The sequence below is a fragment of the Nipponia nippon genome, unplaced genomic scaffold, assembly GCF_047370975.1.
Source record: "Nipponia nippon isolate SJK-2023a ecotype South Korea unplaced genomic scaffold, ASM4737097v1 scaffold_3, whole genome shotgun sequence".
In the NCBI taxonomy this organism is placed as follows: domain Eukaryota; kingdom Metazoa; phylum Chordata; class Aves; order Pelecaniformes; family Threskiornithidae; genus Nipponia; species Nipponia nippon.
Window position 1 is genome coordinate 88,187,379 of NW_028262347.1, and position 142,990 is coordinate 88,330,368.

Consider the following 142,990-nt stretch of genomic DNA (forward strand, 5'->3'; position numbering starts at 1 on the left):
TTTATCATAGCACGAGATTCCAATACTTAGATCCTTTCTCCAAATTATTATAAATTGCTGCAATGAAAAAACTGCATACAAGAGGTTTGGGATTTTTTTTTTCCCCTTAAAATCTAAAATCAGACCAAATTTAATGGAAGTAATAATCAGCTCTCTCCCCACACCCTATTACTTGTTTGCTTTTTTATTTCTTTCTGGGAAAACTCCAGCTTTCCCCATACAACAGTTATAAAAACACCTAAGAAAATATGCCCCCAAGGGTTGATTTCATAGAAAGTCTGATGCTTCCAATGCTGTGATAGCTGCTGTCTTGTGATGCTAGCGATAACTGTCGTACACTAAAGTCGTCTCTTCTCCAAGCTTTATAGGAAACGAGGAGTTGCACAGGCTTGCACCTAATCTATTTGTGTCGAAAACCCAAGGCTTTGAGAAGTTTAACACAATACGGTGCTGGTGAAATACAGCCACTGCTGAAGCCCTGTAGAAGAAAAGGAGTGTGTCTGGGGGACAGAAGGTGCAAAACGTGTGCGTGTCTCTTAGTTGTTCCTTAAGTGAACTATTGCTTAGACAAATTCTGAAATGTAATTGCTTACAACCTGGAGAATAAAGACCTACATACTTGTTCTCCTTATAGAATAAATTAACACAGAGAAAACTAAATTAACTGCAAGCTATTCTAATACAGTATTGCAGTTATGATTTTCAATGCACAAAACCTAAGGAAAGAGAGTTGGGACTGTCCTAGTTATGGCATCGGGGTACTCGCAATGTTCCTGGAAAACCTGGGAGATCACAGACCCACTATACGTGACTCAGTTTCTCTTCCTTCCGAGACACTTTTAAGATGAAAGGGTTAACGTTTATGTTTATTTGCGTATCTGTTTGGGTAGTAGTACATCAATGGCCATCAGATGCTCAAGGTGGTTTCTGCACCTGAGAAAGACGATGAAGCACACACCAGAAGAAACAATGTCATCTTGCAGACATTGCTTTTATCAAGGATCCCCTGCAGAGCAAGCCATACAGGCCCTTTTTCAGAAGAGCACATGAGAAGTAACATAGAAACTCTAATAACTTGCTGGAAAAGACAGAGCCTAACAGAGGCTCTGTATTTAAAAACAAAATGTATTTAGCTGGCAAGCTCCCTGATTGAGAAGGACTTTGCTAAAAATCATATCCTGGCTGAACAACTCTACCTTCTGCAATCCAGATGATTTATAAATGCCAAATTATTTTATAGACAGTATCTTCCAAGCTGTAATTCACTGTTGATTGCCTGACTTTTCCTTTAAGAGGTTAACTCCTCATTTTAGAGTTGATCTGGTGTCCGTGATGGGGCCACTGAGCCAAGGAGAGACACTAAGTCTAGTTTCACATCAAAAGTGTTCTTACCCAGAAGGTATTGGAGGTCTGACTTTCAGGGCCACTGAAGGAAGCTGTGTCTAGGCAAACTGAAGGGGGACTGGACTAGAAGGCCTTTAAAGGTCCCTTCCAACCCAAACCATTCCATGACTCTATGATTCTAAGTATCTCCGGCCTTCGGTAGCAGCACGTGACACTTCAAAAATAAAACCAACAAATTCCCTTTTGCAGTTAAAGTAGAAATTAAACACACGTTCTGTCTGAAATCTCATTCTCAAGCTTATAGTCTAACAATCTGTGCATCCAACCAGATCTTTCCAGGAATTTTCAAAAACCACTTGATGGGTAGGTTACGGCAACTTCATTTCTGTCCTTTGGGGTCCTCCAAGCAGCCAATCCACCTCTCAGCAGCTAAGATCTTCTATCTATAGGAAAAGCCTCTGAGCTAATAGGTGAGCAGGGCTGGCTGTCCTGATATCAGATTATCTTATGAAGGCAGATGTTGCTATTTCAATTAACTCTTCTCTTAACCTTTAAGTGAGCTGATGAAAAGAAGCCACAGAATACGTGAAAACAAAATTACTGAGAGTTGCAACTTATATCCTCTACAGGTTTTCCCTCACAGCTGAGCTCAGCTGAAGTATCAATAAACTTCATCAACAACAGCTAGATTGTAAATATTGACTTAGATCATCTGCTAGTGTACATCCGTGCAGCTCCAGTGATTTTAGCGGAGCAAGATTTATTCGCGCCAGATGACAATCAAGTCTATCATGTTTGTTCAGCCAAGTTTAGGCCTCTTAAAAGGTCAACTGATGAAGAGCTTCTGCAAGTTCTCCAGCAAAAGGAGTGAAATCAAGACTTTCAGCATCTCTAAATATAAATTACACAACATACTTCACAAAAGGAAAAAGCAAGACATTTTCTTAACATTGTTCCATTAAGCCAGAACTATATCATACTATTTCAGATACAGCAGAACTGAATTACGTGGGAGAGAACTGTTCAGCAGCCATCAGCAAACACTACAGGCTGTAAGTAACTTTATAGACTGTAAGCTAACAGCGCGTCCAAAGAAAAAACATTTGTCCAAAACCAACGTTACTTCCTCTATTACCTATAGAAAAATGGATGCACATGGTACCATCCTAATTGCAGTAGAGCAGTTATTGCATCCATTCTGTGATAGGTATTCCAGTAATTACTAAGATCTAAGCCACAATCTCCTCTAGTGTTTCGATGTTGCATTTCCAGTGCATTTCTCTCCAAGGACAAAACCTACTGCCCATCTGTACTTCAGTAGTCCTTCTTAAGGAAAAAGAAGAGATGATCAAAATCATAAAGGTGAAACATGGTTTGGAAGCTGTAAAGGTATGTTCGAGTTCAGGTTTAAGAGCGATGCAAGGACCTCAGTGCTTGCTACTCTGACATGCGCTCCCTGCCCCAAGAGCAAATACACACACTTCAGGGCCAGTTTTTTGCTGGCGTTTCCCTTCACTACATGTCCCTCTTGTGAAAACAATTTTGCCATCTGTATTTTTTCTACACACTCACAGAAAACAGGAATAGAAACTTTCCTGTGAGGTAATCTTACTAATCATTCGTGCCTTGACGACAGTTTACTCACTAGTTGGCCAGTTTCAGCTGGCAGAGCACTTGTGGGAGGTGGCTCAGCTGTTTCGACTTCAGTGTATTTCCTTCTGTCTTTTGAGACACACGGATTTCAAGCCATTTAAAATATGGTCATGTTCACTTCCGTAATGCGGCAAAAGACTGCTTAATAAACACACCCTCTCAAAGCATACATTGTTAAACAGAGGAGAGCAAAAAGAGCATAAGGAAGACTACACTAGGACAGATCAAAGCCTATCCAGCCCAACAGCCTGTCACTACAATGTGCGATAGCAGCTGCCTAAGGAAGAATGTAGAAATAGGACAATCGCAGGATCATCAGTCGGTGCTTCCCTAAAGCACCTGTCCAACCTCCAGTGGACCAGAGGGATTGGTAGGGACTTCCTGAACCAGACACAGTCTATTTCTATTTAATGATATTTGAAGGAATTTCTTCCATTAATTTCTTCAGGTAGGTTTTTTACATTTGGAAACTTCTGGCACCCACAACATCTTGTGGTATTCCAGAGTTTTACCACCAGCTTTGTGAAGAACCACCTCCTCTCTGGTTGACCCACAGCCCTTGAGTTTCATTTGATTCCTGCTAGATTCTGATCAGGAAGATCTATTCACCTCCCAGTTTCCTAGATCTCTTCAGGTATTTTTTTTTTTTTTTTTCAAGTAAGAGTCCCATTTGTTCCTTTTAAGGAGCCTGTTCAGTACATTTGATCATGCATGCTGCTCTTTTATGAACTTTTTCCAATCCCATTATACCTCTGTGAAGACGGGGCCAGAGCTACATGCAATATTCAAGATGCAGAAGCACCATCACGCAGTGTCATAATGACGTTTTCCATTTTATTTTCATTCTAAACTCTTTCTAAACTCTAGCAGGGCAAGTTGTTTTCTTGAAGACTGTGGAGAATTCAGCTGATCTTTCTTACCCCCAAACCTTGTTCTTCAGTTATAATGCTCATCTCAGAGCAGGAGTCTAGGATTATTCCCCTTTCCACCCATGTACCTCATGTTGCATTTACCTGTATTTCACCCATTATTTTTATCACTCGGACACTCAGCACTACGTTTTTTTTTATGCAGCTCTTAACAGTCTGCCTTTACTGTGCTGAAAAACTTAGTATCACCAGTGAAACCTGCCACCTCCCTGCTCCTTTTTGAATCACTTGGGGACACATTTAACAACATGTGTCCCACCACAGGCCACTAGGGTACTCCGTCTACTGGTGAGCTCTCTATGAGAAGACTTACCATTTATTTCTACGCTGTTTTCTTTAAGGAGTCCTCCATAAAGAAAGGTTCTGGAACAGGAACTATCCTTAAACTCCTCCGCAGTGAAAAAAAGAGCAGAAATCATTAAGGGGGTGGTCTGGCCTTTTGTTATCTTGGTTCTCTTTTTATACCGCCATTGTCTACTCACTCTCTAGTTTCCCTGGCAGATTTCCTCTTCCCCTTGTCTTTGAGAAAAGTGTGGTGGCTGTTATTTTGTCCCCTTACAAGTTTTTCCCTCTTTCCCTTGTTTTTATGCCTTAGACATCTATAGTGGATGAATAATCCTCTTCTTAAATACAGCCTGCATTTAGGACTATATGAAAATATCACACATTCTAGCAGTATGAATGCTGAAGACTTAGGGTTTATGCTACCATTACAGTCAAAGGAAAAATGTGTTAAAGTATCACTGGGAACAGGATTAGACCTTTAATATAAGAAGCTATTAAAACCAAAAAACCCAACCAATCAAACAAAAAAACCCTCAAAAATTTTGAGAGGCTACCTCAAAGTGGTTAACAAAATATCAAGGGATAAGAGTCTTATTTATGGGAAAACATAACATATTTTACAACAGAAAAGGAACAAAAAAGAATCAGCCTGCTGAGAAATTCATCTACAAGTATATTAATAGAGACTATTGTGACTCAAAATTGAAAGAACCAGGGCAAAAATGTCAAAAGAAATTATCAGTAAAGCTTTGCTATTGAGACACTGAAGGCAGAGACAGAGAATCTTGCAAGGATACATAAATCATGCAGAAGTAGTAGTATTTATCAGACCAAAAGGAATATTTAATGCCTAAAATGACTATGTAAGGACAGATAAACAGTTCGCTGTAGTATACAATTAAATGTATTGTAGCATGAAGCTACAATATGACAATATGACATATTCAATATGACAACCCACATTTGACGAGGAACAGCATCTTTGCTTTCACTTGGGAATCAAGACCAGCCAATTCAATAAAATCTTTACTTGAAAACTGAACACAAAAAAGGTCATATTACCAAACTACCATAGTTATCCTGGAGAGAAATGCAATTTTCTACACCTCAAAAAAATGAAACAATATATACTGATAGTAGTGACCTCTCTTGATACTTGCAAAGCAGAAATTCACATTCGATGCGACACTCAAAAGCTGCACTCCTTACACAGATCAAATGCACCATCCTTTCTCCACCCCAGACACAGGCCCTGACAGCTACACGCTAAGCACAAGTCCAGCAGAAAGGGCCAGTCGTGTGCCCACGCAAGGACGTACTGCAGCACCAGTCCCTGTATTTTAGATGAACAACAAATGTCTAAGGCGAGTAAGAGGAACACGATGTTTCCTCCTCCCTGCATTTCCAAAGCAAACTCCAAGCCCCAGTCTTTCTGGATTTCCATTTCTAGGGCACTTCTGCATCTCTCTAGCTCCTACACAGGACTGGAGCATGAATCCTGGCAACTGACACTAAGAATCTGGATTTGGTGGGTGGCAAGCTACAGCCACAGAAAAAATACCCACCTCCATTAGTTATTTCCTCGTTGTTTACTGTAGCCCAGGACAGTGCATCAATCAAAAGGTAATCAATCTGGCTTCCAAGAAAATCATAATATGCCCTACATTATTGTGAAACATAAGCTGACATCTCCGTAGGTATTTTTAAACACTATTGAACACCTGGTCTTATCAGGGGATGCCTGACAAAAGTAAATAATTCCAATTTCTGACAGACCCGCAAAGATTTACAAATACATCTTTTTAGCATTTCAAGTAATAAGAAGAGCTTTTTTTAAAAAGAAATTTTAAAAACTGTCCACAAACAAATTATCTTCTCCCGCCATGTTGATGAAAGGTTACTATAGAAAAATACGCGCAAAGAGCAAAACACAGAGCAAGGTTCAGTGATCGCAGAAAGCAGTTTACTACAGCTATATCTTCTTTGGAGCATTGTGCATTTGGCATTAACATTTCTGGAGCTTTGCTTTAATTTTCTAGGGAATAGTTTTAAGAATGAAAACCATGTACTTAATATTATTTACTTGTATTTATCATGCTTAAACAGCAACTTGCTTTTTCATTTCTCTTTCTTCCTACTATAACTCTCCCAAAGATCCACAACAGGTGATAACACAGAGCATTCTTAAATACTGCTAAGCAATTACACCAGGAAAGTGGCTGGTTTTATAGTTATTAAACAAGCAGGAGCACATTTAATTACAGAGATAGTTATCTTGAATTTCTCTGTAAAAGAAGTAATTCTGACCAGGATGCTATAGTGTAATGACACAATAATTCTGCTTTATCATCTAATTCAGAGTGTCAGCATTAGTAATTTCAATGAGCTAATTGCATTGGAATCTAAGGTGGGATTTATGATGTGATGTGACATGATAGTTGATTACATTTTAGTACGTATCAGTATAAAAGACACTCAAGAAAACCCAACCGCCTGAAGGGGGAAAAAAAGGAAGGCAACTCTGCATCCAACAAAGTACCACTATAAAAAGTAAGGTCTGCACATAAAGCCCAAAGGAGTCTACCCTTGGGTGACTAATGAGTGAAATCCCAATGACATCAGAGAGGTTACACCTGTTAACAACCAAGGACAGACTGCAAACATTTCACTCCACAAACTAAAGCAAACAAGACCCTAACATATATTTTGATTTTTCTTTTAGCCCCATAATTACTTCTGTGCTTTACCGACTATTTCTGTTTTCACCCTACTAGTGAACATCTCTTTGTGAGAGGGTAGCTACTGTAATTGCGCAAAAATAGCAACGAAAACATTTAGCTTTCTTCCCTGCTTACACCCTTCCCCTCTTGCCTGTAGTTTATCTGGTATTGTATAAAACCATATAGAAAAATCTAATGTCGCACAAGATCAACAACAGCATATTTGAACAATCAAATGTGTCAACTCAGGGGATTTAGGAATTCCAGGTGTTATTATAGCATTGATTTTCAAATAGAACATAATCAGCGAAGAGTTCTTTTTTTAAAGGGGGGGGGGGGGGAATCGATAAAATAATGAAGCTCTGACTTTTTGCAAGTCTAAAAAGAAGTGGGTTGAATCCTAAAATAATTTTTGCTGTGTTTTTGTAACCACAGAGAAATTTAGCAATTATACTTGACTTGGAAAAAACAAACCAAACAAAAAAAAACTTGCTGCTGAAACATTAAAGCTCAACCCCTGTAAGATTACAGGCAACCTTTATATTCCTCCCTCAGTTTTTAAGAGATGAAACTTTGCTATGAAGCTAGTATTTAGGCTGCCAGATTGCCAGTGGAAATAATGCTCTTCTTCAGGGAAGTTAATTATAGCTTCTTTAAAAAGATAATTCATGAAGGCCCATACATTATTGACCATCTGTAACTTTATCAAACCGGTGGCCCTAGTAACAGGATGCTGTGTGCACAGGTTCACCTCCAATTGCTTTTCAGGGGAACTTCGAGGACAGCAACACAACAGCATTTATAGATGAGGTAGAGCAGAAGTGTCAGACCACACACCCAAAATAATGCGGTATACACTGCACAAAAATACATTGAATTGAAAACAAAAAGGTCTTATAACTGAAATTTATATTCATGCACAGATGCAAGAGAAACTCTGTCAAGAAATTGTGCTAGCTGGTAGTGTTCAACCCACACAAAATTAGTAGCAGAAGGGAATCTGCTGCTTGAGAGCAGAGAGAAGAGGCCAGAGAAACATGGTGCAGCTGGATTATTAACAGTCACAAAACTGACGGTGATTTTTTTTTTTTTTTTTTTTTTAACAATCTGGACAGGATTATGCAGGGTAAAAAGGATACCTGCATATGAAAGCACAACATTTTATGGAAACTGCAGGCTGCATCTCAGCCAGGCAATGATTCTCAGGACGCCCCCATTTCCAGATTTCAACAAAGGCGGCCAGATCTTCAGCCTAAGCACCAGTCAAAGAGGAGAGGGGGATATGTGGCAAAGCAACGTGACAAAACCTAGGAACTAGCCAGAGGGCCCTGCCCCAGTCCCCTCTTCACTCTGTCTCAGGGAGGGAAAGTCACTGTTCCTGTCCAGGATCACTCCTTGTGAGATACTACACAGCCCCAAGACTTCTGTCTGAATTTATTATAAACGAAACTCTATTTGGTACTCTCTCAGGAAAAGCATTTCACAAACAGCAGGGACTCAAGAGAAACGATCATAAACCAAAACCCTGTACAGAGCTATATTTTTCTGAGAAGGTCTGGAAAAAAGTGGGAAGTTATGTATGTTCACAAGAAGATGATATACGATACGTCTGTGTATGTCACCGTCTCCTTGCTAATATGATCTAGTATTAATTTAAGTTGGCAATTACATTCTGATTTTCAGAAAGACTTCAAGATGTGCCATGCATTGTATCGGGTTTGGAGAGATGGATGTAAATAATGCAGGGTATATGTCCTGAATGTAACATTTTATTTAGCGTTTTCCTGAAAGTGATTACTTTGCCCTCTGGCTCAGCCTTCCTTAGATTGTGCTGCTGTAGACAGAATTTGAACGGAGGCTGCCCATCTAATGCTTTCCCTGTGAAGAGAAAAAAAAGCAAGGAGGGGAATGAGGGTGGAAGCCCATTTCTGCGTTTTCTGGTACTGAATGATGTAATAACTCTCTCAAGGTCACAGAGCAGCTTGGTGGAGTCAGCTAGAGCTTGTGACATGCAGCAAATCGCAATGCACTGGGTCGTATTCCATTTTCTGTAACTCATTTCTAAGATCCACTGTGGCATTGTTTCTTGGGGGATTTTTCATTTATTTTTTAATTTTTTATTTTAATATTTTAAATACTGTAATATTATACATTTTTAATTGCTCAAAGACCATGGGAGGACACGATGGGGAGACGGTTGCCCAACCTACGCCTTTTGGGTTTTGCCAGGTCGCTCTGCAGAGTTTGTACACTTTACTACAGAATTTCTAACTCAGTAGATTTCGCCTGTCCTGTAAAATTCAAGAATGCCACAAAGCACTGAATGGCCCTACTTGTTTTGCTATTGTTGTTTTAATCTTACAGATTTCTGACTTCCATTCTGGCGAGGCTTAGATTTTCTTAAAGGTATTCTGAAGTCACACACACACAAAAAAAAAAAAAAAATCACAGGAAAACTTAGGTTGGAAAGGACATCTGGAGGTCATCTAGTCCAACCTCTTGCTTTAAAGCTGTATCAGTCATTCCAGGACTCTCCAAGGATGGAGACTCCTCTAATAGCTCTGGGGCCCTGTTCCAGTGCTTGACCACCCTCACTGTAAGACTGTTTTCACATAAATTATTCCCACCCAGTAAATATCTCACAATTGGCAGAAAAGTTCCTTTCTTGAAATTTCAAAGAGGATGAAAAGTACAAAGATGACTGTCTCAACGCTTCTGCAAATTTCACCCAGTCACAGAAAATGAACGATAGCGTAAATAAGAACCTTCAATCACATTTTATTATTTTCATACACCACCAAGAAGGTTATGGACTTGGTTCATTACACAAGGTAATGAGTAACTGGGTATATACCTTCTAGAGGCGAGAGTCTACTTATAAATGATTGCTGGAATGAGTCAAAATTCATGTCATAATACTGCACAGTTTAATCACAGGCCAGAACAGTATATTCAAGCACAAAAGCAGGTACATACTTTTAATTATTACTAACATGATTCCAATCTCATGGTTGAACAATCTGTATGTGCAGTGCAAGATAATCATCATCCACAGTGCATAATTTAGACCATCACAGAAGATGCTTCCCTGAAGAACAGTTTGCACTGCATAAAATCTTCCTGTTGATACAAAACAGAAACTCTTTTTTTCCATTTTGAGTATTAACCCCAGAGGTTAATCTTTGATTTTGCTCTTCAAACTAAGCATTTTAGCATTAGCTCTCAGAGACTCACCTGGTTAAGAAACAAGCAAACTTCTGCACGTCGTGCTTTGGGCCTCTCTGGCAGGCTGGGAGAAGAAGCCATTACCTTTGGCCAGTGGAGTTTTGTCAGTTTGGATTACAACTCAAGTGACAGAGTTAAGTAGCAGGTCCTAGCAAACATGTAGTTGCCTTTTTGAGCCATGTAATTTATGTCACATGAGTCAGAGGTCTGAGGGGTCTTACGACAACAGTATAATGGCCAATAGAGCTATATACATGCTATTCATATGACAACTAGCAATCCTAAACCAGCAAAGCCCCTCTGGCCTAGAGACTGACAGTTTAACTTACCCATCTCCTTGCTATTTCAGCGTTCTCTTTGAAATCCTACAGTGCTCCACTTTCTGCTACCCTACCTATCCTCCCTACATCTTTTCATAAACTCAGAGACCCTTCGCAACTCTCTCCTTCCTCACTCATGCAGCTGACTTGACTGTATGTATCCCCTTTACCTGCTGTCTCAGCTCCTTCTCTTATCTTCCGTATATTGCTTGCTGGCTTAGACTGGAAACCTTTGGAGGCAGTGACAGTGCTGCCACGCTTGAATAGATTCTTATTAGGGTCTCAAGCCTAATAATGACAACTATTATTCTCCATATATTAAAACTATGACATTAATAATAATTCAACTGCTATTATTCTTAATATGTTAACACTGATATTTAATAATTATTCATGATATTACCAATTGCCACCTGCAGAGGTCCTAACAAGAGTGAAATACCTCCCTGGTAGAAAATCCGCTCTATGGTATGCCAGCACTACATTTGTAGGCAGACTTGAGCTCCCATGCCCATATTCTAGTGCAACCAGAAGCTCCTTTGCATTACTGCAGCTTCAAAACTAATATATTCTGTCTGTCAGAGAGACACAAAAACCTGTACCTTATCAGGAAATAGCATGTTATAATGACTGCTGCTGAGAGGTCCAGCATGGTATAGGCAATAAAAAAACCACCAGTTTTGAATTTCTGTTTCAAAGGGATTCCCATCACCTTGGAGGCAAGAGGCTCCCTGGCTCAGAACCATGATATATGGATTTCCGCTATCAGCAATTGCGTCTAAAATGACATCAGAGTTTCCTTTTTGCTCACATTACTGACCTCCTCATAGCATTTCCTCTAATTACGTAAAAGAGGATGACTTTTCTGACTGCTGATCCTGACAGCTCAAGCTGAGAGCTGGAGAGACAAACAATTAAACTTTTGATGATGGGTGCCTTGAAAAGGCAGGCAGGGCATTGATTTTGCTCCTGACAAATACTGTGCCAAAGATCACAGCCAAGACCCAACTGGCTAATGGTGTGACATTTGTTAAAAGCAAAAATTGTCTCAAAGGGGAGCACTCCTTCACAGCAGGAGCAGGAACATTTTGGAAGATGAGAAGAGCATGTATGGAGAGATGCACCTCTCAGAGTTACAGTAGATGCTTACTTGTTTCAGACAAGCTCACTCTCGTACTGTTGTTTCTCTGTTTGCAGACCCTATGTAACCCACCTCAGAAATGGGTGATCTGTCACCCTCTGCATGCAACACTGCCTCTCCTTATGTCTTAGGGGGAAATACAACAGGCAGTCCCAGGTTTGGTTCTGAGGAGCAGGGGATACTGCTTACGTGCCCTGGCAGAAAGGGGAAAAGCTGCAGGAATGCCAACCAGGCGTGGTCGTCTCTAGGACATACCCTGTTCCTCTAGCTGAATAGATGCTGTGGCAACAATCAGTTGTCATAGGGCATCAAATAACTTCAGTTGAGCTAAACTTGCCATTGATTTTATTGTAGTCTACGTCAATGCTAATATCAGAGGGAGCAAAAAGAGCACAGTTCAGTTCTCAGCTAACAAGTCATGTGTGCTGGAATAATAGCCTGGAAAAAAAAAAAAAATCGTTTTATTTGCAATCTGAACAGAGTTGCTATGCATATCTCAGAGAAAAACACACCAAATCCCTGAATCACTTCAGTGCTACCCTGGCTTCCACCAGAATCTAAAAGGCCCTAAGGCATTCAATATCTAACTAGGGGAAGAGAGAAAAAACATTTTATAGACAGCTGACGTGTACCTAAAACTATGTGCATATTTCAGTTACAATTCAAAACGTTACTTTTGTTGTCAGAATTATTCATAAAAATGAAAATCTGGCACTATCAGCACATGTGAACTCTGGACTCATTTTACCAGCCACTGCTGTTGTAAAGTTTTTTATCTCAAAAACCACATGCAAGCTTGAGAATGTTTTCCGTATGTAAGATACCATTTTGAATGCAACTTGTCACCAACTTAATAATGTTTTACATTTCTATAACCTCTGAAGGGTCCCAAATCACTTCAGGTTTTAAAGCCAACTGCAGCAGCATAGCTGAGACCAGGACACGGACACAGTCACACATCATGAACCACTGAAAAAGTGACATCTCTCTAAAGCTCCCAAAAGGAGTGCAGAAACTATATATTTTTCCTCTCATTATTTTTCATTTCTGTGTAATTCTTCACACCTTGTTTTTCTCTGCAGGAGCAGAAGAGTCAAAGCAGTAGTAAAATTCCACAAAATAAAAGGTTCCATGGTGTATTAACTCCTAAGCTGGAAATGAGAAACTATAGATGTTGTTTGAAAACTTTTTTTCCTTGCTTTATTTTCAGCTTGGTTCTGCAAAACCTATGACACACAATCTGGCTTGACACTAGCACATCACAAGAAAACCCACTGAAGTCAGTGAAGTTACAATTGTGAAACTGGTACAGTAAGTATGATGAAAACCGTTCCCCCACGCATGGAGGGAAGACTCAAACTGCAGCTTGCTTACCTGCAGGTGTGCACAAAGGTTTCCACGGCATCTCACCACAACAAATGTATCACACAAACAAAAATCCTTGTAGGTAGCTAGGATCTCTTCTGGTATAGATCTTGTAGAGGTAAACATAAAATTTCAGAATACTTAATGAAGGAAAGAACTGCTTCTAGCTCCACAGTGCCTTTCTTCAAAGTTACTAAGCTTATTCCTTCTGCCAACCTCCTGCTACAGCAGAAAGAGTAGGCATTGAAAAACAGGTAGCACCTGACCAAAAGAGGGCCAAGTGAAGCCCATTCCCAGAAATGAGTCTGCCCATCTACCTGGCTGTCTTAGAAAGCAGAGCTTCCTTAGCTACCTTCTCCCTGAGAGTGCGAACAACATTTCACCAGGAATGAGAACACCTCATAAATTTGCACTTACAATGTAATACATATGCAAGTTAAAAGCAAACAGTCTCCCTCAGCTTAGTAATTTTGCTACCTGCTCATCGTAGATCCCTACCCAACCCCACACGTGGTTTAGAGAAGAGACTAATGATCCTTAACTTCCAATTCAGAGGTGCCTCCAGACCAGGAAGGCTCTCCCCTGGCTTCATTTAAAGGCCTGATCGCCCATCTCAGTTCAGTTTTCAGCTCCAGTTAGATCACCACTCAGGAGGACCACAGTATTTACTCTTGACACCTCCCTCTCTCTCTCTTCTCTCACTGGGAATGAAGTGGACAAGGACTCTTGAACCCAGGACAGCTAACCAGCATTAACTGCTGAGGGGGAAAAACACACCTGGACAAGCTCATAGAAAATAGATCCACCAAGTGATATTAAATCACAAGAAACTATCTCAGTCTCAGGAAATCCAAGGCACAGTAGATGCTGGAGGATAAAAGAGCATTTTTGACTGACAGACTCACACTAGTCTTACATTCTTCCCTAGGGATCAAGGCTAGTGCTTTCCATGCTGTGCTGTGCACCCTGAAATCGCTACAAATCCTCCTGAAAAAGTCATGGAACCAAAATTGGGAGGGAGAGGAGCAAATACAAAGGCAACAAATTGAATAGACTTAGTTGTTAGGCTCAAAGAATAAAAACTAATTGTATGTTTAAAGCCAGAAGAAAAAAACTGAAGCAGAACACCTGCAGCATACCCAGCAAAGCCGCATAACTCTGTCTGCCGCCCACCCTCTCCTGGCTGAGGGACCAGAAACCGTCCCTGTGGACAAGATGGAAAAGGTGCCGGAGCAAAGACAGACCTAGAACGCTTCACTGCAGGGGCTGCCTGGGTCCGGCACGGTAGGGCCTCATTGCCCAGCAGGGCAGCGGACGAGGCCGAAGGCCACCGCCTGCCCCTGGGCACGGGGCTTTGCTGGAGGGAGCGCTGCCTTCTGCCAGGGCACGGGGGCAGCACGGGCTGTCAGCTGTTTTCCTGGAGCACCGGTGTGCAAAACTGAATCCCTGATTTAAAAGGAAAAAAAAAAAAAGCACCACAAAAAACTAAAAAAAAAAGAGAGGAGGATATTACTTCACTTGCATGATTTTAAGGCCATGGTTTCATGATGAGTAGCACCAGCAATACTCATTCTGAAGTTTCTTTTTAAATGTGAAATATCCTAATAAATTATGTATCTAGGAGAATAATCCAGAATCCTAGCAGTGAGGTTTATTTAGAGACCTAAAATACACCCAATTCTGAGTTGGAACAGGGCTTCTAAAGATAATTTTAGGAAAATCTCTAAATACCGCAGAAATGTATTCTTTTTAGAATACTCATTCAGAAAAGTTACTTGATTCACTAGGATTCTCCTTTCATGCTTCACCATCTTCTTTCTTAAACACTGCTATGTATTCACGTTTTATTTAATATTTCGAACTTCCTTATTTTTCATCATTTGTCTAAATGGTGGATACAGAGCCTGACTACAGCTATACTATTCATACCACAGTTTTACTTATTCATATTATGAGAATTATATCTGTGCTTATATTTTATGCTCCCATACATTAAACTACAAACATTTAAGAAAATGTGATGCACCCTGTTATTTTCCATAACATTCAGATTTTTAAAGAAAAAAATGTAAATAAAGTGTTATTTACCATAAGCATTACAGAAAGTGACAGAAGATGAAATGAAGCTGAAAATCAGGGGCTTATAAAAGTTTCCCCAAACCCCAAGATACTGTTTATACAGAAGCCTTGCCAGTAGATTTTTCCACGTTGCATTCCACCTCTTACCTCTAATACTTCCATGTGTGAAAAAGATCTTACCATTGGCATTTGCGGGCAGCGTTAGGCACGCTGTATAGGCTTCGTAAAAAGAGACTGCAAGCATCTACCTCCTTTTTTGGCATTTACCTCCTATAAATTAGCATGAATTAGGTAGTTTATAAGGATCTGGGAGTATCAGTGTCGCTGTTTTCCTTGATGCAAAGGAGTGCTGCCATCCCACTGGAGACTTTTCATCACAGCTGTACAAAACAGTCACTTTACTCTCACCAAGCAAGCTCAGCTCTTCCTCCTTTCCAGGAAGAGAGAAAATAGTGAATTACACTTAACTGCCAGACTGTTTTACAGCCCAAATAAAAATGGAGTGGAGCCTAGACAGGAGCATCACTCCCCACTGCCCCTAGGGGCTCCTTCCAGCAGGATTTTGGAGAGAAAGGAGGAACATGCTGGGGCTGGATGAAGTGGAGATAGGAGGTGGGGACAGGTTCCCCCATCTCCACCTCATGCTCTGCATCCTCATAACTCATGAGGAGGAAGGTAAAAAAAAAAAAAAAAAAGAAATTATTAGACAAGACATGTTTCCTCTAGAATAGATTAAAACATAGCAATGTATCACCTGCACTCTATCATGTTTTGCCCAGTAAAACAACCCTCTGAAATAATTTACTAAATTTCTGATGTGGAGCTCCTATAGGTCAGGGAAGAAAGGTAAGCAAATAATCATCTAAATATATTTGAAAGTCCAATTTCAAAAATTGTTTTCTTCACTCGATTTGTTGCTTCCTCCTATCTGAATGTCACTGCACATCACTGAAGGCCTCCTCGTAACCTTAGCAACCTTCAGATCACAGCTCGGGCTGGCAGCCGTGGCAATCCCAAAATAAGTTCCTTTAAAGTCAAGGGTAATGACTGCTAAGATATTTCCCATTGCTGGCATATTTAAGGTCATTGTGCTAAAGGAATCAGGCTTCTAGCTAGCTAGAGACAGTCAGATATTTCTAAGCTCATCAAGCCTGAAAAGGCTGTTTTCCTCTCTTTCCTCAAAGCCAGCAGTGGTTCAGCTTTTGAGCCCACACTGGCCTTTGATAGCAAAGCAGAGGCAGTGCATGTTCATGGGGGCAATAAACCATGCACTAATCCCACAACTGACGCTAATTTGAGCAACAGTGCACTTGATTTTTTTTTCTTTTGTCTAATTAATTAACAGAAGTGACAGACCAATTCAGCTACAAGAAATAAAGAACAGAAGATCTCAGATAATTAAACATTAACTCAATGAAAATCTGTTATTTCTTCCACGGTGTAAATTGGTTTATAAATTTCAGTGCCCAGCATTATTGCTTTTCATCAGTCCTTGAGTGCCAGAACTCGCAGGGCAAACCCATTAGAAGATACATCAAGACAAAAAAGCCTCACGTGATAAATTCATTAGCCACTCTTTTTCCGCAGCGGCATTGTTATACTAGAGCTCTGTGAATAATTAGTAAGCAAATTTTGCCTTAAGATGTTTTTTTGTTAATAAATTGTTTGTAAGGTGACTGTGAAGTTCTCTGATCCTAGAATATTTGAAATTCATTAATTTATTCAGCCTGAGTCCAACACAGTTAATTTGCAAACACCTGGTTCCAGATACATAAAATTCATACTATATTGGTTAGTAACTTAAACGAAATCTTTCTCTATCTCTAGATGAAATGACTGATCCTACCTATGCAGGACAACCAAAAAGCACAACTTAATATAGTACTTTGAAGATCCATTAGCTTTATATATGATCATCTAGCAAGACACCAGCAAGCTGCAGTATATGCCATTATCAGAACACGTATCGTCTATATCACTGCTATTGCCTGTAGATCTCAGCTCTTTCGTTTCCACTGAAAGGAGAAAATGAAAACCAACTTGACAGAGAATAATTAGTGCTTAAAAAGGACTAGTTTATAGTCTGATAGCGTAGCAAGAGTATCATACTGCACTGCTTGACCACTCAGAGAGCATCACCCTTGTTTTATTAGAGCAGGAAAGCAATATAGCTGCTACTCTTTCACCAGCATGACAGACCGATAGCAAACAAACTTCAGTAGCAGGTCACGTGCTCTTGCCACAGACCCAGGGAAGGACCGCACTGCACATCACAGACAGCAGACATAAAGGCCTGGGCTAAAGGGGAACACAAAGAAGAAGAAACAGGTATTTCTGGACACCAAACTAAGGCAGAAAAGGCAGAAACACTCCTTTTTGCTACTGCTTGAGAGATGTTTACCCTTCCTGCCAGTTCTCACTAGCTTCTCCTTAGTCTTTTAGTGACAGCTTACTTGGTTCAAGCAAATTTGCTTCCTGTATAATTTTGCATCTTTCAGAAAGTAGAATCTATTTCAGAAACAGATTATTTATATGACAGCTAGTAGCTGTCAGGGCAACATAAAAAGGCAACACAAAACTGGCACAAACTCACAACTAGAAGCGGAGTAGAAGAGGGGCAGAAACAGCAGGAAACCATTCTGATCAAAGCCAAATGCATTTTTTTATCAGGAGGAAAAAAGTTCTTAGCCAAATATAGGGTAGAAACATTCCCTTTATTTCCCCTCCACGTCTGCCCCTCACTTTCTACCACCCCCACCCCTGCTACATAATTTGATTGCCATGGTTGGTTTGGGCTGTTTGATTTTTTTTTTCCTTCCCGGAGACTGGCTGAGGGACATGTGCTTCTGCTCCACAATGCAGGCAAAGTTCTCGGGTGTTTGGTTAGCTTGCCTTGCCTATGCTCCCAAGAATAAATTTGTTCTCTGGGGTTTGCAATTAAAAACTAGCCGACACAACGAAAGGATTTTATTTGCCTCTGTCGCATGGTCCACTGGGAATCACCCAGGAATTTTGCCTCGCACGTTCGCTGCTTGTGCAGCTGCCCATGACGTGGGTGATTTCCTTGATCTCTTTTGCTTCCCATGCAGGGCACAAACATCCAAGTCTGGCTTTTGCTCTTGTACAACGGATTTTATGCAGGACTTCGAGGGGTGTTTTGCAACAAGTGTTCAAGATGAAGCTTCTGCCTATCTTGCTGGACTTCTGTTTCTCCTCTGTGGTTGCTTGCAATTATATGATGGAAGAAAGGACCTAAGGAGATGCCTTCAGTTCTGCCTAGAGGTTCACCATCCCCGTGATTTACTGAAAGCTATACTTTTAATTCAAACTTCCTTTAAGGTGGCATACTCCCTACTCCCATATGTGAACACTCAGTTTATTTCTGGCATTTGGAGCATTGCCTGAAATTCTCCCCAGAATGCCAGAAAAGATCTGGTAACACTCATCGCAAAGGATGCATCAGGGTGAATTACCTGATAGCTTTTTGCTTCCGTTTTCCAGACCTTCCCTGACCTGCCACGCTCCTAGAATACGGGAGCATTTCTAAAAAATAATAGAAAGGACATACAACCCGCCTACTTTCATGGATCCCCTGGCTCCAGCAAAGACTGACATGCTACCATAAAGATTTAATGAAAGGCACAACAGTCATGTCTGTCTTCTATTTCAGAAATAAAGCCAGTGAGTATAAGGGGGAAAGTGGCTATTTAAAGGCTGGGAGAAATCTGAAGTGCACTCAGTGGAAAAACCTTTCTAAATGATTCTCATACTTTATTTTATGCCACGTAGTTCTTTAGGTAAGCGAAACTCAACACACTTTTATTTAATAGCTCATTTATTTTGTTGTGTCAACATACCATTTCATCTATCCGCAGAGCTGATCTTGCAGCCAAACCAACCTTCCTCAGGGCTTAGAATTACCAAGAGCACCAAGTGACTATTTAAATAGAACAATTGATAAATGCAACCCAAGACACTGAAATCTTCTATAAAAGAAACAAGAGCCCTACTTGATGAACACAAGTGATATTGAAATTGCAATGACTAAACCAATCTTGAGCTGACAATGTCACATGAGAGGATATTGATAAGAGATACCTTGTCTTGGATCTAATTTGCTCTATTTAAACAGTAATTCAACATTGCTAGGAGCACAGTAGATGATTTTCTAACTCATTTATTTAAAAGGTCTTGGAGGATTGCTAGCTGCTTGTAACAAGCTTCAGAAAGACAGAATTAAAAATACAAGACTTCAAAAGGATCAAACAGCTACTAGAAACATTTAGGGGGAAGAAAGGGAGTAGTTAGCTAAACCAGTCCACCCTGGAATGAAAAGGACTGAATGAGGACTGAGGTTTATGTAACTGGAATGATTCTTACCTTTTGCAGTCGACCATCGCAACATATGACAGAGCTTAAGTGAAAGAGTTTGTACATTTTCTTTAAAATGTGTAATAGCCAAGCTACTGGGCAGGGAACGCTGGCAACACTGCCTAGCCAGGAAAGCCCAAAGCAGCAGGTCCGCAGCTGGAGATTCCCTGGCCAGGAAAGGGCGGGAGCTGTGGGCAAACCAGGCAGAACACTATGACTTAAGAAGGACTAGACTAACTTCAACACAGGTAATTCTGTTCCAGAAAATAAGTTCTTATAATTGAGGATCACCCAGAACAGTTGTTCTATATAGCTATCACAGAATACATTGAAGACCAAGTTTTCTATTATTGCCAAAAATGGCCAAAATTGGGTGGGCAGATGAAAATAAAGGGGGACAAGCCCCTACACACTGACCTGCCAAATACGTCATTTGGATTGCTGAGCTGGAAGTTATCACTGGACACACTAAGGCCCCTTCCACTGCTATTCTTCCATGATTCAGTCAATAGACATGCTCACTGACATATTCTCATCCATTTTTTGTTGAGCATAACAGGGAAGTTTTTCATTACCATTCCTACCTCCAGATGAATCACAATAAAGAAAAAACCTCTAACAGAACTAGAACAGTACCTCTATCTCATTCCCCTATTTCCAGTATTTACTGACATTCATGAAGAATTTGCAGAAGTTCTAAGTTTGTTTTAAACTGGAGCTATCTCCAATCTCATGCTATCTTGAGAGACAGCTTAAATTCTTTAACCTGCATCACCCTGCGTGCTGACCTGGTAGCTATGAAACACAGCACATTAGTAGTCTTGCTTAATGATGTTCTTTCACATGGGTGCCAAGGTCACAGAAGAACTTTCTCCTCCTTTATACATCTCACCATCAGTTTGCAAAAGAGCTGCAAACCACTCCCATAGCAATAGTTCAGCCCATACCCTTCCCCAGCCATGCTGCACGGCAGTTGCTGGTGCAGCACACGGTGAGAGCTGTCAGTCATCTTTCACATGGGTGGCCCCAAGATGTGATTTGTTTCTGGAGTAAAAAGGGCATCTTCTCACTGAGCACACTCACAGACGAGCGAGCAGCATTCATCACACCCACCACACGGCCCCTCGTGTTCCTCCTCATGAATCGCAGGGAGGGGGAGTATGGAAGTTTTGGTGGCACTGACCTTTGTACCTTTTAGCACCCAGTCACAAACCCCTGGTGTCCAAATTGTCCAAGTTGAGTGTCTGCCAACTCTCCAGGCAGGCGTTATTAACACAGTAAGCACATATCTCTTTGCCCAAAGACCAGATGTTTTGCAATTTCTGTTGATGCTTCACCATATCAGTGAACAAAACACTTTGTACAAATGCATCTGTATTTGTGAAGCCTTTCTTTAGAGACTGGATGTGACCGTGTACTTCTTGTGAAATCCAGATCCTTGCAGTGATCTTGCTCATCTTCATCTCAGTCAGATGGCACGAAGGATAGCAGTAAATGTGCCCGGCAAACCCTTGTAAGACTCTTTCTGACTTGATCATATTAAAAATAGCAATGTTATAGTTGATTTTCTGTAGCACGTGAAGTATGACAGATGGACAGTGCATTTTCTGGTATGCTCAGTTCCCACATCGTGGAGAGGCTGCCTGTGCTCTCACAATATTTCTGTAGCAATATTTCTGTAGCACTCAAAAGTTGCAATCCAGGAAGTCGCCAAACAATAAGCAAGCTAGATTTGAAGCGAGACACTGAGATTTCCAGAAGACTTATTTCATCACGTGAATCACCTTCAGAAAAATATCATTGGGAAGAATATTTGTATATAGGGAAGGTGACAATAAAGCCACCTATACCAGCTTGCAATGAAAGCTGTGTCCCTGGGTTGAACAGGTCAAAATAACGATCAGCATTCATCCCCTTGGACCTGAAGTCCAAGTTTCTCGTTACACCTCTAAATAGGACCCTGGTAGCAGAGCGTGGCACAATGCTGTGACTCCGCACAGGGAATGTATATCCCAGCATTCCCAGGACAACAGAGCCCAGTCCGGGGTTTGCAGATGGGTGATGTGGATCTGTACATGTAAATCCAGCTTCACTAGGGAAGAGGAATCACACCTGGGCTACAGGTGGTCACAATAACAGTAGACCAGTGCACTGAGAAGTGTGCTTCTCCCCTTACTCTTCTGGAAACCTTTACACCCAATCTAAAAGCTATAACCTTGTAAAGACAAGTGGTTACCATCAACTGGAGACAAATAAACATTTTCAAGCTTTTTTTCGTTGCAAATATATAAATTATAACACATTCTTTAATAAATACTATATTTTTTCTTGTATGTTTCTGGGGTTTAGTAATCAAGACAGATTGCACATTTCAACTTGGAAATGGCCTACAAAATTAAGGTTTTACCAAAAGCCACTTAGGTAACTGAGCTACAACTCTGGAAAATAGGACTTCTCTATCTAAAGATACCCAAGTAAAGGATTAACTGCTTTAGTGTTTGCAGTGACCACAGGGTAGATGATCACTGTCACAGAATCAAGAAATACTCAGAAATACAGTGAAATGATCCAGTATTTAAACACTCCTCTGCTCACAGTAAAAATCACTGTGAATCAAAATAGGAAATGGCAATCCTGATGGCTGAGATAGACCTGATGGTATCTAACTTGACAGACTTTTTCCCCTAATGTGATTTGAATAGTTACCTTGCAGCATTTCTCCTTCCAGCCATATCAAGGGGGGGGGGGGGGGGGGGAACCTCACAACCCACATAGTATTCAAGTCAGAAGACAGATCCAATTAGGAATAAATTATGACAAATTCATGTCCAACGAACCTGCTATCCACTCCTTTTAGACTCAGTCCTTTTCCTTTTCCGCCTGTGCACAGAACTGCAGTGGTCCAACTCCCTGTTCTAGCAAGAACTGCCTAAGGACGAACTTGGCTTCAATTAAATGTAAGGCTGAAATAACAGGGGTTGGGTTATAAATTTTTTTTTTAATAGGTCAGATTGCTAGTGTCACAGAAACTTAGTATGAATCCAGTAATTTTTAATCATCCTTCTATGAAGAAAAACTTAATCTAAATTTCAAAAATGGACAAGTATTTGAACTACTTACATTTGATTAACAAAGCAGAAAATCTCCATCGGGATATGAAATGCGAAACCTGGTTCCATCGAAGCCACTGGGAAAGGCCTCAGGAGAAGAGAAAGAGATAACAAGCATCATCTGCTTGGCATTACTACCTCCTGTGACCAGGACACGCTGTACTAGCTGAACAATCAATAAGAAAATACAAGACAGATTGGTTCTGTGTTCAACACACCTGGCAATTCCTTAACTAGCAAAAATTGAACAGGATTGGCTTTTAAGGAATGAGAGAAGTAGCGAGCCAGTTCACTTTAAAAATACTGATAATTTAAGACATGAGCTATGTCTTAAATGGAGATTTTTCAGTAATATAATCAGGCACCTAAAATGGTTTTCATAGGAGCTTAAGTCTGAAAAGCCCCAGACTTAGTTTAATGAGATAAGACTTTTTTATTAGCAGATCTAACAACACTGCTTTTTTACTTCTCGAGAAGAATTTGTAAGAAACTCTAGTTTTCACCTTTAAGGTGGCAGCTCTGGCAATATAGACTGTTGATATCCTATTGTTTTAGAAAACACTGCTGAGAAAAACACACACACACAAAGGGAAGACCATTGACCCAACATGGCAATTTCCACAATTTTCCATGATGCTCATCCACGCAGAGATACGGATTTGGAAAGCTCCCCTAAATGGTAAGAGACTGGGAGGACAGTACAATGAAGAGCAACAAAATTTACTGTAACATAGGTTTCTGAAAGCAACAAGTGCTGGAAATGGCCTAAAATGAATATTGTGCTCTATTTTATTTAGGCAATTATTTACTACATTTTGCAACAATATTCTCCAAGCTGGAGCTATGTAAAAGCGGTCTCAGTGCAATCTTTTGATGAGTTCCCTCCATATATTCCGTGTTATATCCAAATAGTTTAGTTAAAAAAAAAAAAAAAAAAAAAAATCTTTCCACATTGTACTTTTCCTCCTGCAGATAAAACACAAAAGCGAGAGAAGATTTCAGTGAAAAGTTACAATTACAGACGGAAACAAAAAATCAGCACAGTTCCCGCAATACGAGTGAAAGCATAGGAGTTACACTCAGGCCAGAATTTTCTACAAAGTTTAGCAGGATTGCTTGTTGGACACTATCCAGGTGGCATTTAGAAGGTAGTAGTTAGAAAAAAAAAATCATTTCATTAAAATCTGGGACCTCTGTAAGTGGCAAGGGACACGAAAATCTACTGAGAACAAGCAGGTCAACATCCTAACAGGCATACATTCCTATCTCATGTTTCAGCTCTGAGCACCATCCAGCATTAAGCAGTTTTCTGAAGTATTTTGATGTATCATTTTTTAATATATACATGAATTTATAATTTGATCTGCATTTTAGTAAAAGCAAGATTGAGAAACACAGCCTTACATCAACAGGAAAGGTCACCTAGCAGTTAGGAGCAAATTAACCATCTCTCCCATATCGCATGGCACGTGGCCACACAGATTGCCAAAAAAAGCCACATTTCAAAGTCAGCAAATTTCAGCGTAAGACCTGTTTCCTTAGTCCCATTCCAATTCACAGAATAAGATGAAAGATCTGCTTTGGCTCTCAGCTCAGGGGCTGGGAACAAGAACATGAAATGATGCCACATGTATTGCTTGATGGTGTTAATCATCATTACAGGTTTGACACTAGAGTCTAATATTTTACTGGGTTAACAGATTAACTTTACCCTCTGGAATACACGAAACTTCAAGTGAGAGCAGTTCCAGAACATTTTTCTTTACGTGCCAAAAGTCTTGTCCCTGGGGCTCCAACATCACTGGACCCTAGTTTTAGTAGGTATTATATCTTCTCAGATCTTAAATTTAAATCTCATTTTTTACTTCTCATCTTATTTACTTTTATTTCTAGTTCATTATTTTAAGGAGTTTCCCAAGAACTCAAAAGGACAGCGTTCAAAGTACAGCTTTATTTTGAGCCCTCTACTCTGTGCCTTATAAAGCAGACCAAAGATGAATGGGTGAGAGGCTGCATAAGGAAGAGAACAAGACCTAGACAAATTTAAATTGGTAAAGATCCCCTTTCTTTGGATGGTATATATTAGCAGTCAGTAGTAACCAGTGATCTCATTTTAAAAAAAAAAAAAAACAAACAAAAAAAGAGGAGTTTTGATCACACCAAAGGTGGAACAAGGCAGAACATCCTCTAACAAACTCAGTTTCTTCAGAAAGATAATTTATCTGAAGCAAAAACATTCTGTGGCAACTTACTGGCTTTCCTGATTTCCCCCTCCCTCCGTTCCCAAAACACAGTAGTAAATTCCCATTAGAAACCTGTCAGGTTTTCTATCAGGTTAACATAGGAAGAAAATGCTAAGAATCAGGAAGCTGCAAAAGCCCTGGAAATTGGTTTCACTCCCTGATGCACAGCAGAAAATAAGAAAGCCATAGTCTTGATCCAGGGGTAAAGCCCAAGATTCATCCATGTTTTCCGCAGTTTACAGATACTGTTTCCATGAAAATGGAGCCTAAAGACCATTCCAAATAAACCAGTGAGGCTCGAGCTCCCTGTTCTGGACCAGCCACCACAGCAGCTCCGGGGTCTTCCAGTCTTGCAGACTACGCACCACGCAAGATCACCAGCATTTCCCAACCTCAGCTCCGGGCTGAAGAAGCCCCAAGGTGCCCATGATGAACCGGGACTCTTCCAGCATCCAGTCTGTAGGCCTGAGCTGGGATCCCAGTGACTAGCTCTGCACTTGAGACAGAAGACTGGTTGGTCTATGCCACCTCCACAATGAATTTTTTTTTTTTTTTTTTAAATATCACTTAGCATTTCCTTTTAAAGGATATACATGAAATTTCTATATAGTATTCCGAGACCAAACACCCTTGGAAGCTGTTACTGGTATTCCTGTCTCATGAAACACCTCTCAGCTAGGCTTCCAAATATGCATTGGTTTTGGGTTTTGTTTTTTTAACATTAAAGTTGTCTCCATGTGCTGGAACCAGTTTTTGAGAAAAATATGACATATTTTATAAAATGTACATTAAGGGGATATGCAAGAAACCCAGTTCATTATAAACAGAAAAGAGTCAGGAAAAAGGTATTCACTAGGTATTTCGCTTCCCACAGTTCTGGCAAATAAGTGTTTTGGTTTGCAGCTTTTGCAATTTTTAATATCATTTTGTTGGCTTTCATAACAGTAGAGAAATATCCTTGCAAGGTTAGACTCTCAGTACAGTTCTATTCTAACAATTCTCTATTAAAATAATAAAATATGAATTCTAAATGTTTTCATGCCAGAATGACTTATTTTTCATGAGAAGACAGTATTGTCTTCCCAATTTTGTTGTCATTAGAAGCCGTGATTATTATGCCTGTGTCATTAACTACTTTTCAGCTAAGTCTCTGGTTAATTGTTCACTCCACAACAATCTTTTTCTCATTCATGCATTGTTTATGAGGCTTTTAACTGGCTTCTTGTTTATTGAGATCTGATTTACTTGATTATACTCTCATCCATTGTTTATATGAAAAAAAATATTCCTCATAGTTGTTACCAGGCTTTGGCCATTAATTATTGCTGTGATATTACCTCTTTTAGATATATCTCCTTCCATGTTATTACTTTACAAAGATTTGTTTTCTGCAAATGGTCCATGACAGATTTATAATATTTTCTCTGAAATATATGGAAAATAGAATGCTTGCAGAGGGCTACAAACACATGAAAACAAAGGAAAATAAATAACAGAATTAAATGCATTGCTGTTTATGATACATGTGTTGGTCTCGATTTGGCTCACAGCTTAAAGAAATCATGCAGATGGACAGATATAAAACCAGTGCTGGGCAAAATTGATATTTTGAGGGCAATCACATGAACAATGAAAATCAGTTTAGGTTCAATGAAAGCAGAACATTTAGGTTTTCATAAGTCATACATTTTAAGTCAACCTAAATATTTGATTACCTGCAACAAAGAACTTATTCTGCTTTTAAAAAATATAGATAAATTTTGAAATAAAACGTTTCCAATTTTTTTCTATTCCCACAGCTTTCTCTATATGTAGGGGGCTATTTCCATTACCATATTGCTCTTTGTTTCTTAATGCCTTCTGAAGAATTGTGGAAAAATGCTCTCGGTGCAACTGTGTAATGCTGTGTGTTAACTGTGTTTAGAGATAAAAGTACATCAAGCTGTCGTTAGACAAACATTTGTTTAGTTGTAAGCATCTGACCTTGCCGCTGCCATGGTCTCAGAGAAGAGTTTAATTGCAAATGCTGCCTTTGCTGGTAGGGACGGATCCTGAACGGTGTCACGGCACAATGGATTTGTGCTGAATGATCAATCAGTAAATAGCTGTCTCTGTATTTTACCCCAGAGGGGACCAGACAGTATTGCAGTAGTAAATGAAGCAATTTGTATACACATGCAGATTATAAAGCAGTCTAGATGAATATTTTTAGAGTAAGCAGGGTATTCTGCAGGCACAAACTCACTCTCCGAGACTATTCACAACTAATGTCAAGCTGTACTTCTTCACATCTAATCAAACAGGCAAAACCACCTCCTGCCCACCACATAGGTACAGATTTCACGTATACTGAAACTGAGTATATTGAGATAACTTCTCATGTCTAGTAAGCAAGACAATCTCTTCTAGTATAAAGCACCTCCATATTGATACAGGTGCGTTCACACTCAGTCTTATGCCTCTGGCTACAGCATGATACCTGCATAACAGCACTTTTAGCATAGTCTATAGTCTGTAGAAGAAAGGAAGGATAAAATTCATGTGAGCAAATCCAAAGTTTCTTGCTTCAATACAAGTCTAACACCTGAAAACCACAGGCTAGGCACAATGCAGTTTTACACTTTCACACACCGCTTTAACTGAGTCAACGCCTCCTCAAGCACAGAGCGCCCACTACTTGCTAAATCACATTGGGTCACTTCCATTCCCCGACAAGATTAAGAAAACGAGTTAGCCACATTTATTCCCATAACATATAAAGTTATAGATTTCATTAAAACTGGAAACAAACTTTGGAAAGAAAACAGATTAAGAAAAAGGCCTACTCTTAGCAACTCAGCTCTGACAGTAGCAGCTATACTAATTTCTTGCTTAGGCTCTCCCAGCTATCTGCTAAAGGTGCTTAAAAGCCTCAGCTGCCTTTGGGAGCAGCAAGTTTCTGCAGTTGAGTGCTGGCATATGAAATGCATGTGCCAGAACCAGGACTCTCTCCTGTCCTTTCCTGGGCGAGAACCAATTTCTTACCCAATCCTCCATCTTCTTTACCTTGCATTTCCATTGCATTCTTCAGACAGTACCTTCCTCCTAGCTCCAGGGCGGCATTTCCTATTTCTACCATTTTTCAAGACTGTCATAAAACCTCACAAATTATATGTAATTAGCAGCGTTAATTGCACTTGTGTGCCATTCAATTCTTAATTTCCATATTACAACGAACTTTGGGTAACAGCCACAGGTGAGACATTAATAATACCACCACCAGGTTAAGCATTTAGAGTACTAGTTCTAGATTTTTTTCCTTACTCAGCTTTCTTCTCTTCGCCTCTACAGTTCTTGACAGAAGAGAGGTGCCTCAATCACTAATCTTGGTGGACCTGAAAGCAAAAACCCACTGATGGAATATTTAGTACTGTTCCCATATTTCATGTGAATAACTATATTATGTAGCTTTCTGAAGTACAATCAGGTTAAAGTCAAATACAGTATATCTTGAATTCTGTAATTCCATTACACAGTTAAAAACACAAAACAAAACCAAACCCTTCCTTAATCATTTGGCTTTCAGTAGCTTTATTGCTCATATAAAGACAATGATCTTAGTTCTTATTCCCCATGTTAAAGACTGGTGAGTTTTAAATTAAAGCAAGAAAACCTTTATGGTACAATTATGTGTGAGAGTTAATATTATTATCTATGTAAAAAGAGCCAGCCGATACCATAACACTGTCTTTCATTTGGGGGGGTGGGGTGGTGGAAATCTTATTTTTGTCCCCTTTATTATACAGGCATCCAAGTCCATAATTTCCTACCTGCTAGCTATTTCTGATTAAAGCTGTCTCCAACTACCTTGCATTTTAAGGGAGATCTTGAACACAAATCTACAGTTAGACTCACGGAGAGAATCAAAGCATCACATTTATGAAGACATTCTTTTCTGCTGAGGTAAAATTAATGTATTTTGCAAAACAAGAATTTGTAAATAAATTGTGACTCATTCTGGATTGACAGAATGCTTACATGTGATTCATGTTTTCTGCAGCTGTGCATCTTCTTAAAGAGCTAGTTTCTGGTGTAATTCAGGCTAGTAGGAATGTAGTATATAAATTTAACTAGATATTCATGTTCTGCCCTAAGGGTAGGAGCTGATGGAAGATTCACCATGTTTTGAATTCAAAACTGTTTGATCTGTGCAGGACATTGCACCTCCATACAAGGTAACTTTCCACTTACATCGTGCTGCTCAGGATACCTCTTGTCCAAGAAAACCTCACAGGCCTCTATCGTTTACAAGCACTACCTTCTAAAAGAAACAGTGACTACAAATTATTATTTTAGTGAGTGTGCACTGTAAGCACACACATAGTATTACAACATACGTCTGCCCTGTCCTACTATCTGTAAAACACATTTGCAGCGTGAGAAGTGCCCATCATGGTCCCAGTACTAGAAGGAAGGGTAGCAATGATGAACTTAGAGAAATAGGGTGAAGGAGCTGAAGGAGGCAATGTTTTATTTTGCCAATTCACTTCATATGTAGCAGGCACCTTGTAACGGTTTCTTCTGTTTTGTAAGGTTTTACTGTGACACTCTGCATTTTGAACAAAAAAAAAAAAGATCAGTAACAAAAGATTAGATCTTTTCTTACCAAAAACATTGTAAGAGTCCCTGTTGTATATGAAATACAAAAACTGGGAAGATCTCTGGTTGCAAAGCTTGAGAAATACAACATTCCTCAACACTCGGAGAGAAGGAAAGTACCAAAATAGAAAGAGCTTCTCTTTTTTAAACACCAGCAGCCATGGGAATGGTTCCTGATGGAGACGCCCAGAGGCAAGGGAGTACTGAGAACTAAGGAGTTTGCAGCCCCTTACCCCAGTAAAGATAGTATTGCCATTGGTAGTACCCAGGCACAGGGTAACTCTGCAAAGCCTGAAGGCTGAGGCTTGCTTTCTCTGGATTTTTCCTGGCCTGCCTGGAGCATTACTTTAGTTTGTTTAGCTGTAACAGCAATTTCTTAATGACTAGGTGGCTTTTTATTTTTCGCTTAGCTTTCTATAATCATGTGGTGCAACCATAATTTTGATATGGATAGTAATAGCAAGTAGTTATTCTGTGCAGAATGAACCATTAATGGTGTCAGCCTAACGATGCAGCGCAGAGAAATGGGGCACGGGATATCGCTGAGACCATGAAAACGGGGGCCAAGGATGCAGAGTAGACAGAAATGAATGAGATGATAGGTGTGGCCCTAAGAGCGGGACACAGGATGATACAGGAGACCCCAGGGCTAGCTAGAACAGCTCACCAATGGCCAGTTACTGAGAGCTAAAGGTGTTCAAAAAAGCTGGGCAAAAATGGATTTAGGGGCAACAATGAACACGTGTTCAAGAACTGAATAAGCAGTTCACGGAGACACTAAGATACGTGAGCTCTGGGCAAGAAACAGCTGCCTTCTCTGTGCCGAGATAACCGCAGGGCACCCTGCATAGGCACGTGTCACTGGGTCCCTGGTTTGATGACTGAGATACACAAGGCAACTTCTTCCCCTTACCCCTCTCCCTCAACCTACTGCTTTCCTGCTTTTCCTGTTTTAGGAATGTGGAAACCCTCAATCGGTGATTCAATGACTGCCAACAAAACTTGATACTATGTCAAACTATCACATATTCCCTTTGAATATGCATGCGCTAGCACACAGAGAATAAGGCTTCTATTTTCCTTTTAGTGTCCGTACTCTACATCTCTTTGCCTGGGGCACTGATACACTCAAAGCTCACTCTGCCTGTGATTGCTAACATACATTCCAATGAACGCCTACAAAGGCTTTCACAGTGGACACCTACCCTCTAGGTATGGCACTGACCCTTCCAATTTATTTCGCATGGGACACCCAACAGCCATCAAATGGCAACACCTTTTTGTTAACGAACGGTGCTACAGAAAGCAGACCAAAAGGTTCTTTGTCAGACATTCTTTCCCAATTGTCTCTGTTGATAAAACCTAGCAACAGCTACTGGCATCCTTTAAGAAATGTGCGTAAAGAACCTAAACATCCCATTTTCTTCCATTTTCAACATTTTTCAGAAGTGTACTGAAGCCGAAAAACATAATCAAGCTATCTTCTTCGTCTAATAGCTTTTCTGGACCAGTGAGTCTATCCAATCCTGCTGACTTCTTTGTGTAATAATACGTTGCAGTGCAGAAAAGCTGATGATTCCAGGGACTCTCTTGCTAACAAGCAATTCCAAAAAGTAGTGAAAAAGTTAAGTTTCTACAAGCCTTTTATATTACTTAATATCTTTGCTCCGAGAAGCCAATCATAAGGTGAAATAATTATTTAGTATTCCAAGAAAATGCATCAAAATAATTTAACTGAAATTTCTTAGCTCATCTTTACTTTCAAATACTACTTTAATTGGGGAAGAAAATGCCCTCACTGAAAACATAAACCTCTTATAAAATATAAACCTACTTTATATTTTATAACAGAAAAATACCTTTGTGCCCGTATCTGTCTGTAACCTGTGAGTAAATGGGCCCTTTTCTACTGGAAAATAACATTGCACACGAGCTCACTTAACAACTTTTCCAGTGCTAGCATGAAAATATCCAAACAATTTGAGAAGAACCTTTATTGTCACAATCCTCTTCATTTTCTTCACCCAGCCAAAACCCCCTTCAGTCCCTCACTCTAGTTTACGTACTTCTCTGATGAGCAGCTCCCAGCATTGCTTCCCTGCTTCTAAGAGACTCCGTGGTGCTCAGCTCCCTGTTCTATAGCAAACAGAGCTCCACAAAACCAAAGCACGCACTTAGATCCTGCTACCTGAGCCCCATTCAATCATGGGGCAGTTTACATGGCACCAGGCCTGCTGGAGCCAGATGGGGCTTCACCTGTTGCAAAGGGGGAAAAGGATCCTGGCCCAGGAGTTAACAGGCCTCATTGAGAGAGCTTTAAACTAGATGCGACGGGGGAAAGGGATAAAACCAGGCTTGCTAGGGATGAGCCTAGGGGTGGCATGCCTGTGTTGGAGAAGAGAGCAATAGTCCAACTGAAGTGCATTTACACCAATGCACACAGCACGGGCAGTAAGCAGGAGAAGCTGGAAGCCATTGCGTGGCAGGAAAAACTATGATGTGGTTGCCATCACGGAAACGTGGTGGGATGACTTACACAACTGGAGTGCCGCAATGGACGGCTACAAGCTCTTTAGAAGGGACAGGCAAGGAAGGAGAGGTGGTGGGGTAGCCTTGTACGTTAGACAGTGTTTTGACTGTCTAGAACTCAACGACGGTAATGATAAGGTTGAGTGCTTATGAGTAAAGATCAGAGGGAAGGCTAATAAGGCAGATATCCTGGTGGGAGTCTGTTATAGACCACCCAACCAAGATGAGGAAACAGACGAAGTATTCTACAAGCAGTTGGCTAAAGTCTCACGATATCTAGCCCTTGTTCTCATGGGAGACTTCAACTTACCAGATCTCTGCTGGAAATACAACACAGCAGAGAGGAAGCAGTCTAGGAGGTTCCTGAAGTGTGTGGGAGATAACTTCCTGACGCAGCTGGTAAGCGAGCCAACCAGGAGAGGTGCCCCGCTGGACCTGCTGTTTACAAACAGACAGGGCCTGGTGGGTGATGTGGTGGTCGGAGGCTGTCTTGGGCTCAGCAACCATGACATGATAGAGTTTTCAATTCTAGGAGAAGTAAGGAAGGGGGTCAGCAAAACCGCCACCCTGAACTTGAGAAGGGCAGACTTTGCATTGTTTAGGAGTCTGGTTAACAGAGTCCCTTGGGAGGCAGTCCTGAAGGGCAAAGGAGTCCAGGAAGGCTGGACGTTCTTCAAGAAGGAAGTCTTAAAGGTGCAGGAGCAGGCCGTCCCCATGTGCCGAAAGACAAGCCAGCGGGAGAGAAGACCGGCCTGGCTGAACAGAGAGCTTTGGCTAGAACTCAGGAAAAAAAGGAGAGCCTACCGCCTTTGGAAGAAGGGGCAGGTGACTCAGGAGGACTACAAGGATGTTGTGAGGTTATGCAGGGAGAAAATTAGAAAGGCAAAGGCCCAGCTAGAACTTAAACTGGCCACTGCAGTTAAAGAAAACAAAAAATGTTTTTACAAATATATCAGCAACACAAGGAGGGCCAGGGAGAATCTCCCTCCTCTGTTGGATGCAGAGGGAAACATTGCCACAAAGGATGAGGAGAAGGCCGAGGTACTTAATACCTTCTTTGCCTCAGTCGTTAATAGTCAGACTGGTCATCCTCGGGGTTTTCGGGCCCCTGAGCTGGGAGATGGAGATAGGACGCAGAATGAAGCCCCAGTTGTCGAAGAGGTGGCAGTCACCGATTTGCTCCTCCACCTGGATGCTCACAAGTCCATGGGTCCAGATGGGATCCACCTGAGGATCCTGAGGGAGCTGGCAGAGGAGCTTGCCAAGCCACTCTCCATCATTTATCAGCCGTCCTGATCAACTGGGGAGGGTCCCAGATGACTGGAAGTTAGCAAATGTGACACCCATCTACAAGAAGGGCCAGAAGGAGGATCCAGGGAACTACAGGCCTGTCAGCCTGATCTCAGTGCCAGGAAAGGTCATGGAGCAAATCATCTTAAGTACCATCAGGTGGCACATGCGGGACAACCAGGAGATCAGGCTCAGCCAGCACGGGTTTATGAAAGGGAGGTCCTGCTTCATTAACCTGGTCTCCTTCTATGACAAGGTGACCCGCTTAGTGGATGAGGGGAAGGCTGTGGATGTTGTCTACTTGGACTTTAGTAAGGCCTTTGACACTGTCTCCCACAGCATTCTCCTGGAGGTTTTTAAAAGAAGGGTAGACCTGGTGCTTAAGGACATGGTTTAGTGGTGGACTTGGCAGTACTAGGCTAACGGTTGGACTCGATGATCTTAAGGGTCTTTTCCAACCTTAATAATTCTATGATTCTATGATCCTCTTGCCCATCTCACATAATCCCTGTTGTTACCCATCTCCTGCATCTCCTTTTGAAGAAACACAGGCAGTGTCTTGTCTAGAAAGGTATATAGATGCAGCTGTACCATAAAAACCTCTTCAGAAGATCAGGTACAAGAGTAACACACTACATCTAGTCTCCCTGCCTAGGTTCACCAGGCTGACACAACTATATTTGATATTTCCCACACAAAACCAAAACCAAACTGCAGTGTGCATCGTGAGGAGTTTACAATTTAAATATGGTTAAAGCTAGAGATCCTGAGCAGCGCAAAAGACGACCGAGGTCTTTTCATTTTAGGTATTAAAATTTGGGGATTATTTACAGGGAAACTGTGGCCCCCAATGCAGAGATGAAAGGTAGAAAAAGTTTGGGCATAGAAAAATGCAACAGTGGCAAAAGCAATGCTGCAAGATCCCTAGAGCACTCGATATTTTCAGTCTCCACAAACGCCTCCTCAAGTGTGGCCTTATGACATGGGACAGATATGTTCATACCAATCCATATACCCACCCCTCTAACCAATGTCCTCTAGCTTTCCTTTCTGGTCAAAGTAACAATTTTTCCATAGACTTCATTTTTAGCCCCGCTTGCTTGTATTAAAGCAAGATTTGGTCCTCTAAGATGTCATAATTTCTCAACTTAACTGCTTGGGAGGACCATACCTGAGAACTAGTAACTTTAAACTTCTCTTCAGCAAATTATCTCTAGGCTTAGAGCTTCTCCTTCACAGACATTTATAGAATACTTTCTGTCTGTTTCTGATTTATAAATGCTGGTTTGAAATACACATGCAGAACTCAACATTTAAACCTGTTTCTCTGCTTCTTTCTTTCTTTAATACTGCAATTTACCTCCTGGGTTCTCTACTGTCCCTGAGAAGATGTAATAACTACTTCTTGGCAGCTCACTAGGAAGAGGGGAAAAAAGAAAAACTGAATTGAGTTCAGAAAACAGCAACAAAAAAAGATAAAGGGCTAGAGAGACATACTAATGGGAAATTACTTTAAAAAAGCAAGTATGTATAGCTTAACAAAACAATGAAAAAAGAGGATGTGGTAATTGGAAATAGCTAAAGGTTGTAAATACCAAAGGTAAATGATACATTGCCCCAAGTTGCTGAAGGGGGATATGGCTGCAAAGACAAGGTGGACATTCTTCCCAGTCAGCCAGAAGCCAGAGAAAAGAAGTTTGTAGACAGTTTCTCTCTGGGGGAAATAGGAGTGCAGTCCTCTGCCCAGCAAAGCACTAGGCAGAAAGGACAGGATGGACAACAGTGTGGAAGAGTGAGACCTGGAGAAGTGATCTGGAGCAGGCAAAGGGGGACGGACTCAGTAGCACCTAGAAGCTCCTCACAGCCACCCTGCAATTTTGTACTACAAGTTGCCTGGGTCCCTTCCTAACATCCTCCACAAATACAGCATAGCTTCACAACTTCAGCACTCTCTCAGTTGATCAAGACACTGCAAATTCATTAGCCTCAGTTTCTCACCCTCCCATCTTTCGGATGCAGACTGGAGCCCAGTCTACCCTTTCCCTCAGGCTAGAACATTATTTCATGAAATGAGAATAAACAAAGCTCCTCCAACTTGAGTATTCTTCTGCCTCATCTTTGTGCAACTGTCTTATGTTTAAAAACTGCAGAAAACCCTGTTATTTGGTAGTTATTTTCAAATCACTTTGAAATACAGAACTTCCTCTCGTGTCTTTTTTGCCACTAGACCTATGCCCGTGAGCATTCGCTCCCTTTCAACCCACGCACGATGGTCTTCGCCTCAATTGTTACTTCCATTTCATCTATTTTCAAACCAACAGAAGTGTGCCTCATGCCTAAATGCATTTCCCAGCCCCTGTGCTACAGACAGTGCTTTCTCTGTTCTCAGGGAGAGTTCACAGAGATTTTTTTCTTCTCTCTATTCTTTCTTTTTTGGTACTTATTCTGGCCATGCTCCCTTGCCTGAATTTCCTAACTGTACTGTATTAGATACCTCAACCCCATCTAACTTGGCAGCAACACATCCCTATTGGTCTCACGCATACTCAAACACAAAGCCATAAAGATATATAGATTCCCATCTCACATTTCTGATTTTTTTTGTTGTTGTTAATCTGGCCCATATCTCTGAAAAAGCAAGTTTTACAAAGCAGAAATCAATCATGAGGAAAACTGAGAGGACAAATGTCAACACTTAAATGAATATTAGGAATTGATTAACTTCACTGAATGCTAGTAAAAGAAAGATCATAAACCACACAAGACAGTGGTGGTAAAACAGAATCCATACCTTGATAAGTACTTAGGAGTCTTGCCAGCTGTGAATTGGTAATTACCTTGCAGAATAATGCTAGAGTGAAGATTATTTAAAAGATAACCAAAGGAACATCAGATTGGCATAAGGAGGTGTATTACTTCTGCAAAAGGCATTAATGAAGTACTGTGCCCATTTTTCAGTGTGTACTTCAGAAATAAAAAAAGATATGTGAACGAAACAAGCTTTGGAAATCATCACAGTGAAACTCCTGGGAAGCTCAGTCTGTTTCAGCTTATTCAAGAAAGGTCAAAGAGATGACTTGATTATGGTTTACAACAGCTTACAACATATTACAACAAGATTCCATGGGAAAATAACTTCAGATTTTAGGTAGCTTTCCAGTCAAAAATAGCAGAAAAAGTTCCAACTGTTGGAGGCTGAAACTAATTGCAACCAGGACAAACTTTTTTTTTTTAATGAGGATTAGAAGCAAACACCAGAAAAATCAAACCACTTCACGTAGATGTTTTGATTCTTTATTACTTAGAGGCTTCAAAACAGGATCAAATGTCTATATGAGATGCTGTTTTAACACAGAAGTTACGTGTTTAGTTTGGCAGTAGCTGAATGAAAGTACCTGACCTACTTAAAAACCTAATAGTCTTTATGCCTACTTAAGTTCTACGAACCTATACATCATTTCTGAGTTGACATCAGGGAGAAAAAAACTGAACTCAGTGGCTCTCATTGTATGCTGCTTCCACCATTAATTTGTCATCTAGCCTAATTAATTAGATGGGTAAAAATGGCAAATACTATCAACGCCATTTTCATCTCTTCAAGGTCTGTGGTTTATGGCAGTATAACTCCGCTACTGGAAGGAAATAAAGCTGTACGCATAGCAGCAAGCTCCGTAAGAAACAGAGTCAAACCAGATGTATACACCACACGCCCCTTAGCTCCTCCAGAACAAAATTAAGTCTAGGCCCTTGCCTAAACTGTTCCAGCCACTGAACTCATCAGACAGCTGTTCTTCACTGGAGCAATAGCAAGAAGACTCACTTTTAGCCTATTTGGTGGCACGGCAATGCATTTTCAGCAGCAGTAGCAGGAACTTAAGTAAAACAAACCTAAGCTTTACAGCCAGGTAGAAATGTAGAGATTTGCCATACAACCTTTCTTGTTCATCTACAGGCTCCTGAAGTCCGGGCTAAATTCTGAAGCTTTGCCTGTGTTAAAAGTATCCAAACAGCACATTATTAATATTTCCCTTTATACAGGTGCTTAGTTCTGTCACTTCTTCTGGGGAGACTGGAAACCCAAATCAGGTGGACAGTATCTATTCATCCTTTCCTGTTCTGAATCAGTGCTACATCTTCTAGTGTTTTATATAACCTGTTTTTAAAATTCATGGTATGCTCGATGTCTTTCTAGTGCCTATTAACCTGTATCACTTCAAAGTCTAATTTTAATAGCTAATGTTTGAGTGAATGGTTTGATTTTCAGGTTGCTGCTGTTAAGGGGATGACAGAATATCTGAAAGTGTCTCCCTGTAGACCTTCACAAGTTTGAGGAGGTGCTATGACATGCTGTAGATTTATTAATTCTTACACTAATGAAGGGGATATTATATCTAGGCTGCTTAAGCTACATGTATTCATATGTCAAACGGAGTACCGTATTTTCTATACCCTGTCCCAGTCAAGTATACTGATACCACGGCTCAGTGGCTGCTCCTTTGCTTCTCCACCACATTTCAGTTTCAGTGGTATATGAAGCAGCTTTCATCAGCAATATCTCTGCTTTTAAGGTCCCCCTGAAGAAATGTTCTCCAGACACATTCCCAGTTGGAATGAACGATTGATCTGACCATATTGGAGATATGCTATGTCCACCGGCTACTTGCAAACTTTCTCATTAGGCTTGTTAGTCAGAATTTTACATGAACACAACTCGGCATATGTTCTGCCTGCAATTTTTTTTGACCAGAACTAATATTTCAAATACTTGCTGTTTGTAATGTGCCATCTGCACAGTCTTCAGGGTCACGCAGCATTTTATCTATTCCCTTAGCAGATAGATGTAATTTACATAAGGAATTTATGAAACATCTATATAAGCAGACTCAAATTCATATTCATACTCTTTGGAACACTTTTGCCACTAACATTTCATCTAACAGAAATTCAGTTTTCCCCCAGGAAACTGAATCCAAGGGTTTAAACACTGTTTAAGCTAATTATTGGAGCTGAACACTCACATGGGGTAAATCCACCCATTTCAATGGAAGCATGCCAATTTACTTCAGCTGAACATCTGCCTGTCGTGTTTTATTTGAATAAATGCTAGAGATATCTTTCCAGTGTTTATAAAACCTAGTTAGCTAGAGAGGTAAACTAAGGGTTAAATGCAGCTGCTACAAATTAAGGGCTGCAAAACCTGACAATGTATTGCCATCTATGATCCCACATTAAAATTGCCTGAGAGCAAACCTCCCCAGCTTTGAGTTTCAAGAACCCTTGAAGCAGAAGTGGAAAATCAGCTTACAAAGTCAGACAGATAAGGATAATTTTTATTCTTAGGGTATAATAGAAGATGTAATATCATTATTAGCGTTGTAGAAAAATAAGGGAAGAAATGTACATTGAGCGTACACAAGGATTATAGGAGTAATAGAAATGCTCAGCTGTGAAAGGTATCAAGGAAGGTCTCTGGTTCAAGAGCTTACCTGGACACGGATCAGATGCAAACTACTTTTCTCTGGCAACAGGAGCAAAGACCTGGGTGTTCTTTAGAGTTAAACCATGCTTGTATGTGTGAAAGTGGGTGGATGTCTATAAAGAAACTGATGTGTCTTATTTCAGTTTCAAATATGATTCATCAACTTAATATTCTTCCACTTTGCACATATCTACTGATGATTCACACCTTTAGAAGACCACATTAGATTCTGGCTGCACATTCAGTACCACAAAGCCCATAATGTTCTTCAGGATTTCTTACCGTTGTACTACCACTGAAAATGCCATGCTGATTCTGAACACAAAAGTTCCTATTCTCTTTGGATTTACCAGAGTCGGCACAAAACTCCTTGTTTCAATTAATAAATGCATTGAATAAGATGGCTGAACATATACCAATTTTTTTTTTTAAATCTCCCTGCAAATCTTTTTGTAAGTATATTTTTTCCTTTTTATTTCCAGTGTGAAGCAATAGGAGATATGCCACTGACACCTCTGATACAAGCAATAGCTTGTCAAAAAAGTGAAAACACGTCGTGAGCAACAAAAACCCAAGCATACATAATTCTTAACAGCAGGGCTGAACATATTTCCACAGGGTGAAAGTTACTTACAAGATCTGCGGAGTTCAAACACATAACCAGAAGTGCCTGCAGAAGGAAAAAAAAATAAAAATGTTACTATTCTAGAGAAAACCATAGAAAAATATGAAAAACCATTGCTCTCAGCTGCAAAATCATCACTAGGAATGCACTATGGTTTGAGCTTTGCTTTGAGTGGGGAAAAAGGGCAGAGGGAGGCTGCCTTGCCTTGGTTTTTAATCCACTTATAGTATAGAGGGGAAAAGTGGGCTTCAGGGACTGCATCCTCCTAAAAGCATTTAAATTAGGAGCAGATAAAGACAATGTCAGCACTCGTAACTGTAAGAGAAAGACAGAGTCTGTGAAAATTATAGAAGTAATGAGAGTCTCGTGTTAAGGTAGTAAAAAAGCCCAGACTCATTGCTTGGTGCACATCAGCGGGGCACCCCAACTTGTCATAGCTAAGGAGTTGGATACCAGTTGTCCATTCTTATTTTGTAATTATATCAACCGGAGTACCTGAAGCAGAATGCTTAAACAAAACCCTCACATCAGGTAGCAGGGGCTGGGTTCACCTTCATGACTGAGGATGCCTTTACCACAGGCTTTTACCACTGCATGGCTGTGTTCAGCAGAGAAACTCAGGCTCTCCAGATGGGCAAATCCTTTCAAGTCAAGGGAGGCACCTTAGCTAGGGCAGGCGAAGCACTTCCCCTGCCCCGAGGCTCACTCGGGCACTGATCTAGCCCCACCGCACATATTCAGAGTCAGCCACGATGCTCTGACACCAGAAGCACCTCACCTCTGCCACAGAAGGAAGGAGGAGGCTGAAATGCCCTGGGCACCACAAGACACAACATTTCATCTAATATTTAAAAGCAAAAAGCAGGACTTCATTCCCATTACGATCATGACAGAGTAAAGGGGCCAAGTCAGCCCTCAAGGGAAGATGTCTTACTCTGTTTACCCATGGCAGGAAGAATCCCAAAACCCCATCAGCTGCAGCATCCCCAAGTACAGATAGAGAAATAGGGCAGCACAGAGAGGTGTTTTGCAGTGGCCTGTCAAGGGTGACCCTGCCAAAAGAGTTTCTATAAAATCTGACACTACAGGGAGTGCTCTGCTCCAGGACACCAGGGAAGGCTTCAACAATGCTTGGAAATGAGAGGTGGGGTCAATGCCCCACATTGCACCTAGCAAGCAAGAGCAGCATACCCTGCTAGAGTCCAGATTTGTCTAGAAACCGTGAGCCACAAAAATGCCAGCAAAAGTTCTTTCCATCTCTCTGCAAAACATCACAGTGCCCAATGGCTGAACTAACCTCTCAGCCTATTTACTTACCCTGAAGATACGCTGCTAAATCACTTATTTTTGTAGAAATAACAAATAACTCAGTAGGAAGAAAACCCTTAAAACCAAGAGCATTCTTAGTGATTTAAAACTGCTGTAAAGGACCCTTAGAAGCTACAGGCAAATTTGTTGTCTTAATTAAAATCTCATACACATGCATGCGGAAAACAATTGCTGGATTTACCAGGTTTTGAAACCATCAGTTTTACAAGGGAGCACAGAACTACTCTGTATGCTTACTTTTCCTAGTTTCATGACCTCTCTTCTAATCTCATGGCAAAGAGATCAAAGGAGTTTACTTTTCCTAATGCTCTACCTGTTCTCCCTCCAATACTAATCTCAAAATTTTAGTAGCCAAACAAGTTTAAGCACACACAATTTAATCTACAGTACTGAACTTGCTCCACTTGTTTCTCAGATAATTCGTTGCTGTGACAAGACCAGAAGAGATGAAATTTTGCTTATGGTTAAGATCACATTGACATAGTTTCATTGTTCTTGGAGTTATGAGATACCATTTTCATGTGTTACACAATGTTGCTATACCGCAAGCTCAAAAGTTTTGTGTATCAGCAGATATTTCCTATTTTTTCTGGTACCCAATTATCAGAAATTTTCAGATCTTTAAATAATAAAGCATTCAGCATTAAGTATGGGATTGACAGGGAATGGAGAGAGTTCAGTACAGCATAATATGTGTAATAATTGGCTTTAGGGAGGTGGAAAAACAACCTTATTGTTAAGGGATTTTAATGTTGGCACATACTTAGCATGCAAATACAAATTCATGCACATTGCTAATTTGTCTGCCTCACCGATTGCTCCACATTATTAAATCTTTCCCATTAAACATACCCTGGCAGGTTTCTGAAAGCACTTCCTTCCAAGGAAGTTGTTATTAGATGGATATTCTTGAAAAGGTTCCAGAAGCACCTCAGCTACATTGGCATTTCCAGAATATTTATGAAAACATAACAACTCAGTGTTGGACGCAGGTCAAGACGCAATTAACATCCTCAGAACAGAAAATAAAATTCTATAAAGTACAACTGTATTGATTGAGTGAAATAATGACACATACTCCCGCTTCTGAAAAATCCCTTTTTCCTTTAGAGACTCCTCTCCATGGAAGAACTTCAGTGACCAGGAATCAGGGTGACTTTACATAAAAGCATCATCATATTTCAGAGTAATGGCCCTACATATCACAGAGGCAATGTCAAATTTAGGTTCCAGAATGCCGTACTAGTACCGATGTTATTAGGGACACTGTTCTAACTCCATTGTAGATTAATGGCTTTTCTTCCAGTAGAAAGACATTAAGAAATACATAGATGGGTGTCTGCACAGGCTATAAGAAGAAAAGAAGGCCTGCGGGTATGTTTGTATTTGGGGAAACAGTACAATATCAAATTGTCCCTTATATAAGTGTGTTAAAAACAAATACAGAAGACGTGAATCTGTATCATCGTTTGCTATAAAAATCATTGCATCTAACTCCATAGCCTATATATATGCCATATATATAGCTATAGGATTACTTCTGGTTGCAATGAAACGTCCACAGGCAGTACGTGCACAAGAGTGATTAGAAGATGAGAAAGCTGAAAGAATGGGGTCTGCTTAGCTTGAAGAGCAAGGAGAGGACATTGCAGCAGCTTACTATTAGGTAACAGGCTGTTGGAACGAGGAAAAGAATAACCAGTTCCCTGTGCTCATGATGGATGGGACACAGGCAGGCAAGGGCCAAAACTGCAGTTGCAAAAGACTGAAGTCAGAGGCAAGAAAAAAGAAATAAAAAACCCCACAAACTTCCTAACACTAAGAACAGCAAAACAATTTCCTTTGCCCAAATGAGAGGGCTGGAGGGGTGGGAAGGAATAACTGATTTGGTCATTGATTTTTATCTCCTTTTTCTTGGCCACCACACTTTGCATGTTGTTTGTGCTTAGCTTGATGGCGGCTTGTTCTCCTCTTCCTTGGATTTGAAAGACCATGTTCCTCAGCCACCATATCCCAGCTTCTCGCCTGTTGTGTTTTGGTTTGATTTTGTTACTACTATTTAAAATTACTTTTAATTACTTGGCCACAAGCCCCAAGTTCGTTGACGAGACACTTGGTGGTCCTTTCCATACGTATTTTTCTATGACTTCTCAAATTTATTACAGATTTTAAGATTCCAAAAGTCAAAGAAGAAATTCAGCAGACAGTTCTCAGTAAAAGATCTATTCTAACCAGAAGGTTTTGTATGGTTAATGCCTTTGCTAACTAGTGCAGCTGATTTACAACTATTTATTCAGATTGCGAGATGCTTTATGAAATTAGCTTTATCTTTGTGTAAAAACAGTTCTATCATGCAAAATCTCATTTTTTACACAAAGCATCTCCAACGTGTATTTCATTAGTTTCTCACAGCCCATTGTTTCCTGCATTATTAATGACAGCAAGTAATAGGGTGGGTTTTTTTTCCAAAAGAGACGTACTTTACTTTTCTGTCTTACTATCAAAAAAATATTGGCTTTAAAACATACCTTTTATATAATCAAACAAAGGTGATATTCAGTATATTTTCATACAATTCTTAAATGTTGTGAATCTGAGTAAGAGCTACATAGGAACTACTAAGCAATCTTTCACAGGAAACGGCAAACAATAAAATACTAATCAAGCAAAAAAGGCAAAAACTGCGATGGATGATGAGCAACATCGTCCTTACTAGGCTTTATTATGTCCATTTGTTGTCTTAAAGATGTCAAAAGACTTATGGAAGGAGAAGCAGTTTTGCCCAACTGCCAATAATAAAAGTACTTTTCCAAAATCAATGTCCTTTTTAAAGGAAGAAAAAATAAAATTAAATATTCAGATTGCATTTGTTGCTAGCTCCAGGTATGAATCAAGGAAGACATTTCAAGACCGTACCACCTTTCAGCCAAACCCTCTGTCACAGTAAGGTTCAGAGCAATCCCTAGAAGGACATGGAGGAAAGTAATTGTCATCTGCAATAAACCGGCAACTAGCGGGGTATAAAGATGCTATCTTAAGTGAAGTGGATATTCTGTTTTTCAGCACCGTACCAACTCCTGAAGCAATGCACACCACTCAGAGCACATGTGTAACCAGTGCCTACTGGGAAGCTGTGAAAACTTTGAGATAAGCGAGAGCTTTATTTCTGGCCTTTAATTTCTTCTACCTTTGAATACTAATTTAAAGGGACAAAGTTATCGCCAGATTAAAATATGAATAATGGCAAGCTGATGAAGACTTTTATAATGTATTTGATAATGCACAGGTTAACTTCCATTTTCAGTCGAATTTCAGCTTCAGTCAATATATGTCTTCTGGGCGAAGAGCCATGTCAACTGGTATCAGTACTTGAGCGCTACACTCATTTTATAGTAAGTCCCAGGGGTTAAGCTATACATGCACTACTGGAAGTGTCCCTCGTCTTCCAGACTCACTGCCTTCACAATCAGACACACCGCCACTGACAACACGTGGAAATGGAATTTCCCCTCCCCAAAAGCGAAGGCAACTGTTTTTCCAAGGAAAGGCCTGAAATAAAAAAATTCATAGATACCCTTTTACTTTTTTCTGAACAGAAGCCCCAGAAATAATGAACAGTTTTCTCTCAAGCTATTTCTTACTGACTCAGGTAGCTCGGGCAAGGGACTGAGTATAAATCCACCACAGTCTTGCACCTATGCTACAAACTTTAATGTATAGCACTGTACTAGCATGGCTTACAAGTGAAAAGACTCACTATAACAATTCATGCTATGTACAGAAATAGAAAATAACGGGGGGGGGGGGGGGGGGGGGGGAAACCACAGAGAGGGTAACTGGAAAAAATGGACAGTTCAGAATTAGAAATATGTAAAGGGGAAGTTTTAGAACTGCTGTAACCCACTCAAATCCCTAAAACTTGGTTGATACTTTCATAGAATCATTTACGTTGGAAAAGACCTTTAAGATTGTCAAGTCCAACCATTAACTTAGCACTGCCAAGTCCACCACTATAACCATGTCCCTAAGCACCACATGCACACGTCTTTTCAATACCTCCAGCCTGGGCAGCCTGTTCCAGTACCTGACTACCCTTTCAGTGAAGAAATTTTTCCCAATATCCAACCTAAACCTCCCCTGGCGCAACATGAGGCCATTTCCTCTCGTCCTGTCGCTTGTTACTAGAGAGAAGAGACCTACCCCCACCTCGCTACAGCCTCCTTTCAGGTAGTTGTAGAGAGCAACAAGGTCTCCCCTAAGCCTCCTCTTCTCCAGGCTAAACAACCCCAGCTCCCTCAGCCACTCCTCATAAGACCTGTGCTCTAGACCCTTCACCAGCTTTGTTGCCCTCCTCTGGACAAGCTCCAGCACCTCAATGTCCTTCTTGTAGTGAGGGCCCCAAAACTGAACACAGGATTCAAGGTGCGGCCTCTCCAGCACCTGGTACAGGGGGACGATCACGTCCCTGGTCCTGCTGGCCACACTATTCCTGATGCAAGCCAGGATGCCATTGGCCTTCTTGGCCACCTGGGCACACTGCTGGCTCATATTCAGCCAGCTATTGACCAACACCCCCAAGTCCTTTTCCACCAGGCAGCTCTCCAGCCACTCCTCCCCCAGCCTGTAGCATTGCATGGGGTTGTTCTGACCCAAGTGCAGGACCCGGCACTGAGCCTTGTTGAACCTCATACAGTTGGCCCTGGCCCAGTGATCCAGCCTGCCCAGGTCCCTCTGTAGGTCGTTCCTACCCTCAGCAGATCATCACTCCTCCCCAGCTTGGTGTTGTCTGCAAACTTACTGAGGGTGCACTCGATCCCCTCATCCAGATCATTGATAAAGATATTAAACAGGACTGGCACCAACACTGAGCCCTGGGGAACATCACTTGTGACCGGCCACCAACTGGATTTAACTCCATTCATCACCACTCTGTGGGCCTGGCCATCCAGCCAGTTTTTTTACCCAGTAAAGGGCGTACGCCCACCCAAGCCATGAGCAGCCTTTTTCTCCAGAGAATGCTGTGGGAAACCATCTCAAAGGCTTTACTACAGTCCGGGTAGGCAACATCCACAGCCTTCCCCTCATCCACTAAGCGGGTCACCTTGTCATAGAAGGAGCTCAGGCTGGTCAAGCAGGACCTGCCTGTCATAAACCCATGCTGACTGGGCCTGATCCCCTGGTTGTCCTGTACGTGCTGCATGATGGCACTCAGGATGATCTCCTCCATAACCTTTCCTGGCACCGAGGTCAGGCTGACAGGCCTGTAGTTCCCTGGATCCTCCTTCTGGCCCTTCTTGTAGATGGGCATCACATTTGCTAACATCCATTCAACTGGGACCCCCCCCCAGATAGCCAGGACTGCTGACAGATGATGGAAAGTGGCTTGGTGACCACCTCCGCCAGCTCCCTCAGTACCCTTGGGTGGATCTCGTCCAGTCCCATAGACTTGTGCGTGTCTAAGTGGTACAGCAGGTCACTAACCATTTCCCCCATCTTCCAATGCAGGGGGCTGGGTACCCCAAGAACAACTGGTCTTTCTTCAGTGAAATTCCTCTTCCTAACAAAAAATTTTCTAACAGGAATTTTCTAACAAAAAAATTTCTAACATGCATATACTAACCCTGATATTTCACCAATATAACTTCAAATGCGACAGCTGATGCCTAATTCTCCATGCATATATTACCCTTATTATCCAAATTAATATTTGCAGATTAACCGTGACACAGATGCAAATACTTGAGTTGGTTTCTTGCAGCTCAACCAAGATCCCTCAAAGCTTATTTGCTTAAGCACACTGGCACCTGAACTAATAACATAAACCAGAGGCACTTATCCACTAATACCAGGAGAAACAGTATTGGATACCGAACAGTTAAGGAATCATAACAACAAAACAAAGAATCTCTTCTGACAAAGATGACTTAAATTCCTTAGGGAAAGCAGCAGCAGCTTCCTTTGGAAACGTAACGGGGAAAAAAAATAATACATGGCAATTAAAATGTCATTCCTGTGCAAGAAGATCAATGGGCCATACAAATGCCTAAAAACCGCAGTGCTGCAACTGTGAGCAGTCTGCCCCAGGTGTTAGGAAAGATTCATTTTCCCTTTTTGATTTTATTGTCCTTCTGCTAGATAATTCTTTGAGTTTCAGCTCTCCCATCCTCATTAAGGGGATAATTTCAATAGGGTCATCTATACAAACAGGGACTGCTCGTGTGTGTGATGGCGTTGAATCATCCTCCTGTACACTAATGACTTAGTAGGTAAGTGAAGGAGAAGTGTTACCCACAAGTACGTGGGTAATAATCACTCAGTTTTTCATGGAGAATCTCATACAACCAGTCATATACTCCAGTTTGAGAACTGTCCCAATATCATGCTAGCAAATGCATTTTTCTGTCCATATATCCCAACATTAATAAAATCAAGATTTTTTTAAACAAGAGTAAAGATGATCTAATACCAAAGTTGATGATATATTTGCATAACATCTTTCATGCAACAAATACATATAACATATGAAAAAAATCAATCCAATCCAAAGCTTCATTTCCCTATAATTAACTAGATCCAGTATATTAAGAAATACCCCGAGACCCTACAATAAATGCAATACAATCCATGCTTTTCTTCCAGTGCTTTCTTTTTCTTTCTCAGTTGTGTTTTCTTTAAGGATTCTGTATCTCAGGACAAGAGCTTGTCATAAGAATTTCCATTCTATGAAAAAATCTGTCGTTTCCAGATTTGTTTTGGCTCATCCTGGAATACAATCTTGACATTTTTACAGAGCTCTAAATTTAAAACAGCAGATCAATCAGCAGGAAATGTTTTGCTTGTTTGAACTAAGGATGCTTTATTTCATTACTTTTGAAGCAAGTTACACTATTGGTGGGTAAAACTCATAATTAATATTTCATAATTATATACAGAAGCACAAAGAAAACAAGAGCAGTGGGTCAGGGTTTGCAATTTTGATGGAGTGAAGACTGCTTTCTTTTTGAGGACTGAAGGTTCACAATGATTTTCAGCTGTTTTCCTTTTACATGCTCTAGTTCTAGCCTTCCTAGGGCAGCTTTTTAAAAGACATGAGCTAATTAGAAACATAAGAGACTTCTTGAAATTGCCTTTCAACTTCAGTAAATGAGGAGCTATTATTTATGGGCTTTTCTTTTCCTTCTGAGCCAGCAAGAACTTTGCTTTAACTTCACTAGCTCTCAATCTAACAACAAAGCTTCTGGAACAGAGTTTCAGGATGGGAAATAAAGAAAGTAGAAGTTACAAATATGGTGCTTATTGGTGAGCACAGAAAAAGAAATAAAGAATAGCAGCATAGCTTATAATGTGTTTTCACCTACAAAATGTTTTCTCGCTTTTTTTTCTGAAGGACAAGGAAAAAGAAATTTCAAATGGATAGTGCAATATTTAATACAAATGATATAAAAAGCTTATTAACAATTGAACAGAATCCTAAGGATCACAGCGGATTTATAAATCCTACCATTCACCTGTAAATGTAAGATTAGCCCTTCACCTGACAGTACATGTGACCACTAGAGAAAACACGTCTCTCTATTTTGGAAATCTAGTCAGTTCTGTACTAAGTTCTTGTTCTGTACCAAGGGAAGAAAAGTCCTCAGGCTTGAACAAGCCATTAATACTAACGGAGAAAGGAGGGATGTAACTGGGAGCAGTGCTGACACCCCTCTGTCTGGAGGAGGAGCTGGCACAAGTACATGCTGTAACAGAGAGCAGTTGTGGGAAGCAGTACAGTTTTACACTTAGACTTTGTGAAGAGTCACCGTGTAATTGTAAGGCAGCCTTATAAACACAGACGAAAAGCCTGAAGAAGATATATCCTGAACCTGAGCTGAATAATCCAACTCTGTGCTAATGGCAGCCTTTTGCTTTGCCAATTTTACAGAAACACAACATCAACAGTGACATTCACCTGCTTATTTTATCATGTTCTTTCATGAATTCACTGTCTGATACATTTGTAGGAGTTACTAGAATTCATGACTTTTTTAAGCATCATGTTTACAAAGATGTTTTGCAATCTCAGCCCCTGTGTTACTGTTGTAAAAGAGTGGGAATGCACAGGGCAAAATCCCAGCATTAATATAAAGGTGAGTCGTCCTGTTGCCTTTACCAGTACCAGATCAAAATATGAGTCAAAAATCTGTGTAATGCATTAGCCTTTTAAATTTACCAGCCAGAAGATACGATCAAATCTGAGCATGTGAAATTATCCAGCCTGGCCTTCCTGCTCCCTTTTTAATTCCACAGGCTGGCCAACAACAGAGCTTGGAAGCACACTTACTGCTGAAATTTGCTGGATTTTTTTCTTTTTTAGCTCAAGCAGCAGTCTGTAATATCCCATTCCCTTTGCCTTTCATGTGCAGACACAGAGCCTTAGACAGCTATCAGCCCTTCGGGAGGTATCTCCTCTGAAAGGAAAAGCTCAAGGCAGAGCACTGAATTTCTCTTTAAAAACACAAAACGAGAGAAACAGATTCATTTCCTCTGGGTAATGTCAGGCTGCAGAGTTTCTCTTTGTCCATATTTATGAACACGTGCATGTAAATAACAATAATGTTCAACCCTGTTTTCACTTTTCAAGAGGTGAACTAAATAAGACCTCAGAAGCCTTAATTTGGGTACTAAAATAAAAATTTCAGCATGTTTCTTATGACATTTTCACTGCCCAGACCCAGGGTGCTACCTGGCTCCTCTTTGGTCCTCTCCCAGGCTTTGAGATCTCCCTGTGGAAGTAGCACATTACGTGCGCTCAACCCCTGGGGACAGGCCAGACCCACTTGAATCTTCATGCTGGCAAAGAAGACATTTGGAAATTCATGAGAACTGAAAACTGGAAAGAAAACTCTTCATTCCTGGGAGATGAAGCTTAAAAATTTGGTGGCAAAATGTAACTCTAGATTTGGAATCGCCTAGAGAGACTGTAAGTTGGAAAAGATACTAATTTTTCAGTTTTATAGAAATAAAACAAAACCCAAAAACATCGGCAAAGGAGGAAACAGTGCATGAACCACTTCAAAAAAACAAAGCCACGTACCTGCAACGTCCAATGTTTGACTGCCACAGGGAATTAATTTAGATAAATTTGACAAAGCAACAAACATTTACCATGTCAAGTTCTATCCCTGTGGTTTCTTCAGATATGGGAATTAATTAACAGTTGTCAAATTATCCTCCATTTCCAGCAGTAAATCCTTCCTCCGTACTTAATGGCTCAAAGTAGAAGAGCGCACATGCTCAATCAGAGACGCTTCAGAGAGACTGACTTCCTACAGGATTATTGCTCCAGAAATCATATTCACCTATGCTTCCATCCCACTGGTATTCTTCTCCCATTGCACAATGCTACTAAAAATAATGGTTTAGAGCATCAATAATATATTAAGACAGCCTCCGCAACACGGCTGTGTCGGCAGCATAATAAAATCCATCATTCTTTGAACATTTACAACCATACATCTTATAGTTAATGATGTGGCGCAACTCCATCATCAAGAAATGAGGGAAACAGTCAGAAGTTGAAAGCAAGAAGCCATAAAAGCTTGAAACTGAGCCCAGGAAAATTGCAAAGAATTCTAAAGTGTAAGGCTGCTTAACTCGAAACCCAAGCAGGTGGCAGGCTACTTAACTACATAACCAAGTTTGTCAAGAGAGACATCGTAACACTGATGTAAGAAGTTTGGACTCAATCCTCACTTTAAAATCTGCTTGGTAGTTTAAAAGTATATAAGGATCAGCATCATGGAGATGACAGGACTCACCTCCCCTAACTTTCACCATCCAAAAATGAATCAGTTAGACCAAGCCACGCATTTTGGCTTTCTCAGTTGTCAATGGAGAGGTAACAGGAGGCTCCAGAAAGTCACCTATCTTTGACTCCTGCGTAGGTGGAGTTACCCACTGGAAATCTCTCTCTCAGATTCAGAGATTTGCCAATATCACCAGAGAACCATTAATATGTTATTTTAAGAATACTAAACAACGGCTTCCCATCTACGCACACTAATTGAAAACTTTAACTAATGTTTTAAAGTGCATGGTTCCTTAACTTACACACAAAATGGATTTTTTTTTCAGATATGTTCATTAAGTTATGATTACGCACAGTAAACAGTTATTCCCATTAAACCTCCATGATACCTTTTAACTTTCTCCTCTGGTAATATTTTCTGTCATTTGTATTAAGTCAATTGACAGAATATCAGTGTCTTTTCACCATGCTTTCCTTAAGCTCCTCTGTATTCCAGCCTCACTTCCCAAATGCAGCTCCAGCGAGGATGCCTGAAAACACCGTCTAAAATGTCCTCCTGGTAGCCAATGTGTTCATTAGCAATACAACAGAATCAATCACCTTATACAAACTTACTGCAAGGCAGGAATTGGAGTATGAAAACAGGCAGTGGAAATCACTTACTTCAAGAGAAGGGAAAATCCTTTTCTTCCTAACAGAGCCAAGAATAAAAAGAATTGAAGAACTAGCCCAAAAGGAGGCCTAATTCAACATGGATTCTCACACGGTTGAGTGAGGCATGTAGTTTGTGGTTTAATTTTCTACTCTGATTTCAAAGTTTCCATTCAAGTACCAATAAACAAAACTTATAAGATCTACTTATTTTCAACAGATAACCAAACCTGTTCTTAACGAACACCTATAGTCTGACTATAGTCAGACAGCTCTGCCTTTGGTGTCACAACAGTAAGGAATTGTATCTTAGAAAGCCACCAAGTTCCCTCTACTTAGAAAATCCAAATTAAGAACACCCACCCCACCCCCTCCTTTAGGTAGCCTAAAGTCCTGAAAAGTTCTTTTTCTCTTCTTTTCTTCATAAAAGGAGCTGCACACAAATATATACTAGCTGGAGCTAGTAGTAATCAATAATAATAAGGCTGGATTAAAATATTCAAAAGACCTTTTTAAAATGACTAAACGTTGTTAATGATTCATGTTTGCATATCTGAAACATTTTGTCTCTGATATTGGTGGAGATCTGACTGACACTAGATTCACAGATATTCAAGAATGAGAAAATCTCAAATATTCCTACCATGAAAACATTAATGGATTAAAAAAAAAAAAATCTATGTCTGAACAGTATTTCACTGATATTAAAAGGAAATCTAAGCCTGTCAATTTATAATCCTTAGGTAAAACAGAGATTTCACTGTTCCAAAGAGATCAACTCCGCTTTCTTCCAGGCTGTAACAATGTTGCAAATTCATTGCCCCTTATACATGATTCTATTTTTAATAATTATGTTTTTTTATATATGCCAGTATTCCAAAAGCAATATAAAGACGGCACTGCAGGTATTTAGTTTTGTACCATAGTGAGGATATGATGGCACTATTTAATGCATGACTTCACATTAACTCTGACTCATTTAAGTTGGACTTCCAATGTTGTCTTGAAGCACAAGAAATCATCTTGGACAGACTGCATGATGACAATTAGCACTGCAGCATCTCAGAGAGCATTTCCTTCGGAAGAAGACATAAGAGAAAAATAGTGGTTTAAAACATTAAAAAAGAATGGGTGTGCTACAAGAGTTTTCAAGTTACTAGCTTTCTTAGGTTCAAAGAATGAGATATGAGATTGTTCTTTATTTCTTCAATTTGTAAGAACAGATCTGTGAGCCATGGGGTCTTATCCAAGCACTTAATGTTCAGCTGTATGTGACTTACAGTGATAAAAAGAGCCATTAGCTTCAAATAGAGTTTGTTCTTTCTGAGAGTTTCAGCTGAAAACTACTACAATATAAGAAATAACTGCGTGTTGTGACTTGGTGGCTCCAAAATATCATTTCTGTGGTAGAATATCAAACAATACGTTAAACCTCAAGTGTGTATTCACACCCATCCTAATTTCAAGACAGATCTCATGAAATTTCATCAGCACAAGGGCACAGAGAAGACTTAGCATCGCCACTTTTTCTAGTTGCTAGCAGTAGCGTGGGTTAGACAAATAATGTGACAATTTCTTTTTACTTTTAATTGTCCGTTACCACGGGAGTTGCAATACAAAGCAGAAAAATACAGCTCTGTCTCTGTACGCTTGAAAGAGATGGGACTGCTGAGCCAACCCCATGCGCAGCCATTGCGACAGAGCTCTACAGTGACATGTAATACAAATGTAGTCAGTAAATTCAGGTGCACCGACTGCTTTCACCTCCAGCTTCATCAGCAGGGGTACAGAGGGAAGGGAGAAGCAGTGAGCTAAGGAGTTGCTGCAGAGGAAAAGGAAGACAGAAGTGGAATGGTAAGGTCAAAGGCGGCAGGGGACACAATAGGAAGAAAATACGGTGCATAGGCATATCCTCACTCTCCAAGTTCACTGACTAGTTCTAATAGATAAGCACATGAGGAAACTTGCCAAGGGAGAAATACTGGAAGAACAGTCAATAAAACCAATACCAAAACTAGTTTGCAAACATGACTGGTCGAATTGACTTCAAAAAAAAAAAAAACCACAACAAAAAAACACAAAACAAAACACCAAACAAACAAAACCCCCCCACCTCATTACAGGACCTACTCCTTCTTATATAAAGCAATTAACTTGGGATGAAGGTAGATCACTGTTTAGAAATTTGGACGTTGAATTTGGCTGTGTTGTTTATGCAGATGTTAATAAAACATGTTAGAACTTACAGCATGCCATGCAGCCACGAGGTTCTTTCCCTCCAATAATATCCTAACTTGCAGAGTTTGCTGGGATCTCTTAAGGAACCAGAATAATTATAAACAGACATTTCCTGAAATAAGTATTATTGCATCTGTATTGCTAGAAAAGTTTCACAGAGACCAATCACAAGAGAGCTGTTAATCAGAAGGTTGGTTGTTTGTCTAGGCTAGATGCAAGCTGAATCTTTTTTCAAAATACCTCACTCTATTTTTAGGTCTGCAAAATGTATCCAAATCCTCATAGGAACAGGATTTTTTTTGAAAGATTCCTATTGCTCTGAAGGGACCAGAAATTAGGGAAGAATTTCTCTCTCGGAGTTTGTTTTTCTGGTCTCAGGATGGTATGAGATTATGAATAATAACAGGAGGAAGTGAGAAATAAATGTGATATTTCAAAAACTTTCAAAGTCAGGTTTTATTTGAATTTTCTATATGGATTTACACCAGCAATTTTCATGAGTCGAATCTCATTTGACTTAATAACATGAGGTATTCCCTCATGACATCAAGTTACAAATGAGTCCTTCCATTACTTCCATGTTTCTACTTATGACTGTGTATTCAAAGCATCTGTGGTGTCCTGTATCAAAACAGAGCCAAAATTGTATGTGACAGACAACCTAGCAGCTTATGAAAACAAGGCAGAATCTAATATCTAAGATCCCAAGGCAATGGTCAGAACCAGTGCTGTCTTTGTAGCATTAATGCCTAATTTAAAAGTATTTCATCTTCTAAATTTTGCTATGCTGTGAAGAAACCAACTCAATTTGCCTTCTGCTTTAAAATGACGACTTAACTGCTAATTAATGACTTACAAATGTCTATTGATTTGCTAAGAAACTCATAATATCCTCCATAATAGTCTACTCATAATAGTCTTCTATTTTGTGTTTCCTTGAGATCCACGTCTACACACATCTTACTGTTTTTTCCCTGGACTGGTATTTTGTTTAGGCACATATTCCTCCATAACATTTTTACTTCCTGTCCATGTTATAACTCCTTTTTCTATCGATAAAGGTGCTGAAAGGAAGAAGCAGGACGGTGTGGGAAAAGCCATGTCCCTGTTAGAACAAGGAAGTTTTAGGTAGCTGAAGAACGAGACCAACAAAATAAACAGCTATGAAATAAATTTGCTGGGAGCACTTACGTTTTCTGAACGTTACACATACAAATCCCCAGCCACCACGAATTAACATTAATCCTATGATTTTTGAGATCACCTGAGCATCCAGTCTGTTCCTGCAGTCTTTCTCTCCCTGCACAGCTCTCCAGTGGAGTGCAAGGCCACCTTGGGTGAAGCTCTGTGTTTACCTCCACAGAAAGCGGAAAGCTACGAGAACAGAAAAAATATCTAGCAAGGACAAAGTCAGGAGAAGGAAAGAGGGGTAATGATTGTGTGCTCCTCAGGCCACATCTCTACAGCTTCTGTGCCAGGCATGCCTCCAGTTTTCCTCTTCAAGGCCATTCTGCACGTGTATACACATTCACATATATGTGAATTTCAGTAAGGAGAGAAATCCTACCTGCATTAAGGGTCTCAAGTTATTGCTACACATTTTTCAGTAAGCAGAAAGAAAAATTTCTGCCACTCGTCACTGGCAATGACTTTCAACCTGCCCTGGTTTGATCCTACATTCTTAAGAGAGAAGCTGCAGACGCACAGCACTGCCTGTTGGCACTGCCATGTGTATTGATAGTGAAACCACGTTTTTCAGCAGGTGAAATTTTAAGTGGATATGAGACGAGCGGGAGAAAAGCCCCAAGTTTTTTTTAGAAGTTGAGAAGATGTCTGTCGCCAAGAATGTGGATCATTTTGAAGGGAACAAAAATTTTACTTTCAGGACTATTTTTGTGAAGTCTAAGGGAAAAATGCGCTAGTAGTATCTGGTAATAAGAAAAATGTTGGTTCAGTTCTGCTAGACACAAAGAAGTCATCCTATCTTACCTCGGGCAAAGGAATTTTAAGCAGAAGGAGATGGGAATTACTTCCAGCTCACCACTTTTTGACCACGCTCAGGGGTGCCCATTTGTTTCAGGAATTTAGTAGTTTTAGGACATCATGATTCTTCTAAAACTGTAGCTCTTTTTACCACATTTATTGCAAGCCTGACACATTCCTCAGCCCCTGATTTGTTAGGTCACTTCTGTTAATGCAGTCTTCTCGTTTACAAAGCTAATGCTATGATTTCTGGGGACATTAAATATGCCAATCAAACAGAAAAGCTGCACGGAAAATGTCAGTGAGTTTTAAAATGGGATTCCTTCCCTTTGCTTAAATAGTATTTTCTGAAAAACCTTTTCCACAAGAACACATACAGCTGTGCATCATCACTGCTAAACAATAATTATACCACAAAAAAATCCAAGTGGTGAACACAGGAACCAAACTGAATGCTCTCTGGGAAAACAGCACAAGGCAGATTTTTTCCCCCCACACAAAGAAAACAGTTCTGACAAAATGACATTAAAAGAAAAGCTGTTCTGGGGCTTTCATGCCAGGGATGACTACAGTGCCAAAAGGCAGCAATTAGTAATTGGAGGTTTTCTCATGAGAAAACCATGAAGAAAATCTGATGTAAAATTTGAAAACTGAATGTTTACTTCTGTCAAAATTTCTCTTCCCAGACAATCACCAGTCCAGAGATTTGAGCAGAAGATGCCATCTCTTGAAGAACAAGCAGGTGCAATATCTGCGTGATTAGTCCTAACAGATCATATAACACGTATCATAAGAGATTTTAGCTCTGGTAGCATCTAATAAAAACAGAATTGAAGTGACAAATAAAGTGAAATAGTAAAATGAGGCCAGAAGGGGCTAAGTCCAGAACTAACTCAGGATGGGGCGTAGAGCATCTCCCCACTCTTGCAGAGCTGCATTCAAGCCCAGAAGAGACCTCCACAGTCGCTTTTGCTACATCTAGTCGCTAAAAAGGAGACCTCAGAGCCAACGGACAGCAGCCTGCTCCTGCTTGTTTATTTTAAACAGTAACCAATTTTTTTTTTTTAATAGAAAGAGAAGTTTTAAAAACGAGCAGTCTACACAGATGACTACTTATACCTACAGACAGCCATTAAAACCACACCTATTCCCTACTGCCTATTGACTGAACTTCTCCCGGCACTCCACTGGGTCATTCCATCACATGCTCTTTCCAAAACCACTATTTTATTTCTCTTGGTAGTGGGCTCTTTTACTCCATGTTTGAGTTGTTCTGGGCTTCCTACTCAAAACTTGTCCTTCGAGCTCAAAGAGCCAATGAACCCAAAATCACTCTTCCAGTGGTAACGTTTCTGCTGACTGGGAGCTTGCTCTTTTCCATCTGGGCCATTTTTCTACACTGTCTTATGGTGAAATAAGCCAATAAGCAATTTAATAACTAGGCCAATGTGAAACCTCCATAAGTTATCATAATGCAGGTCGAAATTCCACTTATGTTTCTCATTACCTGCCTAACCTGACAATTTCAGGCACTCAAGGATCAGAGATAATGCTGGATAACAGAAGCAACTTCCACCTGACCCACAGAGTGAAAGTTGGTGTGTCTCACTGCCTCCAGATTTCATGATTGCTTAAAAGCCAATATGAAGGTATTTTCAGTAGGAAACAAAACAATTTGGTGCTTCAGAAGGCAAGAATTTGCCTGGAAAGAATTTGTAGCCATTTGTCTCTTCCTCCTTCTTTCTGTGTTACCATATTATCCTCACTAATTTGCCTTCCTGGACAGTCTTCCACGTGCAGCATGCAGAACCTTAAGCGCTTTAAAATCCCAAAAACTATTTCAGAATATTGTACATTTCAAAATATTTCAACTGAAATTACACGTAAGATCCATAGTAAAAGTCCTCTTCCCTCAAACATAGCCTGCACTTGCCCAGATGAGCATGCTGCAATCACATAACTGCTTTTTGAAGTTTGAAATGTTTGAGTTTTCATCACATCAACACAGAGGTATATCCACCTGTATAGTTCAAAAGTGACTGTTTCATTATTTTATCTGTCCCATAGTACCTGTTTTGCCTTCCCTCCAAATACTCACTTCTCCACTATTTGCAAAGTTTCCATGTCCTTGTAAACTGGTATTTACATGAAGGTAATACAGAATTGTTTCAACGAGAAGTATCACTGTGACTGTTTTGGACAGCATTAGGAATGAGGTAATATTTTTTTCCCTAAAGAACCAAAAATCATCGCTTTCTTAAAATGTGAAATCACATTTTTTGTGAAAGATTTTTTATGTAAGAGGAGCCAAGACCTCGGTTGTGCTGCAGAGCCTTTTGTTATTATTTTATAAGAGGTGGCTTGGATTTCCAAGCATCTTTTTAATTTGTTAATAGCTGTTGGGTATAGGGTTTTATTGATTCATAAAGTCACAGCCATTTTTCCTGTCTCTGATGTTTACAACAGCTCGCTGGAAAACAACGCTGGCTTTGCAAAAACAGCAGAGCTTACTGCAGCTGAGGCTAAGATATTATTTTCCGGGACGGGACAAGGGAAAAGAAGGAAAACTGTTCCAGAGGACAAACAACAGCACAGGGTTAGGGAACACAGGAGGATATTTCAGTCAATATTTATCTCTCGGATCAATAAAACTTGATGTTCACCTCAGTGAAAACAATATCTGCTTAATTTAAGTATCGCTGCTCCTTGGCTCAGTCTACTTCTCCCTGTTTCCAGGATCTGATTTCAGTGCTTAAGGTTTCAAACTTGATCGATCATCACCCAACCTGACCATTTCCAGAATTTTTACATTGCTCAAATGCAAAAAAAAAGTTATTCCCTTCACTGAGCACTGTATTTCCCTTAGTGCTGGAGACTGACGGATACTTTCTGTGCAAGTATGTTTGCCTGCCTGCTATCTGACGGGCCTCTAGCAACATGCTCAACTCACAGTGGCACACAGAATGCAGCAGGAATAAAGGCTTCGCTACTGATGTTTCTCTCTTAAGCATCATGGGAGTTTTGCAAGCTATCTAGTCATTATTCACAGAGGAAATGAAAGCAAGAAAGTCCCACTGTTGCAGCACTAAACTCTTATATGTTAGCAGGACACCATCAGAAGCTGGATTTTCCATAAATCTAAATCTTTACCTAAGCCAGGGTAAAAGTAAAGGGGCCTGAGGAAGTTGTAGTACAGCAGATGTAGTAGTAAATGTAGTACATTTATCTGTTAATGTTCTTGTTAATACCCAGCTTCTTGTGTGGGGACAGTCCTTATCAGATTGTTTTTATAAGCTGGCAGAGTGTTATCAGTGGTATCTGCACCCAGTCTGAATCCTAAAGATACTAAGCTTTATCACACCTATTAATGATAAAGCATCGAATGCTGGAAACTCTGGCTGCTTTTTCACGTCACGAGTTCTATACTGCCCTGCAATGAAATTTCAGCTGAATCCTTAAAAGGGCTCTGTACCAGCATAGCACTTAGCAAGCATGTGTAGATTACCCTTTCTGCTGGAATTTGAGCATCAGTTGCCAACACTTGCCAACGTATTCCTTTTTTCCTCCCCTCCACAGCTGGACCTGGGTGTTTTGCTAGCCCCTCTCACACCAGGAAGCTCATTTTATCCTTTAACTTTCATCTCTCCTTCTTTTGCACAAAATTGCAGGAAACCATTTTCAGGTTTGCTAAACCCAAGGATGTTTTGGCTGCCAAACTGCATCAAGAGGAAAGAACGAACGGGCTTTCATTTGGTCTTATCACAGAACTCATAACAACATTATTATACATGCAAAGAACTCCATGCTTGTTTATCTGCAACAAGAGAATGACGCATCCAAATATACATATGAAAGGCCTGAATATCTCAAGCTACCGATAGTTCAATCAAGAATATTATATCCTCAAAATACAAACCCAATTATGTCCTTACATCAAGTGTCCTAATACTTCCTTGGTAATTTTCCATTTTCCTTTAACAAGCCCTGCCAGGTTCACTTTTTGGCTTTCAGGAAAACAATCTGAGAAGGAAAGACTAATTTTCTAAATACTTTGCAGCCTTGATAATGAGAAGCCTGGTACAGACTAGGATTATTTACCACTTGTAAGTCTTCTACACAATTAAATTTTAAATATCATTCAAACTCTTAAAACATTTTATCATCGTGTCCACTACCAAAAAAGTTTGAAGAAACTTAACTGGTATTTAAATGGATATATCTTCAAATCATGACCCACTAGAATTGTTTCCTATAGGGTATCTCAGAAAACGCACTGTCCTGTAACCAAAGGTTTGTTTTGTTTTGCTTTCAAGTTCCTGGTTTTGCCCACATTTCCCCCCCTTTTTTTTTCCTTTCTTTTTTTTTCCCCCTTTCTTCTCCCCTCCTTACATTTGGCAATACCTCCCACTCATGGGAACTTATCTATGTGTTACCAACACTAAGCTTTTAGAGTATTCTGGTAACATATTCTATTTTAGGACTCAATCCTATAGCAGATCAAGTCATTGCTCACATGGCAGAATAAAGATACAACCTCAAATACTGTTGAGAACTCAACTGCATCTGGATTTCTCATGTAGATATTTCACCTCTCCATTTACATTCATTTACATTTACACTTGCACTAGCCATCCTGGGGATGGATTTGGATAAAATATACTCAGATAATTAGGAGATCCCTGGAGCAGTGGGGCTATCCTAAAATAATCATCACAGAAAACTACATTTGCAATTTCAAATGGCATGGAAGAAAAACTTACAACCCAAATTTAAATCTTTTCCTGACCAAACATGATCCATTCAGACGTGCCCCAAACTCCAGGCCACTTGTGTTCACCAAGGACACCACTGGCCCCTAATGGAGGGCAACTTTCTGTGCTGGGGCTGTGGACCCCCACACTCCCTGCTCTACTGAGCAAGACACACCTGCTCCCCGAGCATTTTCCCTATTGGGGACACATCAGGGAAGGGGGGGTGTGTGTCCCAAAACAGAAAAGACAATCTCTGTCAGAAAAGCCCTGCCCCATAGAATGGAGAAGCACCATCACTACCCCTGCTAGCACAAGCCAAAAAAATACAGCAAGGAGAGGCAATTAATTTCATCAGACTGCAACTGTCTAAAAACCATCCATCAGAGGAGTGACGCAGGTGCCTACCCAGCCTCAGCGCAGGTGTCGAGGGCTGGGGTTTATGCCCTAGGGTTGCTGAGACACCCACGTAAGGCTGGAATTCGTGATGCAGGCGCCCCAGGACACCCACGCTCCCTGGAGCATCCAGAATAACACCAGACACGGCGCTTACCCATCATCACTCCCGCGAGGTATGACTCATCCGACTATATTCAGGCCCCTGCAGGAGGACTGCTTGCATTTGCCAAGAGAGATGCTTGAGTTTCTGAACAACTCAGTGCCCCAGGGCAGATGCTCTAGTCCTTCCCTGCAGACAGGGGAAGGCACTGCAGCCTTCATCAGGGCTTACAGATGAAGATGAGCAGCGTGCCTGGCACAGGATCTCTCTCCAAGCAAAAGCCCCACCCTTCAGGGAACGTGCTAGACATGGTGGTGGTGTGTCCAGGCCCCGTGGCCTGAGCCCAGTTAATGATGAACCAAAGCTGCATCCAGGACTGCATTAAATCAGAGGAGCCTTCCCCCTGGACAAGGGTAATGACCCAGGCTCCTTCTGCACTCAGCTGGGATGCTCTGGCACCTCCAGACAGTGACAAACCACATCTCAAACCAGGCTGCATAAATCACTTCCCGGGTGTGCCTGCCCCTTTTTTCCATCTCTGAAGGGAGCCAAGAGAACAACCTTGGCACTAGAGGTTTGACTTTTCATTAGCTACTATGAGGTGAGCTGAATCTGGGACAGACTGTCAAAATGGCAAGCAATTCATTATTCATGCACTGAGAAGGTGATGCCAGGGTTGCAAAGCATAAAGTCTATACAGCATAGACCTGGACTGTCTCCAGGATGTTATTTTATCTTATTTTTCTCTGGCTCCCAGTGTTATTCTTCTATCTTTCATCCATGCCCTTCCTAGTATAACCATTTAATTGGGTGATTGGCAGGGTATGGCTCCACAGGACATGATGAGATGATGTATCAGCTCTGCTGCCAAAAAGGCTGCCCCCTCCTTCCCAATCTCCCTCCTCCTGCCTGATCGTTGCTGCTGCTACCTTCGGCTGGCTCTAGCTCATAGCAAAGTCCTGCCTGAATGCCCTAACACGATGGAAAACGGCAATCAGGCAAAAGAAAGGAGAGAAAAAAAAAAAGGGCAGATAATTTTCTGTCATTTCATTGAACTAGCTCATGGCAGGGTGCAGTGGGAGGCCCAGGCCAGTACATGGCCAGGGAAAATAGTCAGGGGGAGAGGAGAGGAGTGTGGGGCAGAGGGCAAGACACAGCTCTCCTCTCTCAATGGGAAAAAGCCTTCAGATGCGTTCTGCTGCTTCGCTGTCACCAGCCCAACTTACCCAACCAATTGGCTCCTAATTAGTAGCTTGACTGATCGCTCTTTAGTTAAGAGGTCTCGAGAGCAGCAATGTACAGACTGTACCAGCCCACAGAGTCCTGGCACCTGGGGAGGCCAAGGCTCACGGCCCCACTCACCATCATGCTATATTCACTGGGCAAGAGAGGTGTCTTGGGTCAGAGGGCTAAACAAGTGTTGGAGAACTCACACCCTTGAGCGAGAATGAAATGTGAGAGTCACCAGCTCCTCCTTCTTCTCCTCGGAGAAGAACCATAGCTATTCTGGCTGAGCTCTCTCATTTTGCCCACAGTGGCTATCCTGAATCCCCAAACAAGCTTTACCATAGGTTTAATTCAAATGGGTACATTCTCATTAAAAGTTTGGGTTCTGATGATAGGAGTAACTTCTTAACAAAAACATACACCTGAAAAATTCCCGGCCAGCCCTCACCATTGATCAGCTTACAGCTCTTTCTGCAAGGTGATTTGTTATTAAACCCTGAGACAAGAGGGATTCGAGGCTTTGCCCAAGGTGACCCAGGAAATTTCAAGAGGTCAGAAACAGAGTTCAACTCCTTCGGATACTAGACCAGCAGCTTAATGAAAAACACGTCTTTTCACTTCCGAGGGGTGTTGGAAACAGCTCACGTTTCTTTCAGTACGGGATTGGGCTTTCTTCAGCAGACCTGATCTGGGACTGTTCTGAAGCAATCCAAAACTATCTATTTCCGTAGATTTCTCATGTAATTATTTGTCTTTCCTTAACTTTCTATTCTTTCTATTCTTTCTTTCCCCTGCAGAGTTTGCAAACGCTTTTGTTTTCCTCACTCAATTAATGATCCCTTTTACTTTCTGTGCTGTACTTTTTATTTCTCCCTGCTGTATACAAGGAGCTTTGTATCTATATACTACAACATTATTTGTTAACGACAAGCTATCCCTCACCAATTACTTTGCTGGGCTTTTACTACCCTGTCGTTATTTTATCTCCAACAATCTGCTGCAACTTTTGGCTGGAAAGAGAAGAAACAAAACTTGCCGTATGGCTATGCCCTGGGACCTGAAATACAGAAATGCAGAGCTATTCCCAACCAACACACTGCCGTTCCTTCCCACAGCATATTACCTCTAGTCACAATTACATCTGGAAAAGACTTGAGAAGATCACTGGGAGAACATTAGCAGTTGAATTTTCAGCCCCGGAGATCGAGATATGCCATTTTAGGTTGCATTCTTTTGAGTAACACTTGCCAAGGGCACTGAAGAGCAAGTCAACTTAATTATGAAAGACAGGTCATTGAGATGACTTGTAACAAATAAATCACTGCAGCAAGTACAGCATTCATAGTAGCAGTATTTATCACTGAACAAAAATATACCATTATTTAGTATGATGACAACATGACTTCTGGAAGGCCATTGAGAACATCCCTTCCTGGTGTTTCCATCACTCACTGTCTAAAGCATTCCCTCCTGCCGTTCCCCCCTCTCTCTCCTATAAGGCTACCCAGTTTTGCACCATGTCAACTCTTGAACACCAGCATCCATTTTGCAGAACAGTCTTTCAACAGCACTTGCTATGGATGCACTAACCTATGTGCTTATCCTCATCTCTTCTGAAGGCTTTGAACACATGAAGGAACCTTACCAGCATCCATAGCATAGTTTTGGGATGATACTCCTGAAGGCCTCTCCGTTGTCCTGTGTCTTATTATGAGGACACCACCCCATCTGTTGGGTGGCCTGAGCTCAACCCCCTTCAAAGCCTACTCCCTGCTCCAAGAAACCATCTTCAGCTGTATTCTCCTTTCTCTCCTTACACCCAGCTTCCCCTATAGCACTTCCATCTGACTTCAGATACCTTCATCAACCCTCCCCCCTTAAAGACATCTATTGACAATAACAAGAAGCATAAAGACATGAACTTCAATAGCAGATCTCCTAGATATACGTTAAATATTGTGAATCTCCCTCAGCGAAAAGAAAGAAATGAAAACATCCCAAATTCTCTCTTTTGCTGTCAGTAACAAACCCCATTCTAATTGCTCAGTTCCTGTACAGGGCAACCAGCCTTCAGTATGCTTCAGTACTGATATTGCCTAAGGAACCCCCTTCCCTGCTCACTGAACTGTTGGGGGCTGCTGGCTCCGTCTAGTAAAAATGGCTTAATTAAATTTTGAGAGAACCACCCTGCCCCATCCACAGCTGAAATATTTCTTCAAATTTTTCCAGCAATTAGGCTGTAAACACTTCAGTCGACTGAGGAATTGCCTTTGAGTTTATAAACTAAATGGCAATTTCCTTGTTCAAAAGAAGAAAACATTGGGAATAGAATAAATTATTTTTTTCACGCATAGAGGAAAGGGACAGAGGAAGAAGCCCCAGTTGTCTCCTGCAAGGAAGCCAAGTCCTAGATTGCTGGGCTTTCTTTCATGTATTAAATACAACATCTGTTCCCATGTTTTGTCCATATGGAGCCAGGTTGCAACAGGTGCAGCTCCATCCACCGTAAAGCTTAAAAAGACACATTTATTAGAACAACTACCAAGCAGATGAGAGCGGGCAGGGAGGAGAAAGGAGCACCGTCATCTCCTCATCTAAATGCAGGTGACGCAGCAAAAGCTTTCAGAGAAAGCCCGGAGTAACAGAGTAAAATGGCTTTTTTTGCCCCTAGCATATATTCTGTCAATTCTTTTAAATCCCTTAATGTTTGTAAATCAAACCAGTTAAGGTAAACCTAACATATTTAGATTTGTTATTTAGTGCTGTAAAATTAATCAAGGTTTAGACTAATTACAGAGCAATACATAAACATTGAAGGAATTGCCAAGCGGTCTTAATGCCATGTCTAGTTGATTTACACCCATTATTTCAGGGGGAAAAGGTCAATTGCTTACAGTGCAACACTGAAACCATTTTGCATTTTACTGGGGGGCTTCCTGGGGGAGGGCAAGAGCGAAGGAAGAAAGAACAGAGTTCAGGGAAGCTGGTTTTGGTGCGTATGAAGCAAAGGCATGGTTTCTTATTCTCCTCTAGCACAATAAGGTTTTTGTGTAACGGAATAAATCTGGAATTTATATACTATAGCTTCTTTCAGATTCAGGGTAATCAAAAGCACTTTACAAGCCTTTTCCTTACCATGCAACAACTGGGCAGGCAAATACAGCAGCTGTTTCTGCATACAATAATAGTTAATGCAGCCTGGCACATATAAATCCATTTTATCAAAACAGGCAATGTTGGCTTAGAGAGGACATGGGCATTACCTGAAGTGTTTAATGAAATATCAAGGGCTCCAGTGAGTAAAGGAGGCTGAAAGGATTGCTTTCTGACTGCATGCCTATCTTGGGAGAACACCCTACACAGCACTACGAGTAGTATGTGAAGGGAAGACTTCCCCACTCCCCCCAACACTGTACTTGGTTTCTGAGCCACTTGCTTCATGGGTGACCCAGCTCTGTTCCCCAAACCTATGTGCGTGGCGTTCCGTTCACCACAGGTTTACCTTGCAAGCTGTAGGAGCTGTGGAAAATGAAATGACTGCTTTCACGTACCTACCCCGTATCTCAGAGAACCTGTGCATCCTTCCAAATGCCTGGTCCCGACAGCAACACTCTGAAATGACTAGCACAAAATCAGAGATGCAGCAGAGTTGCTTAGGACAGAGGAATCTACTCAGGACAGAAGATGCTGGGATAAATTTCCACCACTGTATTCCCCTCAGCGTTGAATATCAGAACTTTTTAATTTCATGAACTTCCCCCACCACCACCAAAACAGGCAACACTACATGCATGAAAATACCCTAAGTTGTAACCTTGTTTGCTGCCAGAGAGAATTCACATCTGTGAAGCAAACCCAAAAGAGGCCCAGTGGCTGCAGCTAGGCACATCTACTGGTGAGAGATCTGTGATGGATGGAGCAGATAGGAGTCTGGCCAAGCTTCCCATGCTTCCTCGGCAGCACTTTCAGGTTTTCCATCCTGCTGCCTGTGATCCCCTATTATACACTTAGCAGAAGCTGTAATGCGAGCCCGTAGCCAAACCCAGGGACGACTATGAGTACAATTCTCTAATGGTATCATATACCGCTGCTATTTCTCTGGTAACAAACTAGACAAGAAATTTCTTGCTTCGAGCCCTGCCCAGCACCACGGACTCCAGACTTCAGAGGAAGTTATGTGGGTGCTTCTGCCAGGATGTGCTTAGAGGTAAAGACAGTACAGACAGATTGAGAGCTTGTCACGGTGCTCGTCCTTCTGTTTTTGTTTTGCCTCTCCCTCCAGCTTCTCTTCAATTGGATCTTGATGATCCTTATCTCCTTCCAGCCTTACTTTGCCTTTTTATTCTTTTTTCTCCAAGCTTTTTTCCAAAATAGTTTTCAAAACTATTCAAGAGCAACAGCTACCTACACTAGCACACTGTGGGCAAGGTATTCCAGTGGTGTAAATCACCACGCACCATTTTATACCAGCTGAATACCTGGCCTCTTTTTAATGGCTAAAACCAAAACAAAAGCATGGCAAGCTTTCATTAGGGTAATTAAAACAGAAATACAGCACACATGAAAAAGCAAATCTGCTCAAGATATTAAACTCTGTATTACTCTGCATCAAAATGCAACAACTTAGGAAATTTAAGGATTTTCCTCACTTTTTTTTCCTGCTTTTGCAAAAATGCAGTATTCAGTTATGAAACACTTGACATACATTGAATCTGCTCAAATTTAAAAACAATTCATCCCTAAGGGGCATAGTTTGTGCTTTTAAAACAGCCTGCTATTTTTGGCGTACCCCTGAGATGCAGGTGAGCAGAAGCTGGGCACAGCACAGGGCAAGTAAAACATGAACACACTGCAATAAATCTCTGCTCAACAGAGCCTCCCGGGCTGTGTTTCAGTATAGCAGTTTCTGTGATGGATCCCCTGGAAGGTGGCTGTGAGACTAACCGGCATCAGGGTGGAGGATAAGGCCGGGGTGGGGAAGGAGCAACTTTTTGCCTACATTTCAGGTCGGGTATATGAAAGCTGTGGCCTGATAACATGGCATTTACTCTGCCTCCTTTTACACAGGTACCACTTAAATTTCTCAAATTAAGCTGCTGCTGCTTCCGAATCAGAAAGGAAATAAATCTCTCCAATGAAGATTTTGTTACTGTTTTCAAATGTCTGCATTAAGGCAAATAAATCCTTTCTACAGTATTTGAGATACTGAAGTTTCTCAGATGAACTTAAGTTACTCGGATAAACCTGTCCTAGCTTGGGCAGGAATAAGTTAAGAAACCTGTGGGGTTACTTGAAAGTTAGTTGTCCTAGTCGCTAAAGCACTGATGCAAAAGTGCAGATTTGCAGGCCTCCTCAGAGAGAAGTGTGCTTTTGTGAAAGAGTTTAATATTGAAATAAATAATTACATGCTTATTTGGAATCAAATTACTGAAGGCTCAACCTCCTTTTGAAGGGTGGAGGCTTCCCATTGAAAGAGATAACCATGTGTTTTCCTAGGCTTTTGATGTTGAAAGCCATTCCAGAAAAATTCCAGGCAAAACTGAAATTACAGCAGTGTGAAATTGCCCTCAAAGAAGCGTTTATACAGCTGCATATTTATTCTGACCGTTTTGCTCCCCGAAATTCACACTTGTTCTCTGTCACGTGAGATTTTCAAAATGTTCACTGCAGATTTCACCACTCTGGAAATCTCACTTGCCTGCGGTATTTTAGAAGATCAAGAGGCAGCACTGAATGAATTCCCCTAGTGGTGTCTTGCTTAATTGAATTCTGCAGTTGCCCCTAAATTACATAAAGCAAGGAGGCAAAAGCAGATGTGAACAAGTGAACAAAGAGGCCTACCAGATCTGCATGGTTTGGAAAACTCCTTTTTAAGTTAAGTTTTTCAATTAAGTGCCAAACTGGAGTTACAGCTCTTTGAATCTTTGTGTCACTTAGTAGGTTTCAAAATATTTTTGAGCTTTGTAGGAGAGGCCCAGCACCACTGAAGAAACCAGGGCCTGGATCACTCAGCACTGCAAAGCGCTGAGTCCAGCCCTGGGAGTCCCCTTAAACATGCTGCAGTTCTGCACAGGGCAATTCAGCTCCTCCAGCAATGCTGGAGCTTAAGGTGCCAGAAGCAGGGCTCCTTCTATATAGATATAATCTATACCACCTTTGCTGTATCCATCTATACCTCCTTTGGTGGCCGTGTGCTTGGATTCAAGCCAGCTGTATTCCCAGTATAGGTCATTAACTCAAAAGGTCAGGCAGGACTTGGATAGGAGCCAAGTTACCCAACCTGGAGAGAAAGCTGGCTCATTCCCCTCCAGTGTGAGGGCGTGGGCTGACACAGAGGTAACACAGACAGTCAGAGAGTTGGGTTTATGCTGCAAGGTAGCACCAGGCTACCTTGGCAGGATGGTCTCATCAACCTCCTGAGCAACGAGCTCCTAAGCGCGCTGGATGTGAAACACAATGGAAGGTGTAGGACTTCATGCTTAGCTTTAGGCTGTTGGTGAAGGAGGAAAGTTATTCCATCCCAGCATGCATTCCCAGTTGCTGCAAGCCTTCTCCACAGGCCAAATGCCTCAGTCACGTTGGCTGCTCAAATTATGCTATCTGGTTTATGCACTAATAGAAAAGCAGAGAGGGAGCAAGAGAGGGGCTACAATAACAAAAGAGGCTACATTACTCCCTGGAGGAAGTGACTTAACTTTATTTTCTCTCCAAACTGAAGGAGGGACCTGAAATTATGTTACCAGTCCCCTACTGTCAGATAGTTGGGTCTGGGTGTCTCCTAAAAACATCTCTTAGAGAACTCAAAAAACGCTGAAGAACTCAGAAAAACACCTAATCTATAGCCCAGTGTCTCAAGTCTTACCCCTAATGAAAAAGTACGACATTGATACAAAGTGGAAAGGTTCAAACCAGGAACATTTAAGTAAATGAATTCCCAAATGCCAAAAGCTTAAACTTCTCATTTGGATAGATCTCTCTTTTCCATGCCCTAGCTGATCACACAACCCAGCCATGGTTTTTGTAGTGAAGTCTGGGTGATTACCTCTTGCTGTCTACATGGATGTTCCTCCATTAAGGTGGAAAACCCTGACCTCAAGCCTTTTTCATTTAGTCTTCAGCTACAACTCTATGCTACACATTAGCCGCACAAAAGCCTTAAAGCATATGTAGCTCTGCTGTTGCTGCACGGCAAAAACTTCCCAATCCGCTGCTTACCCACTTTTAAGTGACAACTGACTAAGATATTTTTTTTTTTAAAGACATAAGTTGTACCCTATATGATGAACTTAAGGACACTTAAAAAAAAATATGGATAGAATTCAATAGCAAGAACTGATAAGATACTGCAATGAATCATTTTCTTTGATCTTTTTTTCTTATCTGTAATTATTCTCTATATGCAAAAACAATCTTCAGCATGTGGATCCATCACACTCTGGCTCAGGACCTGCATGCAAACAGTGTAATATGCATGAATGCTTTTTAAAACCACTCACCGTAAAAACAACTTCTCTGGGCTTGTCTGCTTTCCTTTCTTCCCTGTATAGGTTGATAGCTCTTATGGAGTGTTAACATCCATAATGTTGATAATGAGCTTGTCTAAATATATGATAATAGCTTTAGAAGTACTAGCAGTGCCATCAGTAGCAATTCATTGTTTGCAAGAAAATTTAAGGCAATTGTGGCATGTCCCTGGTTGGAACAAATATGACAATCAGCAGTTTTCATGTATATCATTATAGAAAATATATGTAGAGATGTGGTGTCATGTTGCTTTTCATGTTGCTGGCTCAAACAAAACTGTATTTCTTTTACGTTAAAATTCAGCTGTAAGAAGAACATAAATTCTTTTCAAATGTAGGACTTTTGCTTTGCTTTCTTAAATAGTAATTTTAATTCTTTTCCACTTTGGCCACCACGAATCTTGAATATAGTTTCTTAAATTGGCACAAGCCCCAGTCAAAAATGAGCCATTACCGTGATTCATGAGAATAAAAAGGAACAGCCCTTGACTCAGGAGTTTGTAAAGCAACCACATTTACGCGCTTTCATTCAGAAATATCAGAACTACTATCTGGTCACTGCCTATCAGGTCCCGGAGCCAACTACAGGTGGTTCAGTATTGGTTTTAGCTCAGCGGCAGATTCACAGCAGGGAGAAGTGGGTTTCACGCACAGAGTAAACAAATTCACATGAAACTCAATCTCCAACCATGGAGCAGAGGCTGGCATCTTGCTCCTGATGCACACTTTGGGAAGGGTTAACACCTGGTTGTCTAGCTTGAAAAGTCCTTTCATTGAAAGCCTAATGAGCAGAGATGGTGAAAAATAAAATTTATGGCCTGCAGGAAATTAAGATTATGGAAATTTGCTTTGTTTTGGAAAAAAGAAAAATGCTGATTTTCATTAAATTAAATAGTACAATAATTTGAAGGTAGTGATTTTGACATTAATCACAACTGAAGCAGAAGGCAAAATTAATTATTTCAGTCTCAAACTGCCATGATAACAGACCACAGAAAACATCAGTGTGAAAAGCGTTTCTATGCAATGCTTCCATTCAACTGAATTGCTATTTTAGATAGAAGGGAGATTTTTGATCAACTTATTTCTCACATCACAAAAGCTTGCAACTATAGTTGCATCAAATGCTGATCTGCAAAATGCTGGAGCCCAGTTTACATCCTAGAACAATTAAGGATTTCCATAAAAATTATATGCAAGGTAGCATTCTAGTTCAATGACATGATTTACTCACACTGGGATTAAGAGAGAAATAAGAGAAATCGCAGACAAAACAATGCTTGGAGGTTTTTTTGTCTACAATTCCCTCCTTTCCATTAATCAGGGCAACTTTTGAATAGTTTTAATTACAAAACAGTCTTTTTAAACTGAATTCCTGAATCAAAGCAGAAGATGAATTTTGGGAGCATAAGGCTGTGCAAGCCAGCTGAAAAAAAAGAAAAAAAAAAAAAGGAGGGAATGTCTTGCAAGACATAGTCCACAGCATCCCTTCACAAGTGTGAATGAGGATAAAATGGCTTATATTATGGGTGTGCATATATACTCTTAACCACAAAGTTATTAGACTTTTAACACAATCAATTACATGCTCTCTTCAGTCTTTTTATGGTACACTCATTTCAGGCTGGAATTTTACCTCTGCAACCAGAAGGTGAATATGAGTGGTACCAACTTTCCCTCCCACAAGGAGGGCAGGCACACACTCTGCTCTCCTCTGTCCCGTTGGCGATGTTGGCAGTTGGAGATGGAGGAATGTAACTCACGGGGAGGGAAGAAGGAGGACACTTCTGCTAGGGGTGGACATGCAAGTCTGGGAGTCAAGGGGGAAAGAAGAAAGTCTGAGAGAGGTGGTGAACTGGCACAGAGAGACAGTATTCTCAAACCTATTGTCCTGTTTCAGCCTTTCTCATGCCACAATTTCTTCCATTTCAGATTCCCCCAAGTTCCTGCTATCTACTTTTCCAGCCACAAACACACTGTGCTGCTGTTCTGAATGCAAACATATCTTACACAGGAGGGACTCTGCGAGCTGGCACCCAGAGCCTGGCTCAGCTGGACAAGTCCACATCTTTTGCAAAACTGCTGTGACTGGTAAGGCAACCAGAAGCAATGCCTCAAAGCACCGTGCTGGCAGCCGGCGCTAGGTTTCAGCCTGGCCATGCAGGTAACATGCCATCACTGGCCTGCTCTGACAGCAAGATTGCAAGGGAGAGCTAGAGCCAGAAGCTGCTCCATTTTTTACTTTACCATTCCTTCCCTTCCCCAACCCCCCCCCCCCCCCCCAACCTTTTGCAGGTGTTTCTCATTATTTTCATTCCACAATCACACTGGAGAGCTACAGAAAAAGCTACAGTATACCTCAGCTAGCTTTTCCATTTCCCCTAGCTATTATGACCTCTCCTATTGTCAGGAGAGTAGCAGGCAGGATTCTCCTCCTATGCCACAGCACCTTTTATAAAGCAATAAAGCTTTCAGGTTGACTTTCTCCTTTAACACTTATCCACTGCTCTATTTCCTGAATCTGATAAAATGTTTAGGAAGATTCTGAAAAGTGATTACTTTTCAGAGTTGACTCTTTGCACTGCTGGTGCTGACTGCTTAGAGCTGCCCAATGACTCACCCTTCAGGCCTTCAACCTTTCACACAGCGGAGCTAAAGCAGTGCTACTCAGAGACAGCACCCACACTTCCACCCCACAAAGCGTCCGATTTGATGAAGCAAGCAATGCCATTTGACCTGCCAGATATGTTCAAGGCACTCTTGTATGCACGGAGCACGCCTGGCCGTTGCTGTGCCTTAATTGCGTGACAGCTATGTCAGCTCTCAAACACGCATGGACTGCACAGCCACCTCTGGATGCAGAGAGACCCGCTGCTGTGGGGTGCTAATGCGATTGCAAATAACTTCTTATTCTCATGCTCTGTGCTCACTAGCACCTCCAGGTTATCTTTAGGGAAGACTGATGTGGCATTCCTGTCATACATACATGCAGATACAACACCTCTGTGCTCACCCCAATATAAACAGTGTGTTCATCATTCCAAAGAAGGCTGTAACGCGGAGAAAAAGCTGGCTGTCTTGGAGGAATTTCCATGATCACCTTCTGGTTCGTCTCAGGAGCAGTAAATCCATTACCTTTACTTACACGACAGCGTAAGATAGAAATACAGATACTGGAGCTTTTATTAAACCTATTCCAGTGCTTGCAACACTGGGAAAGGAAATGTTTTATTCATTCACCTGAATCTATAGCAGTCATTATCAACATTTGTGGCAGTTAAGAGCCATACCAAAATGCACAACAACAAAATCATGGGTTGATAACCATAATACATATTTTACCTTCACTGAAGCCCAAAACTACTTATGTCTTCCAAATCATGACGAGTTCCCAGCAAAGACAGAAGAGTTTATTCCGCATTATATTTATCATATCGAATGGGAGTTTTCTGCATGCTTCCCTAATTTAGTCTCTCTGAATGTCTTCCATCATTTTATTCTACATCAGGAAAAAAACCAACACAATAAACAGAGGAAACTGGATATGGAATGGGACTTCTAAAATATAAATGGGCTTTGAGTTACCTGGCAACAAGATACATGTCTGGTGTCATTCTGAGAGGCATTTCTCAAAGAAAGAAACCTCAGAGTAGCACTATGTCGGTTTTGGATTCTTACTTTTTTTTGGAGGATTTATGGAAGCCCTCATCTACAGAGAGGCCATTCCTTGCTCCAAAATGGCCTCATTCCAAGTTACTTTACATTAAAACCATAATTTAACCTACCTGCTTTCACACAAGTCCCAGATCTGTTAAAAATACATGCTTACCAAAATTTTGTCTATGCTGAAATTCTGATTATCTGCTGAAATCTTAATCTTATAAGAAATTCCACGTGGCTCAACTCAGCATCAGATAGATTCTGCTAATCCCTCTTCCCAAAGAGCTTGCTGGTAAAGTTTAAACTATATTTTCTTACAACCTGGGTTTTCTGGATTATTTTCAGTAATGATTTTATTTCTCCTGGTTATTTTTTCTTAGTGTAAATTCTCTTTTCTTTGCTAGGGTATTTTTATGCTTCGATAGCTGTGGCAAGGCACATGTCCTAGAAAATGACATGTGGAAAAGAAGAATCTTCTACTATCCAGTGCCACCATACACCTAAGAAAATGCTGACTTTCTAAGTCATGCGAGGGAACTGAGCAGCGTATATACATGTGTACCTTATGTTCATGGGAACAAGGCAGGCCACCTCCAGTGCTATTAAGGAAACCTTGAAAACAAGAAGAACCAAATATCTCAGCTGGTTAGAGCTCTTCACCCAGCAACAATCACAGCTCCAGTTCCTTTTGCATCTTGGACCACCACCTATACATTCTTTCACAATATTTCTGGAATTCCATATTGCTACTTCCAAGCAGTATAAAACAGCCATCTCACCAGAAAAGGCAAAAAGAAAAAAAGTATTAGAAACCATTTTCAGCTATGTGTTGGGAATGCACTGGCAGCAAACTTCCCTCCCAGTCCTAGAAGATGCAGAAGCATTAAAGCAAGCTATCGTATCCAATGACAAACTTACTCATTCCCACTGCTGAGCCAAATTCCAATTACTTCTGTAAGTACAGAAATAGCAGTAGAGCTAGTTAGGAAATATATCTCATGAAAGCTTTTCTTTTCCACTTTTCTTCAGTTTTTCTAAGAAGCACAAATTTTAAATTGAGCACATTTGGACTTCACCAGACGTTCAGTGCCATACTACCCATGCGCTTCTTGTTTAGTGCTAAGCTCATCACTTTTTTTTGTAGGTGACTAAAGATTTACTTTTTACTGAACATCTAAGGAAGGAATAATTAGTCTAGTAAAGAGCAGCTAGATTTTAAAGAAAAGCCAATTTCTGCTCCAACTGTGCAGAGGTAAGGATCACCCTATATCAGGAAAAAATAAAAATATCGCATTTCTCTCCGATAAAGAAAATGCAGAGAGGAGAGCCATGTGCTGAGTGTATTTTGGGAAGGAAGGCTCTTTGGTATTCCTGAGGAGTACAAAACATCCAGAATTTCTGGCCAATATTTCTGCCTTAAAAACAGACTAAACATCAAGGAGCTCTCTGAGCTTTTTCTCAGCTTATGCTTCCTCTATTTCAACTATTGCTGGCAAGACCTTGGTACTGTCCCACAGACCTGCTGCATCGGTATGCAAGACACTCGGAACAGCAGTATGCAACAGTGCAAAACTGGGCTTTTTACTGCAGAGAGGTAGATAGGAAACACCTTTTCATATTTATGATTTTCTCAAAAGATGGTTACAAGGTACCGCTAAGTGCGGAGACTTCCAAAAAACATTACCAAGGTTGACAATCTGCATTGTTTAGAGAAATAGACATTTATGTAAAGTACACAGCTATTGCCAGCCAGTTTGTTGAAAGCTCTGTGTGGCCAAACAAACAACAGCTTGGATCTTTACGGCAAAAGAAAGTAAAATAAAATTCTAAAATAAAATCTGATGAAAATGGCGAAATCAGATTTTTACAGACACACAGATGATATTTTATATACATGTCCACCTGCACAGGCACACATCTCTCTCCGTTGACACACATACTCTGCAAACACGCTGTATTCCCGTGCAATAACTGCGTCTTCAGATTAACTTTTCTTGCATTTCTTGTAGCTTAGATCTTCTCTTTCTTTCTGACAATACCAGACAGCTAGACACTATGACGTGTCATGAATTTGTTCCCCAGTTATGGTAATGAAGCCATGAAATATCACACTTTCAAGATGTGACTGACCAAAACCTTGATTTTTTTTTTTCCAAGACCTGAACTGCAACACCAGAGTTTGAAAACACAAAAACAGAGACATCCAACTGTTGGGACATGCCCAATATGAGGGATAGCAAAAAGCTTCTGCATAGCTTTGTGCTTTCCCAAACAACCTTTTAGGATTAGCTTTTTCCCCTCCTTCAGTCCTTGCTTCATTGTTATTTTTTCCAGCTACCAGCTTGCCAGTTCCTGCAGCTTTCCCATAGACTACAGTTCCCTCCTGCCCCAGGAGACCCACGATGGCTAATCTTTTTTCATTAAGTTTATCCAACTGTAAGTGTAACTCCCACTGGGAACTGAGCATAATCTATGCAGTTACAACTTAATTCCGTTTTCATTTACATTTCTGAATATTACAGAAGTCCCTCAGGTTCATTTGTGAGAGCAGAGCAAAGCCTACCACCGTTTGCCCAAAGATACTCGTTTTGTGGGACTTTACAGGATTGCTAAATCCCAGCTCTGCTTGGCAGTCTCACAAACAAAAAAGCTATTCCCAATTATTTTGTATTAAAAGATGGAGCTGACGAATCACAAGAGCATCACAGGAACCAGGCAGACAGCCCCTCTTTTGGGTTTCCAGACCAGCCGCTAGCATGGGTCAACAGAAAAGCTACAAAACCCAGTCCCAGGAGGCTCATTAGGCACAATTCTCCCATATTGTGCCTAACACTCTGAGGGCACTTCTAGAACATCACTTTTCTCTCACCTGCATAACCACCTTGCACGTCGCTGTCTTCCAGAGGCACCTGGGGTAGATAGCTACAAAAAAAAAGTTTTGAACTTTGAAAGATTTTCATTTAGCCTTACACAGAGATTGAAGTTTTGAAGAGCTTCCTACTCATTTCAGTGCTGCTAAAGAACACTGGTAGATTGGAGGGCTGGAAGGTTTTTTTGTACAGAATTGTCTGTTAACCTGTGAATTCTCAGAGCTTTCTGGGAAAGGAAACGCAACTCAAGCCCATCGACACAAACAGATGTCTTTGGATCCCACTCCCGGTATTACAGAACTTATAAATGACTAGAATTAGCAACATGAACGTGTCTTGCCTTCTCAAGCAACGGAAACCAGTTACAATATTGGATTTACTAATTCCAAACACAGCATTTCTAATCTCATTCAATTTTACCGCACCATGGCTAACTCTACAAAATTGCAATAAATTAGTGTAAGAACAACAATACACTAATATTCCCATAAAATAAACAAATTTCACTGTGTCAAAACCAAGTAATCAATTTCGTTTCTGATTAATAGAGGTCTTCTCTAATGTGACATGCTTTAATTAAGTATTAACCCTCTCTCTGTGGATAACCCAACTCCAGTTTGCAGGTAGCAGTATTTTTAATAATACAACAAATTGTCTATGCAGCAATACTAATTAGATGTCACAGATTAATTTATTTTGCATTCACTTTGCAAGTGCTGGAATGAATGACAACTAATTAATATAACAATAGCTGGTTGTTTGTATTTGTATTTTGACTTTCTCACTGTGTTGCTGATACCCAGACTCTCATTTTCCAGTTTCCTGTGATGGTCATTAGTAAATGAAAAAGTAAAGCCATTCCCACTTTCCTCATCTTTGAAAGATTCCTCTATTTGACTGAATTACAATACTGACGGACATCAAGGAAACTAGAGACAATGCTATTCAAATCCCACCAGTTATGGAAAAATAACGGCAGAGAAAAGCCAAAAAAAAAAAAAAAGTTTTTAAAAAAAAAGAAGCCAAAAGTTGTTGTTCACATCAGTATTCCAACAACTATAGAACTGACCTAATTTTCGAGATGTTGTGCAACTCTTGTTCATGCAAAGAGTAAGAAGAGGGTTTCAGCACTTGAAAAAAATAAAATCTAATCACATATTTTAGTGCCTATATGTGGATTTGAAACTTTAAGTGCTCTACAAATTTTTGTTCTGCAGTCCCGGAGTGCACCGTACAATGCAGGACTGTGCTAATTCCCGTGCTAGCTCAGCTGAAGGCAGCAGTACGGCTGTACCACCACAGTACTCTGCCTGTGATTTTACACCCTGGCTTTTAGGACGTATCTTCTGGGCATGTCCAGGCAGCAGGGTAATGCATGCAGAAGAGATTCAATTACACGTGAGACCCATGCCCGAGACCTAGACATTTTCAAAGGTGAAAAACATGTCCCAAGCCCTGAAACAGCAAGAAGAGCAGAAGTTGAGACTTTGAGGCTCTCACAGCCAGACAGAGGAGATACCAGAAGCATAAGTGTTGCCAAACCAAAGGTCTTTGGATTATCAAAGGCCTTGTCCTGATTTGCTTTGATCAAGACCTCGGAAGGAAGGGAATCGAGGCAAAGATGTGCTGAAGTCTCTGACCACAAACAGAAATGTGTTGAAAAGAAATCCTGAACAGTGATCCTTTCTTGAGCAAAACCAGTCACATTTTCTGCTGTTTTAGTGCAAAACCACCTGTGGGTTGGTCTCACTCGTCAGTGACCTCAATCACCTTACTGCATCTGATCCCATATTTCTAATCTAGACTCACAGTCCTTGCTGGCCTCTAGATCAGGAAGCTGGACAAGTCACCAGATCCAAAAAAAATCTGTGTCACTCACTTGTTTACATAACTCACAATGGCCCTGTTCAGCAATAATTGCACAGCTGAAGCCTGCAGATGGGATGTATTTCAGACAAACCAGCGTCAGCTGGCTCTCTCAGTGGGTTCTCCAGCCATTCCAACTGACAGAGGGGGATGAGAGGGGATATCCTGGCACTCCAAGGTGGAGTCAAGCCACTGACAAGTCATTCATGGAGTGTGCAGTGGTGATCTGCTGGGTGGTGGGTGTAATGCTGGCCTACAGACAGGATTGAACCAGCCTCAAAAGCCACAGAGCTGTAGTGTGAGGCATCACACGTACACATCATGTGGCCAAGAAGGAAATGGCAGTCCCACAGCATGGCTACTGGCTGTGACAATACATGCTTCACTGAACTGGCAGTTCTGCTTACCTGTCCAGGGGTAAGAAAATCTTTGTTGCAGAAGAATTTCTGACCCCGTCTCTCCTCCCAATAAAACCAACAGATTGAATGGGGATCAGGTACGAATACTCATCACAAGGCCTAGATCAACGGCAGACAGTGTCAAATGGAGAGACAAGATGCTGTCCTGTGGCAATCCCTTTGGTAGGCAGTCATGGTAAGAAAACAGGGACAGCTTTTGTAGAGAAAGTATGTCTCAGATGGCCTTCAGGTCACTGGATCCCGACTGTTGAAGTGGCATTACTCAGAATTCATAAGGTTACCAGCAAACACTGAATCAGAGACAATCATGACAGTTGTGATCACAGCGTAACAGTAAGTGTCACGCAGGTTCAGAGACACGAGACATATTCATTCCCAAACTAGAATACTAGGTCAGGATGGTGTCAATCTGACCCTAAATCTTTAAATGTATTAGTGCAGTCTCCATAAATCCAGGATGAAGCACCATAAAACCCTCAGAAATGTCCCAAGTGTCTTGCCTTCAGCTTAGCTAACTGGATCAAAACTGAAGAAGCTTTTGCCAGAAGTAAACACCATTCACTGAGTAAGATTCTGCTGTAACTGAACAAATTCAAGTAGTTTTTACTTGGCTTAATAGTCTGAGGACAGAAAAGGGAAAAAAAACCAAACCAACCACAAACAAACAAAAAACCCATCCTGTTGGCTACACCAGCAATTTGGCTGGACCAGCAGTCTCCAAGCCAGTTAGAAGCTGGCTCAGAGCTGTCAGGGCTGCTTTGGCTGGTGCCATGGGGCTGGACTAGACCAGTCTACAATGCAGACGGCTGCTAGCTGCACTGTCTGCAGAGGCGCCCGCTGCACTCTCCAGCAAGCCTGCAGCCTGAGGGCATCAGTCACTGGCAAAGACAACATTTCTTGTGGGCATGGTCCTCTCCAAAGCAATACAAGCACCAGGAATAGCAGTCCAAAGATTAAGTATGACCACTGCAAGCAGCATATATTTGAAAGGTTGGTTTAGTTGAAGGAAGTATAGCATGGGAATACTGCAGCACTCCAGCACAAGAAGAATTAGGGACTGTTGCCTGAACAGTAGTCAGTGTGCTGTGCCACTCGCTGCATCCTGACCGGGAGGAGAGGAGACAACACCTTCAACAGATACTGCAGGCAGGCGCTGTCCTGTCCCACATAGGTGTGAGTGTTCCCACTGTCAAAATGCATCTGAGGAGCCATGCTGAGAAGTTCAGTGTAGTTAGATATTAATGCTAAGGAAAAGGATTTTACTTCCTGACAGCTTTAATATATGAAAGGCTCACATGAGTACCATTTCTGTCTGGATTATTTGTAGCCCAGAGTAGAGACTTGGCTGTCCTCCATCTAATACAAAGTTTCTGAATAATTTGTTATAAGACAAAGTAATTTCATAGCCTGCAGTGCTGCGTTAAAGACTTAGCAAACCTGAATCAGCATTTGAGGAAAACCTGTTATCAGAAAAGAGGCAGTACATACCTACTTATCAGCAAATGCTTAATATAAGAACATTTTCTCCTATATGACAGATTTCAAAATAAGAATTGTCTGGTTTTAATTTATATGAGCAGCAGTTAATATTTTTCATTACCAACACAATTTTCAATGCTAATAAAGTCAGATTAACTCAAAGGTGGTTTCATAAATAATCACTATCAATAGTTTGAATAATTTCAGTGAATAAAAAGCTCATCCTTCATAAATTCCTAGTATTTCATTACAACGCGACTGGTGGCAAAAGCCTAATGTCCACTGGAAGTGGTAACTATGTAAACAATTTAAGTGAACACCTTGGTCTTTTAAAGAAAAATTAAGAATATTTTTCAAAACCACACAAAAACCCTAGGCAGAACAGTCATTTCAAGGAGGGCAACTTGTGCGGAAAGCATGGATGCTTCTGGAGTAGGGCAAAGCCAAGGCCCTGCAAGAGCCATTTCTAACAAACTGCAATGCATGCGCTATTGCAAATTACTACAGAAGAATTATATAACTTCTACCTGGTAGGAGGTAGGAGAACAGACTCCCAGTGCCGCTGGAAAATTTCTTGCCCAGAGAAAGGAATTTGGTCATGCAAACAGATAGTAAAGTGGAAAGAACAGCAGGTCTCCCAGTCAGTTTGCTGATGTACGTTTTTGCCAAGTAAATTAAAATAAAGGATTTCTCTTGGAGAGAATATTCACCTTCTTTAATATGTCACTTGTGGCAATCCAAGAAATAAAGGAGACCAAATTTTCATATGCAGTATAACTAGAAGAAAGAGCAGTAAAAGCAAAAGCAAGGGGACATTTATTAATGTAATTGTTTAAAAGTGGCAGGAACCTGGATTTCCAGATATAAAATATAAAGTTGCATATTTTTAAATGTTAATTTTTTTGAAGTAGTTTTCATTCTTAACACAACCTAGTGATATAAGAAAAAGCCAGGAATGTATATACCTATCTGTTTTCTGGGGACTTTTAATCACATATCTCCCAGGAAGGGGATCTCATTCACTTTTGCTACAGACCACCACCACCGAACTTTTATATAAGCACAGACTGTGCAATTGCCATTAAAAAGGTTACTTGAGAACGTCTTTGCAAACAAAAGAAACCAAATTGCTGTGCTTTGAACTTGCCTTCATTTCTTAATTGGATAAGCAGTACCTATCTGCCCATAAATAATGAACGGTAAGAACAGTGTAAATGCTACTGTGAATAAACTTTTGGGAATATTCCCATAGGGAGTTACACCAGCAACCCGTTTAAACATTTGCATCATACATTAAAAGAAAAGATGAAGTTACTGGTAAGCCTCAGTTCTGCACAGGCTTATAACAGTTATTTCCTTAGTCAATACTTAGCATTTTAAGCAAAGAAAATATGTTAAAATAAGATAACCAAGTTTGTTATATTTTACTCTCTGTGCCTAACAACAAATGAAAACTGTCTCACAGAAAATATAACAATACTTAAATGTAGACTTACTCATCTTATGAGCTCTTTGGGCATCAAACCACATTAAGGAATCAAAATAAGATTGTTTTAGTTAAATGCCTGTCAACCTCCTTACCGCGGTTTTTCTGTCACTGCCAGTTAGCTACAGTCTACTGATAACCAACTGAAGTTCCTTACAACACACTACTAAGGAATCAACACCATAGCACTGAATAACAACACCCTCTTGTTTTGAGAAACTATTTCAGTGCACAAGTGTATGTTAAAAGTACATTTAAAATAAAGGTGAGATTGTCTGTATCATAGGTAAAGGCCTACAATCTTTGCATGCTTATACAGAAAATAAATGATCTATTCAGTGTGTTATTAAATATAACGGATATTCTGAACGTAGATGATGACTGGGTTTATAATTCATGAGGGTCCTGTACTTTTAAGAGCCTTCCAACCACATACGTTAATCTAGTTATTACTTTTGTTGACATAAGTCATGCTAATAGTAAACAGGATTTCCTAAAAAGCCAAAGAGATGAGAAATGACAGATGATGACTTTCCCTTTCTAAGGCTGACTAAAATTAGCAGCACTACAAAATGATATCTATAAATTAAGGCAACTTTACCTTAGTGACAAAGTAGTATGATAAAGGAGCTGCTCAACAGTGATGCACTTGTGCAGAACTCTTGTTCACACTTAAATCCCTGTCTGCAGATGCAGAGACATTTTTGGGGGAAGCAAGATTGAACACAGACAAATGCTGTCCATGACAGAGGCCACGTATTATTGATTTTTAGGGAATAGAGATGGACCTCCTAAGGATTTAATCTTCTTTTCATTAATATTTACAACCATTAGAATCACAAGTAGGGTATTGTTTATCAGGTTGTCTTCCTCATGCATTTCTTAGGGCAATGTTGCTAATTTACTTGCTGTATTACCTAGATAACATTATAGCTGAAGATCTTTCAAACGCATCACATGGAAGCACCAATTATTTTCCTGGACATGGTTTCTTGAATTTCCCTTGCCCCTGACAGTCAGGGTCCTGAATGAGGTGCAGCGGCTCTGCAGCCTCTCGCCCTGTCGAGGGCTAGGATGCCTGTGTTCAGGGTCAGCCCTGTCAGGCACGGCCAGGTATCCCAGGATACCACCACTGGGAAAGAGCTGTGCCAGCAAGATGGGGCCTCCTTCCTTCTCCTCCCCTCTTGGCTCAGGAGTTGCGTTTACACTCAGGTGTTGTGCCAATTTGTTCAGAATACATGTATTAGATGGCTTCATTTTGGATACCAGTAGGATTACTGAACACATGAGGTTTCTGCATCATTTGTACCTGTGATATTTAAAGCCGAGCTAATGTAATCTGAAAAGGCACATTTCCCTGAAATGGAACTCATACTTGATATGTCAAACAGAACATTTTAATTGTCTGTACCCTCACGCTGCTGCATTTGTTAGTTTAACATCTCCATTCTACTCTTCTGATAAATGGGCCCCATTTAAAGGCAGAACAGGCCTCACTCACAAGGTTGAGCAGCCAGAGGGTAAGTAGGATATTTTGGAAATGTGTGATGACACCTAGAGAAATAGGGATGTTTTATCAGACAGTGCCTATCTAATTCAGGGACAGAGATCAATATCAACCTACCGTCTCCTCATCCATCTTATGACTAAGCTGTTCTACCACCATGCTCCCTCCTTCTCTCTCCCAGGAGGATTTAAACTTTTTTAGTCATTACACAATGAAGACTACATTTTGCACTAAAAGAGGCAAATTTATCAGTTTATTAATAATGAAGATTATTGCTTTTTCAAACTTTTTTGTTTACTGATTACATTGTGGGAAGAAGACAGCCTTCCCTGTATGGTGGTCCTGGCAGCAAAGCATCTCTGACCCTTCAAAGGTGAAGGGGATCCTTTTCTGCAAGTGGGACACAAGTGAGGTGCCTCAAGCAAAACAGCTGTGCTGTGCTTTAACAACTGAACATTCAGAGGAATTGATTCCAGGCAAGCTACTACAGTCAATCCCATTCTGCAGCTACATGGTCAGGGTGTAATCCTCAAACTGGTAAAGGACTTCCACAGGCTGCAAATGAAAAATTACATGTTTCAGTCTCATCCTCGGCTCATCTCTCTGCATTCTGCACTACCACAAAGAGTCTTTCTTTGAGATTTCTTTCGTGTCTCAACGAGCAGATTTGATTGCTTCTCCATTCTAATCTGACCTCTACGACATTTCAATAAAATCCTTTTTCTGTCCATTGTCCTCACGGAAGGGGTTGGGTTGGAACAGTTGCTCTCCATTCAGTACGTATATAAGGAGAACATAACCTCCTTTCTGGAGGTAGCTGGACCGGTACAAAACCACCCTGAACGCACAAGCTATAAGGGTAAATGAGTTAATTCCCTTGGACTTGGTTTGATGCATTTTGGTTGGGGCTTATGCACAACAATAAGCAGAAGCAGGGAGAAAAAAAAATAATGGAGTAAAAGTGAAGAAAGGGAAGCAAGAGAGCTCACTACTGCTGCAGAGAGGCTGAAAATTCTGAACAAAGCAGCCAATTTCTAAATTATTATTGCTGTTCTGTTCGGAAAGCATTCTTGGGAAATCCACTGCATCAAAGATATATAGGAGTCCATTATTGATTTCCTTTTCCAATAAACACAACACCCGAAACATTAACTTATCAAAGAGTACATTCTCTCTTGCTTTTTGTATATATAAATAAAACACACACACACACATTATAGACATACACACAGACATTATATAGTAGGCTTGCAAGCATAGGGCTGCAAATGTAGGAACTTAAGTATCTTTAGGAAACCTTCATGGGGTTTCATCTTACATTCGCTCAGCTTGCCATGCTTCCAGAGGGACTCTGCACGCCCACTCCGCAGGAGACCGAGCCCCTCTTTACCCTGCAATTCTCTATAAACTACCACATCAATATAAAATGGCTACACATCAGTGACTAAAAACCCTCAAACGTAAATGTTTAACTCTTCATCATGACACATACTCCCCGAGTCTTTCCATCTGGCTCCTTTAGTCTGCTTCTGTGGCTTCTCATAAATGATATTTTCTCTAGCCTGTTTTCTTAGAGCCAGACTTCTACTATTTTGCTGTAATTCTTCTGCATATGAGGGATGGAAAACATACACTTCCAACCCTTAGTGTTATGGTCAAGCTATTCCTGTTTTAGCCTGAGTTATATATAGCTTGTACAGATCCAATTGTATCTCACTTGATCATTATATCAATTTTGTCTTAGTTGATTACACCTTAATTAATCTCAATCAGTCTCTTCTGTTCTCTGCTTACAATAAAATATCTAAATTCCGTGCAGTAGCCATCAGCATAGCTCATTCAACCACACAATCTAGCTTTCAGATCATTTATGATCTATGCATTGGTAATGCCTTCGAAAACCCTGTTCCTTTTCATTTGAATACAAACTGAGCATTGAAGGGTAGAAGTTTTAAGAAAATTTAATCCTAATCCCCACCATCACCTATTCCTTCTTTCAACACACTGGGAAACTTCCTTTTCCCAGCACCTTCTTATTCTTCACACAAGATGTAAGGAACAGGGAAGCATTTGCGCAGAAGAATACGCTTCCCCAAACCCCCAGCCTGCCTCCTGGTTCACCCTGTGAAATCAGCACACAGGGGACAGTGCAGGAGAGGAGCATCTCGGCTCAGCCCTCCTGCTCTCACCAGAACTGCATCTGAAATGATCCTGAAGACGGAGTTTAAAACTCTTCCAGAGTACCAGAAAGCTTATAAAAGTTGCTACTATATATTATTAATGATAGTTCCTTCTATGGTTTCCACCATTATACTTCAAACCACTTTCCCATTGCTATTTCTTCTTGAGAAAGGCGGGTGAGTTGTTCTATTAACTGAAAACTCTCTCTCACGCTTATTCTGGAAGTCAAAGTTATTTATTGGACATTTAGCTCAAGTAATTGAGTGCAAAAAGTGCTTTACAGTACCTTATTGCCGCATGTAAGAGATAATAGTGAAATTTTCATTGCTTTCAAGTAGAATTAACCACTATTCGAATAATTTACCTCAAAGGATACAATTTGTAAAATACAGTGAAACATAATATAATATATACTCAAAGTTAATCGGCAGTCTACAGATCAAAAAGGCTAAACAATGCTGCTAACTTAAAGCATACTCAGCACTGGTGAGGCTGCACCTTGAATACTGTGTTCAGTTTTGGGCCCCTCACTACAAGAAGGACATTGAGGTGCTGGAGCATGTCCAGAGGAGGGCAACGAAGCTGGTGAAGGGTCTGGAGCACAAGTCTTATGAGGAGCGGCTGAGGGAACTGGGGTTGTTTAGTCTGGAGAAGAGGAGGCTGAGGGGAGACCTTATCACTCTCTACAACTACCTGAAAGGAGGTTTAGCGAGCTGGGGGTCGGTCTCTTCTCCCAAGTAACAAGCAATAGGACAAGAGGAAACGGCCTCAAGCAGCGCCAGGGGAGGTTTAGGTTGGATATTGGGAAAAATTTCTTCACTGAAAGGGTAGTCAGGCACTGGAACAGGCTGCCCAGGGAAGTGGCCGAGTCTCCATCCCAGGAGGTATTCAAAAGATGGGTAGACGTGGCACTTAGAGATGTGGTTTAGCGGTAGACTTGGCATTGCTAGGTTAATGGTTGGACTTGATGATCTTAAGGATCTTTTCCAACCTAAACAATTCTACAATTCTAAATCCAATCACTGCAGAAACTGAAAAAGAATTTCACAAAAATCTTGCTCATGAAACAGTATTTTGGAATTTGTTGCCTTATTGCCAAGAAATTGCTATCATCTGCCTTTACCTTTAGTTACTCCAGTTATAATTACCACTGTTTATTCTGAAAGCAGGTATACTCATATAACACCAAGTATGGCCACTACTCCATCACCTGCATGGTGCATGCCTTATAAGAAAAGGTACGTGGGCTGCAACCATACACAGTGGACCACCTGCCTGGAAGAGCCCTGGTCACTAGTGAGCACCTTGCTTCCTACCTGCCCTTCAGAGAGACACTACAAGCACATTCACATGGGGATGTCTGACTCCAAGCAGTTGCCTTTCAACAAACACCAGGAAGGACTCAGGATTGCCCACTGAATTGTTCAGCTCCCAAAGTACAAGACTTAAGGATCTGGTTCATAAATGCCTTAGGGTCATATGGTGAAGAATGAGGCAAGGAGGAGAGAAAACATAGAAAATACAGAGATGAACCAGATGACAGCAGGCACAAATCGCAGCTAGATCGGACTTTCTTAGAGCACAGAAAAAGCCCCAAATTCTTCAACTATGGGAAATATTCACAGATATCCAGGACTGAGGCACCGGAGGATGGAAGTGAGCAGCAAGTATAACTGCAGTAAAAGCTAAGATCAGTTCATAGAGAACGTGCATCTGGAGGATACCTTCCTGCCACCAGAAGAATCACAATGGACAGCAGGAGGGACTGGTGCTCTTATCACAGAGCCATTTACCACCCGTGCTGCCGGTGAACAGTCTTAACAGGAGGCAGCAGCACTCATTTGAGGCTTGGGATGAAAGATCAAAGAGTTGAAATGCAGTGCCCCAAGATCCAAAAGGGCCAATGAAGTAGTTTTTGGAAGTAGGGCTGCATGTGCCTTGCTGGAGGTAATCATAGGATAGGTAGCCTCAGCCTCCTCCTGATCCTGAAGGAAAAGCATGAAGAACAGCTTTGTGGGACTGGGAGTCCTTAGTTCTGCCAGCTGAGTCTGAAGAAGGCAAGGAAAAAAGTTAGCACCTTTGTCAGGGAGCTAGTTGCCTGCTTGTCCCAGGACAAATCCTCATCTGCAGGTTGTGGAGGCTGGAGCCCAGCAACACAAGCTGTTTGAGGCTTGTAACTGATGGTGCCTTCAGAGCTTGCCAAAGTAGCAAAGGAGGACCGTAGGGGAGACAACATGAGCAAGGAATTAAAGAAAAAAAAAAAGGGGGGGGGGCGGGGAAAGGAAGTGGTCCAGAGAGGTCAACATTGTTTTGAAAATTCTAAAACAGGAATCTGAAGGTCCAAAACACTTTTCATTCTTTGCATTGTTTTTGTAATATACTGATAGCAAGCACATTACCTGGTTTGTCTCATTCATACATACGTTTTTCTTGCCTTATGAAAATTTTGAGATTTTTACTCTTTACCTCATAGGATAGAAATACAGGATAGAAAACATGCCCTCATTAGGGCACCTGACATTTTATCCAGTGGTCTGATCATTCTAATGGGATCCAAGTCTGATGTCCCAGTCACTCTTTTTTTTTTTTTTTTTTCCTATTAGTCTCTCCATGGTCTAATTTTCCCAGTGCAACTTTTTATTCTCACTGACATTTGTTAATGGAGAAGCTAGATGGTACTAATGATAAAGCATGTCTAATTCCCTTTTCATCTTGTTGGGAAAATGATATTTTCTTTCCCTGAGGCTTGCACTTTTCCTTCTCTCACACCCACACATACAGACACAGATTTATCTGCCTGTGACAAAAATGTCCAGTCTCTGTTCTGCAAATGAAATGTAAATCCACAGCTCAAACCCACATAGAGCAACTTGCTAAATCCCACAGTTCCTAATTGGGCCACACTCCCAGCTATTGAAGCCAACAGAAATTTTCCCAAATTAAGTTCGATCTTTGCCCAAATACTTATTGTTAATTCAGGGAAGCTATCACCTTCTTGAAATGCACTGCTCTCTGTTGTGACAGTGAGTTTGGAAGCTGTGGGGCAGGGGATGAGGGTCCACGTAAAACAGTTATGCTATCTGGCTGTCGTGCTGATTTCCTTGGTGGTAATTCATCGCTATCATCTGTTTCCTGGAATCATTTGCAGACACCAGCTGTCAATGGGAGTTTTACATTTAGCCATAAGAAACAAATGCATCTGGACACCAGATTTCTTACAGCTTTCTCTGGCATCCATCATAACACTTTTTGGGAAAAAAAAATACATCCCATTAGCCCCTTGCTATGCAATTCTTTCAAACATTTTGTCTTGCAGGAATTTCCATCTTCCACCACTTCTCCACCCCCATTTTCCTTTATGCAATCAGAGAGATTCTCTACACTTATAACCCTATTTATTGGTATTTCACCTTAAGCTGACAGTTTTCAAATAAAATTCTCAGGGCAAAGACTGACACCAGAACCAAATGACACACAGTTATCACAGTGCTGTTCATAGCTTTCCGAAATATCCCATTACCTTTGCTGTGTAACCGTCCATAGAGGTTTATTTTGATGTTCACTATAGCTGCCAGGAAACAATTGCTCAGGAGCCATTAATGTTTGTGGGTGTGCACCGGCTCACGCACACAGATTGGGCTTCTGGGTCCTTGTTTGGGAAGGGGGATGTACACTAACAAACTGTGCAGCCCTTGAGTCCACGGGCATCTAAGTTAAGTGTCCTGTTTTCAAGCGTGAAAGAGACTGCAAGAGAACTTCGTGTTTCACTGATATGCCCCGAGGTGTTCTCAAAGTCAAGCTACGCCTACCTTCAAGGTGCCAGCCTAGCTTTAAGACCTTGATCTTGAACACACCAAATGCATCCCTCTTGGACTGTCATAACCCATCTATGACCTGCTTATCATAACACAGACTCTACCAGAGCTCGGCAATGCTAAAACAGCCCAGAGCTGAGCTAGTGCTCATCAACCTGTTGTTAGAACCTATTCCAACCTGAGATGGAAGATTTCATATAGATCAGACATCAGAGAACATATATAAAACCAAACAGTGCCTGCTACTGCCATTCTTGTGCATCCACATTTTCTGTAGGGTCAGAAGTATATTTTATAGTGCTCAGGTGGAGTCATCATCAGGGACAGGGCTTCATCCTTCCAACTGGGTTTTGCAGTAATCTGACATATCCCAGATGCAATTACAGCACTGAAGACGTAACAGTATCTGGGTGTATCCAAAGAGTGCCGAGGCTTTTAAGACAGCCTACAAACCAGTCAAAGCTATTACTCCTCTTGCTCTGACTGTTTTACAAGATGTCTGACAACCCTAGGCCAATGCCCAAAATCCTAAGATTCCTTTCAGACACAGATCTACAAACACATTGCCCGTTGTTAGACATGCCCCTGGTAGAGCTCAGACACTGCAATGCTTAGTGCTGATATCCTAGACTTGACCCATCCATGCCTGTCACTCAGACTTGTTCTCTGAAAGAAAAATGAAGCAATGACCTTACCAATGCAAGTCTTGTACGCCAGATTAATTTTTTTTTTTTTAAGTTACACTTTAAGCAGTCTAGCACTTCCCCCTCCCCAACCCCCGTTTAGCATTTAGAGCGCATACAAACAGAAGCAAAATCTTTTTGCATCTGACTCACGTCCTCTTCATCTCCTGGCAAAGAGGCTTTGGCTCTACAGTGTCTATTTCTCCATGTTGGTTATGATGGCCATAAGCTATTTAAATTCCAGCAGCACTCCAAAGATGCAGAGAACTGACACAGAGGAAGCCACAGTCTCTTCCTGCAGTGCCAGCTGCCTATTAAGACTTACCCTGCAATGGTACTCTGACAGGGCATCCACATAATGTCCATGCAGAGTCCCTCAAGACTCTGCATGCGCCAATGACAAAACTATTACGATTCATAATATGCACGTAAGGCGAGGCATATGCCAACTGACATGCATGATAACCCTGCTTTTTTCTTAAGGGTCTAGATGCTTTTTGTTGTTTTAAGCAGGCTACAATGTTGAAGCAAATCATGAAGATGTTTTTGAATTAAGAAGGAGGAATATAGAGGACAGCAAAATCTGAGATCTGGAAAAACATGATCTGAAAAGAGAATCTGAAGGAACTGTGGCTGTCTAGACTAGAGAAAGGAACACCAAGGCAAGATATCATATAGAAAATGTAGCTACTGAACAGGAAAGCACTCTACTGTAGGTAGGACAAGAAGTAATAGTTTTGAAGTAGGACAAGGGAAATTTTAGTCAGGTGTTAGGAAAATAATACAAACTCACTTACAATATGGATAGTGAAGCACTGGAAAAGACTGTTAGAGAAGTTGCAGTATCTCCAAGAACAGACAAGACAAACACCCGTTGGGGATAAGCGATGGATGGGCGATGCAGCCTGCCTGCCTGCCCAGCTTCCTCACTCCCCCCCAGCTCAGCTTTTACGATACCCACAATTCTGTTACGAAAGAAGACACAGATGAGAGAAGGCAAATAAAAAGGTCATTAGAGCACATACAATGCAATCTGACACCAAAACTATGGGGGGTTTAACGTACAGATGCAAACATGCTGCAGAACTGTTGTAATACTGTTAACTTTTCTGTGTTACAGTTTGGCGGGAAACGACAGCTTGGTATTACACACCTGAGTACAGATCTCTACTCCTCCTCCAGGAGCACGTTATCAGTTGCATTATTATCTTTGCCTTCTGGTTAAGCTGTGTAGTGAGTTAATGCTGGTAATTGAAAAATGAAACCGCCAATAAAAGAAAAATCCAAATATAAACATGGTCTTAGTGTCTACCCCACTCTTCATTATCTCATCTCTCAGTCTTCTTGACAGTTACTATTCTGCTCCCTTGGTGTACTTTAGACAGACAAGGATCTGCTTTGTTCTGGATTTATTGTTCACTGATAAACTAATGCGTTCTTAACAGGCTCACTATAAAGATGAAACAAACTGAGTGAAAAAACAGAATGCTCACAAGCTCGCTACTTCAAGTACAAGATACTTTTCCAAGGTGTTTAGATGTCTACAAATGCAAACAGCTGCCCTTGTCCACTAGGTAGCTGAGCAGACTACATATCCAAGTTACATCCTTCTCTGTATGTTTGAAACTTAAATACCTTTTTGAAATTATATCCTACATGTTTAATTTTATTCCTATCCAAATATATCCATTTAAGCATATGTTATGATTTAATTCCATTGACTTAGGTTCCCCTGACCTCAGCAGTGATGATTTAATGCATCTCAGGACTCATCTACTCTGGTGATCATTCAAGGTTAACACCTTGGAGTACATTCACCCTCAGATCCCAAGTGTTGCAGTAATGTATTCTAGCACTGTGTGCTAATTTAACTGAAGTGACTTTCACAAATGCAATCCCAAACTAATTGAAACATGGATTATTCCCTGTGCTTGCCCTGAACACTGATTAAGAGAAAATGCATTGAATTTTATGTATAGAGCATATTTTCCTCATACCTACCTTTAACTTCAAGTCACGCTGATCTTAATTATTTCCTCCTGAGGCAAGAATAAAACATTGATCGCTATTACTTAGTTGCACAAAAGGACAATGGGTACAGAAACACCCCAAACCTGTACCCTTTGAGCCAATGTTTAGTGACGCTGCCAGCAAGAACTTCTCCAAAGAGCTGTAGCTGCATCCATCTGCAACAGGGGCCCAAGTGCTAAACCTTACACCCCATGCACTTGTAGAGCCACAGGAATTGCTCTGAAGGGTCTCCGACTTGTAAGTACTTGTATAGATAGATCACGGAATAATTTTTAGAGCAAGAACTAAGAACAATTTAGCACTTACTATGTAAGAATTTTTTAGTAAAGTACAACAGAAGTCATTAACAACATACATCTTCCTTCAGAAAAACATGCCAGCAGCATACATCTTTCGTTATATGTTTCTTAATTTTAAGAAGCTATTTTTACAAGAGTGTCCTTTATTTTTCATGAGAGAAGACCATTGATCATGCAGCACTGTACATCAGGGAGACAAGTGGCAAAATCAGACTGAGTACCTGCATTTTTGTCTCAGCATCTCATAATCAAAGTTACATTTCCAATTTGAAAAAAATCTGGGGCTCACTACACACATATGACCATGGTTAAGCATGGACATATTTATAATTATGTGGAACTACGAGTCCAAAGCCTATCATTCCAATGTGTCCTTAGCAGAAAAAGAGGGATTCGGTCAAGTATTACAGGAAAAACCTTGCGAGGGAGGGAGGGACAGAAGGAGGAAACCTCTATTTCTTGTCAGCTACCAGCACTGGCACTCAAACAACAGTGAGTGATTTCAAACAGAACATTTCTGTGGAAAGTTGACATTTTACTTCATGTTTTTTTAAAGGCCAGATGCCCTCACCACTTTCCAAAGAAGAAAATCCAGAAAGAACTTTAACCCTTGGCAGAGTCTGAACTTGAGGCAAAACAAATCCAGACTTCCTGCTGCTTTTTAATGGAAAATACTTTGCCTTGTGCATTCCCTGAAGTACCTTACAGAGTCTCATATGGTTTTGTCCCTTCTGTTAAAATCAGAGTGGTCCTGAAAGATTCTGAATTCTTACCAGTGCAGAGTTCTGGGTCAATGAAGTCTGGGACCCATCTGGAAATAAGTAACCTAAACTCAGAATTATGTCCCCCTCCTACAAAACTTCAAAATAACAAGTTTTCCTGTTATCTTAGGGTTAATTTCAGACAGCTGTGGCAAAAGTACAGAAAGGAAAGAGAAGAACTAGCATATCTAATTAAAAAAAGAAAACAGGAGGTAGGAGATGGGGGGCTCAAGATCGGATATAAAGAAGAAAACTGATAGGAAAAAGGAGAGAGAGACCGCCCCAACTCTGACCGGTGTTGGCATGCTTGAGGAGCCTCTTGGCCCTGTTTCTCAGCTGAAATCCAGTCCTTTTTGCTGACCTTAGAAATGAACTGAATGAAATATGAGCCACTCTATTCCAACAGGACTAGCTAAAGGCACTGATGCAGGTTTAGGTTTGGCATTATGAAGATTTAAAGGACTCAAATAAAAGATTAAAAATAAAAGAGATTGATTTTAAAATATACCTAGTATTGTGAGAGAGCTTTGGTACCTCAATGATCTTTTACTGCCTTCTATCAGAGAACACACACGGGGCATTTTCAATTACTTTAATTACGTGTCAGGGTTATTGATGCACTAAACCCTGCCAGACATTCCACAACATTATCTTTAATCGCTAGCATTTTCTTATCTCTGTTCCCAGTAAAACTATTTTCAGTTATTTCATTGGATAAAAAGAGAATGAAATACTGCTTTTATATTGAATTTTAAAAGATAAAAAGCTCAATTTTTGCAGTCATCATAATAAAATAATTATCACACTGGCATTATTTACCTTGTAAAACTTAAAAAAAAAAAAAAAAAATCTTTCTGGCATAGCACTAGGACTAAAGTTCCTGCAGTTTCTTTAATACTAGAGACCTTGAATCCCAGAAATTCAAGCGCCAAAGAAAACAGTAACGCTACTTCTCCTACCAATCCAGGCTATCCTCAGCTGCGATGGAGACAAAAAATTGAGCTGGCTATACGAATTTCCTTAGATTCTTTCTCTCTCTGAACCACCAGAAGAAAAAAAAAAAAAAAAAAAGTCCTGAAATGAGGCCATCAGTGTAAATCAGCATAGGTCCACTGAAGTCGCATTTTGGTCATTGAAATGCATATGTATGATTACCAGAGGGTGAAGTGCTGCTCTCGGAAAGATTTCTGGGTGCTGCTGTAATGGCATCCAAAGTATATGTGCCTAACAGCACTTGCATACCGTGAAGTTAGACAGCAACAAAATTACTTCAATTGCAAGTAACTGCAGAGACTAAATAGGAGTCCTGGATTGAAATGGTCCTGCCCACCTCCCTTCAACCTTCTACAAAGGAAGGATTTGTTAGAGCAGAACAAGCAAACTGAGGGCATTGCACATTTTGATATAGGGATCAATACACTCCTGCTAGCTAGCAACAGGAATCAAAATTGCATCCACTGAAACAGCAGAGGGAGGGCAGGTGATGTTTGCACTGCATTTCTGTCTGGAAAATTCAGCAGATGGCCCATAGGACTTTGCCCTCTCCTCCATCAAGGTGTATTGTTTAGGGTAGACAAGGAAAGTAAGACAGAAAGCAGGATAGATTTTGGTAGCAGTTGATAATACAATGTCTTGATGTCTCATTTTTGATAAGTAGGAGAATTACAGGAATTGCATAGTTTAATACAGGATCAGATTTAAGCCTATTATTATGGAGGACAGTCAGTGTATGACCACCCTATACTCACGATATCCAACAAGCCCTCGTCCAGTAACATGTTTTACAGTTCTTACTGTATAATGACAGGGGTAAAGACTATTTAGGACTTCAAGCAGAGGTCTATACAGGATCTCCGTCAAGAACTCCAATTACTTCTACATCCTTCTGAGGCTCCTTCCAGGATCTGGCCAGGAGGAAACGGAACCTACCCTGAGCATAAATGACTTCTCCAATTCCTGCTCTTCTCATCAGTTGGGAAGTCTGCTACTCTCTAGAACGTAAATAATATATTTACATTTTACTGAGGAAACACCAAGCAACCAAATAATACAGCACTCTGGGGATTGTTGTGCAGCACTGTGTCAAACAGCGAGATTTACCCCTCCAATAGTTAGGATCCAAAATTCTACCTCATTACATATTCCTAAAGCACTTTGCAATATTTGTGCTACAATGGCCACAAAACATATTTCTGCTCCAAAATAGATTTTATCCTCTGTTATGCTCAATACTATCATTAGAGCTGTTCCAGTTTACAAGGCACAAAATAAACAAAATGTCTATGGCTTCCTGCATGGATCATCTGAACTACAGGTCCCTTGTTTTCATCAACCTGTCAGCATCAGCAATCCTCAGCCCACCACAAAACCCCTGCAGTTGCCTCCCTGCTAGTTGCCAGATACAATTTTTATGATCACTTATGTCCATCAGTATGCTGCATTCCTAAACATACATATGCCTTTTTTTTCTCTTTTTCCAGGCTGTCTGTCTTGTTCCCAGTCCAATGAATACCGTTGCCCAGCTGGGGGGAAAAGCTGGGAAAAACGTCACAGTACTGATGACCGGAGAGCTATCCTATACCCAGAAAGAAGTGCTGCGGCCAACTAGCCACAGAGGTCTGCAAACGAGGATTCCTGTCCGAGACAAAACTCAGTCCCCCTTCAGTTATATTTTCCCACCTGCAGCTATGTTAAAAACAAACAGAAACAAAACAAAACCACAAAAACAAACAAACAAACAAACCAACCACACCTCAGAGTTCTGCAGCACAGATTTGCACGGGTTATGAGTTCAGGTGAAGTTATGGGAATGGCATTTTAATATGCTGCATCGTTTCTCAGTCACTGAATAAGAGGACAGAAGAAAGTAAGAAGAAAGCAAATAAACAGAACAGGAACAAAACATTGCTGCTGACCCCCCTCAGTGCTCTGGATTTGAATGACCTCTCACATTCACATCACAGCACCTCTGCTTCACAAAACTAATAATTAATAAATAAATAAAGCCAAGAAGGAGTGCTGCAGGCAGTATCAGTGGGAATTTTTCTCATCAACATTTCTTTTTGTTAACAAACAAGCTTTTATTTCTTCTATTGACTTTTTAAGAACAATCAGTGAGGACACTACCAGTACCTTGAAGTCATACCAGTTACCTAACTTGCTGGTGATTTCACAAGATTTTGTAAGTAGCTCATGTATCCGTAAATAGAATAAGCTTTTGAACACAAAATCCTGGATGAAGCTCTGCTTTCTGCTGGCAATATTAACTTGCACAATTCTAAATAACAGCAGTAATACAGGCATTTGACACCCATAATTAAAGAAAAAGGTTATTACAATCATAGTTTGGTCATCAGCTTGATAGATATGCCAGTGTGCAAGGTGGTCAGCGGAAACTGATATGCCACTGGCCAACTCAGACACAGGTACACAGGCTTCCCCCTCCCTCCTCTGCTTCCCTTAGTGGGAAAGCCACGTCCTGCGCTCTCCCAGACATATTTCCATTGTCTGAAAACAGGAGAAGGAGGTAAGAGTGTATTTTTAGACAAGAAAGGAATATAGTTCAGGAAAAGAAACCAGGGAGCTGCTGAAATCTGCACAGCTGTTTAGGACTGGAATTCCAGCTTCCCGGGTGTTTTTCCTAGAATAGCTACAAAATCATAGTTCTGCAAACTCCTTTACATACCAGGGAAGCGTAAGAGAGGAAACAAAGAAGAAAAGATGTCAAGAAGAGGCACCCTGTACGGTAGGACACAACAACACTCAACCTGTTAACTCTACCAAACACATGACTCAACCAGCTCATTGCCACTCTCCACGTAACTCTGCTCTCTGCAGAGCAGAGCACAATGCAGGGAATGAGGAGACCTCCCTAATCCTCATCAGTGTTTTCCCCTCAACAGCAAATTATTATAATTTCCAGTTCTCCCAGCAGCAGCATCCTCATTTCATTTATAGAACAGTAATTCCCACCCACACATAATTAATTGCCGCAATAGAAAAGGACTGTGTGATGCAGCTGCAAACAAGGTGGAACAGGAGCAGAAATAAGGTGTCAGTGCCATGAACAGCAACTCAAGTCCAGTGTGATTTAGCACATGGCCACAAGAAAAAGCTAGTGCTAGACATCCAGTTAATACTCTGCAGACTGCATTTTGATTTTGGAATGTCATACCCAAACTGCATTTGCCAAGACACCTTGTAGATAGGTTAAAACCTGTAAATTTTAGAAAAAAGTTCAGAGAAAGTGTGCTGTACAGAAGGGAATTCAAGTCTAACTTGGCAGGAACACGGTTCCATATCACCCAGTTTTCATGAAAACTAAACTCCAAAGTGAAAAAAAAAAAAAAGTATATAGTTGTGTGTATTTGTCTACATGTTCTTCTTTCCTCACAGAAAGACCTAAGCCAGTATGTTTAAAGTAACATATTGCTGTAATAACAAAATAATGATTTTTAAAAGACACGTGTTTTCAGAAGGTTTTGGTCATTGTTTCCACAGTTATCAAACATCACTATGGTAATCTGAATTCTCCTGGGAGCTATCAACACTTAACCGCAGCTGGAGTTTGTTTTTTCAGGCTGTTTGAGCTGGCAAGGTAAGGACCTCTTGATCACATCCATTTTCTAATTGATGAAAAATGATAAGCAGCTGTAGGAGGGGAAAAAAAGAAAACAAAAAACAAACATCAAACCCAAAAAACCCCTTGAACTAGAGAATACGTACATTCGCTTGGGAGCTGAGGAACTGTGTTATGAAAGAAAGCAACAACAAAAAATGGGTAATGGAGAATTAGCAAGGGAAATAATTATGTCAATAAATAAGTAGTGAACAACTGATTGACAACACAGTAAAGATTCACCAGAGAGATGCAACATAAGAAACCTGCCTCCAAAGCAAACAAACATCAGCACTGCGTGATATAAAGTGTGCATGAAATCATTCACAAGAGACTATTAATCATGTAAAAAAATGCAAGCTAGTTTGCAAAATTAAGTTTTGCACATATTTAGCTTATTTCTAATCAAGTGTAATATTTAACTACAGACTTAAAAATAGTAATACTTCAGGCTTTCTATTCCACAGGCGAAAACAATCATAGAGCACAAATCTCCCTCCCCTCTGCATCTGTGGTTACAACATGCTCAAGCCATATAGGAGTAACACTCAGAATTACTATCTTCAACTTGAAATTAGAAATTGGTGTGCAAGACCAGTTATGACCGAGAGCAAAGGCTCGCCTGCCTCAGCACCCTGTTTCTGACACTGACCAAGAGCGGATGCCCAGGAAAGAGAGTAAGGCTCTCCCACCCATATGAAGTCTTTCAGAGTCTGGATTAACTGAAACCAGATTTTTTCCGCAATAGGAAACAAAACCCGTAACGACATAGGAAGAGGACACTTCAAACTGTCCATATTCTTTCATGTTTGCAGACAGCTGATACTAAACTCAGAAAGAACAGAAAAAAAAGACCTTGTTTTGTATTGTTTTCAGGGCATATCAAGGAGACGTTCTGATTCCTGCAGCAAACAAAAAACGTGTTTCTGGGCTATAACTCCTCCTTGTGATTTTCCAGAGGACATAATTTCTCTCCCTTCTCTTTCTACCAGGTGGTAGAGGGTGGAAGCCAACGCAGATATGGCTCAAGACCCCAACAAGGTAGGAACTCGACGGGGAGAAGAGTCTGATTGCAGCATCTGTTGTGCTACCCCTTTTGCCTACAACAGAGTCCTGAAACTCAGAACTGCAAGAACTGCTTGGATCAGGTCCGGACACTTGCAGCAGCAGCAAACACACCCCAGCCCTCCCCTTACCCACTCCAGCACAGCAGCCTTTCCCTCTCCCCTCCTTAGCCCTTTCTTTCTTGCAGCAGGATGACAAAAATCCAACACTGCCCATACTGCAACTACACGCTCTCAACAGAGCTGCTGTGTATTTCGTTGTTTGCTGCAATAAGCTGCCGTCTTCAGCTCTCCTTCACCTTCCCAGCGGTTGTACAAAGCATTTCACACACTGTCTTCTTGCAATGCAGCTGTTTTCCTTTTCTCTTTCCTACTGCAGCTGCAATTCCCCCCCTTCCCCGTATCTCAACTGCATGCAGCACTTCTGGTCAGCTCTCTGTGGAATCGTATTTGCTGCCTTCTGTGAGTGGAAACAACTGAGGAGCAGAGATGCATTTTCTCTCCTGATGGCTGACTCAGAACCAGGATAATCGTTGGTGGCTGCTGACGACAGAGGACTTACTGATGGGCTCTGGCCTCAGTATTTTTAGACACTGCATAAAGACTTTGAATCTGAACTGGAATATCAGAGGATCAGGCCAGACTCTGAGTCACACAAGACCTATAGAGCTAATAAGTATCTCAGACTCATCTTTAGAGGCCAGTTTGCTGAATGTGGGTAGAAAGCCACAAAACTTTTTCTCTTTATGAAAGAAACTTAACGATACCACAGTTGGCTCTTGGAAAACCTTGCTGAGATTCTGAAATAATCCCACAAAATTTGTTTTTTTTAAGTTGTCTTTGTGAAAAAGCTGAGAACGATACAATTTAGCAGCTAAGCGACAGGATCAATAAAAGCAAAAGAAACCAAAGCATATCAACAATGTCTGACATAGTTTGGTTGTGAATTCACATCAAATGTTTTAGAGCGATTATGAAGCATCAGACCATGTTAAGAAACTTGCTGTGACCTGAAACTATCTTAGAGAACTTTAAAGTTGATTTGTAAAAGAAAAGCTCCTGAGCCCGGGTTGTATCTGGTTTTGTGAGGTTGTTTTAGGAAAGAACAGAAACAGGGTATCCTCGTCAGTAACACAGTGAAAGCCAGTTCATTGGGACTGAAAGTGATTGCTTACAGCTTTAGGTTTCAATAAATAAGAGCACAAATGTGTCTTTGTTGCATCAGCTTAATCTTTACCCTCACTATGGTTATTTTCACCTACTTGTGCAAATACAAATATTTAGTAAAGATGTAAAGCACAGGTTTAAGTGCAGTGTAACTTGACTCACGCTTGTCAGAGAGGGCCACGTGCCCTGGCTAGGACACTGTTAGAGCTGGGCACTGGTACGAGCCCTGGGTGCTGGCTGGTGAGTGCTGCTTCTGCTTTTTTACATCACTATCTACGCTTGCCACACTAGAGCACTGTTTGCCCCTTCTGCTTTAACACCTGATGGGATAGCACTGTCATTGGTATGGTTTATAGTGGTAGTAATCCAGAAATCTTCCACAGAAAACACAGAAGTCCCATAATTTACCTTCTTCTAACAGCAGCAACATAACTGGGTTAAGAACTCCTTTTAAAAGTCTATACCTCCAATTTTGGTGTATATATTTTTCGACAGAAGATTAAAGGGATTTTTCCTCTTTTCACATCATCCCCAGGCAGTGCTCTGTGCCTCGCTATTTGAACAAGCACTAGTAATAATTACAACTAGCTTTAGAATTACAAATAGTCACTTTTTACATAGACATTTCATAGCATGGTAGGACATATTTCTAGGTAGCTATTTTGTCTTCAAATATTTTATTATACTTAGAAGACACTTTTTAAAACATTCATCACCAGATATCAATATTTGAATTGCAACTACTGTGTACCTAATTCTAGGTGTTGAGGTCAGAAAAGTAAGTTTTTAAACCTACTCTTCCTTATGATCATGCATAGTTTCTTAGTTTATTAGTTGGCACAAGGCTCTTCTACCAGATAACCTCTCTGCAGATATTCAGCCTGCTTGATGATTTCATTTTACCTGGTCATCAGCTTCACTTTTACAGCATTTGGTAACTTAGGTGCATTTAATGCAGCTGCACTTAAGCCCTTTACCATGTACTGGATATTCTCTGGGTTAAGCCCTTTACCATGTACTGGATATTCTCTGGGTGTCTTATATCCTTTTTATTTCTTCTGGTTTTATTAGGTGTCTACTGCAACAGAGTATTTTACCCTGAGGAGTTTCAATTATTTATGAACATGGAATATTTGCTGGGTTTCACAGTATATGGTTTCCGTTCACCATCTAAATGACTTTGTACATGAACAGAATAATCCATGCTTAATTTTCCAAGTGCTTTTGTAGATCTGTTCAGGGTTCCCAGTTTACCTAATTTCCTTCGTCAATCACCAACTTTAATTGAGTTTTATGTCTTTTTATGAAAGAAATTGAACTAAGTAAGGTTGTTTGAATTATAACCTTCTCCTAAGTCCTTGCTTTACTAAAGAGAGCACTCTCATTAAAAAAAAAATTAAAATCCTTAGATTAAAAAAAACATGGGGCTGCTCTCTAGTGATTTCTAACATATCTGTATTCTCTTCTCTGATAAGCCAACAGCTTGTAGGTTCCTCAGCTATCAAAACCACAGAGCTATTTCAAAGCTAGATTTCAAACTAGTTACTTTCACTAACACACAGCTGTTCACATCAATACTGAAAATGATTTTAGCAGGACCATTCGCAAGAGTGGCTGCTCATAAATTTAAAAAAAGAGTTCATAACAACTTGTGATCCACTGATCTTTCTCTTGAAATGCTGCCAAAATTTCACTAACATGAATGATGATAAGCAATTACAGCCTCTGTTTCAAAATAGGTAAGTAAAATGGTTCCAAGAACCAGTATCTATTTTAGACTACTTTACACTAGCTAAATGAATTAAAAGAAGGAACACAACTTTTTCCTCTGCCCAAGCAACACAATTTGCATACAGTTACGAAGCAGAAAATAAAGAAAGGTGATATCACCCAAATTAGAAGTAGACAAATTTCATTTATATGCACTTATTCTTAGCATCACTGCCAATGTCAATACAAGTTAAATAGTTTAAACCATACCTTCTCTGGTGACAGGTAGCCCCTGTTTTCCAGCCTCCCGGGTTGCACCCCAGCAAATCTTTCTCCTCCTTGTTTCAGTAAATCTAGAACAACTAACACCTGTGCAACAGGATCATCATCTTTAGAGCACAACCAGCTGAGGAGGAAATTGGTGACCAAGCACAGCTGACCAGCCAATCCACAGCCAGCCAGAAATATATACATACAGGGTACAAGAGCCAACACGTTTCTGCATACAAATACAAGCAACTGCTATTCATGCACCAAACCTGGCAGGTGACAAACCCAAGTCCACTAAGTCACACTGATGATGTCTGTGCTTAGTCTAACACACTCAGCAATCCAGAAATATCTGAAGAAACAAAGAGTTTTCTATTATTCACACAAACGAACATCCAGAGAAAGATTTGTCAGTCCATTAGGCTAATGAACTGGACTGAATCCCCCAAGTCTTTGCCCAACTTCCACTGGGATTTTTTGGGGTGACATAATTGGGAGCATTGCTTGGAACCTACTACACATCACCTGGAAATCATTTTGCACAGTTTGTTCTCTTTCAGTACATGACCTGTGTTTAAAGCAGAAGTGAGATCAAAAAGGACTGAAAGGGAATTGACTTACATCCTACTTCCTTTCCTTTCAACAGCATTGTCATAAAGGTTCAACTCATTTTTGAAACCTAAGTACCTAACACCAAACATAATTGCCAGTTTTCAGCTGAGTAAAACCAAAACCTATTAAAAACCCGAACACGTAAACCATAGCCTCTGTTTACCAATGCCCAAAATAGCAACATCTGCCGATTCCATGTTTTCTTCTATTAATCACCACAGCCACCATGAACTGTATGGGTAGTCTCCTATCTGAATCCTCTCTTGCTCTGCAGAAGCTTGACATTTGAATTTCATTTCCTGTACTTTTCTGTAGGAAATAGGAAAAATAATTACAGGTATCACTGCTATGCACATGAACAGTCATGATCAGATAGACTGCAATGGGTAGTTCATCCGGGTAAGCACAGGGACTCTTGGAGGTAGATGTAAATTAGAATGACAGAAAGACCTAGTGCATGTGAAACGGTAACAGGGATGCACAAAAGAAGTTACCTCAGCTTACGTTAGATTTGAGATAAACTTATTAGATATTTAAGTATTTTCCCTATTTAATAGGTAATGCTTCTTTTCATTCTCATGGTTCTACAAAACAGTACTGGCTTCCGAAAAAGACAAAGTTAAATATGTATAACCCCCAATCAAGCACAGGAGACTGGCACCTGATCTGCCCTTAAATATGAGCATTACCGAAGACATGAGAGCAGTGTTGGAGAAAATATCAATATTACCTCCTGCACACACCAAGGGTCAGTACTGTCAAGACGGAGGAGCACAGAGATAAGAATCTGAATGGAAGCAACACACTCTGAAGCAGAGGAGAGTCCTTTCTGTGAAACAGTCCTGAATCCATCTGACCTGCAGAAGGACCTGCAGAAGGACCATGATCAGGGGTTTCCCTGATCATGAAAGCTAGCTAAGCACCTACAGAATAATTAGCTGGACACTTCTGTCTTTTTTAGTGTAACTCCTTTAGAGTATCTGTTTTTCCTTTCACGCTCTTATCTTTGTCTTCACAAACATTTGTACGTTTTGCATTTTGTAAATAAACTTAATTTCCTTTTACCATAACCGGCTTGAATATAGGTGCTTTTTCAGATCCCTGACCTATGCCAAAGCACTGGAAATTGCAAACATGACGGCTGTTTTACCCAGCGCTATGGACCAGGCCCTTCCTCAGGCACAGGCCACACCAAGAACCAGGAAGCTCGAGAGAAGCTGGTGTCTTTTGGTGTCCAGCAAGAGCTGGGGAAGATCTCTGGTACGTGCCAAGTCAGCAGGTGAAACACCCATGATACCCAACAATTTTCATAATCATGGTCTTCACTAATCTAATGCATTCCATAAATAGAAACTGACAACAAAAGAAAACACTTCAAGGAGAAGGTGGTGTTCAGACTTGAGTTCATATTAACAGAGAAATAGCCTTGTAACATGCAGCAAGTGGTGGTTCAAGCTGTTGTGACCTTAAATCGTCTCATGCCTTCATCATCTGTCTACATAGTTTCCTACACACTGGGAGACCTCATACCTTGGGCAGAACTGAAGATATCAGAGCAAGTGAACAACTTTTGTTCTAGTAAGCCACAAAGGAAAAAATATTCACTACTAAAAAGGCACAGATGGAATCCAATTAATGAAGTCTGTCTCCTGTTTTATATCATGAAATATCTAAAAAGACTAAGACTCAAATATACTCATATCAAAAAAATATTTAATGTTGTTATCTTTTTTGTGTATTGATGACATAAAAACAAATTCAACCTTTATTTAATTGCTTGCAACAATTGGCACATTCTTTATACCAAATAACTATGTTTTGGAAAAAATCCTAAATTTATCACTTTGATCCTCAAGCTGCTAACACTTATGATGTACTCAACTAATAAGTGCTTGCAAAACTGACAGACGTGCTGTTTATATAAATCCTATCAAATTGCTTCTGTTCTCCAGACGGATGGCTTAAGTCACTACAGCACAAACCTCAAAGAGTATAACTGTGTGCAGAATCTGCTGTCTTACAGATTAACTATGAAACCACTAAAGGCAAACTAATACTTTGAAACACATTTGTAAGGCACGAGCAGAATACTTGCAGGAGACGTTACTGCGTTGTCCACACTATTTTACGGCAATTGTCAGGAGCTCTTTTGTCACGACGCATGGGATAAGTGGTCTGTATGTTACCAAGCAAATATTCAAAGCAGCAGACTAATAATTTATACATATAATTAATCTTTACTAAAAATTCATTACACTAATTAAGCTTTACTTTATCCAAATAGTGGCATCATTTGACAAAGGGGAGGAGTGGAAGGAGAAGGAAGGAAATTTAATCAAACAAGTTCTGCTGCTTTTTCTTTAATTTAAGCAGGAAAAAAATAAACTAATGATGAGGTGGTGTTTCTGAAAGAAGTGAGGCGTGAAACATCCCACTGTTCCACAAACTGCTCATTCTCCTGTTATCTGCCCAGCTAGCTGGATACAGAGAACACTCTGCAGACTGAAAACAGTTCAGAAAACTGTCAGCTAATGCCTCCATTCAGTCCTGTGAGAGGTGGGAATGGCACTTTGACAAACACCATCTCCCACTTCCCAGAAGCCTGAAACAGTTTGGGGCCAAGGGCCCAGGGAGAGCAGCTTAGTAAAAGAGACAAAATTTTAGCCGATATTCTATTTTCTGTTAGCATTTCTCAGGTATGCGTGACTGCATTATTTGGTATCAATAGACAATTAACCAGTGGTAGTCTACTGTAATACAAGCTTCAGTTTAGCATGTCATTAGACTGACATTGCAACAGGAATCATTTGCTCTGGCACTCTTGACATGGATAAAAAACCCTCTTGCGTTTCTGTAGACATTGTACTGATCAGGCCCTAAACACCCGCTTCTGCTGTCTATTCTTGTGCAATAGGTGAACAAACAGCAATTGAGAACTGATAAATCATGTAATTCTTTTTTTACATGTGTCCGGTTGACAAAAGAAAAAAACCCATATGCTGAATGACTGTAACTCCTCAAGTGTCTCCAGGACATCTGGCTTCCTTAGGTTTCTGTCAAGCCTGTCATTTTCAGTGAAACAGTGCTGTGAGCAAGTGACTGAAATTCTATATTAAATTAACTCTTCATGCTGGAATAAAATTCCTGGCTCATTCGTAGCACAAAGTTGTTTAACCGTCTGAGTTCTATGACCAGAAAAGCGAAAAAAGGCCTCCCTGAAACCAAACCGTTTGAAGGTTACAGAAATGATGTTATGCATGAGAGAAGTGCTGCACTTAAAGAGCAGTAGACTTTCCTGTCCTGAGACATCATCAGTTCAATCACCAGAAAGATCAAAAGCAGCTATTTGCTCAAAGTAATTGGCTGCTTCTGTAAAATTTTCACACATCGGTGATTTTGCCATTCCTACACCTCCACTCTTGAAAACTCAGCAGTTGACCTGATGATCCATCAGGACAGCTAAAGAATGGATTATTGTTTGTATATAAAATATCCAATCACGGCCTAAAATATTCAGTGCACACAAAAGTGATTTTAAAATATTTTAATTGGTCAGCAGCAAACATCTTCTTGGAATATAAATGGTGTCTACAGCTTTTTGTAATCTTATAAGTACAGTATTGCTTTTGCTCAGAAATGAAGTGGCGTAGTTTTGTCATTCTCCAGTGTTTCATTTTTATGAACCTCAGAAAGGTTCCCAGCAGTCGAGCTTCTTATCAAGCAGCTGCAGAAATCTACAGCTTCATTTTAAAACTCATGGTTGTCCTGTGCCTCAAAGTTTCTTGCAACAATCCAAGATTACTGTTCATTATAATAAGGGCCAGCATTCAACAGGCCAAGAATAGCAACCTAAGTACATGGGGGTTTAAAGTAATTACCTGCAAAGCAAAGGAGAAGGTTCTTTGTATAGCTGGAGACAAAAGGTTTTGGTCAAGAAGAGTGGGGGGAGAATATTAAACTGTTTGCTTATGCGATGTGTACAGCTTTTTAGGTAAAAAGACACGTGACTAAAGAAGGTATATTAACTATTGCAACAGGCAAAACCAGAGTAGGGAAAAGATGAAAAATTAAACAAGGTGGATAAATGCTTGCCACAACGCCACTGACTGCTGAGAGCACACAGACTTTTAATATAATTCTCTTCTCATGCCATTTGAGAAAAGAAAAAGGTAAGCATAATGGGGAGAAAAGCTTCTGAAAAATTTACTTGCAAAGGGAATAGATGCTGTTACCCAGCGACAGATGTCCAGTCCACATACCTACTGCAGGACTGCTGCAACACCAGGTTAATGTTAAATGAGACTTCCAGAATTTTATGCAACTGTGTAAGTCCCAAAGGAATTTGTATTATCCCCAAAGGAAAACATATTTAATAATTCAAATGTTAGTCTCCCCACAGTGTTTAAAAGGAAGTCTCAAGCTGCAAGGATCACATTTGAAAGCTGTTACTACTTTGTCCTGAACAGAGTTATTGAAGCACTCAGCTGCCAGCCTTCGATATATGAAACAATTGTGATTCGGTAGATTTTTCCCGGTTTAGTAGAGATTATTTTCAAAAAAAACAGCGCGCTCAGTCTACCATCAAAATTGCAGGTCAGGGTCATTCTTCTCTAGATTTACGAGTCTCAGGTGCCTGGGTTTTGAATTACAGACTGTCCAACTCCTTATTATGCTGGCAGCCTCGCAACAACGCATAGAGCTCAGCTTCCATGAAATTCAGGTATGGGCCATTTGACGCATATTATACAGAAAGAGATAGCTCCCCTGAAGTAAGTGCCTGTGTAAAAACTTGTTACTTCTTCTAATCTTGCAATTATCCTTCAGTATCTCCTCTCTTCCCCTCTTTCACAACATCACAAGATTAAATACAAGTTTAAAACCACATCTGACAACTTTTCTGAGGTTTTTGTTCTCTCTCTTGCATTGTTCAGTAATTTTTCTCCCAGTTCAGTAATTATTTTTCCACTTGCCAGTAGGGTGCTTGACATTATTTATTCCTAAAGACTCCAGTCTTCCTTACTGCATGGAATTAGTCACTGCGGTATTGAATGTCTTTCGTTTTTCAGCAAAAGCAAAACACTCCTCTGCTTAATTAATTCCATTAGGTCTTTGATTTATGTAAAAATAATTAACAGTAGAAGCTGATGCTGAAAAAAAAACCCAAAAACATTCTCCATCCCAAGTCAAGAGGCATGCAAAAGCTTCAACATGGAAGTGCTCTTACGCCCAATTTCTGCCCAAGAAAAGAAATTTCCATACAGTTATCTCTGCTGCAGAGTATACTACTAAAGGCTAATGCCACAACAGGGCAAGTGGAGGGACAAGGTGGAATATAACTCTGCAGCAGCCCCGCAGCTGCAGGCGTACAAACTGTGCTAGATATTACCACTATGGAGGAACGGCAATAAACCTTTTAGCTCTTTTTTGTCTGCCACTGGATGCTCACAGATCTCACAGAATAACATATATTTTACTTCAGTTTTTAGACCTTGTGGTTTTCACTTGTGCAGTTTTAGATTTCCAAGTTTAACAATTTTCTGAACCATTAACACACTATTCAAGTGAGAGTGTTCAAAATGAACAGGACTGACAGAAATGACAAGCTCTGCTATCAGTTGCTCACTGTTGTCTTTTTCAAGGACCTCATGAGAATTAAGTCTTCCCTGATTCCCTATAATTAGCTCAGCCTGGTTTGGATGCAAGCAAATGCAAGAGAAACATCAGAGGAGCTACAAATTCAGGATGTGGCAGCTCAGCAGTGAAAATTAGTCCCCTTCGTCCAATGAGGGCAACGGCAACCACTTCAGTAAATCCTTCACTCACTCACTCCAGGTTTTCATGTGTGCTCCTGTCTCCATTCAGTACTAATCAGGGGAAGTACAGCCCCAGTGATATGAATAACCACCTCTTTTATAATATCTTTCAGAGTGGGAAACCAGTCAGGAAACCAGCAGTCCCAGTTTCACCAATCTGGACAGCCTGCCCAATACAGACTTGAAATATCTGCATTGCTACCAGGCAGTTCACGTTAACATTCAGTAATCATGACATACGGTCACTTCTACCGGTTTTTCCCTGTCAGTTTCTACTTTCAAAAACTGCATGTTTCTTCTTGTTGTAAATTTAAGACACTGAAAAAACATGTTTTAGAAGACATAAAAATGCAGAAACGCATTGTGGAAGAGATAGTCAAAGGTTTAATATACGACAGTGAGTTGCCTAGGAAATGACAGTATGCGTAAGAGACTCATAGGGACTTATAATATCCTCACTCCTCTTGAAATACACTTACTGGTGTCAAAATTACATATTAGTCAAGGTCAGGGAACACCTCTTCTAATTTCAGCTATAACTGTGGTAAGTGCAAGCACGTAACAGAAGAATTAGCTGCTGTCTTGAGACTTGTGACCTGTAGAAAATCCTGAGCATTATGTGCACTACAGACCAAAGATTTGGGGACAAAAACAGAAATAAAAGAAGGAAATTTAATTAAGACAGAGTAAAAATCTGCACACCAAGGAAGATGAAAAAGTTTAAGTACAGCTGTAGCTTTATGCAGAAAACTTCACTGAAAAGGACTTTAGGCTGACGAAACAGTTAAATTCTTGAACCGGGAAAATGTAATGCCATGGCTGTGGGTTCTTTTCTTACTGAAATGAAAAGTTCCTTAAAAACTTGGAACCAGACAGCAGCTCTGGGTAGTTTGCAACTTGTATCATCATAAAACTGAGCTTATTAGGACTAAATGTATTCCAGCAAAGGGCAAATGCAAAACTTTTCATTTCCCTCTAGCCTGTATGATATCAGTGCTTTTTCCTCTTAAAACTGGGACTCGATCAAAAGAAATTGTGCCTGCAGGAAACTGAGGAGTTGCACAGAGTGGATTTCAGGCAGGCATCCATTCTCATCACGGCGGGCTCAGCAGGAGCTGGGCTCCAGAACGGCAGCATCAACACAAAAGGGCAATTAAATCATAAATTTAATTAAGAATCTCTGTATGCTTCTTACGTGTGCTATCTGATAGCACCTTACATGTTCCAAAGAGCAAAATGAGGTTGTTTGCCTCTCATAACAAGCACGAGTAACCTGTGAAGAAACTAGTAAGGTAACTCATAGGTAAGTATTTTGCAAACACAGATCATCTCTTTAGCTGGCTTCCTGCAAAGCTGCCCATTTCTTTTTCTGTTCTAACGGGAGACACCTCAATGATCTATGAATTCAATACATGAAAGAAAAATACAGTATAATAAACATATTTTCTGCCAAAATCTCATGATGAAGGACTGCTTCCTGCACGTGTCTTAATAAGACAAACCCCTAATTTACACAGTGGTGTTATTACAAGTACGTAACACTGCAGCCTACCAATAAAAGCATTTCAACGGGAAGTTTATAATAAGCAATTGTACTTCATGTACAATGATAACAATGACTTCTGATGGGAACTGGCCAACAGCCCCTGGGTAAAGCAGGTGCTGCCACAACTGAAGAGAAAGGAAAATTCAGAATAGCAATTTTTTCTATTTCTGTATTGCACATTCAGGGAAAGTTGCACAATTATGACGATAAAGACAGTCAACTTTTTTTTTTTTTCACTGAGTTGGCAGAGAAAACAAAAATTAACCTATGGATTTCTAGGAAATACTGAGAGAGTTGCTATGGTCTAAAATCTATTTCAGTAGTAAGAAATGGTAATTCAAGAAAATTTCACTAATTATGATACTGATGCCAAATTTGTAAGACCCAAATGTGGGCACAACGTCCTACAGCATTTCACTTCAAAGAAACACAGAAATCCTGATGATGCAAGTCTAACTCCCTTTTTAGTTTTGCTACAGAGACTGTTTCATGTTATTTCTTTGAAATTAGAAAATAAGGAAAACAACCTTTGGAGCTTACTGTCATGGATGAGAGAACAGGTCTTACCGACCTGCCAAGCAGTAAACTAAAAGGCAAAAATATCCCAATTAACAAGATTTGACTTTAATAAATAGCTTCCTCTGAGCACCAATTTCCCCACGATATCTCCCATAATAAAAAAAAAATAGCGAGACACACAGTATTTTTGTTCTGACTCGGTACAAAAGTAACTCTCCAAGAGACTCCTCAGCAGTTTTCTTTTCAGGATTCGTCTTTCACCTTTCCACACAAAACACAGCATATTTGTTCTCGGTTAAAAGTAAATCTCTTAATGTTTTAGCTGAACAATCATGGCTGATTGCCAAGAGCAAAAAAGCGATGGGACACTAACATTGCAACTGCACTTTGAACAGCAGTAGCTTCATATTAGTAGAAAGCTGACAGTTGTAATTAAGCAGGGACACAGACAGCAGCACCACTATCGGTTTGAGTGGCCTGGCTGTGATTAGTCATAAAGATATAGGTGATTTTCAATGTGTGCTATCTTAGGAGGAAGAGTAGCAGATCACTGGGCTGCTCTGAATTTTGCACATGTTAGCAACTTAAAGAGTATATGTAAAAAGTGCTGAATTTTGCTCTTTGATTAATGAATTGGGAATGAAGTAGATCTCCAGAGGAAATCAATTTTCTTCAATACAGCAGGAAAACATCCCTGCAAATATTTAGGAAAGAAGTTTATTGAAAGCTGCTCAGTTTGCTTCTACAGCTTCTCCCTAGAGCCCTCCTTCCATCCTATGCGTATTCATAGCAATGAATAAAAGCAATATTAGAACAGGTGTAACTGGCAGGATGCAACTTCAGACCTCTTGGGCTGACATGAATCATACCTGGAATTTGCCTCATTCTTATGTCTGGCAAGATGTTGCCACCTTCTCAGAAGAAAAAACACGGTGATTTCTTCATAAGGCTGGAAGAGCAGAAGTCAATAGTTCCACAGCACCCGATATAAGAAACCCAGAAAAAAGATTTCTAATACTCAGGAATTAGAATGAAGATGGAAGGGCAAACACCCCTGTAGTGTGAGCACAATCTCTGCAGAAGATTTGTTCCTTCTTAGCATCACTTAATCCCCAGAAATACACAGTGTGTACGGGAGGAAAAGAAAACAAGCACACAATTCCCTTTTCTCTCCTTGTCTTCCAGAAAAGACACTCCTTTTCCTTCAGTACAAATTATATCCTTTGTACACAATATGGGAATGTAACACACACTGCCCATTACTTACTTTTGATCTTGAGAGTAGCATGTCATTAAAAATGCAGAAATTATTTCACTCACATTAAAATTAAGACAATGACTTTTCTTGCAAAAGAGACTTACAAATATTTTTTTTTTAAAGGAGTAAATTTCTATGACAATTCTGTGTGTCACAAGTGGAATACATTTTAGAAGGTAAAATTTTTCCACTTTGTCCTGCAACAGCATCAAATTTTCATAGGCCATTAGCTGTCAAAAATGAAAACTGTACAAAAACAGAAACATATTCCTTTCTTCCACACATGTCAGTGAAGCCATCCTAATCCCTTCAGCTCTAGAAAGACTTTTTGAATTTCTAGTTCTAAGTATATAGAAAGCCATTAAATAGTGTCATTCTGCTGGAGGGGCTGGATGCCCCTGTGTTTCTTTTGGCAAAAGAGCACGCTCTTCACAGCCTGGAGACAGGAGGAGTGCAGCTTAGGCTGTATCACTATTCAAGTTATCCAAAGATCTTGGCGAGGTCTTCAGTAAAGCAAAAAAATACAAACTAGCAATGTTAGTAAAAAATCAGAGGAGAAGGGAAGAGTACATAAAATTATTTCAACATGTCTTAACACATCATATCAATCTGCAAAATGCCAAGCACCTCTTCATACTTCACCCTTAAATCATCTCACTTAAAGCCCATGTTCAATTTCTTCCCAAGTTTATTTTCTCTGAGCTTTCATTTAACGTAACTGATTATGCATCTAGCAGTTCCACTCACACACCAGAAATAAAAAGCTTCTTTACACAGTAATGTAAGCTTGTGAGTCTTCAAGTCTTGCTTGACTTGAAAAATCTTGCAAAAGATGTCTCTCTTGTTCAGAAATGTTAACACAAACTTGGAATGTGCTTGTGTTGTTTTCACACATCACTGAAAGATTTAGTTATCCACAGAGGGTGTATCCACAACCTCATCAACTTGGTTCAGCTAAGGAAGAGCCTAGCATTCCCGCCCTCTTCATCTCTAGCGATAGTGAGAAAGATGTGAGCACAAAATCTGAAGAAAACTTTTACATTGGTGTATTTCAGCAATATTTAACATTTTCTTTCTAAAATGCAAATTACTAGTCTGTGCTGACTAACTGAAACCTGAAAGTTTTCTCACATGGGTAGAAAATAACTGTTCTCTTTATTTCCTTTAACATAAAAACTCCCAGCAATATGGTAAATAGAAAAGGTTGCAAGACTGACCTGTATCTTTTTATTTCTCCAAGTCTTCTTGCATTTCAGTTATTCTTTGAGGTATGAACACAACAGTTCTCAGCTTTGGGGCCAAAAAGCCACTGCCGGCTCCAAAACTTTCTTCCAGAACACAGAGGTGACCACCTGGGATGGGCACCCTCCTACACACTGCCCTGTGCAACGGCTCTGCAGACCATCTGCCATGGCCTCAGGAGCAGACAAATGCCTAGCTTGGAAAACGGCCAAATCATTTTCTGCTGAGCCACCCCTGAAACTCCTTTGAGTACAGCATGTGTAGCAACTGTGTTTATGATTTTACACCAGCCAGGCAGTCTGAGCAGCAAGGTGTCAGATAAAGACAACACAAAACATTTCTCTCCCTATTTTCTGTCCCACAAGTCCTCCCAAGGGCTGCAGGATACCAGCTGCTCCATGCCAGAAAGGGATTATCCTGATCAGGCTCTCGGGGCACATGAAATATTCCCAGCCCTGTCACCTACCCAGCCAATTTCATTATGATGCTCTGAGGACTGCCAAACATCCCTCAAGACACTTTAATCACCTAGTCACAAGAGGAACCAATATAAAGTATCTTAAAATCATACTGCCACCAATCAAGTGCCTAAATGCCAAAATTCAATTCATTTGGGTACTAAGCAGAAGGCATTAAAAAAAAAAAAAAAAGCCCTCTAACTATGTCAAACTCGGTAACATTGATTCTAGCTTGTTTTCACTTCCTTGCATTTCATAATCTACCCTGTCAACTCTCATTTTCATTTATTTAAAAGACCTAGCATGGTATTCTAACAACTACGGAGCTGCTTGCTGCCTCTTACAAGACAGAGAGCCTGGTCTGTAGGCTGCCACACCTTAACCTCGCAGGCATTAGGGAGCAAGTGAACATCAAGAGCCATAGACCAGAGCTTGCTTTGAAGGTTTTTAGAGGCGAGAATTACCATCAAAGCTGGATGCAAGTTTTGTGCAGCTGAAGAATGCTGGGAGAAAACAAGATTATGTGTGTAGCTATCCAGGAGAGCCCCAAAAGGTAGTGACTTTGTACAGTCAATGGAAAAGAAAGATCTTAGTTTTTCTCATGAATACGATACGGGAGTTTAACAGCCAGGCATTTGTCACTTTGATATGTGCATGGTCTCCAGAGCTGTCTAGCTGACAAAACCACATCCATTAAAATACATTCTAAATAAAAAGAGACACAACAGTACATTATTCTCAAGACTGCTACGTGTCAGACAGATTTACAATAGAAATGTAATCCAGTCTCAGCCATACCTGTGACTCACTGTCAGCGAATCAGAACAATGGAGATCATGCTACTATATAATAAGAATTCAGCAATACATTGTATCATTTTTCATTCTCCTGCATGTATTATCAGAATTTCTTCTGAAGAATATAATTTGGTTTCCCATTATAGATAATTGGAATGTGTTTTACCTCAATGCAATGTCCAGTCAAATGAAACACGGAAGGACATGAAAGAAAAAGAAATCAAAGCACCTAATAGGTTTTTCTTTCACTGCTCATGGACATACTCTGATTCACTGTTTTCCACTTCACTATCCTTATATATGCAATTTAAAAATAGCTCAGGCAATGCTTACTCGTAGTTTTTATTGGGTACAGTATGCCCTAGAGTGAAAGAAGTAATAATGAAGGCAATTCATTAATAAAAATTACAAAAAATAATATGAATGACAATGTCACCACTCCATACTATGCTTCTCCAAAGAAACACGTCTCCCAGAAAAGAAATAAGCACAGCTCAAATGTTAAAATTATTCAAGCCATTACAGTGAGATTTCATCTGGCTTTATTTATCACAAAGCAAATCTCTTCCTTCCCCACAAGCCTCTTCCCTGCAAGACCTCATTTTACTCTTCTGTCTAAAAAAACACTTCAAGGATAAAGACATGCAATTCCTCACCTCCAAAGACACAGGCCAAGGAACTAATCCCCTTAGTTTAACTTTGAGTCCATATATGGTTCAGCATAAGACATCTGTACCTAATCTGTTATAATCAAACTAGTTCTGGAACATTTGCAGTATCAGAGACTTATCTTCCGGTCCTGTATTTTGTTGAAAAGTCACTGAGGAATATTAGAAACACATTCAGGTGTGCAGCGTATACTAAACCGGGGGCCCAGTCTTTCTTTAACGTGAGAAGAGGTAATGCTGCCAACTTTAAAAAGTAAAGGAAAACATGAGAAACAAAGCACATGCTACCAACCACTCCTTTTGTTTTTATTTTTACATCAAAGACATTTCTCGTAAACAATATAGTTTTGGTGTTAACTATGGTCAATACAGAGACTCAACAGCAAGTACAGCATATCATTCACTGAAACAAGAGATTTCTCTAGGAGAACTAGATAAAGCAGATCCAAGGATGCAGGAGTTCAGGTGCACCTGGAGTTCCAGACAATGTAAGTGAAAGGCAATAAGGTAAGATGTTCCCTGCCTCAACACTGGCTACTATACATGTGGCTAATATATTTTTTTAATGCCATCTTGCTCTTCTTTGCAGCTATAGCCCTGATGCTTACCTCCAGCAAGTAAGGAAGATGAGGACTAGGCAAAGGGCAGTGTATCCGAGTATTATCTTCTCCTTGAACATTACACGAGCTTTACAGCCTCTCAGTCCTCCTATATTTCTTATTTTCAGAGCACTCCCTCATTGCCTTAAGAGCAATTTTGCTCCCTACACACTCGTTAAATACTATTAAACACAATAATAGCACAAACACTAAGAAATTATAGCCAGGCTCTTGTCATGAGTTTTGTACAAATCCTGATGGTATTGATTCAATGATACTTTGAACCAATCAGTATTTGTTCAATACGCAGTAGAAATCAGCACAACCATGCATTCTGAAGTAGTGCAACAGATGCTTCACTGTCGAGAGTCAAAAGCATTAGGACAGTGTGGTTTTGGTTTTTATTTTTTTCCATATGGCTCATAGAGCCCTTGAGTTAGCTTTCTTAATGGCTTGAATTGCTACAACCCTTCTGCTTCAGAGCACAAATGATACTGTCCAAACACCACCTGCTTCAACACACTTAAGACTCCTTATCCTATAAAGAAGTAAGTTAAATCAAAGCACTATTTTTTCTGGACATGAGATTATTATCAACATCTGAAAATGGACTGACTTATAATACTTTACCACTTCTCAACCTTACCATGTTTTGCAATTGCTGATGACTTCCTTCAGAAGAAAAAAGGCACCGTCCTTGTGATTGAGGAGGAAATTTGGTAGTGCTGAAACCTTCCTGTGACTGACTTGAGATTAGGTATGTAAAAGGAGAACCACAAACATTCAAATTCTAGAAAAATTTTAAGTGGCAATTAGCAAGTCAGTATTAAGAGGTGACATCCATCATAACTCTAATTAGGCTACGAATAATGTACAATACTTTTCCCCTTCTATGAAAAGCTATAGCTGTACAAGATCTCAAGTGAGCTTCTTCACAACTCTTCTTTCAAAAAACATTGGTAAAGCAAGATTTTCTTGTCAACAGCACTCATAACTTTCCTACAACATAACAAAACATGGGCAATTGCCACAATGACTATTAACACTTCCACGGGGTAGCAAGGAGATACATAATGCTGATGTCAGTGGCAAGTCAAGAGATAAAAACATGGTGCTAAGGAATCACTTTTACAAAATGTATCACTGAGGAAATATTGACATTTGTATTTCACAGTTATTTAGTGTTTTCCATAACAAAGTTCTCAATAAACCACTGTGTAGTATAAACACTGCATCCAAAACTAGAACCAACTCAAAGTCAGGTCTTAGATGTTTTGGCCAGACCCAGGGGTAGAGAGGAGAGTGAGTGACAACATCCCTTCTAAATAGGGAGAACAGTTTATTAAAAGAAGGAATTTGTACGAGCTATTGTGATTAAAATCCCTGTTGTGGCTACAGGGTGTTTATAAAGCTGCTAGAAACCAGCTAAAGAAGAAAAGCCAAGTTAAAGCCAGTAAACTGGGTTCCTTCAGACTCTCACTAAATCACCATTAGTTGCTACAGAATCCCTCTAGTTTGAAATCCTCTGGATCAACTAATGATGAAACCTGTAACAGAAGCTTATCTTTTCTGAACCAGACTACAAATGCCTCGCTTTCCTCACTTCTCCGCTCAAAGCTCTGATATTTTGCTATAGTCATGATGGCTTACAGACACAGGCAAGACAAGGTTGGTAGGTAAATAGTATTGTCCATATTAGACCAAGTGATATAACTTGAAGGACAACATAGGCTTTTGGGCACAGAAGACCTTTGTAAACCAGGGATGGGAACACTTCTCTTGTATATTCTTCATGCATTCTTTAACTCTGTAAAATATCTGCACTTCTAGAAAGTTGACAGAAGCCCAGTCTATGTCCCAAGTCTTACATTCTGACTCTTAAGAAAAAGATCTGTACTCCCTTTCCATTATCAGTACGGCCCAGCCGCCATCTCCAAATGTTCTGCACCGTACATTTCTTGTCTTTAAACCTATCAAGCCTAGTAATGGTTTTCTCTGGGCTCAGGATCACTGCCATAAAGCCCAAGTGGTACAGGACATCTGATGCTAAATTCTATAGATTTGTGTTCAGGAGTACTGGAAGACAACTGACAAGCCACCTCCTACTCGCAGTAGCACTCCGCATCCTGCTCAGAAGAAATGCACGTCTTTCTACTTTCCATTAGGAAAAGCAGAAATTTGTGGCCCAAGCTGAAAAATTTTGCTGAGAAATACCTAACTGTGAGTTACTATTTAAAAAGAGAAACTCTGTAAGTCAGTAGCACTGTAAGTCAGAGAGGTGTGGGAAATCACATGGGGAGATTAACCAGAGAGATACCTCTTTCACAATACCTTCCTACCTCCGTCTGTTCTCTTGTGCCTTTTAAATGAGAAAGCAATTTTTTCTGTTATGAGATTATGGCAAATACACAGAACAATTTACACCAGATACTCAAAGGTTAGAATAAAAGGAGCCAGAAAAATAGTCGGTAGTTTAAAAAGACAGCTTTCACTGGCACTTTCTGTGCATTTTTAAACTCTACCCAGCCAAGAACAACTCAGGAGGACATGGGGAGATTTTTTTATTGCGTATGTCAAATGTCTTGAACAAGATCTTGAGTCTTGGCCTCTACAACTAATAATTACTATGAGAATCTGTTATTAATAAGCATTAGGTACACTCACATTTTAAAATCTCCAGGATGCAACACAGGTAAGGGGTGAAGTTGGCCCATAAAGAAAAGAAATATTGAACAAGTTTGATAAGAAAACTCTTACATACTTTTTAGTTCATTTATTGCACTGGAAGACTGGGGAAAAGATGGGTTAAGCTTAGATATATGTACTCCTTATCCTAACATCAGCACGCTCGGTGGATTTCTTAGGCAAGCTGCTGAAAATAGTTTGGTAAAAAGAAGTAGGTGACCTAAGTGTGCATTTTGTTGTTTTAACAATAGCAGATATTTATATTTTATACCATTTACCACTGTCATTGTGAAATAAGACTTTGAAACAAGGTGAAATAGCATTTCTGAGGAATGATAAATTACAGATGAAACCTACAGTGTTAAATGGAGAGGGGAAGCATTCAATATATTCTTGATGATAGCTGGAAATGTCAGAGAATAAAAGAAAAAAAAACATTCAAAGCATATATACATATACCTTTGCATACGGGATCTTTTTACTTTTATGATGAATCATACTGAATTTTTTTATACTGAATCAAGCTTCTGTGCACAGTCCAGTTGGACAGCGTGCTCTCCAGTAGCATAGTGATGTGGGTTACATAACTGAACTCAAATCAGAGAAAAATTAATGTCCTCAAATAATACTGCATGACTTTAAAGGGGGGGGGGGGGGGAATAAACATATATAGATTTGTTTTCTTTTTTACTTTTTTAAGAAAAAAATGGGCAAATATTGGGTGAGCACATCTAAATAATGTACTCTGACTCATAAAGGAGTATCAATGCCCCAGATTCTAAAAATATTTAATGCTGCCTACAGCACATCTGCATATATATATATATATATATATATATATGTATTTATATGAATGGATAAAATTCTCACAATTTTTTCTATGTCAAATTCTGATCGAAAATTCATGTTTCATTTCAGGATGTGGTGTTTTTAGAAGTTTATAGTTTTTCTTTTGGCTATATGGAAGTATACTGTAAAACGTCAGGACATGAGGCAGCATTAACCCAGTACAGAACTAACAAATACATTCTGTGCTGTGGATGCTTTGATAGTCTTGGTGAGCTACATGTAGTGTTCACTCTTATTTCATAAACCCTTTTATAACTTCTGGAGAGAAATGGCATAGAATTACAAGTCCATGAAGAAGATATCACTGGTGGCAATGACAGATAAATATTTTTGTTGCCCGCTATGAGCATACTAAACATAATCAATTAAATATTCCAGGGCTGCTATTTATTTACAAACAAATAGGGAGATGGTTTTAAAATAACAGACAGCAAGCTACTGTTTTCTATTCTAAAAATCGTTCTGAAAAGTGAAGGAGAAAAAGTGAAGGTCATGTTTTCTATTGCAGCTAACAAGAAAGAATCAGTTCTTTTGTTATGAATGGAAAGAATATAAAAACAAGTATTACAAGCACTACAAAATACCATCCTCTAACAGATACCAAAACTATTTCTGTATATTCCTAGCAAATCTTTTGACTGTTATAAACGAGAAAGGTTCCTGATGACTTTGAAAGAGTGGTTAATGCCAGGCACAGCAGAAAAACTTAATTTCTTCTCTCCCCAAAAGAAGGAAATTTTCAAGGTACAGAGGCTGTTGTTCTCCCACTGAATACTTAATAACAACGCACCTATCTATTAGAAAAACATCATCATAAACCTGGTTTGGTTTTCAGTTCACATACAGTGTTCTACTATGCAAAACACATAGGAATAATGTGAGGACCATCTCTAACTACACAAAATCCTTTGATTCACATACAGCAGAATGTCAGGTATTGTACAAGGCCATACCAAGGTCGTATTGCAAGAATGCATTTGTTTTGTCTTGGAGTATGAAAGAGAAGGTATTTTTAGCTTAAGCAACTTGGCTTGAACTTTTTTCCCCCTCAGTCAGCTCAATTCCATGCAGAGTTATTCGTGCTCAAAAATAACTGTTGCATATTCTGGGAAGCTATTTTCAGGATGTATTGTTTTGCTATTTGACCATACTGATGATATATAGGAAGTTTAGCAGAGAAAATGGGAAACTGAGGCTGGAGGAAAGGTGGAAGAGGGATGTTAGTATTTCAAAGTACATCTGCCATGATTCTTCACACCCATACTCCTGGTATACAGTAAAGTTAAATCTGCACTTTCTCTTAGCCACATGAAATATTGTTGCCTCTGCTATTGCTTACCATACCCTCCACGATCTTCTACTATGACTGTTCGTGTAAATGCTCCTGAGTCTGGATTTTGTCAAAGTGATACAGGATAAAGAATTCCATCCGTAAGAACTATTTATGCATACTCAGGTCAGGCTTGGGATGCAACAACCACGTGCAGAGCTGAGGGAGGGCGAACCTCTTTGATGAGTGGAGGCAGAAGAGCAGCTGTGACCAGCAGTGTCCTCCTCACTGCTGCAATCACGCTGTCCCCCAAGGCCTCAGCCTTTTGCTGGCACCGTTTCCAAACCAGCGCTTGGCAGAAGGATGCAATAAGGATCAGGCAAGTCATCACTCATACAAGCAGGGCAATGCCAATATCATATTCATATGGACACAGGATTTCTCTCTGTTTTCAAAAGCCAAGATGCTGTGCCAAGATACTTAGAAACTTAAGCCTGTTAATTGGGATAAATAAGGATATTTTTGTTCACTGGCCCAGTATTGACATTAATGGAGTTATGATCCCCTCTGTCATTGTAGGGGACACAGCTTATCCTTACTGACTTTTCCTTCTGAAGCCTTTTGCCAGGTACTTTGAGAAGGGATTAGTTTAGTTTCCCCCATGAACAGTTTCAGAATATTATTGGATATGTTTCTGGAAGACTAAAGGATGAGTTATTGGTGATTTCTCATCAGCCTCTGCCTTCTGGAAGTCCAGTTCGAGGTGCTGTTTTGATTTGCAATATACATGTCAAAGACAGGGCATTATTTTTGCCTCTCATGAACCCTAGAAACAAGAATTAAGCACTTTAAACCAGTGTAATATTTACAGTAATCTAAAACTTCTGAGAATCAGGCGCTCTCTTCAGCTTGAGGTAAATACACAAAACCTACCTGGGTTCCCCAGATAGCAAAATAATACTGCAGAGATTATATAAAGATGTTGATTCTGCTCTATACAAAAATATAATACTTGTTAGTTCTGTTCTTTACAAAAAAAAAACCAAAACATAGTACTCGTTAGCTTTTAGGTACTCTTAATATAATTCAATTACTAAGAGTGTAGTGCTGTAAATTAAAAAAAATCATTTAAATAAAGTTATTACAAAATATGTTTTCCCTGAAGGGAAGCAGCAACAAGAAGAGCCACTGAATCTTTTCCAATCATCAGTTTGTATTACAACTTATAGTAACAGTATCCTCTTACATTTCAACCCAAGAGTTAGCACAGCATGTGTCTCCAGCTAACTCTGGGATACAGCAGGCCTTGGAACGGAGAAGGGCGCACAAGCTTAGGACAGGAACTGAACAATACTCTATCAAATTGAAATATTTAAGCAGGCAAAACGGTTGGCATAAAGCATTCAAATGAAAGGCGAAAAAGATTCTACTGAGGCTGCTAGCACTGTCATTGCAGATATTATATTTGTGATATTTAAGGATCACAAATGGCCCAGCTCTTTTATTACCTCCCACTCTTAACATAAAAACAAAACAAAACCTCACTGCTTAGCATCATTAATGTAATTTGTTCACTACCATTCCTCTCCCTAAGTCACCTATATCTAAAATGCAAGACTGAATCTATTTCAAAAAGCATTCTGATCTTTTTTTGTTGAAGTTCAGATATTGACTGAACCTAATCTAATTGTGACATCTCACAAGGTATTAACACAGAACATGGGGAATACTTACACTACAAACATCATTAAAAAGATGGCAATATTCATAGTCATTAGCTTGGTATTTGTCTGAGCAAACAAAAAACTTGCTTACAATACACAAAGACATCCTCATTTCCATAATTTATTCCCAGGCTGGGATTTAGCAGAGGAGACTGCTAAAACCTAGAAATGCTAGGATTAAAAAGAGAGCCAATGTATCTTAAGATCACTTACATGAAAAAAACCACTAACATACCAAAAGGTATGAGTACAGGCCTTTGCTAGGAGGCAGTCACCTACTCACCACATCTGTAAAGTAATCAAAGCATAAGAAACTGATTGTTAGCTTGACACCACTTTGATGCATTGGTCTGTCTTTTCTGTTAGCAAGGCCATGAGTACCAAGGGGTTCCCCAATTCCCCAAGAGCTTCCCACAGCTACGGTCAAAGCCAGCCCAAATTCTGCTGTTATGGAATACACTGCAGTATAGGGATATTGTCATGGATTACAGAATACTGTGGAAGGGACAGTCATCTAGCGTTTTAACTTACTCCTCTTGGCTGTTTGCTCCTGGAGCGTCCTCGTTCTAGAAGAGGCAGAACCTCTCTGTTTTCTTCTGACAAAGTTTTTCTGCTGTGTCTCTTGCTACCAGCCATTCCAAAAAAACATTTTTTGTGAATGTTTTAGAACATTGTACTTAAATATTCACTGACATTTCCTTTGAAACTGTAGGTATTCTTTCACCTGTCTAATTAATGCAGTGTATAATACACAGGGGAAATTAAACTTCTGGGGCTTTTTTATTGCCAGCTGTAAACATATAAATTGAAATTGTACTACTCTTTTGTAAATTTTTAGTATGTCATACCAGACTGCTAAATGAGTTGGATTACAAACTGATTTCCAAGAGAATAATTCTACTGTTTTAAAAATCACAGATCCCATCATACAGCTGGTAGCTGTTTCACTGTTTCCAGCTACTACCTCATGCCTTGTGTCTCAGTTTGAACAGCCAAGGAATTACGCAGTTCTTCTCTACAATGCCTGGTATAGCACAGTACTGTTGGAATCACTGGTTAAGGGGATAGTGTCAGGTATTTAAGCCACCTTTTTTAGTGAGTGCACTTTTTTTGCCCCAAGTATCCAACACTACTAGGAGAGTCATTCTACGGAATGAGAGAGTATTGCATACACTTTACAAAATGCTATATATGCAAAATAGTATTTGTTTTAAAAAACTGAGTGAAACTACTTCAGCAAGTTGTGGCAGGTCTCCTTGTACTCCTTAGCATTCTTAGTAGTTCTGCTTTGAATTGCCCTCATTTCCCTTTATACTTGGGGTTTGCCTCTGTGCAGCTGTTTACCCCAAAATTAATGTTGCTAAAAAGTTGCTTGTGCTTATGTGGGTACCTCCCCAAATTCTCACAGGCTGCTCAGCATCCCTATGTTTTACTTTCCTGCCTCAGTGCACTCTTTTTTTTCCTAGATCTATGTCTGTTAGAGAAGTACTAGCAAACCTTCCCATGCTGCACTAGTTCAGAAGGATATTTGCCACGTTGACGCCTCTTCCGAGCAGGGCCCCCCAGCTGTTTCCAAGATGCTTCCCTGGCCAAGCCGGGCCAGTCTGGCCTGGCGTACTGGAATTGTTGTTAAGTTCACAGAGATACCAACCTTTTTTCCTGATTGGAGATCAGGCAAATATTTCCTTCCTGGCTCTACTGTACATCTTTAGCTTCCAGGGGTAATGCCAAACATCATGCCTTCAGAATACTGCCTCGCACACATCTCATTTGCTGGATTTATGCTAATACAATCTCATGCATTCATTGGTTTATAAAATGAGGTCAAGAAGCTTGATGTCAAGGCTTAGTTAGGCTGCACAGCTTTTGTGGCGTCAGGAGCAATCATTGGTATATTCTTGGCCTCATGTGATGGCATACTTTTATAAGATTATCTGCTCAGCAAATTTCCTTTAGTCAACAAATGGCAAAGTACTGTGCTACACAAAATCAACTTTAATCAACACAATGGCTTCTAGGTGGACAGTAAATATAATACAAGAAAATATATAACTTGAATCCTTTTTGCCAACATCTTTTCCTGTTAATGAAATAAAAAAATAAGCTAGAAAAAAATTTGAATAAACAATCTGCCTTAGAAAATCAAGCTGCACGCTGGAAACAAGGATCAAATCCTTGATTTACATACACTGAAAGAATATTTTTCAAAGGCATTCAGGACACTGCACCATGAAAATCAAAAGACTGAGGATATTGATGGTAAACAAGGTGATATGCTCATGAGCTAACCGTGAACAGTGGCATACAATTCATACTCAAATATCACAGAAGTCTAGGTATTTCTTGTTATATGATCCTCTGAATAATTATCGTAGAATTTTCCAGTAGAAAAGCACACACTCCTTCCGTTTCTCACAGCAAAAAGAAGAATAATCCACCTATCTGCGGAGTGGTGGAACGAGATACAGGACATCGGTCCTATTAAAATGTTAATTTATCAATTCTGTATACAACAGAAGAAAGGACAAATAGACATTTAAAATTTGATTACTGTTTTATCCACTCTGAGCAGAGCTGGCTGCAAAATCCCCTGCTATGCTTCAATTTAAAAGAAACTGTTTTAGAACTTAAAATAGATTTGCTATGGTAGGCTACTGGATCTTAAATTTGAATGTAAATATATCTATTTAAAAATACGTGAACCAGCATAATGCCCCAGTTTCATTAGTACTTCACTTCCAAAAGGTAAAGCTGGTGCATCAATTCAGAAGCCTTCTGAGGCAAGGAGTGACAAGCATTGTTATTTTTGTAAAGCCGCATTCATCAGCTGTTTACAAATGGGTCATACTTCCAGAAACACACATTGCGGGAATAACTAATTTATCAACTTGTATTCAAAGCTGCTGGCCCAAGGCTATGGCTTAGCATTTAATTAAACAAGTATACAAAATCATTAATTAGCTGATCACATCTCACTGGACAGGCTTCCTGGGACAGCCCTCTTGATGCTTTCTGTCCCAGGGCCATGAACGACTACTGCAATCAAAACCACAAGCAAGTTTACTAGCTCAAAGCTGTTCAGTCATTTATCTGAGTTACCTTCAGAGAGTGGGTCTCTGCTGACCCCGCGCTGTTAGCAAGTTTCTCTCTGCAGGCATCTGTGCCACAGCCACCTCCACACCCCAGGAGGCTGCCGCGGTAGCACGGAAATCTCTCCAGTTGCCAAATCATTGCCATTGGCTTTGCCTGACCTTCAGAAGGGATCTAGCCACTCCTGGATCACTCAGCTGACTAATTTGCTAGTCTGAAACCAAGCTGATGGTTCCACACAGACAATTAGGACAAAAATGGTATCCAAAAATGTCCTAGCCAGAGGTTAACACTAAAATCCCTCACAACCGCATCAGCGACATGCAGGAACTACTGTTCACCAGCACCTCACAGTCCTAAGTCATGGTGACACACACAGAGTAGGTGGTCTAAGCCCAGCTGTCAAAGGACCTCTGGTCCCCTTTTTTCTTAGCATTCTTAACCTAGCTGCAAGGATTGACACATTTTCTGATCCTCTAATACTGCCAAAGTAGAGCAGTATCATTCTGCTTTCTTGCCAACATTGAGAGGAGTTGAAAACTCTTCAATTCCAAATGTTTAAGTAAGTTTAACTACATTTTTTACGGTCTCTTTGTTATCCTCTGTATTTCACATGCTTTTTACACACCATAAATTCACTCAACGTTAACACTAATGAAATCTAGTCTTGGTTTCATAATCTTTGACAGTCTTAGCATGATTTGCTGAAATACACCCTCTGAATCTTCACATCCCTGCTCACGATGTCCGTCTCTCCCTTCATGTTAATGGAGACTAGCACTACTATTCCATCAATAGACTGTTGGCTTTTCTGACCTTATTTGCCACACTGCTCATACAACCCAAAATCTCAGTCCTGTAACCTGACAGTCTAAGCCCTCTCAGTCAACGTAAGTAACACCTCTTGTATTTGCTGCGCTGTTTCAACAGAGGATAATGTTCAGAGGGATACATACATCTTCTTCACATAAGATAAAATATTCTACCAATTTTCGTGCACCATCCACTGCTTTTCATATAACTAGTAATCTGACCAGAACATTTTGATTGATTTATTACACTCAGGCTTTTGGCTTTTTGGTGGACAGTAAAGGTTTTGCAGGACAAAGGAAAACCTAAGACCTCCACCACTTTCCTAGTCACATAAGACAGATTGTTGAGTATCATTTATAAATAAACAAATGCTAAGAATAAATCAACTTTGGAACAATCATTTCACTCATTATACAAAAAAAAGGCAAATATATTAAAAAATATATGGACAAATAAGCAAATAAGTAGCGACTAGCAACATGAGTATCAGACCATCATTTCTCAAACTGGGCATAAAACAAGATTCTTTGAAAGTCAAGAAAAACATATTTAAAAGCCATAACCGGAAGCCTAAGTAACTTGAAACTTGATTTGTGCACAATGCTGAGTATTCAGTGTGACATTTCAAGCACTGAAAGGAACACAATTCTTTTTAGACTGGATGGCTACTGTAAATTCAAATAACTATTTGATCTAGAATTTATAACTAGCTGAGTAAATTCTTCTGCCTTAGTCCCATGTCTTCTAACACATTTAATGGGTTCTTGTCCTTTGAGCCCTGATGATGTAGCTTCCCTGCATGATGGAATGGAGCAGGAGCCCAAAGAACAGAATTTGTTTTCTTGTCTTTAATACCCAAGGTATTCCAAAGCACTTTGGAAAATAATGAATTAGATGCCAGTGCTGCAGTGACCGTAGGTAACTATAAAAGTAATTACATGCCCACCAGGAGTTCTCAGAGGCTATAACGGTATAAACAAATAGAACAAAACATTACTTTGTATTTCTGGCATTTGGGCTAGATGACATCTAGTCAGCATGTTGTATTTTTGACAAATCTCTCTCAATTCCATTGGCTATAATGTTATTTCAGCTATTTTTCTCTCCCTATTTGCATTGTCCAGTCATGTATAGGCATTTACCCTCATGTGAGAGTTAGTCATCTTGGATGTCCCTCACTACTGTTCCCCAAGACACAAATCATCTTTACTATTGCTCCAGTTTTCATCAGATTCCATCCATTACTTATGACTGGATCTGCCCCTGGTGTTTTCCTCAGTGCTTCACAGTAGATGGTTTTCCATTTGCTCTCTAAATGACCTTGCCATTTGGAAGCACTTTACAAGTCTAGTATCAGTGCTACCTCTTCCCTCAGATTTGATCAATACAGTCTGGTAGGGCACAGAGTGTGAACCTTTTCATTTCGAGCCTATTAATCAACATTCAGGATAGTCTAACTCGTCTTATACAATGATTCTTAAAACTTTCAAAGACACCGCTCTTCAGATTATCTCCTTTCCCCATGATTTTTTTGAGTCTCTACTTTCTTTTATAGCTTTTTTTGTACATTTCTGCATTTCAGAATTAAATAGCATGTTGAAATTTTCCCTTTCTGTGCAAGCCTATATCATTGCTACCTGATAAAAGCCCGTTGGTTTTTTCACTTTTAGTTATGCTGCCCTTTAGCTAATGTGCATGACTAAAACTGATCCCCAGATCACTCCCAGTGTCTCAGAACTGTGTCGCCATACTTTGCAAGAAGATCCCTCAGGGCTGAAGTTAACGAAGCCCAAAGTCTGGCTGAGCAAAGGGCAGCATGGAGACATACAAATCCTGACTGGCGAGCTGGCCAGAACCTACGTATATCCCTCTAGGTTGCCGTATAATTATCTAGGGTTTCTATAGAAAGTAAGCATTTTTGAGACATCAGCCTTCTGTCAAATACTGGTGCTGGCAGAAAGGGACCAATAGCCAGACAGCAACACACACGTTCACAGAGCACTGTCACTGAAAAGCCATTTCTTTAGGAAACCAGGCTAAAACCTCTCTTTTGTTTCAGCTTTTTGAATACAAAGGGTCATTGTATTCTTCTGTGATCCTGTTTCATAAGTTTGGCAACGGACACTTGTAGTTATCAGGATTTAAACTAACCAGGATCCAATTCACATCAGCATAAGGCTGAGATTTGGTTTTAATTGATGTAGCCTGGAACAGGACTGACCTCGTAACTGATTTTTTCCAGTTTTAACGCTCATGCATAATATCCCTTCCTCAGATTATCTTGAAGAAGACAGATCTTCATGACAATCCACCCTCATAAACCCTGGGCTATGAAGATGCCTCAGTGAAGCTAATAAAGCTCCATTGCACTGAATAAGTGGGTGTTTTGACTTGGGTTTTGTTTTGTGGTTTTTTAAAATCAACTCCCTACATTTTCTCTTCATTTTTATGGTTAAGGGTTACAGGCCTCTTTCAATTCCGGAGCAAATAGCTTTAACTGATGGTTTTCTTGAGCATTTACAGAGAGTAAAATTGTCTACTGTTTATTCAATCTTGCATTGTTTCCTGTAGTGTTTAAACCACTCTTATAAGGATGAATTACCTCTTCTTCCAGTTGTCATGTATTATTTATTCTAATGTCATATACACTTTGTTCTATTTTCTGCTTTATCTTGGCCACGGTAATTTTATTTACCCAATGGAAGATTTGTGTCTTTGCATATGCCTCTTTTTTTCATTTTCTACAAGACGATCACAGGTTCACTAATTCTGCACTGGCTGTTCTTCGCCATTCCTTCTAAATTTATTCTGCTGTGTTATACCCACACATCACCTTGACAGCTCTGAATTTGATGTTGTTCCAAGCAGCACCATAACCCAGGGTCTGGTGCAGCACTCCCCAGCCGGCTGTGGGAAGGGCAAGAGCGGCATTTCACTAGGACCTAACATAATGACTCCTGGGCCATAACTAGGCAGCTGCTGGGTAATAGCAGGATTTAAGGGAATAATAATTACTACAATAACAACAGCTACCATCACTGGACTTCTTGAATACACTGTCTCAGGCTAACGACTAAACAGCTGTTAGACCAAGGTATGCCAAAAGGAGAAGACACTCATTTCTAGTTAGAGTTGGGGGGGGGGGGGCTGTGACGTACACATGTAACAAAACAAATTCACAAAACTAATCTTCTTTTTGCAGAGCACCTACACGCATAATAGAAGAGCCACTAAGAGCCCAGGTGAAGCATATTTTCATTACACTATGAGAGCATTCTTGTAAAATCTCCACTTCCATAAAGAAGAGTTAAACTTTATTGTTCAAGGGCAAAGTAACTGATGGTCTAACATTTGCAGCATTAGGATGCATTAGCTAGATCTTTTACATGTTTCCTGATTTTATTAAGTTTTATTACCAGACCGTGATAAAGTTTGCAAACTTGTAATTTTGGTGATCTACAGCAAGTAATGAGATGAGAAGAAAATAATGTTAAAACAACATTAAAAGGGACAGTCATTCTTAACTGCACAGAGTGGGAAGCTGCAGGCAAAACTCCCATTAACAGTAAATACAGCAGATTTTAAAAAATCCCTACATATTTGCTAAAACAGACTCAGTGAGATTTCCTTCCATTAAGGAGGATCTTAAGAGTTCAAGTTATTTTTTCCTCCTTACCATCCTGGGCTTACCTGCTGTTGCTCACTTTTATGATTTTCATGCCATTAACAAAAACTCTATTTTAAATTTCACATGTGCCATGTATATAAACCTGTGTACACTGTGAATTGCAGTGGAGAGTTTATTTGCTGATAGATGAGTATTTAGGAATGTTTCCTGTGCCAAATCATTAAGACTGCTTTACAAAGCTGACTGGTGAGTAATTTTAGAAGTTGAACAGAATTTCCTCAACTAAAGAAATGCTGAGGTGCACAGAACATTCACTGTTTTAAACTATATTATGTTCAGATAAAAGAAAAATTAAGGTGACCTCTTGAAAGAATATTACTTAGGTGCTTCAGGCCTCTTAAGAAGTTAGAGGCTTTTTCTTTCAAATCTTTAACTCCTGGTGACTCTAATAATTATTGCAATGTTTGCAGCGTACTAAACTTCACCAAACTGGCCAATCCCGCTCTGTAACAATCACAATTTACCACTGGCATTTTCTTTTTCCTGTGATACCTATAGTGTCACACGTATCTTTTTCATTTCCACCACCATAGCTACAAGCTAGAATGTAGGGATGGTTTTTTGCAAGTCTGAATGACACTAGAGTCCCTCCAGCAGGCAATACTGAAATTCATTAACTAGGAAAAGAGCCTAGCAGTCACAAAGTAAGAGGAAACCACCAGGCCTGTGGGGGGATAAAAGGGGCGGGGGGGATGAAAGGTATACTTCCAGGTGTAATGGACTGATACGGGGACTGTTCTACTGTCTCACAATGATTCCTAGGTTCCTTAAGTAGAAATGAATGCAGTTCAGCATTTGTCATAGCAATTCAGATGGAAAGTCCCGAGCATGGTAATTTTGGGGTGGATGGCAACCGGCCGTTTCATTATCAGAGAACGGAACAGCGTGAGAGTGACCGTGTCCCTCACGGACTATGAGGCTGGCAATCAGGGTAACCCTCGCAGAGGCAGGCTTCACTACTGAAGGTCTGGTCACAGCCAGGCAATGAATTAGCAGCTTCACCTCACAAATATATTTATTCAGTTGAAGACAATGTATCCCTATTTTTCTTCCTGCTTTGAAATTATGTTAGTTTTGACATTACAGGAAAAAATTTGGAAATCTAAATGCCTCATCCTAATGAGTTCTTCAATTCCTTCATACTCTCTAGTCACTCAGGTACTTTTGAAAACATCTTTTAGCAGGAGACTGAAACAATGATTTTCCAGCATGCCTCTGCTTTTCTTTGTTTTAATGTACAGCAATACTTAGCACATACCTTCGGCTTCACTTTTCATAAAGAGTGAAAATCACCTCTGCCAAAAGCCAGAATAACTACACAAATTAAATTCCAATTTTAAGTGAAACTCTGCTGAGCCTTTGGCTCCATGCTTGCCTACCGAAGAGCAGCGACTTTCATACTAAATGAATTTCCCAGTAAAACCCTGATCAGCAGACACTAATTTCAGATCTGACTCCTGACAAGGATTTTTACTGACAACAGAAGATGACAAAAAAAAGTCCCTAAGTGTCATAACAAGCCATCTGTCACTGTACACTGTTTCAGACAATTAGTTATCATGTAACGTTTACTCTAATTTTCAGCATTTCATTCCTACAGAAATATTCTGACAGTTCTTCTTCCATTTTATTCATGGGCAAACAAGGTTAATATTTTCTGAAGACAAAAACTAACTTCACTGTTTAATTTTCTACATATTCATTGACACATGACTTTTAGTCTAATACCTAGGGTTTGCGTAATACTTAGAGCCAAAAATCCCTGATTAGCTGGAATGGTCCTGAGGCTTCAGAATTAATAATGTGAGAACGAGTTTTGTTTTGTTTTCAAACTACTTTTTAAAAATTCAAAGGATGGATTTAATTAAAATGCAGAGTCTTTTCCAAAATTCCTCATAGTCCTTATTGCCAACCTACCCCATGCATATCAATTCTTGAAAAATTAACTCCCCTTCCCTAGCAACATTTTAGGTAAAAATACTTTGTGAATTTATTAGTAAGGGTGGCACACATAACAGGAAAATTCCTGGAAATTAATTTTAATTTTTATTATATACTGTACAAACCTAAATTCTCAGATTCTCCTCTGAGTTTGCCAGCTTTGTCTGTAGCCATACACAAAAATAAAGGCATAGTTCTGGAAGCTACCAAGGCACAAACACAGCCCAAGTTTACCTGTGTTATATTGCTTACGTACAGGAAGACTAGGTACTGTACTATGATTCACTTGCATCTTTCTCAGCTTTTAGATCAGTAGAAATCATTTTTTTTATGAAGAATATTGAGCAGTTCTCGAATAAACTCCTAGCTAGGAATCTAAGGATCAGGTATTCTTTGTACTACATAAAATGCCTTAATAAATATAAGCATTTCTCACATGATCCACTCCGTAATTATATCACTACAGATATGAATCAAAAGAACAAGGCTTGTGCCATAAGCAAACTGTAGCTTAGATGATATAAAAATTACATTTGCTTTCAGGTAAATCACACACCTTTAGTCGCCCCCAAGTCCTCAGAGATCTCTTTGCAGTTGTACTAATTCTCCTCAAGAAAACCGATGTCTAAAAACACAATCTTACATAAGCAGAACAAGACCGAGGACTGCCCTCAGCATTACTGCCTCAAGTAATGGAAACACGATACTTTCCTCTCCCAATATAAAGAACAGAGTCCATGTGCCACCATGCCAGTCCTCCACCGGCACACATACAGCATCACTCCAATGGGAAAACTTGCACAAGAACTAATCTAGGTATTAATCCTCCCCAGTTCCTTTCCAAACACCTCTCGGACTCAAGGATCCTCCACACAGCACACTCCCATGGTGCAGAACCCCAGCCCTTCCCTGCAGAGAGCAACTCCACAGGCTCCACACCGCCTCTTCAAAAACACAACTGCCTTCCAGGGTCTGCACCTCCAAACAGTGGGCATCTGAAACACGAGTAAACTTGTCTGTGATGCTTCTCCTCAGTGTTTAAAACTAAAAGAAAATTGAACAAGCCCTTTTATGTTATGCCATGAAGACACTTGCTGCTTTGATTTTCAAAGGCTTCTCTTCTTTCACTTCATTTCTAATCTTGTAATGTGGAGCTTTCATGATTTGTGGTCATGAATTTCTTTTAAGGGTATTAGTTCAGTTCCCTTTCATCCCCAGTGCAGAACAGTTGTTCATCCACCCTGAAAAATTTATGCTACCTGCAATGTCTGTGAATCGAAGTTTTTTAATGTGAACATAGACACAACAGCAATCTCACCTGTATTTGTTATACATTTAAAAAAAGAAATTCTCTATCTCTTCTGAAAAGCTTTTGATGCATCAAAATGAAGAGGTTCTCTGGAGGAAACTGACTGAAGTCAGAATGAATAGCATTTTCTTGTTCCAGGAAAAATTACATGCACTTTCCCTATTTCAGCAAGTAAAGGTGAGGCAAGAGAATACAAATCTAGGAAACCTTACCCCTGAAAAGCACCATCTGTTTTTCTGAGCTCAGAAAAATGTTCTCAGCCCTGTTCTAACTCCTTAAGATGAGAGCTGAGATTGTAAAGGAGTGATAGATGAAAGGTGGGGAGACTACAGAAGTCCAGAACCCAGGGGATTACAGTAATAATTCAAGATTACAGAGAGCTTTGCATCCAAGTCCCTTCAACCCAAACAGCCTTTCTGAGAGCTGATCTGGAACATCCGCCAGAGGAAGCTCTTTATTTCTTGAGTGATGCCAGTGAAAAAAAAGACAACTTCAGGGAATTACGTGCAAGAATTTAGACAGATTTCAGCTCACATGCAAGTCTGGCTGACTAAACCTGTGGTCTTTCTGAGCAGCAAACAAGTGACTTTCTCTTTCCTGTCCCCAGCAAACTAAGATACCAAACAATTGCTCTTACTGCAGCAGAATGAAGTACAGGGCTTCAGGAATGATTTTTTTTTTATTATTTTTTTTAAGAAAAAACAGACCTCTCACTCCCAAGCATTTGTGTGTCTCTCTGTGGCCTGTGCTAGCTATTGCACTGTGCATCCAAAAAAAAAAAAAAAAAAAAAAAAAAATTCCTGAGCAGGGACTTGAACATGCGCTTCCCTTTTTTCAAGCCAGTGCTATAACCATCGGCACTTTTAAGCCAGCCGTTCTGCTAGGAAGGAACTGTAATATATACAAGATGAAACCAACAGGAGAAACAGAATCTTGAGAGTCTTCTCACCATCCTTACCACGTTACAGTAATGACTGGGTTCATTTTCTCTTCTCTAAGCTACACTCAGACAGTTCCAATTAACCAACACAGGAAATGAAGATAATATCAGTTTCAGATGTATGCAATTCTAAATGACAACAGGGGGCACGAGTGGCCCTGTACTCCATGCTATGCTATCCAAGGCAGTACAGCCCACCACTGCTCAGCACCTCTCTCCTGCACTGTGTCCCAGCCTGGGACAGTCCTGCACTTGGGTCACAACAACCCCATGCAACGCTACAGGCTGGGGGAGGAGTGGCTGGAGAGCTGCCTGGTGGAAAAGGACCTGGGGGTGTTGGTCGACAGCTGCCTGAACACGAGCCAGCAGTGTGTCCAGGTGGCCAAGACGGCCAATGGCATCCTGGCTTGCATCAGGAATAGTGTGGCCAGCAGGACCAGGGACGTGATAGTGCCCCTGTACTCGGTACTGGTGAGGCCACACCTCGAGTACTGTGTTCAGTTTTGGGGCCCTCACTACAAAAAGGACATTGAGGTGCTAGAGCGCATCCAAAGAAGGGCAACAAATCTGGTGAAGGTTCTAGAGCACAGGTCTTATGAGGAGCAGCTGAGGGAGCTGGGTTTGTTTCGTTTGGAGAAGAGGAGGCTGAGGGGAGACCTTATCACTCTCTACAACTACTTGAAAGGAGGCTGTAGCCAGGTGGAGATTGGTCTCTTCTCCCAAATAACAAGTGATAGAACAAGGGGAAACGGCCTCAAGTTGCACAAGGGCAGGTTTAGGTTGGATATTGAGAAAAATTTCTTTGCAGAGAGAGTGGTTAGGCATTGGAACAGACTGTCCTGGGAAGTGGTACAATCACAGTCCCTGGAAGTATTCAAAAAACATGTGGATGTGGTGCTTAGGGACATGGTTTAGAGGTAGACCAGACAGTTAAGATGTTGGACTTGATGATCTCAGAGGTTCTTTCTAACCTTAACAATTCTATGATCTGCACCAGCACTGGGGAGACAAGACATGGCCCACAGGCAGATCATAACCATGCTCTCCACTCTCAGTCACCTCCAGTAAAACCTCCAGCCCCAGTGAGGGGACCTGGAGTGAGGCTGGTGGTACCATAAAATGGGACAGAGGACGTGTCTGCAGTGAGGTGATATTCCCCAGGAACCAGCTGGGGAATATACCAGTGGGGCAGTATACTAGGAAATACCTCACCTAGTCCTGCTCTTTCTCAATAAATCACAGAAACCTTAATGGTGAAGCGAAAGCTGCCGAGGTTGCTTAGTTCCAACAGTCAACGAACATTTTAACTTCTTATTTCAAAAGGATGAAAAAGTAACAAAGAAATCTTACTATGACAGAAGCACAGCCAAAACAGTAAAACATTTAGGGCCACAAGAGACGACTGTCTTGCACTATTTGAAGAAGAGAGCTCTGACTTGTGGTGATTGCTTCTTCACAGCACAGAAATGAGTTCTTCCCATTTGTTAGGATTGTCTGACAAACCAAACTCAACTTGTGCTAGTTCTCAAACAGGAACAGGCACAAGTCAAAACTTATGATGTATTTTATGACCTTACACTCACTTCTACCAACCCTCCTGCATCACAAATACTGCTTTTTTTTTTCTTGGTAATTTTTGCAAGAAGCCAAATTCAACTTAAAGTCTTAGGTGTTTTAAAAATCATCTGGAGTCTTAATTTAGGTGCTTCCTGTACTAGAAAATCTGTAGCACCTCAATGTAACTGCTACACAAGTTAATGAGTTTCAATTTGCACCTTTTTTCTGTTTTTAATTAGGCCACTTCAACTTCAAGTTATCCTATTTTTTTACTCTTTTGTCCAGCTCAGTGAGAAACCCTTAGGCTATTGACTGTCTTCTCTTTTTTTGTTATAATCATTTGGAAGAGGAGACTCAGAAAGTGAAAAAGCTAAAAGACAATTCCTACTTTAAGGCACATTTCTACAGGCTGTATTTCATAAGTAAAGCTGTTCTGCAGCCCTGTTGAATTTTCCTACATCTTTTCTAAAATGTGACAACCAGAACAAGGCACAAAATAAGGCTTTTCTTCATAGAAAATTCAGCAGAGTAAAGATGAATTAAATAAAGATGTGAACATGAAGGATATTGCATCTCATTGTAACGTCTTAAATGAAGAAATAAAGGGGCTGTCACTCACTTCAAGTTAATCTTAGAGCATCTTTACTACACATCTTAACTCATATCAACTTTGCAGACTGTTTCCCATGGAAACAAACTCCATTACAAGTCACACAATGCCACCAACATCAACCATATCCGCAAATATTTATGCCTTAAAGAAAGCACAATTTGTGCCTTGTTTGAATGCAGCAGCATTATCATCACCACCATGGAAGTCTGTGGCAAAAAGAGGCTCTGGGCTTGAGAGAGAGGAAGACGAGTCATATTTGCTAAGCAGTACGAAGGCTGAGCTTCATCAGCATCCGCAGCATGCAAACATACTCAATCACCAAAGAACAAAGAGAGGAAGAACAGCAGCAGCACTTCAATCTACTGCCTCTCAGTGCCAGTGTGATAAATCAAGGATGTTATAACAAGATGGGGAAATGGGGAAAAAGCGTCTGTGACATCTGAGGAAAAGTTTTGAAACAAGTTTTAGATTAACTGGATATAATGTATACATAGCAATAAAGCGGAAAAAAAGGGATAACTCCTGATATTCTATATTAATTCAGACCAGTTTGTTTTGCCTATTCTCTGTTGGGTTAACCAGCAGAAGGGTTAACTAAAGGCACCACAACACAAGTTAAAACTACTGTTTACTAACATACAATGTACATCACTTGGCCTTCGCAAGCTGTTTCAGTAACAGTTTTGGAATTGTTAAAGTTTCAGTTGGAGAGAAAAAGTCCTCCTCCATTCTCAAAACAGAAAGTAAAAACAGCAAGGAAGGTAAATGGGCATGAAGAAGCCAACAGAGACCACTTAGGAAGCACTTGTAAATCCTCAATATAATCACATATTCTCTTGATCAAACTCATCCTTCCCATCCTTCCTTGCTCTGCAGTTTTTTGTGAAGTCATGGTATAACTTGATAGGAGGAGTTCTCACCTTCCTATGCTGCAAGAGAATTCCACACTTACAAGGTTTTGGAGGGGACTGAGGAGAAAAAAGGGAAAAATACTGGGAATGAAAGATCATCTTCAGGAAACAGAAAAGCTGGAACTAGCATAAACAAAACTACCTTGAAGGAACAGCAGGCTTGGGCTGCAGTCGCTGCTGCTCCAAAGCATGAACTATAAAGAAGAGACAATGTTTTAAGAGCTACTCTCAAATAGGTTGGCCCTTGGTGAGCCATACAGCCACTGGCAGGTGCCCAACTCATTTGGCCATGGCAAAGGGGAAAAGAACTAACAGCTCTGTGTAAGCTTCTTTACTGAACAAACATATTTAAAAGGAGTTATGTTGAGTGCACATTTTTTGCAACGTGACGAAAATACCTTGCAATTGAAAGAATAAACAGTGGAAAGAAGGATAGCGAGATACAAAATAAAAAGCCATGAGCTGCCATTTTTTGTTAAAATTGACAAAAAGCTAATTTTGCTGCATTTATATATAAATTTTCAGCACAACTATATTTATTGGACTGCCATACGCTGTAGATCACTTAAAACTCACTGACCTTCTTTAAAAGCCTTCAGGACTTCATTACATCCTCTTTGTGCTGCAATCAAATTTATCAGCTTATTTGTAACAATGAATATCTAGCTTAGTTAGAAAATCACAGTTCTTGGAGCAATGAACATAATGTATCACTAAAGTAATGGAAGACTGACAAAAACCCATCCATTTCTTAATATTATTTCACCTGGAAAACTCTTCAACCTGGATACTACTTGTGTCACTTTAATTTTCTTACCTGTGTATTTAAAAAAAAAAAAAACAAAAACAAAAAGCAAAAGACAAAAAACGCAGAACACCCTCCCCTCACACACACTGAAAGTACTTATGGCTTCTGTTCTTACTATTTTTTCAGGATGCTGTGTTCTTCATGTTTACAATTTACAAAGGGCAAATTTGCAGCTAACATAACAGTGAATCAACTAGCAGATTATCTGACAGGACAAAGTAAGTTCTTTCTTTGTATCTGCACTAGCAGTGAAGTGGTATAAGGCAACTTTGATCTTGTTTTCCACTCCATGTATCTTGGGTAGTTTCTAATTCCTATCAGTTTCTGAAGCATCTTTAATGAGAGAAGGAACTCAGTGCACAACAAAGGAAAACCTGCACAACACAGCTGAGACTTGAGTGAAAAAAGAGGCAACCCTGTCACAGAACACCAGCTGCTTTTTCACTTCAAATATTTTCAGTAAAAAAGCTCAAGTTTCATGGTCAAGAATTTAGATAGTTTCTTATCTCTGTGCTTTCTAAATAAATGCTCCTTGAGAGGTGGTTTGTGAATATGAGCGTGCACAACAACATGCTATTGAGGGGGGTCAATTACCACAGAATAATTAGGTTTATGCTGTGCCTGCACTTCATCAGTTTTGAGATACTTTAATGGAGCACCAGTTCCCAAGCCACCAAGCTGCCTGACTCGCATCGTACCTAAGATGCAGGCAATTTCTCTGCACCATAGGCTTAGTTTAGTAGAACACTGCAAAGATTCAATAACTATGCTTAAGCAAATTGAAAAAATATACATGAAAATTCAGAGTCTTCAGAGAAGAGGTATCATCAATCACTTCATTGTATCAGTGTTTTGCAGACAGGATAATTTTGCAGGATTTTTTAAGACTCTAACGTGCAACAGCCTCTTTGTTTTCCCAGAAGAAGGGCTACAAAGTCAAGTTAAGGAAACTTTGGTGACCAAATCACAAATAAATCATACAAACCCATGTTCATAAAACACTAACAATTACAAATTATTCCCGTTTCATCATTATTCCCGTCATTAAATCAATATGAGTTAAAGTTTAAAACTTAATAAAAATGCATGCTTTGCACAGTTGCTGCACCTCTGCAGTGTGAATCATATAAGCATGGATAAAGAAATTCAACGGCCCTCACTGAAGCCTATGGCAAATACCCTTTAGCTTCTGGGTGCCCATGGTGACACCCTTACAATGTTTTTTTCAGAGGTTCAGGGAACTCAGGACTGTGAACTTCAGCTGCAGCTCTGCTGCACAAGAGTTGATCTCATCTAGACCTTCAGAAAGTTTCATGAAAGTCTGCAAAAAAATTTGCTTGTTAGAGTTTTAAAGACATCAGGAGTAATTTCTGTACACGTATTCCTTTAGTTTCAGGTGACTGGGATTATAGCATTATTTAGCATTTGTCCTAATGAATCATTCAGCTGAGCTGTATATCTGCATTGAAGTTTGGTACCCTAATGAAATACTGCAGCAAGCTTTATACATTTAAGAAGAGACTCAACTTTTTAAAAGTGCAAAACACTCCCACAAAAAAAAAAAGACTGTGAATGGTGCTGCACCTATCTTTCACATGAAAATTAGTAGCTGCACAGTCTTCTGCCATGTGATTTAGGAATATATTTCAGTATTTCAGTTAGAAGTATGTTCCAATATGAACTTTGTTTCAGAAAGAGCATTTCTGTGTTTTAACACAATCCAAGCACCTGAGTTTTAGAGGTCATTTATTAGATCCCTGTGGCTAATCAGAAAACATGGGAGGGCTGAGAAGAATTCATCTTCACTGGTGGTAATTACAAAACAAAGGAAGAAAAAAAAAACAAAAAACAAACAACCTGATCTTCAGCTCTAAGGGAAGAGTTTTTCCTTGGTATGTAATAGCTTAATTTAACAGACAAAGAAATTCAGTGTAAGGCATATTTTGCTTCCTTTGTACTTTAGTATCAGCTGCTTGAAGAGAAAGATACTTAAGCTCCCTGCTGCATTAATGCTTATGTAGTATAAATAAGAAGACCTCCTTGCATTATCAATCACGGTATTAAATATCTGATATTCAAACCCACAGGGCTCACAATTCAGCATTTTAAATTACAGTTCTGCCTCCAAGACTCACAACAAGCTCTTTCACTCAGCTTTTGATGTCTTTCACAGTTGATGAAGGCTGTGGGTGAGATCTCAAAAAAAAAAAAAATCCCCTCCTCCATACCTCTAACAACTTCTCGGGGAAAACCTGCTTTCATATTCTTGCCTTGCTGCAGTTATGTTTATGCATCTCTAGTTACATGAGCATCACTCATTCCTCTTTGAAATAATTTTTATTGTTTTTCCCAGGAAAACTAGTTCAACTTTGGACAGGATGAGCAAAGACGGAAGGGACCAGCTTACCTTTACTACCAGAAATTTACCAGGTGTGACAATTCCCACAGCATTAAAGAATTACATCTCATTTGACATAATGAACAGTTTTAGTTGGAAAGCTTTTATTTCCCTTCTTTTTACTGTGTCTTGCTGAGATATATATTGTAGCAATAAAAGCATCGTAAAAATAAAGCATCAGGTGAACCCACAAATATTCCAGAGAGCAACATATCTACAATGGTACTGAAGTCTTGCATGTAAACTCTTCTGCAACCTAGGCTGAATGAAAACTGAAGTGAAACACAGAATTAGCCAAGGAACAAGTTAGGCTAAAGACACAATCCGGCAGAACTAATTCCTAGGAAAAAGTTCAGGAATATGGGTAGTGTTTTCCAAGTCTGCAACTAACACCATGTTCTTGGACCATCAGAGGTAACCAGGCTTCCTTTTGTTTTCTTTTTACCTCCACATTGATGCAGTCTTCTCGACTTCACTCTGGAGGTCCTCTGTAACATAAGTGTTCTCAACCCATAGGATTGAAGAGTTCCATTTTACTTCACACCATAGTTTTTAGATTTCAAATTCTTTTTTTTTTTTTTTTTCCCTCAGCCACTCTCCATATTAACCATCTTCCGGGGGGTGGGGGGGAAACAAAAGGAAGAAGAAAAAATCCACTTTCATGGTTTGCAATTATGCAAAAATGCAAATGTTTCATTAAAATCCTGTATCCTTTGGACAGACATTAGAGAAAACAAAGATGGAGAAACAGTCTCAGTAAGGTTAGCTTTCTGTCTGTATTTTAGTTCACCTAATGCTGTAAACAGCCTGGTCAGATTTCTAAATCATGTGAATAAAAAGCTTGGGCAACATTTCAGTTGTGATTATCACAGCTCAAATCTGAATGATCAAGTCAGACCGAACTGGAAGGCTGGCCATCTGAAGCTTGTTTGCTTTATCGTTCTAACTCCTGTTAAAGCTAAAACTCATTTCCTGCTTTGCCTCTTAATTTCTCTCTCTGCTTTTATGTATTTTTTCTCCCAGTAAATATATTATTTAGCTCTGTAGTTCTATTATTCATCCTGCAAAGCACCTAGTTACATTTTTTACATGAAAGATGCTATACAAAGTGCTACACCACATTGCATTCATCCTGCAGTGAATTTCTAACACACACAGGTGAATTACAGTAATTTTACTGCATACCGATATGGAAGGAATGGTTTGGGTGCTGCAGGGTATTAACATGGCTGTAGAACATGGGCATATGAGGCTATTAAAATTATTTTGTCTGCTACTGTGGCAAACACCGAAATATTTAAAAGAGCTGGGAAACAAAGAATGAGAGAAAGAACAGGAAACATTACAGATGAGTTACAATATTTGATACAGCAGGAACACTCCCGTTCAGCAACAGAAAGCTAAGGAACAACAAAAATAAGAGATTTGCTGAAGACTTAAGTAGTGGAGACGGAAATAGAAACTATCTTGATCCTCAGTCCTTTCAAATAAAGGGGGGCTGGAATTACATCCAGAATAGTTACCTTTGATGCTTATTTTTTCCTTGTATGAACTCTTGGCCTCAAAGAATAGATTGAATTACAATATAATGACATAATGCATAGCTGGACAGGAGTGTTTTCTGGCTGGGATTCTTTCAAAGAAGAGAAATATGTGGACTGCTACAAAACAGATGACTGATGGATGTTCATAATATATCCCTTTTTCTCCCCGTTGTATAGTTGCATTAAACTGAAAGAGCTGACAAACATTTATTTCACCACTAAACATCAGAAGCACTTGCTTCACTATTTTATAGCTTTGCATGTTGTCAGCATTTTGACTGGCAGCTTCTTTGCATTTTAATGCTGTCATTGTATAAACAACACATATAGATTGATTTTATACACAGCATCCATCTTCCCTCATTAGAGGCTACAGCTGGTCGTGTATTATGGCATCATTCCCTAACTTGCAAAAATAAAATATTTAATACATTTATTCCTTTGTTTATATCATAACAATTACAGACAAAATGCCTCAATAAATCCCATTTTTTGCCAATATGCAGTGACAACAAGCAAACACTGGATTCGTATCCTAAAGTCGTTACGCAGAAGACAGCAGCCGGCAAATGTAGAATTCCATTAAAGTTTTACTAAAGACTTAGTAGAAATAGAGACAAGAACCATCCTCTCTCCTCCCCTCGGCAAGGACTGCTCCTTCCAGAGCTGCTTCTAGACACCCTTTCACCTCAGCACCTGTGACATTGTGACAGACGCACTTGACCCCTAGCCGTACTTTGGTTCAGGCTGACTAAGGAGCAACGGGCCTCGTGCCCTATGGTGAACCCACGACCTGCAAAGCTCCTCGCTCACTTATGAGGGACTGAAGGTGCCTTGGAAAAATATTTCCAAAGGTGGTTTCGAAGCCCAAAAATGTAAGATAACCAACTCTGAGAATAAGATTGGACCTAGCCACACCTAGGCTCCATAAGGACTTTAGAAAGCAAGGGGGTCCACTCTGAAACCTCATGACTCAACGGGAGGGTCTTCCTTACCCTTTGCGTCTCCGGTCTCTGTGTGAATCATTCTAATTCAATTCTAACTCCATTTTCTTTTGTATGTTTCTTCCATGCAGTAATTAACAAGGTGAACCTTGCCATCAAACTTATTGAACCTTGGGAAACCACTGTTAAATGTTGTTAAATTCCATCAAATTTACTCAACTCTGTCAAATTATTATTTTACCTCAAGAAAACATATTGCTGCTTCTCTCTTTTGACTGAGGTGCATTCCATTCATCTGCGACAAATCGGCGTAGTCGGCAGGATTACTATTGCAACAACACATCATCAGTAGTAAGACTAACCTGTCTCACAACAGTCTGTGTGGGCTGGTGCCAAATTGGCATAGTCGGCAGGATGGCAAGTAGTATCATCAATTATTTACGGAGGCATGGAATAAACCTAAGTCCCAACTTCTCAGAAGAATGGACTCGTGATAATTGGCATGATTGGGAAGCTGTGGAAGAACAGCTAAAGGTGGCCAGGGGGCATATAAAGGAATCTAAAGGGAAGGAATTATTTGCAAAATGCTAGGTACCTGTTTAGAAGCTGCATATCAGGATAGGAAGAATAACAATAAAAAAGAGCAGGACCTAAAAGAAGAAATAGAAGGCAGAAAGGCAGCTGAACTAATACTGTCTTTGAAAATTGAGCAGCTGCAGAAACAGTTACAGAAAGAAAAGGAGAAAAAACAAAAGTTGGAAGAAAAGGTCAAAATGATGCTTATGCGGGCTCCCCATCCCACTGACATTGTACAGATTAGGAAATCAATTGTATCCCCTGAAGAACGGCATGGGAAGATACGGGATGACCCACGACACTAGCGAATGGGGCGAGGATGATTCTTTGTTTCTCTCAACCCCCCCCGAATATGAAGCCAGACCCATCATTAGAACAGAACAGTCTGACGGACCTCGCAATGGTGCTCTGTGGTATGCTGTGCAATCACTCCCTGGGATCTGCTACAACTGGCAAATTTGCAAGAAAAATACAGCAGAAAGCCAGGTGAAACTGAAAAAGAGTATTTGTGGTGAGTCTGCTTAAGTGGTGGCGACCGAATACTGCTGAGTGGAGATGAAGCAAATGGCTTTTGGGGTCCGGGAGTTCTCTTAAATTT

At 40.2% G+C, this 142,990-nt stretch overlaps 1 long non-coding RNA gene across 1 annotated transcript; it reads right to left on the minus strand.

Annotated features, from left to right (window-relative positions):
* Window positions 1-18,921: 18,921 nt before the first annotated feature.
* Window positions 18,922-101,353, minus strand: LOC148054748 (uncharacterized). The gene is made up of 4 exons (XR_015706645.1): window positions 101,221-101,353; window positions 39,356-39,391; window positions 22,553-22,630; window positions 18,922-21,216 (listed from the first exon to the last, which is right to left on the minus strand). It is a non-coding gene; the product is annotated as an uncharacterized LOC148054748 (long non-coding RNA).
* Between the last annotated feature and the right edge of the window lie 41,637 nt (window positions 101,354-142,990).